Here is a 104,747-nt window from a genome sequence, read left to right as displayed (position 1 = left end):
CATTCACACCTATGGCCAATTTAGAGTCACCAGTTAACCTAACCTGCATGTCTTTGGACTGTGGGGGAAACCGGAGCACCCGGAGGAAACCCACGCGGACACGGGGAGAACATGCAAACTCCGCACAGAAAGGCCCTCGCCGGCCACGGGGCTCGAACCCAGGACCTTCTTGCTGTGAGGCGACAGCGCTAACCACTACGCCACCGTGCCACCGGTTAGGTTAACTGGTGACTCTAAATTGACCGTAGGTGTGAGTGTGAATGGTTGTCTGTGTCTATGTGTCAGCCCTGTGATGACCTGGCGACTTGTCCAGGGTGTACCCCGCCTTTCGCCCGTAGTCAGCTGGGATAGGCTCCAGGTTGCCTGCGACCCTGTAGAACAGGATAAAGCGGCTAGAGATAATGAGATGAGACATGCCGTACTTTTTATCCATTTTCAGTTACTTTTAAAGTTGTGTAACAGCCATTCTCTCAATACCTTTTCTATTTTCTTTCTTGAAGTTAATAAGACAAAAATGCAGCTTGGCACCTTGGTGTGTTACAGAGAAGCCAGAAAGTGCAAAGTCCTATCTCCAGAAGATTCTCCCATGACAGAAAACTTACTGAATGTTACACATCACTGACACTGGAGACTCCTTCCATAAATGTGAACAAAACATCTCTTTACCATATCAAAGATTCAATGTCTTTGTTAAAGAATAACTTTTTTAAACTTGATTTGATTTGGATTATAGTCAGCACTACTGTCAGAGCTGCTGTTCCATCTGACCAATCAGATATGATTGTGGTATAAATCTAAACAATTCACTATTCGTTTTTTTTTTTTTTTGTAAGTTAGTAAGTAAGGCTTCAGACGCTGTGGTTGTCATACTGTGAAGTATAGAATGCCCTGCCTGGTCTGAGGAGCTGATCCCATGCAGCTTGGCGGGGGAGCGCAACAAGCTTCCGTCCAGAGGAAGCAGAAGGAGGAGGAAGGCTAGCGGAGTCATGTAACAATCCTTATCGGTCATCAGTGCTCTAAAAAGGCACCGTATGGGAATGAGAAAGTCCGGGGGAAGTTGGAAGGAAAGAGAGGTGCAATTTGTCTTTTCTATCGATGACCCTCCATCAGTGGGGGCAAACAGGATGCAGGGATGTTGGAGTAATCACACAACGCATACACACACCCCATCTGTCCATAACAACACATGATGAGTTCCATCTGAAAATAATCACTCGTCCAGGGCATGAACAGCAAAATCAATGCATAAAAACTTACAAGAAACAAGAACTGAAAATAACAAGTCACAGTAGAACGCTTTCTATTCAGTCTTAGAGAAGGTTCCGTTGTCTCTGGTGGCAGAAGGAGCAAATTTTCATTCTTTAATAATCTCCAAATGATGTTAAATCATTGTAATGCTAATATGAAGGTTATGGTTCATTATTTTCAGGGTTTGCAAACACTGACTGGGTGAAAAACTGTCTTGTTCAATAATAATAACAACCACATGATGTCTTATTTTTCATCTCAGTAGTTTTCAGGCAAATTGTTATTATGAAGATATGAATTATGGTAAGATATAAAGACCTCGGTTTCCTTTTCATTTTAGTGTTCAATTTTAGACTGTGGTGTGGGAAAAAAAATAGAAAAAACATATCACAATGCCCCCAAACTAAATATCATGACTATGTGTTTTGTATTCAGGCTGTAAAACATCAGTTATAAATTAGTCGCAGACAAAATAACATCTGTTTATTATTTCTTATCTGTTCTGTGAAATGGGGGCATAGCAAGTTGTTCTTCTTGAATACTTGACTAGACACAACAAACAATAAAAGTCATGCACTGGAGATTAAACGGAAGGGTTAGCTGAACTCTCCAAAACTGAGAGAGAGAGAGAGAGATGAGAAAAGATATTAGAATGAGACTGTATTAAGTTCATAATTCATTTTAACAAATATACGACAAAATTGATGATACTGTGATGAATTTTGTGGTCAGTTGTACACAAGGTTTACATAAGTTATCGTTCAGACAATGCTAGATAATCACAGAAAATGATCGGAAGGAATAAAACATGATCCCCATGCTGCCATAAGAAAGTAATCAACACTGGGATGGTGTGACGCACAGCAGAGTTACTGTTACCACCCTGAAGGTTATTATGTAAGGGATAATATACAGCCAGTCATTACTGTGAAATAAACACAGACAGAGTGATGCAGGACCCCCATCGTGAAATGGAGGTGTCTTGGATCACCCTGAAAGGCTTTATTTTGCAATAATGACAGGCTGTCTGTACATTATCCTGCTTATTACAAAAGTATTTACCAAAGACAAAAATAATTTGACACAAAATATTGATGATTGATTTTATTGATTGTTGTTTCTGCTAAGGGGCGGCATGGTGGTGTAGTGGTTAGCACTGTCACCTCACAGCAAGAAGGTCCGGGTTCGAGCCCCGTGGCCGGCGGGGGCCTTTCTGTGCGGAGTTTGCATGTTCTCCCCGTGTCTGCGTGGGTTTCCTCCGGGTGCTCCGGTTTCCCCCACAGTCCAAAGACATGCAGGTTAGGTTAACTGGTGACTCTAAAATTGACCGTAGGTGTGAATGTGAGTGTGAATGGTTGTCTGTGTCTATGTGTCAGCCCTGTGATGACCTGGCGACTTGTCCAGGGTGTACCCCACCTTTCGCCCGTAGTCAGCTGGGATAGGCTCCAGCTTGCCTGTGACCCTGTAGAACAGGATAAAGCGGCTAGAGATAATGAGATGAGATACAGTATCTAACACACCCTGTCTTGTTTTATTCCCTACACAACACACAGCTATTTTACACAGCGCTAAACAGTGAGAAGTTTAACAGGATAAAGCGGCTACAGATAATGAGATGAGATGTTTCTGCTAATGATGTGATCCAGAGCAAAAGTCTGTTATGCAGAAATAACAGACAATAGAATGCTGTAATTGACCAATCAGAATTGAGTATTCAGTAAAGCCATGTAATAATTAACAATTATTCGCCAAAGGCGAGGTGAATATCAATGGATAATAACTGAGATGAAGTCACTGCCCCACTTTAACCTAAATGCATAGGGTCATGGCTGCCCCATGTTAACCAAACCAGAGCACCCAGAGGAAACCCACACAGACACAGGGAGAAAATGCAAACTCCACACAGAAACGCCCAGGTCGGCCGCTGGGCTCAAACCCAGAACCTTCTTGCTGTGAGACAACAGTGCTAACCACTACACCACCATGCTACCTGTTATCATTGATTGTACATTTTCTTTGTTGAATACCAACAATACTTTTACAGAAAAAGCAATAACACATTAATATAAACTTACATCCATCCATTATCTGTAGCCGCTTATCCTGTGCAGGGTCGCGGGCAAGCTGGAGCCTATCCCAGCTGACAATGGGCGAGAGGCGGGGTACACCCTGGACAAGTCGCCAGGTCATCACAGGGCTGACACATAGACACAGACAACCATTCACACTCACATTCACACCTACAGTCAATTTAGAGCCAACAATTAACCTAACCTGCATGTCTTTGGACTGTGGGGGAAACCGGAGCACCCGGAGGAAACCCATGCAGACACGGGGAGAACATGCAAACTCCACACAGAAAGGCCCTCGCCGGCCACGGGGCTCGAACCCAGAACCTTCTTGCTGTGAGGCGACAGTGCGACACCACCGTGCTGCCCATAATATAAACCTATCATTTGAATTACAGCCGAAACAACTATCCAAGCTATGTTGTTATAGAAAATGAATCAACTCTAATATAAATTTAACTCAAAATATTTATATTGATAAAATAAAGTCCTAACTTTGCTTTCAGTTGCTTATTGTTCAGATGATCCTTCGACAGCTGTTTTAAACATGTGTGGATAATAGCAGATTCCAGCTCCCAAATCGTTTACTTTCCTTATAATCAGCTTACTATTATTCTGTGATTAAAGGAGAAGAAATTCAAACATATCTATCTGACAGCTGTGAACATTAGGGACTGAGTATACAGACCCATCAGTTCTGCTCTATTTGAGGAAAAAAAAAATCAAGTTTGCAGATTTATGATTTATGAAGAACAACAAGCCAGTTAAATAATCAGGGGAACAGGGCAGTAAAAAGAAATAAATGGGTAGATTCAGTGGAAGAATTGATGAGCCATGGTGCCAACCAACTGCCACAATAGTTTTCATGTATTTCATGTCTTGTGTGTTTGGGGAATTTGGGACGATGTTGATTTTCAGCCTTTGCCTCTTATCACAATGGTCTGATTATTTGCTATTAGTTGTTTTGCACAGCAGAGCTTAACTGATTTTACATTGGGCTGAATGGAATTAGTGTTATTACTGAGGGGAGTGTCTCAAATCTGTGCCACTCCTGATTATGATTTATGGTTTCCGCTGCAACATTCATCAGTCTTTCTGGAAAACATGATTCTAAATGAGACATATATGGATATTAGAAACAGAATTTCGGTATATGGAATATGAACGCTGATTTTATCACAGTAATTTCAACTTAAACTCATGGGAAGTGGGGGTGCTGAGGGTGCTGCAGCACCCTAAATTTTATTTATAATAATAATAACTGTAATGGGGGAGACACGGTGGTGTAGTGGTTAGTGCTGTCGCGTCACAGCGAGAAGGTCCGGGTTCGAGCCCCGTGGCTGGCGAGGGCCTTTCTCTGTGGAGTTTGCATGTTCTCCCCGTGTCCGCGTGGGTTTCCTCCGGGTGCTCCGGTTTTCCCCACAGTCCAAAGACATGCAGGTTAGGTTAACTGGTGACTCTAAATTGACCGTAGGTGTGAATGTGAGTGTGAATGGTTGTCTGTGTCTGTGTCAGCCCTGTGATGACCTGGCAACTTGTCCAGGGTGTACCCCGCCTTTCGCCCGTAGTCAGCTGGGATAGGCTCCAGCTTGCCTGCGACCCTGTAGAAGGATAAAGCGGCTACAGATAATGAGATGAGATGAATAACTGTAATGCATAAATAGTTCATACCACATGTATGGTGGTTAACATTCCAGCACCCCCATGGAATGGATGACATGATGATGCAGTGGTTAGCACTGTCGCCTCACAGCAAGAAGGGTCCAGGTTCGAACCTCATTGCTGACGAGGGGCCTTTCTGTGTGGAGTTTGCATGTTCTCCCGTGTCTGTGTGGGTTTCCTCCAGGTGCTCTGGTTTCCCCCACAGTCCAAAGATATGCATTTAGACTAACTGGCTACTTTAAATTGTCCACTGATAAAGCTTGGAGAGGGATGGGCTCTGCCAAGTTTAAATGCTCTAGACACACCAATGATAGACTGTTAAAATGTCATCAGTGATGCCCTTGCTGGCTATGGGGAAAAGAAGCAGAAGATCCCTAATGTAAAATGTTTTCCTGCGTTCATGTTTAAATTATTCCCTTTTCTTGTTACTTATTTGGATAATGTCTATTTTAATCTCAGGTTACATAGTGGTATGTGGATTGACTATAATAGATTGCCCCTGTATGTGAATGTGTCTTTACATGGTGCCCCAAAATGGACTGATGTCCCATCTGGGGTGTATTCCCAGGATAGGCTCCAGATTCACCACTACCCTGAGAAGGATAACATGCTTACTGAAGACTTTTTTGCATCTTCAAAAAAAAATACTCGTCCATGTAGTCAAACTGTGGGCAAATGGGTGATAGGGTAGAACCAGTGGTGAGATGAGATAACTGGGTTAGTGTCCAGCAGCCTTTGGGTTAGTATATTATCCATAGTCTTTCTCTTGGTGCTTTTGTTTTGCTGGATCTTGAAAACATTGTAGGGCGGCACGGTGGTGTAGTGGTTAGCGCTGTCGCCTCACAGCAAGAAGGTCCAGGTTCGAGCCCCGTGGCCGGCGAGGGCCTTTCTGTGTGGAGTTTGCATGTTCCCCCCGTGTCTGCGTGGGTTTCCTCCGGGTGCTCCGGTTTTCCCCACAGTCCAAAGACATGCAGGTTAGGTTAACTGGTGACTCTAAATTGACCGTAGGTGTGAATGTGAGTGTGAATGGTTGTCTGTGTCTATGTGTCAGCCTTGTGATGACTTGGCGACTTGTCCAGGGTGTACCCCGCCTTTCACCCGTAGTCAGCTGGGATAGGATCCAGCTCGCCTGCGACCCTGTAGAAGGATAAAGCGGCTAGAGATAATGAGATGAGATGAGATGAGATTGCCCCTGTATGTGAATGTGTCTTTACATGGTGCCCCAAAATGGACTGATGTCCCATCTGGGGTGTATTCCCAGGATAGGCTCCAGATTCACCACTACCCTGAGAAGGATAACATGCTTACTGAAGACTTTTTTGCATCTTCAAAAAAAAATACTCGTCCATGTAGTCAAACTGTGGGCAAATGGGTGATAGGGTAGAACCAGTGGTGAGATGAGATAACTGGGTTAGTGTCCAGCAGCCTTTGAGTTAGTATATTATCCATAGTCTTTCTCTTGGTGCTTTTGTTTTGCTGGATCTTGAAAACATTGTAGGGCGGCACGGTGGTGTAGTGGTTAGCGCTGTCGCCTCACAGCAAGAAGGTCCAGGTTCGAGCCCCGTGGCCGGCGAGGGCCTTTCTGTGTGGAGTTTGCATGTTCCCCCCGTGTCCACGTGGGTTTCCTCCGGGTGCTCCAGTTTTCCCCACAGTCCAAAGACATGCAGGTTAGGTTAACTGGTGACTCTAAATTGACCGTAGGTGTGAATGTGAGTGTGAATGGTTGTCTGTGTCTATGTGTCAGCCTTGTGATGACTTGGCGACTTGTCCAGGGTGTACCTCGCCTTTCACCCATAGTCAGCTGGGATAGGCTCCAACTTGCCTGCGACCCTGTAGAACAGGATAAAGCGGCTAGAGATGATGAGATGAGATGAAAACACTGTGGTTCTTCTCATCTCATCTCATCTCATTATCTCTAGCCACTTTATCCTGTTCTACAGGGTCGCAGGCAAGCTGGAGCCTATCCCAGCTGACTACGGGCGAAAGGCGGGGTACACCCTGGACAAGTCGCCAGGTCATCACAGGGCTGACACAGACACACAGACAACCATTCTCACTCACACCTATGGTCAATTTAGAGTCACCAGTTAACCTAACCTGCATGTCTTTGGACTGTGGGGGAAACCGGAGCACCCGGAGGAAACCCACGCGGAGAACATGCAAACTCCGCACAGAAAGGCCCTTGTCGGCCACGGGGCTCGAACCCGGACCTTCTTGCTGTGAGGCGACAGTGCTAACCACTACACCACTGTGCCACCCCACTGTGGTTCTTTACAAGCAGAATAATACATGAATGATACATTCATTCATCTCCAGTAAGCACTGGTCAGGGTGGATATCGGTACACTGGGCAGGGTGTAGGGATACACCATTGGATGCTAGTTAATCACAGATCACTGTGCAAACACATTCAAACTTGGGCCAATTTAGACTAGCCAATCCACCTACTGGCACATTTTTCATAGGTGGGAGGAAACCAGAGAATCCAGAGAAACACACACAGACTATGTTTGTGATTGAACCATAGAACCTGGAGCTGTGAGGCTAAATCATGGACTGAAATTGTAATTTTGCTTACTATTTCCTTCCGCTAAACATGATGTATAGTATTTTAATACATCTCGTCCCTCATGTCTACAGAGTAAGACATATTACCTGACTACAGTATATAAGTTATAGGTTTTTGTCTTGTTGTACTTTAGATTTCACAATCCATGTCTCTTCACAGCTTGTTCACCTATCATGTTTGTACACAGAGGGATAGTAGTTCAGGAAGCACATTCTGAAGAGGTCTTGAAACAACATTTGTTCTTTCAATGGGAATAACAGTCAGAGGTTCGGGATTGTACGTACAGTAACGGGTCATGACTAGGTCAGGAGTACTTGTCATGCTTTGTCTAATTTTCTAACATCTGTTTTTCCTTGTTTCCTACTCGTACACACACACACACACACACACACACACACACACACACACACACACACACACACAGGAGACAGTGATTCACAGCAGGACTGCATTATATTTCAAAGCATCAAGTGGATCATACCTAATAGGATCACTAGCTTACTATATCACTAAGGTGGTAAGATATTTTATCTATTCTTCTCTTATACATATATGTACATACACACAACCACAAGCTGCCACATAATAGCAGGAAAGAGACTAGCACGAAGAAGAAAAGGAAAAGTTTTGGCAGGAAAAGTACTTTTTTTAAATTTGACTCTTTAAATGAGGAAATGACGTGGCCATCCCCTACAAAGGTCCTGTTGGATGGCCATTCCAAAGTTTGGCACTAAAAGATTGATAGGTTTTGATCTGTCTGCACTGAAGGAGGTTGAATTGACAAAGCATGATCTAGGAATGTAGACCTTTGGTGCCTAGAAGATTCTGCTTCATGGATCGGTCCGTGAGGATCACTGACAGACATAGATGTTCAAAGATGTTTCTCAGTTTATCGTAGGATAAACATGAGTATATATTCACATTCAAGAGAGTGTTAAAGCTATGTGATTGGATGATGATGATGATGTGATTGACGAAGCTAAGTTAACTATGTATAGTTATAGATGAAGCATTACATCACTGGTTTAGACTACACTACTTTATGAAAGAAGAGAGACATTATATACCATTACATCACCCATCAGGATCATAGTCTTATGAAAGAAGAAAGACATTACTGGTCAACTTAACCTTCATTAAGCAGAGAGCAGAATGTGCGAGCGAAGATAAAACTGAAGGATTTAACTTAACCAAAACAAGTCACAATCAGAACAGCCTACCTGTTCCAGTTTCAAGCATCATGTAGCATTTAGAACAGCCTGTACCAGTTTCAAGCATGTCAAACAAATATCTCTATCAGAGATCTGCTCCACTGATGTCAGTCTGGTCTTCGGTACCACCAGTTGGCCAATATGGTGGACCAATGGTGAAGGACATGTAGTACCTTGTAAGTGAGTAGTAGAAGTATATATCTGATTCTCTGTGAGCTAGTTAGTCAGTATAACTGTTGGAATACTGGTGTAATGTGTGCTGAATATTTGGTATGAGTAAGGAATTTAACAGCTGAATTTTGAATATGTTGGAGTCTGTTTAGGATTTTACCAGAAATTTCAAAGAAGACAAAATTACAACAAAACTAAATGAAAGGTTGTGAAAGCATGACCCAGGGTTTCATTAACTTTCAAACTAAGTAAAGGTTGAAACAATGCTGCAATACTAATAAAGCATATGTTGATATGCCTTCTTAAATAATATTGGCTGGCATTGAGTGGTCTATCAGATCTATTCCATTCAGCTAGCATGATACTGAATGAGTCGAAGACCAGTTCAATATCATGCTAGCTGAATGGAATAGATCTGATATACCACGAAAAAAAGCCAGCCAATATTATTACATTATAGGCAGACATTCTTTTCCAGAGTGACATACAACATACCCAGAGCAGCCTGGGGAGCAGTCAGGGGTTAAGGGCCTTGCTCAAGGGCACTTCAGCCATTTTTGCTGGTCTAGGGAATTGAACTGTTGACCTTTTGGTCCCAAAGCTGCTTCTCTAACCAATAGGCCATGGCTTCCCCTTATTATTACACATACACATTCCTTTCAGGTGTTCAATGCGTCTTTCTCTTTCAAAATTCTCTCAAAATCTTCCGTATTTCACAAAGCAAACCTGGCGGCCATGTTTGTTTACAAATTATCACAGTTGCTCACTAGTGCGGAAGTTTTACATCTCCGACGTGTGACGTCATGTTGTCTTGACAACCATGCAATATCATAAACCATATTCAGTGCTCGGGCGGCACGGTGGTGTAGTGATTAGCACTGTCGCGTCACAGCAAGAAGGTCCGGGTTCGAGCCCAGTGGCCGGCGAGGGCCTTTCTGTGTGGAGTTTGCATGTTCTCCCCGTGTCTGCGTGGGTTTCCTCCGGGTGCTCCAGTTTCCCCCACAGTCCAAAGACATGCAGGTTAGGTTAATTGGTGGCTCTAAATTGACTGTAGGTGTGAATGTGAGTGTGAATGGTTGTTTGTCTCTGTGTCAGCCCTGCGATAACCTGGTGACTTGTCCAGGGCCTCTCGCCCATAGTCAGCTGGGATAGGCTCCAGCTTGCCTGCGACCCTGTAGAACAGGATAAGTGGCTATAGATAATGGATGGATGGATGGATGGATGGATATTCAGTGCTCATTCTCCATTGGGTAGAGTGACGTAATAGATCCATCCATCTATTATCTGTAGCCGCTTATCCTGTTCTACAGGGTCGGAGGCAAGCTGGAGCCTATCCCAGCTGACTATGGGCGAGAGGTGGGGTACACCCTAGACAAGTCGCCAGGTCATCACAGGGCTGACACTTATAGAGAAACAACCATTCACACTCACATTCACACCTACGGTCAATTTAGAGCCACCGATTAGCCTAGCCTGCATGTCTTTGGAGGAAACCGGAGCACCCGGAGGAAACCCATGCTGACATATCAAGAACATGCAAACTTCACACAGAAAAGCCCTGGCTCGAACCCAGGACCTTCTTGCTGTGAGGCGACAGTGCTAACCACTACACCATCGTGCCACCGATTGTATTATGTCATAAGTGTATACATAAGCGATATGCTGACAATATTGCATGCTATAAAACCAAATCCTAGAAAGGAATGTTTTTATTCCATCAAAAAAGTGTCCTGTATGTAGAATAATTCATAATGTAGAATGATAAACGGGCGGCACGGTGGTATAGTGGTTAGCGCTGTCGCCTCACAGCAAGAAGGTCCGGGTTCGAGCCCCGTGGCCGGCGAGGGCCTTTCTGTGCAGAGTTTGCATGTTCTCCCCGTGTCCGCCTGGGTTTCCTCCGGGTGCTCCGGTTTCCCCCCCAGTCCAAAGACATGCAGGTTAGGTTAACTGGTGACTCTAAATTGACCGTAGATGTGAATGTGAGTGTGAATGGTTGTCTGTGTCTATGTGTCAGCCCTGTGATGACCTGGCGACTTGTCCAGGGTGTACCCCGCCTTTCGCCCGTAGTCAGCTGGGATAGGCTCCAGCTCGCCCGCGACCCTGTAGAACAGGATAAAGCGGCTAGAGATAATAAGATGAGATGAGATGAGAATGATAAACTGCAAACTCTAGCTGTCAGGTAAGATTGATTGATTTGAGTCATGGTGTGTTCTTTTTCCCTTTTTTTTCCCCACAAGAAACCCATTTAATCAAAAGACACTGATTTACTACGAACCCTGACAATTTCTAAACCAGCCCTGTATGAATACACCCAGCCTGCACAAGCCATGACGACAACCAAATGCAAGTGGATACACACAATGCGCATGCGCGTCTGTGAATCAGTGCACGCGGTCACTGAGACGCGGCTGTGTGAGCGCGCGCGTGTTGTGTTTAAAAGAAAGAGCGTTCGCGTGCGTGTAAATAAAGCCAGAGTGCGGCTTTCAGAGCTGGGCATGCGCTGTGTGAGGGAGTCGGGCTCCTCTGTGGCGTCGGGAAAACCATGAGGAAAACAAGTGGAAGCGAGAACTCATAGTCCCCGCGTTGTTGTCTGTGTTCTCTTTGTTATTTTTATTGAGAAATGATAAGGGAGTTGGTGTGCGGCGCTGTGGCTCTGCTCCTGTATGTCAACACGCTGGACGCGGATTTCTGCTACGATGACAGGTGAGTCTCTCTCTCTCTCTCTCTCTCTCTCTGATGGAGAAATGTTTTGGGGTAACTTGACCTATTTATCATTCTACATTTCAGTGTTTGGTTTTGTTGACATTTGCTTTCAGAAAGCCGCAATAGTTCTAATGTTAACGTTACTTTGGTGGCAAGTGCGCATGCGTGTGCTGTAATTAAGTTCAAGTTCAAAGTGTTTATTGTCATACGCACAGTAAGGACATGTCCACTTGCACAATGACATTCTTAGTTTGCTGTGCACCATGAATACCAATTACAAATAAATAAATAAATAAATAAATAAATAAATGGGCGGAAGAAGTAATACAAAGTAAAGGCAGTATAGTGCAAAAAGAAAAGCAAAAGCAACAAAAACACCCAGTGTAGTACAAAATAAAGGTACATGTAGTGCAAAATAGGTAGTGTAATACAAAAATAAGGCAATGATCAGACGTAGCAGCAAAAAGGGCAGTAATGTGCAAATATGTGCAAACAGTGTAACCAGATGTGAACAGTCAAGGAACGGCAGCAAAAAGGGCAGTAATGTGCAAACAATGTAACCAGATGTGAACAGTCAAGGAACAGCAGCAAAAAGGGCAGTAATGTGCAAACACTGTAACCAGATGTGAACAGTCAAGGAACAGCAACAAAGGGGCAATAATGTGCAAACACTAACCAGATGTGAACAGTCAAGGAACAGCAACAAAAGGGCAGTAATGTGCAAACACTGTAACCAGATGTGAACAGTCAAGGAACAGCAACAAAAGGGCAGTAATGTGCAAACACTGTAACCAGATGTGAACAGTCAAGGAACAGCAACAAAAGGGCAGTAATGTGCAAACACTGTAACCAGATGTGAACAGTCAAGGAACAGCAGCAAAAAGGGCAGTAATGTGCAAACACTGTAACCAGATGTGAACAGTCAAGGAACAGCAGCAAAGGGGCAGTAATGTGCAAATATGTGCAAACAGTGTAATCAGATGTGAACAGTCAAGGAACAGTAACAAAAGGGCAGTAATGTGTAACCAGATGTGAACAGTCAAGGAACAGCAGCAAAAAGGGCAGTAATGTGCAAACACTGTAACCAGATGTGAACAGTCAAGGAACAGCAGCAAAAAGGGCAGTAATGTGCAAACACTGTAACCAGATGTGAACAGTCAAGGAACAGTAACAAAAGGGCAGTAATGTGTAAACAGTGTAACCAGATGTGAACAGTCAAGGAACAGCAGCAAAAAGGGCAGTAATGTGCAAACACTGTAACCAGATGTGAACAGTCAAGGAACAGCAGCAAAAAGGGCAGTAATGTGCAAACACTGTAACCAGATGTGAACAGTCAAGGAACAGTAACAAAAGGGCAGTAATGTGTAAACAGTGTAACCAGATGTGAACAGTCAAGGAACAGCAGCAAAAAGGGCAGTAATGTGCAAACAATGTAACCAGATGTGAACAGTCAAGGAACAGCAGCAAAGGGGCAGTAATGTGCAAATATGTGCAAACAGTGTAATCATATGTGAACAGTCAAGGAACAGTAACAAAAGGGCAGTAATGTGCAAACAATGTAACCAGATGTGAACAGTCAAGGAACAGCAGCAAAAAGGGCAGTAATGTGCAAACACTGTAACCAGATGTGAACAGTCAAGGAACAGCAGCAAAGGGGCAGTAATGTGCAAACACTGTAACCAGATGTGAACAGTCAAGGAACAGCAGCAAAAATGGCAGTAATGTGCAAACAATGTAATCAGATGTGAACAGTCAAGGAACAGCAGCAAAAGGGCAGTAATGTGTAAACAGTGTAACCAGATGTGAACAGTCAAGGAACAGCAGCAAAAATGGCAGTAATGTGCAAACAATGTAACCAGATGTGAACAGTCAAGGAACAGTAACAAAAGGGCAGTAATGTGTAAACAGTGTAACCAGATGTGAACAGTCAAGGAACAGCAGCAAAAAGGGCAGTAATGTGCAAACAGTGTAATCAGATGTGAACAGTCAAGGAACAGCAGCAAAAATGGCAGTAATGTGCAAACACTGTAACCAGATGTGAACAGTCAAGGAACAGCAGCAAAGGGGCAGTAATGTGCAAATATGTGCAAACAGTGTAATCATATGTGAACAGTCAAGGAACAGTAACAAAAGGGCAGTAATGTGCAAACAATGTAACCAGATGTGAACAGTCAAGGAACAGTAACAAAAGGGCAGTAATGTGCAAACAATGTAACCAGATGTGAACAGTCAAGGAACAGCAGCAAAAAGGGCAGTAATGTGCAAACACTGTAACCAGATGTGAACAGTCAAGGAACAGTAACAAAAGGGCAGTAATGTGTAAACAGTGTAACCAGATGTGAACAGTCAAGGAACAGTAACAAAAGGGCAGTAATGTGCAAACAATGTAACCAGATGTGAACAGTCAAGGAACAGCAGCAAAAAGGGCAGTAATGTGCAAACAATGTAACCAGATGTGAACAGTCAAGGAACAGCAGCAAAAAGGGCAGTAATGTGCAAACAATGTAACCAGATGTGAACAGTCAAGGAACAGCAGCAAAAAGGGCAGTAATGTGCAAACAATGTAACCAGATGTGATCAGTCAAGGAACAGCAGCAAAAAGGGCAGTAATGTGTAAACAGTGTAACCAGATGTGAACAGTCAAGGAACAGCAGCAAAAATGGCAGTAATGTGCAAACAATGTAACCAGATGTGAACAGTCAAGGAACAGCAGCAAAAAGGGCAGTAATGTGCAAACACTGTAACCAGATGTGAACAGTCAAGGAACAGCAGCAAAAAGGGCAGTAATGTGCAAACAATGTAACCAGATGTGAACAGTCAAGGAACAGCAACAAAAGGGCAGTAATGTGCAAATGTGTGCAAACAGTGTAATCAGATGTGAGCAGTCAAGGAACAGCAACAAAAGGGCAGTAATGTGTAAACACTGTAACCAGATGTGAACAGTCAAGCAACAGCAGCAAAAAGGGCAGTAATGTGCAAATGTGTGCAAACAGTGTAATCAGATGTGAGCAGTCAAGGAACAGCAACAAAAGGGCAGTAATGTGTAAACACTGTAACCAGATGTGAACAGTCAAGGAACAGCAGCAAAAAGGGCAGTAATGTGCAAACAATGTAACCAGATGTGAACAGTCAAGGAACAGCAACAAAAGGGCAGTAATGTGCAAACACTGTAACCAGATGTGAACAGTCAAGGAACAGCAACAAAAGGGCAGTAATGTGTAAACACTGTAACCAGATGTGAACAGTCAAGGAACAGCAGCAAAAAGGGCAGTAATGTGCAAATGTGTGCAAACAGTGTAATCAGATGTGAGCAGTCAAGGAACAGCAGCAAAAAGGGCAGTAATGTGCAAACACTGTAACCAGATGTGAACAGTCAAGGAACAGCAACAAAAGGGCAGTAATGTGCAAACACTGTAACCAGATGTGAACAGTCAAGGAACAGCAGCAAAAAGGGCAGTAATGTGCAAACACTGTAACCAGATGCGAACAGTCAAGGAACAGCAGCAAAAAGGGCAGTAATGTGCAAACACTGTAACCAGATGTGAACAGTCAAGGAACAGTAACAAAAGGGCAGTAATGTGTAAACAGTGTAACCAGATGTGAACAGTCAAGGAACAGCAGCAAAAAGGGCAGTAATGTGCAAACAATGTAACCAGATGTGAACAGTCAAGGAACAGCAACAAAAGGGCAGTAATGTGCAAACACTGTAACCAGATGTGAACAGTCAAGGAACAGCAACAAAAGGGCAGTAATGTGCAAACACTGTAACCAGATGTGAACAGTCAAGGAACAGCAGCAAAAAGGGCAGTAATGTGCAAACACTGTAACCAGATGTGAACAGTCAAGGAACAGCAGCAAAAAGGGCAGTAATGTGCAAACACTGTAACCAGATGTAAACAGTCAAGGACAGTTTACAGGGAGGTAGTCCATGGTTATAGACTCGTCAGCTGTTCAGGAGTCTGATGGCGGTGGGAAAGAAAGAGTTCTTTAGTCTGACAGTCTTACATTTCAGACTTCTGTACCTCTGGCCTGAGGGTAGGAGTGTGAACAGTCCGTGCTGGGGGTGGGTGGGGTCTTTGAGGATGGAGGCAGCTCTCCTGTGGACTCTGCAGTGGTAGATGCTCTGCAGAGAGGGCAGTGGAGTTTTGGTGATCCTCTCCGCAGTCTTCACCACCCTCTGCAGGCGTGTGCGGCCCATTGCTGTAGTGCTGCTGTACCACACAGTGATACAGTTGGTCAAGATGCTCTCAGTAATGCAGCTGTAGAAGTTGCTGAGGATCTTGGGTGACATGCTAAACTTCCTCAGCCTCCTCAGAAAGTACAGTCGCTGTTGAGCCTTCCTAACCAGCTGTGTGGTGTTAGGTGTCCATGTGAGGTCCTTGATTCGATTTTATGAAATCGAAAGGCCGGCTAGCTTTAAATCAAATTATAAAAGTTTTGCATGGAGCTGGTTTATAATTTAAACAAAATAACAATGCACACAGAACAATTCAAAAGTGTGAACACCCAGGTATTTGAAGCTACTCACCCTCTCCACCTCAAGCTCCCGGATGAACAGTGGCCGATGAGGTCTCCTCTCCTTCCTCATGTCCACTATCATCTCCTTCATCTTGTCCGTGTTGAGGGTGAGGTTGTTGTCCTCACACCATGGCACCAGACTGGCCACCTCCCTCCTGTAGGCCGTTTCGTCACCGCCAGTGATGCATCCTATCACTGTGGTGTTGTCTGCGAACTTCAGGATGATGTCCTTGTGGGAGGCAACACAGTCATGGGTGAACAGAGTGTAGAGGATGGGGCTGAGGACGCATCCCTATGGGGTGCCAATGTTTGTGATGATGCTAGATGAAGACCAATTACCAATCCTGCCAGTCTGGGGCCTGCCAGTCAGGAAGTCGAGGAGCCAGTCACAGAGGGTGGGGTGCAAACCTAATAATTAATAACTGGTAATCTAGATAACTTTGCTAAATCGTTTAACAACACCTATATTGCTACAGTTACAGGATTCCCTCCCCCAAACAGTATGTTTCAGAAAATGTCAATTTGATAGTTTAACTTTTTTAAAGGCGCTGTTAGAGGAAACAATGAGCAGGAGCTCAATATGAGAGGTGGTGGACCAATCCCAAATGGCTGTCTACTGTCTACATAGGTGCCCTAACATAGTTTGAATGAAATAATGGATTTACCTACCTCTTCATCACTGCTGAACCTGATCCGGGCTTGAAGCAAACCATGTTTCGTTAATTGGCTTGACCAGAATTGCAGCAGTAGGGTGTCCGGTTACTTTCTGCACACTCGCACACATTCGCACCTATGGACAATTTAGAGTAGCCAGTTAACCTAACTGTATGTCTTTGAACTATGGGGGGAAACCCACACAGACATGGGGAGAACATACAAACTCTTGCTGGCCACTGGTCTTGAACCCAGAACCTTCTTGCTGTGAGGCGACAGTGTCAACCACTTGCCTCTTACGTGCATTTAAAAAGTATCATCATCATCTGTACACCTTATAACAAGAACTTACTTGCTTTATGGATGGTCTACAATATAAACATAGAGGCAGCCATGGCTCTTAGGAACACTGAGAGCAAGGTGTGAAAATTCACCCCAGATGGGATGCCAGACCATCACTGTGCACACGCACACATTTACGCACTCATTCATGCCAAGGGGCAGTTTAGCATAGCCTACCTATAGGTTTTTGGACAGTAGGAAGAAACTGTAGAACCCAGAGGAAACCTATAAACATGGGGAGAACTTGCGAAACTCCACACAGACAGTAAGTCAAGTCAAGTTTATTTGTATAGCGCTTTTAAGAATAAACATTGTTGCAAAGCAGCTTTACAGAATTTGAACGACTTAAAATATGAGCTAATTTAATCCCCAATCTATCCCCAACGAGCACGCCTGTGGCGACGGTGGCAAGGAAAAACTCCCTCAGATGACACGAGGAAGAAACCTCAAGAGGAACCAGACTCAAAAGGGAACCCATCCCCATCCGGGCAACAACAGACAACATGACCATAACATTAACAGTCCTAACAAAGTCAGTTTTGTTGATGCTATAAACCCCCCGCCAACGGAAACCCGAGTGCAAAACCGTTCATGACAACCGCAGTCCCAAAGTCAGCAAGTCAACTGATGCTCGGGGTCAAACCCATGACCCCGAGTTATGAAATGGAGTTGTGAGGTGGCAGTGCTTCCCACTGGTTTGACAAAATGCCTTTTGGAAAATAATCCCATCGCCACTGGCTTGCTCACTAATCCCACTAAACTCCTGTGGCATGACCCTGACCATTCGCTAAGAGAACATAATACAACCACTTAAAATAGGATTATTTAAATAAAGGCTTGGGTCATATGAGCACTGTACATGCTGTAAATTCAGGAAATGATGGTCTGAATAGATTTCTGCCAAAAAAAAAAATAATTGTGAATACAGTACTGCTGCAGATATATCAACAGTTTTAACATATTTTCTGTCACAGAGTCTGTGCTGTCTTCTATACATTTAGATTATTGTGTATGGGGGCGGCATGGTGGTGTAGTGGTTAGCACTGTCGCCGCACAGCAAGAAGGTTCTGGGTTTGAGCCCAGTGGCCGATGGCGGGCCTTTCTGTGCGGAGTTTGCATGTTCTCCCTCTGTTTGCGTGGGTTTCCTCCGGGTGCTCCGGTTTCCCCCACAGTCCAAAGGCATGCAGGTTAAGCTAATTGGTGGTTCTAAATTGACCGTAGGTGTGAATGTGAGTGACCTGACGACTTGTCCAGGGTGTACCCCACCTCTCGCCCATAGTCAGCTGGGATAGGCTCCAGCTTGCCTGCGACCCTGTAGAACAGGATAAAGCGGCTACAGATAATGGATGGATTGGGCGGAATCCAGCCTTCACATTGACACTGGTATTACTAATACAATGTTAGTGATTTGGCACTGTGCAGTATGTTGGACAGATGTGTACGGTATGTTGAATAGTATTGGAGTCAAGCTTAGTCATGTGCTGCACTTAAATTTGAACCTTTGCCTACAGCAGAATAAAACCTCTCATTTTTGCCTTTATGGTGTGGTTTGGATTGGTTTGACTCGGGAGTTGAGCGTCTCTGTGATTCCATTATCAGTTCATTAAGCTTCTGTCTATTCACTGAACCAGAACATTTCATATTTAATAACTTGTGGCTATGCATACGTTTTTATCCTCTTGGTTCACATTTGGGTGCATGGCTCTAAAATGCATTTGGGATTTTTGGGACACTTGCTCTGGAAGGCACATGGGCAGTGAGGCCAAAATTATGAAATTAAGATTGCCTTAACTTGCAGGCTCCGTGATCTTGCTAAAGTATGGAATCCAAGGCAAAATGTACTGAAAACCTTATTTAAAAATCATCACCTCAATCACAGCAATGTCGCTTCAGAGAAATCTTGGTTTGAATTTTAAGAAATAAAAGGTCAGTTTTTTTCCTGACGTAATTCCGTTACTGGCTTTTCTTTCCTCATAAAAGATGGCCTCATCTCATTCTCGTTATCTCTAGCCGCTTTATCCTTCTACAGGGTTGCAGGCAAGCTGGAGCCTATCCCAGCTGACTACGGGCGAAAGGCGGGGTACACCCTGGACAAGTCGCCAGGTCATCACAGGGCTGACACATAGACACATAGACAACCATTCACACTCACATTCACACCTACGGTCAATTTAGAGTCACCAGTTAACCTAACCTGCATGTCTTTGGACTGTGGGGGAAACCGGAGCACCTGGAGGAAACCCACGCGGACATGGGGAGAACATGCAAACTCCACACAGAAGGGCCCTCGCCGGACCCGGGGCTCGAACCCAGGACCTTCGTGCTGTGAGGCGACAGCGCTAACCACTACACCACCGTGCCGCCCCTAAAAGATGGCCTATTTATTTATTTTGGGTCAAAAGATGCCCCATACAGTGTGAAAGTTTTTATTTAATACCATTATCTTGAGTACTGCAACTAAAGTTACCACATTTTGCTGTGAATGTAATTCTGTTACTGAAGAACTACCCACATACAGTTGCGATTAGAAGATGCACTGACATGAATGTCATCCTGGACATGAATATTGGGCTCTCGGTGATCTCTTTTGATCTGTTTTTTCTGTGGCATAATTATTGTAAAACATGCATCTTTTTAATATAAAAAAAAAACGAATTTGGTGAACACCTTTTGATTTATTTTGGGATTTCTGAAATTAACACCTGGTCAAAAGTATACATACAGGGTCAAAAACTTGCACACACCCACTTAAATGATCAATTCAGTGGTGTTGAAAGTTCCAAAATGTCTTAACTTGCCAAGGCCTCTTAACTTCCTATTTAGAGTTCATGATTGACTACAGCTGGTAGTTTCTCTGTGCCAACATAAGGGTTTGTTTGACTGCACTCGTTGGATTGACCAACATATACAATACAGTGGGAAAGTCCAAGGAGCTCCATGCAGATCTGAGAAAGAGGATCGTAGATTTACACACCCAGGGATATCTCTTGGAGCTATTTCTAAACAACAGCAGATTCCAAGATCATCAGGTCAAACAATTATATAAGTACGTTATTGAAAAGTATAGGCACTTTGTCAAACCACTTTGCTGGAAGAAGACCCAAAAATCCAAACCCACCCTCAGCTGAGAGGAAATTGGTTTGGATGTTCAAGAACAACCCAGGAACCACCAAGGCTCAGGCCTGCCATGAACTGGAAGCTGCTGGAACACCAGTGTCACTGTCTACGGTCAAGTGAGTTTTATATCGCCATGGACCGAGAAACTGCCGTCCAAGAAAGAAGCCCTTGCTCCAAAATCAACACCTTCAGGCTTGACTAAAGTTTGCAGCTGACCACATGAACAAAGAAAAAGCCTTCTTGAGGAGTGTTTTTATGGTCAGACACGTGATATTCATGTCTGTGCGTGTAAACTTCTGACCGCAACTGTATCTGTATTTCCTGAGATGCAAGCTAATGTTGTTGGATACGGTGAATGAGATTTCAGACAGGATGCACAGTCAGTCATGAGATCTACACAAACATATTAAAAAAAAAAAACACTCCTTTTCTTGTGCACAGTAGACACTAGACTTGATTTGGGCAGTGTGAATAAATCTGGTATCAAATGTGTCCACAAAAATCTATCAGGATCACCTTACTGCATCTTACAAATGTCTGTCTATTTGATAGATGATTCAAGACTTTAACTCCATGAAAGATACTCTCATGCATGCCCTGTACAGATTTTTATTTTTAGCAAGATTTATGGCTGTTTTGCATTTCTGGTTGCCTTTGTTCAAATATGATAGATAATTTTTCTTCATTTTCATATCACCAATACTGGACCAAACTGTTTTAACCTCCTTAAGAACTTCTAAGTGAGTTTTTCGGTTGCCAAGTTTCACTAAAATGCTGAGATGTTTTCACATTCCAAATGAATCCCCTTGCTGTCCACAGTCCTGTCATCGCCGCAAGATAGCAGGCTATTTATGAGCTGATATTAGAGCTTATTTCAAGTACGGAGAGGGAGAAGGAGCAGTCAGTTGAGCTCATTCATTAAAAGACGGAGCTGTAACATTTCCAACAGGATGAGGAAGACCTATTTATTATCAAAATATCAGGCATTTTTCTGGAAGAGTGAAGCAGGAAAAATGAGCTTTATTGTTTAGGTGGGTTGGTCTTCATTGATGAAAGCTCAGACCCATGTGCATTAGTTGAGTTAATTTGAGGTGATGTTTGGTTTCAAATGTTTTACAACCTGCACCCTAGGTCCAAGATATAACTGCCTTTTCATATGATCTTTAATTAACTAATGAACTTCCAGGATTTCCAGAAAAATCTCTTTCATTTCTCAGGAATTGTCTTTGTGCAAAAGTAATTGGTCATGCAATCAGTAAAGATATGTCAGTACTATAAATGAACTATGTGGAGTTTGTATTTGGTTTTAATAAATGGCAAGAACCATAAAAATATTTACATGATTTGTACCGTCTGCTTCTCATCTAGTCGAAGCATCACCCCATTTTACTTTTCAATATATTACTAGGCTTCATCTCAAAGCATGGAAGCATATTATTCACAGTAAATCTGCCCTCCTCCATGTAGGGACAAATGCAATGAAAAAGGAGCAAGCCTAGTTTTTATCCTCCGCTGTCCGAAAGGCCTGAAGGGGGATTATGTTGTGGCGATGTCTGTCCGCCTGTCCATCCCGGGAAAGGTGCTCACCTTCTGAAATCAACTTCTCTCACAATTTTTGGAGGAATTTCACAGAATTTGGCAGGCTTCTTTGTTCTATGTCGGTAGTACGCATATTGTAATTTCGTTAAATTCGATCACATGTTAGTATAGGTAATCGTATGGGGCCGAGTAAAATTAAGGATTAATTTCACGAGTGATTTCAAAGTTTTGAAAATTTGCCCAAGTCGCAAAGTGACGAAGGCAATTTTTCAAAACTTTGAAATCATGAGTGAAATTGATCCTTAATTTTACAAGGAACCATATGATTACTTGTTTATAATATATAGGGCCAAGTTCATACTTTGGAAGCCATTCAAGCTCACAACATTTTTCCATTCACGTTTTCTGAACCAATCAGGACGCAAGACTATCTTGCACGTTTGAATCAGGTTTCTAAAGTGTCTTTCATCGTGACACGGCGACACGACACGAGGATTTTTGAAAGTGGTTTACAAAATTTTATTGGAACTTCTTTACAAAAGTCATTTTGTTGACAAAATTTGCTAATTTTTGTAACCGTAACCAAGCAACGAACTAGCCAATAGCATTTCAGAAATACGGCCCCGTGTTAAGGAAAAAAGCCCTCCTTGACTGACCAATCAGAATTAAGTAATTTGGCCCTATGCATTATAACCAGAGTTACAGCCCTTGATTAACAAAATTGTACTTTGACAATTTCATGAGTGTTTTCCTTCTGAAATCAGCTCCTCTCAATTTTTGGACAAATTTCTCAAAGCTTGGCAAAAGGCCTTGTTATATGACGGTAATATACATGTTGCAATTTAATTTCGTTTGTGGAAATTTTACCAGAGTTTTGACCCTTGATTAAATAATTTGTACTTTGACAATTTCATGAGTTGTACATTCTACTGCAATCAACTCCTCTCATAATTTGTGGAGGAATTTCACCAAACTTGGCATAAGGCTTTGTTAATGACAGTTATACGCAAATTGAAAATTTGTTTAACTTGAGCAAATTTTTACCAGTGTTATGCCCTCGATTATTAACAAACTTTGGCAATTTCATCAAGGTGTGCTTGCTTTTTTGAAATCAACTTCCCTCACAATTTTTATTATCCCCCGCTGGCCGAAAGGTCTGAAGAGGAATTATGTCATAGTGATGTCCGTCCATCTGTCCCAAGAAGGATACTCACATTCTGAGGGTGTTTTCACACCTGGTCCCCTTTAAAGGAACCAGACTCAGTCCTCTTTAAGTGGACCAAAAAGTGGACCAACAGAAAAAGAACTCAGTTCTTTTTGTGTTCACACTGTGAATTTATTACAAAGAGGACTGGGTTCTCTTTCTGGTCCAGTTAAGCTTTGATGGGGCCTCAGTCCTCTTTCTGTTCACACCAGGTCCTCTAGAGCCCTCAGACCCCCAGTGCACGGAATTCTGGGTAATTTTCTCTTGAATCAAAATGTCTGCTGCCATGCTTGCCCTGCTGTATTCTTTGATCAAAATAGTGCGGATTAAGGAAAATAAATTTTTTATATATATATATATATATATATATATATATATATATATATATATATATATATAATATTTATATTATTGTGGCCGACTCATCAGTCAGTAAGTTCAGAGAACTGTAAAGTTCCAAAAGGAAGTCGAGTTTCCCTGCTACAGTCACGTGACCAACTACGGTAAACGAAGAAGGTTAAACTACAGTGAAAAAGGCGAAGTGAACCCGGTGCGCTTTTTGTTCACAATGCGCAGATTAGGCGAACCGTACTGTTACTCCTGAGGTGGTCTCAGTTCGGTTCGCTTTAAAGGGGTCTGGGTACGGTTGAAGTGTTCACATATGTGCAAAAAATGCTGAGTCATTGATCTGAGTTCGGTTAGATGGCTGAAAGGGACCAAGTGTGAAAACACCCTGAAATAAACTCATCACAATTTTTGGAGGAATTTCATGAAACTTGACAGGATTCTTTGTTCTATGTCAGTAATATGCATATTGGTAAAATGTGACTGAATTGAATGAAATTACAGAGTTATGGCCGAGTTGCCAGCGGGGGATATTGTGCTCTCAGAGCACTCGTCTCAGAATGCACTCTGCCTTAACAGATGTACTGTATGAGTTGCACTATTATGTCCCTACTTTCTTGCTGGACATTTATCTACACTTCCCACAGTCTGGCTTCTCATTTACCAAATCATCAGCCTGTTTCTGTTATTTGCAGAAAAAAACAATTACGAAGTCATTATCAAAATGGAGGATGTTCTCAAATGTTTCATATGAATCTCAAAAAAACTGCACAAGCTTACAAAATGGTAGATTATCTTTCGAGGAGAAACTCCGTAGAGTAACAATGTTCGGTTGTTCCTCAGTTTTGTTTTACATTATACTGCTAAAAAAAATCAATAAACAAAAAGGCCGAAGGATGGTATTTGATACAGCTGCTCATTTATAAGCCACAGTTAAGGTGATTAATCAGTTATTTGTCAAACAATTTACTTGTGTAACTGATTGGTTAAATTACTATTAAAATATTTAGTTTTTTTTAACAGCCCTAGTTTAAAACACTATACACTAGAAATTAGGGATGTTCCGATCCGATCACGTGATCGGAAATCGGGCCCGATCACATGGTTTCAGACTCGATCGGAATCGGGCATTGCCTCCCGATCAGGGATCGGATATATATCTATATATAATCTCATTTTTAACACATCAATAGCTATGCGTTGGCACACAGTGAGACCAGACCTCGTCTCAACACAGCAACATCAACGCGTGCGGCATGACATCACTTTGTAGCGGAGACGCTATTGGTTATTGGCTGCCTGTTGCCGGCAAAGTTGAACACGGAAGCAGTTCGAAGCGGAAAGCAAAGCATGAGATCATTTTTTTTTCATTGGATGACAAAAGAAACGGGCTCAAACCTGAAAGGGTAGAAATGCTTGTTTTCATCAAGAAAAACGTTCATTTCCTTAATTGAAATTACAGTACACCACTGTGAGATGCGTTCTTAAAAGCAAATTACCGGCACTGTGGCACTTTATTTTTTTTATTTGTTTACATTCCTGCCAGGTATTTTAAGGTTATTTTTTTAATTTGTTATTTATTGTTCAAACTGCCTCACGTAAGTACTCTATTTGCTAACGGAGTTGTTGGATGTTAAAATAAGGTATTAAATAAAAAATGAGGAACATCCTGGATCCGTTTCTTTCCTCGTCTTTATTTTTTATGGATTATAAGAAGTATCGGATCGGGACTCGGTATCGGCAGATACTCAAAATCAAATGATCGGTATCGGATCGGAGGGCAAAAAAACCTGATCGGGACATCCCTACTAGAAATGAGTGTGCTCATGAGTAAGAAATACTAGATAATCCTAACACAGGAAGTGGCAATAATTCTAAAGCAAGAGTCAGACTGTGATGGAATACAGATGACAAACCAGATTTGTCAAAATATCGGTGGAAAATAAATAATGTCGCACAATGACCTGCGTCACCTACCGGTATTTTTCTGAGCCTTTGTTTGCTAGTCCATATTTTAGGTCCATCTGTAACTAGTATATAGCTATCCCAAGCCACCACCATGTATTTTAGCAATGCCGGTCAGGCAGTCAGTGTCAATGCCCTTTTTAGGCTCACTCTGTATTCTATCCAAGAGCCAGTAATGACGCACAACTATATGCCCGCTGTCTTAGCATGTCACCCATGATGTAAAATAATGCACCGATTTCATTATTTTTATGCAGACAAACTAAATTCTCTTAGAGTTCTATCCCAGTTTGATGCAACATCTCACTACCTTTATCTTTGCTTTTGTCTTCATTGTCCCTGCCTTTTCTCTTTCTGGATGGACATCCCGTCCAGATGCACTTATTGGAGCACTTGAATCAATCTCTTGACATTATTTGACTTACATGCACATATCGATTATGGTATCAGTTTTCAGGAAAGGTAGTCCTGAGACAAGCATTTGTATTGAAAGGGAAAATGCGTTTTGTGATTTTTAGTCAGGAGTAAACTTGCTTGACTCTTTCTTTGCCTCCTCCTCCTTCCTTTGTTCACTGATGCCACTGCTTTCCAAGTCCATATTACCTCGCAGAGTGAGGGGGTGATGGTAACGAACATTATAGAGCATTAGGCTTGGTTATGCTGCCAAAAAAAAAAAGAATTTCAATGACCAGAAGGATGTCTAGTCAGCTCCTGAATTGCTTTTCGGATCAGTATTCCAGACAGCTGCTTGCACCTTAATAGATTAAAGTGAAGCTGATGAAGTGCTGCTTCATTGCCGTGTCTCATTTCCTCTATCTGTCATTCAAGCTCAGGATATTTACCAGCTACAGCATAGGGTCAAGGGGAGTACTACAGGACAATGCCTCTAGCAGTCTTATGTGCTCTCCAAAATTATTAGCACCTGTGTGTGTGTGTGTGTGTGTGTGTGTGTGTGTGTGTGTGTGTGTGTGTGTGTGTGTACACACACACACACACACACACAGTTAGGTCCATAAATATTTGGACAGAGACAACATTTTTCTAATTTTGGTTCTGTACATTACCACAATGAATTTTGAACAAAACAATTCAGATGCAGTTGAAGTTCAGACTTTCAGCTTTAATTCAGTGGGTTGAACAAAATGATTGCATAAAAATGTGAGGAACTAAAGCATTTTGTAAACACAATCCCTTCATTTCAGGGGTTCAAAAGTACAACCCCGATTCCAAAAAAGTTGGGACAAAGTACAAATTGTAAATAAAAACGGAATGCAATAATTTACAAATCTCAAACTGATATTGTATTCACAATAGAACATAGACAACATATCAAATGTCGAAAGTGAGACATTTTGAAATTTCATGCCAAATATTGGCTCATTTGAAATTTCATGACAGCAACACATCTCAAAAAAGTTGGGACAGGGGTAATAAGAGGCTGGAAAAGTTAAAGGTACAAAAAAGGAACAGCTGGAGGACCAAATTGCAACTCATTAGGTCAATTGGCAATAGGTCATTAACATGACTGGGTATAAAAAAAGAGCATCTTGGCCTGGCAGCGGCTCTCGAAGTAAAGATGGGAAGAGGATCACCAATCCCCCTAATTCTGCGCCGACAAATAGTGGAGCAATATCAGAAAGGAGTTCGACAGTGTAAAATTGCAAAGAGTTTGAACATACAGTATCATCATCTACAGTGCATAATATCATCAAAAGATTCAGAGAATCTGGAAGAATCTCTGTGCGTAAGGGTCAAGGCCGGAAAACCATACTTGGTGCCCGTGATCTTCAGGCCCTTAGACGGCATTGCATCACAAACAGGCATGCTTCTGTATTGGAAATCACAAAATGGGCTCAGGAATATTTCCAGAGAACATTATCTGTGAACACAATTCACTGTGCCATCCACCATTGCCAGCTAAAACTCTATAGTTCAAAGAAGAAGCCGTATCTAAACATGATCCAGAAGCGCAGACGTCTTCTCTGGGCCAAGGCTCATTTAAAATGGACTGTGGCAAAGTGGAAAACTGTTCTGTGGTCAGACGAATCAAAATTTGAAGTTCTTTATGGAAATCAGGGACGCCGTGTCATTCGGACTAAAGAGGAGAAGGACGACCCAAGTTGTTATCAGTGCTCAGTTCAGAAGCCTGCATCTCTGATGGTATGGGGTTGCATTAGTGCGTGTGGCATGGGCAGCTTACACATCTGGAAAGACACCATCAATACTGAAAGGTATATCCAGGTTCTAGAGCAACATATGCTCCCATCCAGACGACGTCTTTCAGGGAAGACCTTGCATTTTCCAACATGACAATGCCAAACCACATACTGCATCAATTACAGCATCATGGCTGCATAGAAGAAGGGTCCGGGTACTGAACTGGCCAGCCTGCAGTCCAGATCTTTCACCCATAGAAAACATTTGGCGCATCATAAAACGGAAGATACGACAAAAAAGACCTAAGACAGTTGAGCAACTAGAATCCTACATTAGACAAGAATGGGTTAACATTCCTATCCCTAAATTTGAGCAACTTGTCTCCTCAGTCCCCAGACGTTTACAGACTGTTGTAAAGAGAAAAGGGGATGTCTCACAGTGGTAAACATGGCCTTGTCCCAACTTTTTTGAGATGTGTTGTTGTCATGAAATTTTAAAATCACCTAATTTTTCTCTTTAAATGATGCATATTCTCAGTTTAAACATTTGATATGTCATCTATGTTCTATTCTGAATAAAATATGGATTTTTGAAACTTCCGCATTATTGCATTCCATTTTTATTTACAATTTGTACTTTGTCCCAACTTTTTTGGAATCGGGGTTGTAGAACAACGTACACTTCAGGAATAAATGTGAGGAACTGTAAGAGTTGCAAGTGTGAGTGTATTTAAGCATGATGCATCACTGGTGCCTTAAACATAATTAAGCACAAGTTCACTTTTCTTTGCCTTTTTAAATCTATATGGACAAATTAAATAATTGTAAATAAAATGTTCATTTCTAATACTTGGTTGAAAACCCTTTGCTGGCAATGACTGCCTGAAGTCTTGAACTCATGGACATCACCAGACGCTGTTTTTCCTCCTTTTTAATGCTCTGCCAGGCCTTTACTGCAGCGGTTTTCAGTTGCTGTTTGTTTGTGGGCCTTTCTGTCTGAAGTTTAGTCTTTAACAAGTGAAATGCATGCTCAATTGGGTTGAGATCAGGTGACTGACTTGGCCATTCAAGAATATTCCACTTCTTTGCTTTAATAGACTCCTGGGTTGCTTCGGCTTTATGTTTTGGGTCATTGTCCATCTGTATTATGAAACGCCGACCAATCAGTTTGGCTGCATTTGGCTGGATTTGAGCACACAGTATGTCTCTGAATACCTCAGAATTCATCCGGCTGCTTCTGTCCTTCGTCACATCATCAATAAACACTAGTGACCCAGTGCCACTGGCAGCCATGCATGCCCAAGCCATCACACTGCCTCCGCCGTGTTTTACAGATGATGTGGTATGCTTTGGATCATGAGCTGTACCACGCCTTCGCCATACTTTTTTCTTTCCATCGTTCTGGTAGAGGTTGATCTTGGTTTCATCTGTCCAAAGAATGTTCTTCCAGAACTGTGCTGGCTTTTTTTAGATGTTTTTTAGCAAAGTCCAATCTAGCCTTTTTATTCTTGAGGCTTATGAGTGGCTTGCACTGTGCAGTGAACCCTCTGTATTTACTTTCATGCAGTCTTCTCTTTATGGTAGATTTGGATATTGATAGGCCTACCTCCTGGAGAGTGTTGTTCACTTGGTTGGCTGTTGTGAAGGGGTTTCTCTTCACCATGGAAATTATTCTGCGATCATCCACCACTGTTGTCTTCTGTGAGTGTCCAGGTCTTTTTGCATTGATGAGTTCACCAGTGCTTTCTTTCTTTCTCAGGATGTACCAAACTGTAGATTTTGCCACTCCTAATATTGTAGCAATTTCTCGGATTTTTTTTTTTTTTTTTCGCAGCTTAAGGATGGCTTGTTTCACCTGCATGGAGAGCTCCTTTGACCACATGTTTTCTTCACAGCAAAATCTTCCAAATGCAAGCACCACACCTCAAATCAACTCCAGGCCTTTTATCTGCTTAATAACGAAGGAATTTTCCACACCTGCCCATGAAATAGCCTTTGAGTCAATTGTCCAATTACTTTTGGTCCCTTTAAAAACAGGGTGGCACATGTTAAGGAGCTGAAACTCCTAAACCCTTCATCCAATTTTAATGTGGATCCCCTCAAATGAAAGCTGAAAGTCTGGACTTTATGTCCATGTCCATTATATAACTATAACTTGAATATGTTTCAGTAAACTGGTAAAAAAAACAATTTGTGTCAGTGTCCAAATATATATATATATATATATATATATATATATATATATATATATATATATATATATATATGGACCTAACTGTATACAGTGGGTACGGAAAGTATTCAGACCTCTTTAAAATTTTCACTCTTTGTTTCATTGCAGCCATTTGCTAAAATCAAAAAAGTACATTTTATTTATCATTAATGTACACTCAGCACCCCATCTTGACAGAAAAAAAACAGAAATGTAGAAATTTTTGCAAATGTATTAAAAAAGAAAAACTGAAATATCACATGGTCATAAGTATTCAGACCCTTTGCTGTGACACTCATATATTTAACTCGCATGCTGTCCATTTCTTCTGATCCTCCTTGAGATGGTTCTACTCCTTCATTGGAGTCCAGCTGTGTTTAATTAAACTGATTGGACTTGATTAGGAAAGGCGCACACCTGTCTATATAAGACCTTACAGCTCACAGTGCATGTCAGAGCAAATGAGAATCATGAGCTCGAAGGAACTGCCCAAGGAGCTCAGAGACAGAATTGTGGCAAGGCACAGATCTGGCCAAGGTTACAAAAGAATTTCTGCAGCACTCAAGGTTCCTAAGAGCACAGTGGCCTCCATAATCCTTAAATGGAAGAAGTTTGGGCCGACCAGAACTCTTCCTAGACCTGGCCATCCAGCCAAACTGAGCAATCGTGGGAGAAGAGCCTTGGTGAGAGAGGTAAAGAAGAACCCAAAGATCACTGTGGCTGAGCTCCAGAGATGCAGTAGGGAAATGGGAGAAAGTTCCACAAAGTCAACTATCACTGCAGCCCTCCACCAGTCGGGGCTTTATGGCAGAGTGGCCCGACGGAAGTAGGGTATTAGGCAGAAAAAGAACATTACCAGTCAAAAATAATATTTTATATAATCCTGATGAGCGCCGCAGGCGCGAAGACCCTCTAGGGGGGGTCTGGGGGCATGCCCCCCCAGAAAATTTTTGAAATTTAGACTTCATTTCCTGCATTCTAGGACATTTTCAGGGTGAAATGGCGTGTAATTTTTGATCAGAAATATTGCATATTTTTACTTTATTTTTTTTCAGTTTCACTCCTGAATGTATCAGATGTATGTATGGTGTTTGATTTGGTAACAAAAGTGAAAAGAAAATAAACAACAATGAATTGTATATAATCTTTTGATCTAGTTACAGTATTGAATACAACAGTATTCTATTTTACGTGGCACAAATTAAATCGCAGAATGTCTGTCACTGACTGTCATCCATAATATTTTGACCAAACTACTCAAAAATTAACTTTGAAAGAACGGGAACTGAGTTTCTTTGGTTTACACAAAGATTACAGACGTCTAGGGGCCTGCAAGAATCGGTCTGCTGCTGCATCAAAGTCAAATTCCTGACGATCTAACTTTTCGTAGCTTTGTCTGATAAGCTGTTCCAGCCTAACTATACTTAATTTCGTTCTCAACTTGGTTTTGATCCTGTTCTGAACAGAAAAGACTCGCTCAGCCTCTGCATTGCCAACAAGCACACATATTGCCATTGACATGAGGTGAAACATGCTTGGATGGAGCCGCTGATTTGGCATGTTTGGACCTCCAAATATCTTCATCATGAGCTGAGTTGGTCTTGCAAAATGACCCTCTTCCTGCCATTCATTATCACCATCTGTTGAGAACCTGTTCTGGTATACTAGTCGCTTGAAGGCAAGAAATTCTCCTCTTGCCTGTCTGAGGGTCGCTATCCCAATCGATCGGACGGCAACCCCCCCCCCCCCCCCCATGTGGGGGGGGGGGGGGGGCCTCCGCGGCTGGAGGCTCGCAGGCGCCCGCTAGGTGCCTCCGTCCTCCTAAACCCAGATGCGCCTCGCGCCTCTCAAGGCTCTCTCCCCCGACCTCCCGACACGCGCCTCCCGCGTCACGCCATGCGAACGCCTCAGCCCACCCCCCGCGGACGCACGCGGCTGCCGGTGGATCCTTCCACTCTGGCTGCCCACGCGCACCCCGGACCGGGACGAGACGGGGTCGCGGCCACGGACGCGAGAGGCTCAGGCTGAGGCCGGGGGTCGGAACGACGAGAGGCCGCCTGAAGGGGAGGGCCCCCTCTCCCTTTTTCGAAAACCCCATCCGAACGCGACCTCAGATCAGACGAGACGCCCCGCTGAATTTAAGCATATTACTAAGCAGAGGAAAAGAAACTAACCAGGATTCCCTCAGTAGCGGCGAGCGAAGAGGGAAGCGATGAAATATTCAGATTTTTCATTTCAAGTTTTCAGTATTTTTTTGTATTAAACTGTGTTTCTTACGATTTGTAAATGATGGCGGAACATAACTGGATTTATCGGATGACATGGAGTATTCATGTGCGAAAATTTTCGGCATTATCGTCCGTTTCAGTATCCGTCTGTGTGTATACTTGCCCGTTGAAATCGGCAATCACCCGTCAAATTTACGGGTGGACGGGTCTCTGCCCTAATACCTTAGACGGAAGCCTCTCCTCAGTGCAAGACGTATGAAAGCCCGCATAGAGTTTGCCAAAAAACACATGAAGGACTCCCAGACTATGAGAAATAAGCTTCTCTGGTCTGATGAGACAAAGATTGAATTTTTTTGGCGTTAATTCTAAGTGGTATGTGTGGAGAAAACCAGGCATTGCTCATCACCTGCCCAATACAATCCCAACAGTGAAACATGGTGGTGGCAGCATCATGCTATGGGGGTGTTTTTCAGCTGCAGGGACAGGACGACTGGTTGCAATTGAAGGAAAGATGAATGCAGCCAAGTACAGAGATATCCTGGAAGAAAACCTCTTCCAGAGTGCTCAGGACCTCCGACTGGGCCGAAGGTTCACCTTCCAACAAGACAATGACCCTAAGCACACAGCTAAAATAACAAAGGAGTGGCTTCGGAACAACTCTGTGACCATTCTTGACTGGCCCAGCCAGAGCCCTGACCTAAACCCAATTGAGCATCTCTGGAGAGACCTGAAAATGGCTGTCCGCCAACGTTCATCATCCAACCTGACGGAACTGGATGGATCTGCAAGGAAGAATGGCAGAGGATCCCCAAATCCAGGTGTGAAAAACTTGTTGCATCATTCCCAAGAAGACTCATGGCTGTACTAGCTCAAAAGGGTGCTTCTACTCAATACTGAGCAAAGGGTCTGAATACTTATGACCAGGTGATATTTCAGTTTTTCTTTTTTAATAAATTTGCAAAAATTTCTACATTTCTGGGGGGTTTTTTTCTGTCAAGATGGGGTGCTGAGTGTACATTAATGAGAAATAAAATGAACTTTTTTGATTTTAGCAAATGGCTGCAATGAAACAGAGTGAAAAATTTAAAGGGGTCTGAATACTTTCCGTACCGTGTGTGTGTGTGTGTGATATCTCAATGAACACAAACAATTTCCAAAATGTTGACAAGACAAAGTTTAATATAACAACTGTTTAACTTATAACGTGAAAGTAAGGTTAACAATATAACTTAGATTACACATTTTTTCGGTTTTACTCAAATTAAGGTGGTGCAAAAATGAGTACACCCCACAACAACAACTACTACATCTAGTACTTTGTATGGCGTCCATGATTTTTAATGACAGCACCAAGTCTTCTAGGCATGGAATGAACAAGTTGGTGACATTTTGCAACATCAATCTTTTTCCATTCTTCAACAATGACCTCTTTTAGTGACTGGATGCTGGATGGAGAGTGATGCTCAACTCGTCTCTTCAGAATTCCCCATAGGTGTTCGATTGGGTTCAGATCAGGAGACATACTTGGCCACTGAATCACTTTCACCCTGTTCTTCTTCAGAAATCCAACAGTGGCCTTAAATGTGTGTTTAGTCATGTTGGAAAAGTGCACGACGACCAAGGGCATGGAGTGATGGTATAGCATCTTCTCTTTCAGTATAGAGCAATACATCTGTGAATTCATGATGCCGTCAATGAAATGCAGCTCCTCGACACCAGCAGCACTCATGCAGCCCCACATAAGGACACTGCCACCACCATGTTTCACTGTAGGCACCAGGCATTTTTCTTTGTATTCCTCACCTTTGCGACGCCATACAGTTTTGAAGCCATCAGTTCCAAAAACATTTATCTTGGTCTCATCACTCCAGAGTATAGAGTCCCAGTAGTCTTCATCTTTGTCAGCATGGGCCCTGGCAAACTCTAGGCAGGCTTTTTTGTGCCTGGGCTTTAGGAGAGGCTTCTTTCGTGGACGGCATCCATGCATGCCATTCCTCTGCAGTGTACGCCGTATTGTGTCACGGGAAATAGTCACCCCAGTTTGGCTTTCTACTTCTTTAGATAACTGCAGTGAACTTGCATGCTGATTTTCTTCAACCCTTCTCATCAGAAGACGCTCCTGTCGAGGTGTTAACTTCCGTGGATGACCTGGACGTCTCTGTGAGATGGTTGCAGTTCCATCTTTCTTAAATTTTTGTACCACTTTTGGTACAGTATTCTGACTGATAAGTAAAGCTTTGCTGATCTTCTTGTAGCCTTCACCTTTGTGGTGGAAAGAAATAATTTTCTTTGGGGAATTCTGAAGAGACAAGTTGAGCATCACTCTCCATCCAGTCACTAAAAGAGGCCATTGTTGAAGAATGGAAAAAGATTGATGTTGCAAAATGTCGCCAACGTGTTCATTCCATGCCTAGAAGACTTGGTGCTGTCATTAAAAATCATGGACGCCATACAAAGTACTAGATGTAGTAGTTTTTGTTGTGGGGTGTACTCATTTTTGCACCACCCTAATTTGAGTAAAACTGAAAAATGTGTAATCTAAGTAAGTTATATTATTAACCTTAGTTTTTCCCGTTATAAGTTAAACAGATGTTATATTAAACTTGTCAACATTTTGGAAATTGTGTTCATTGAGATATTGTTTAAAATGTTACTTTTCAAAGGGGGTGTACTCATTAATATTATAAGTGGTACTTTGAGCTCAAACTCGCACGCAGCAATCACTGTAATGGGGACACCTATTTGTACAGCTTTCTAATCAGCCAAACTTGCAACAGCACAATGCATAACTGGACAGTTAAAGGTTGGTAAAATGTTCCCTTTTCTTTTTAATCTTTAAATGTCTAGTTTCGGTGAGCCTGTGCCCACTCAGAATCCTGACATTGGCTCACAGAAGTGGAACCTGATGTGGTCTTCTGCGATTGTAACCCATCAGCCTTAAAGTGCATATTCTGGACTTTATTATTTTATTATTTTTTTTTATATGAAAGAATGTCCCTTTACACACTCATCCAGAAGGGTAATTTTGCACAAGGCCATCTGTCTACAGCAGAAAAAAATAAAATAACAAAACGCATCTGGAAAAATCCCAAGGGAGTCTGGAGCCAGATTTGTGACGTTACCTGTGCAAGCGCCAGCAGACTGCGCGAGCTTTGCATGGTTTCAGTGCACAGCCTGTGTAGACCAAGCGCTCCCATTTCTCTCTCATTGTCCGGTCTTTTGGAAAATGATGAGTACTAATCCCATCAAGATTGGTATTGCTACACCCTCCTACGATACATCTGTTAACCATTTTAATAATTACACGATAACGTTGAAGAAATTTTGCAGAAAACCACCAGGTCATTTTCTCATAAACAAACCAGCGCTGACGTAGGATTCAGAGGGAGGCGTCCCGCACGCGACGTCACAAAAATCAATGTTTGCCGGGAAATCCAAATGCCAATTTTTTCAGAGGCGGACCAATTCGCCTCAAATGGCTTGATTTCAACTGAATTTTTCTGGTATTGCGCAAGGTAAAAAAAAATTGCACAAAATGTAAAATGTGACAGATATTTGACCAAAGTTTGATATAAAATAGGAGAATTACACTGATCTTGCTCCTGAATTTACCCGTGATATGCACGTTAAGTTTGCGCATTTTGAGATGCTTTTCTGCTCACCATGATTGTAAAGAGACGTTGTCTGAGCTACCATAGCCTTACTGTCAGTTAGAAACCAGTCTCCTCAACATCAACCGGGTGTCTCGGACCACAGAATTGTTGCTCACTTGATGTTTTTATCCCCCACTGGCCAAAAGGCCCGAAGGGGATGTTGTGGCGATGTCCGTCCATCTAGCTGTCTGTCCATCCCAGGAAGGGTACTCACATTCTGAAATCAACTCCTCTCACAATTCTTGGAGGAATTTCATGAAACTTGACAGGATTCTTTGTTATATGCTGGTAATACGCATACTGCAGTTTCGTTCAGTTCAGTCACATTTTATCAGAGTTATAGCACTTGATTACCAAACTTGTACTTTGACTATTTCATGAGGGTGTATTAAGCACTTCTAGCAAAGATATAGTTGCCAGCGGGGGATATTGTGCTCTCGGAGCACTCTTGTTTTGTTTTTCACACCCTTCTGTGTAAACTCCAGAGACTGTTGGGTGTGAAAACCCCAGGAGATAAACAGTTCCTGAAATACTCAAACCAGCCATCCTGGCACCAAGAACTATGCCAAGAACTAGAGGACTGGCGTACCTATTAAAGTAGCAGGTGAGTATACAAAAGGGGTGTTCACATGGCACATGTTTGCATTGCTGCTGCACCGATGTATTTTGTTGCGATATATCTTACACCGGTGTAAATTTTGTGGAGCGTTCACACGTCACAAACCTGCTTACTAGAGAGAAGCGTGTTAGCACCGGTGCAGCCCCACTGGCGTTCACACGGCAGTTTTTGCGACCGTGCTATACAATAGTAATAATGCGGAAATGAAATATGCGCATGCGTGAAAATGTACTTCCTTTTCCCGGTTGTCATGCGGCGGGAAAACAACGTGGATGAAGACACCAGTGTTGCCAGGTAGTGCTGACGTTTTCCAGCCCAAAATGTGTTCAAATCCGCCAAAATGCACTTAAAACCGCCCAATCTGGCAACATTGGAAGACACGCAGTTCTGTTGTTGTTGATATTCGCCATTTTGGAAGCGCAAAATATCAGGATGCAAATTATGCAATGCCCGTATGTAATCAACTCTCCTCATGCGTAGCGAGTCTACCCCTGTAGCGTTCAGACGTCCCATTTTATATCGGTGCTGCCCCGCAAACTAGCATTTACTCCGGAGTAAATTTCTTAAACCACCTCCCGAGCAGGGTTAGATTTGCACCGGTTTAAGCAGCTTTCAGGGGCTACACCGGTATAACTTTGTACCGTGTGAACGCTCTACCGGGGCAGCCCTGGTGCTACACCAGAGTAAAAGTTGCCGTGTGAACACCCCTAAAGACATTGTATAAAGCATGCTTTTTTTTTTAACAAACAAAGAAAAGCAGAAAAAGTCTAAAAACACAAGTTTCAGAATTGTGATGCCTGTCCTGGAGAGAATAACAACATAGTCTATTCCTGTAATGTCAAAAAAGTTTGGAGAGTCTTGCAGATTGTGAAAACAAGACGTAGAAGAAACCAAGATAAAGGAAAGCTGATTTTACAGAGCAAAACCCACGGCACCTGAAACAGGCAGGTCTGCTCAGTTGCTCAGTACCACATGCAGCAGTCGTCGTTATATTAAGGTAGGGAAGGCTGAGAAATTATTGCATTATTGTGAGGTACATAAAATGGAGAAATGCGAGTTATGGTGATGTGAACAATAAATGGTATATTAATTAAAAAAACCTTTTTGTCATTGAGGAATAAAAAAAGCTTTTCTGTTTTCCTATTGATGTGATCAGTGCACATTATCATTGCTGTATTAAGGTCATTCGAGTGTTTCTTATATTTTCGTGTGATATGCATTATATGATAAAACACTAACACAAATGATATAATCTGAAAGTTTTATAATAGGGTCAGTCCATGAAATGGGGTTACCAAAATGTGACATAGAGAGAGTCACTTAAAACAATTTACAACTGAAAACAACTTTTATTTCCATGAAGCATTGACCATGTAAGAAAATATAACATAACTCCTGCTCTACAATGTATGATAAAATCCATAAATATTTACCTGGTTGCTAATGTAACAAGGGCACGAACAAGCTTTTAAAAATAAAGGAAAAATATTGATAAAATCAATTTTTTGCTTTTATTTGCTTACTTTAAACATTAACACTGAAGAATTCATTAGAAATATTAGTTCAACATCATAAACACTGAAAATATGAAATACCAGTATTTCACAAACTTCATAAAATCTCTTTAAGATTTGAACAATAACAACAGTCATTAACAGGAAACAGTTTCATCCTATATGGGGTAAATGAGATTATTGAATTCATTACTTTACTTAGTCACACTTATATCTGCACTTCTCTCGAGCACGTGTTGTGGTGTGTGAGATCCCGCGAGAAGTTATCTCGCGTCAGTTCAGCTGACCTAGATTGAGTAAATAGGTCTCGCAGGTTGTGAACGAACCAGGAAGTGAGTGGACGCTAAGTTAGGATGTGAGAAAAAACATCGATAATTTATTTTATTGCCGTTTGTTTAAATTTCTTTCTACCTACATCGTTTTATAGTATATTCTTCTTTATATTAAAAACATCAATCATGATTTCAACTTGTTTTATCATTTTTTTATAAGCCTGGTTTCTAACGTAACACGGTAGGACACCGCAATGTTACGTTCACAACCTATTTTTAGTGGATGAATTCGAAGCTAAATAGTTTATAGAACCTTCTTAACTTTATTATGTGAGTGTAAAACTAAATTGCAAGTACCATGAAACTAATTTTATTGAAATTCTCAGAAAGTAATGAAGGTTTATTTAAGCTCAAAGTCAGCAAATATTCCATGTCACAAAAAACGTGTCATCCGTGTCCAGTCACAGGGGAAGAAAATGTTTCACATTTCTTTATTTCAAAAGAAAACTTCATTTTTTAAATTTATTTTATTTCTTCAAACAATATTTATGGATAATCTGCTAAATATTTCTTTAAATCATGGAAATTAAAGATGAAATGATTATGTAAACCCGGACCAATGAAAAGTAACATCATTTCATGGACTGACCCAATATTCAGAAACAAGTGTTTTTTATTATTTTTTTCCCCCCTGAAAAGACAAGGAGAAAAAAGTTTCAGTTTTATTTGATTAGTGCTTTTAAAAAAAGACATCTGGATATAGATCCCTAAAGGCCACAAGCAGGTTCCTGCAGATGTTTTACTGGTATAATGAGGTATTATAATGAAACGATCATAATCTCTTCACCAGATGCTGTGGATTTCCATATTCATCCTTTTTTTTTTTTTTTTGTGCACTTTAAGGCAGTTGTTCTTAGTCGTATTACATACCTGCCAACCTGTACGCATCTTGCGTAGCTGCTATGAATTTTTACCTCATTGTACGACTGTACGTTTTCACATTAAAAAGTACTCATATCATCCGAACTCGCATTTCAGTCAAGTTCTCGCTGAAGTTGATACCGCTGATCTGTGAGAAAACTCAAAGCTAGAATGGAACGCTTTGCCCAATCCCCCCGCCCCTCTTCACCCCCTCCCCTTCCTCCTTCGCGTCTCTGACTTGAGTGCAGCGGTGCAGCCAGGTGGCTAGAGCGAGTCGGGGATTGAAACGTCGGTTAGAGACGTCGTTTTTATATTTGTAACAGAAACGGTTGTGTTTCACGTGTACTCGAGCTTCCTAGCCGTTATTTTGTGCATTTACAACACCAACAGTACAGGCTAGTTCTTCATTTAACTTCGAAGCCGTCACTCGAGGTCGCATATTCGATGCGGTAACCAACGAAACCTGATTACAATTCCTCTCGCGCTCTCATTGAATCACTATGATAAGTACCACTTTATTGATGTGCTCAGCAAAACGTAGCGTGTTGTATATCTTAAGGGCAGTCGGTAACTTCTGTCAATGGTAGCCTAGAATGTTTGCAGATGATGTGAAGTCGAAAATTGGTCATCCCTCTTAGGAAAAAACCTGCGTGGTACTGCAGTATCAAATGCCTTTTTTTATACAGTATTACTGCAGTAAATGCAATATTTCGAATGCAAATGCAATAGTTTGCACATGAAAAAGGCATACTACAAAATACTGCAGTGTACTGTATAATGCAATATTTTTACTGTATAATGCAATATACTTCCAACATGTTAAAAAATGCAAAAGTCTAAACCTATTGCATGGGAAATTTGTGCATACCATGTTTTGTGTTGAAAGTGCCTTTTTTACATACTGTATTAATTTAATGTGTTTGTTTATTTTGAAAGAGTGGCTCTGGTTTAATTTCATTTCATTTGCACATGTATTTAATGTTTGTTGTGCTTTTCAAAACGGAAGGAAGTTCCCAAGAGCCATCAATAGCAGTTTCCCAAAGTCTATCAATGGAGCACTTGCATGTGACGTCACAGCCGATCCAGATTGTGACAGACGCCATCTTGTCGGTCAAACGCCATATTCCGCCTTCTACTTCTGGTTCTACTTCTGCTTTTACTTCTACCTTTTCTTCTGGAAAACCCTACTATATACAATTCTACTACAACGGCTGCGGCTACAAGCTCTCCCTACCTGTGCACGTTTTTTGTTTTTTGTGTGTATTTTTGCGTGTTGTTCGTCTGTACTGGACTTCAATATCCACTACAACCGTATGGACTTACTGGACATTGGTTTCCAGCAGAAAATGACGGTTTGTAGCGATTTCCATCGCATGCACAACATTCCGGACGAGAAAAAAAAAACATTCCGGATGAGATAGCGAGACCAGTGGGGTCTCCGTGGATTGTTATCGGAAGCAAAGCGAAGGAGGTGGCGCCGGGAGCGGAAGCAAAAGCGAGGCTGCAGAGCCGGCCTGTTGACTAAGCTCAGAAAACAACTACTCAAATCTCCACTGCTAAGCCTCTACCTCTCCAATGCCAGATCCATGTAAACAAGACGGACGATTTGGAATAACAGCTGGAATTACCTTATTCTGTTCTATAATCGGCTGGTCAGTGCTATACTCAATACTTAAGTGACTTACCCGTCCAATGAGGATTCTTGTTTACAAGATGCCACATCTGAGTCGCTGACAAATCCTGAATTTCTGTAGAGATAACTGTCCAGAGATTTATAAGCACGCAGTGCTTCACCACTGAACAGCGAGGGGAAAGTTAATGAGGTAATTATACACGTCCGGGTATTCCGCTGGCAGTTCAAAATCCGGTCGTGAAAACTCCGTCCGGTAAGCCATAAGGGTCACAAATCTGTAGATCGTTTAATTTAGACATATATCTAGTTATCTGTTCATTAGAAAAATGAGCCATGTAGTCCGTCGGTTGAAATTGATCCATTCTGCACACGAGTGCAGCAGTATTCAGCGGTGTTTTTGACCGACAAGATGGCGGTTGTGTACTTTCCGGTCACGTGACTGCAAGATCTCTATAGGAATGTTTTACAAAACTGGACTATGTTCCCAAGGTCAATCAATAAAACTAGATTGAAAGTGTGTTTTTGGTCTGCTGGTTGTGGTCTGTGGGGGCACATGCGCGCCGGGTTGGGGTGAGGTTGACGCGGGGGGGTACTCATGAAATGAAATTGTAAAATTGTACTCATAAAATTTTTTCAAGGTTGGCAGGTATGGTGTTACAGGAACACCTCTGCACTGTACGTATTTATGTTTGCTATACTTAAATACATCTAATTCAACTCGCCTCATGACCCTAACTATAGCCGTTAAGGTCATGGCTTACTACAGCTTAGTTGAGTTTATTTCTGGGGGGAAAAAAAAGGCTCCTATATCAGGCTCGAGTCTGGGCCTGTTACCCGTACTTTTCTGATTTCTGAGTAATCCACGTCCATAAACACTTGGAGAGTTTGTAAATATTTTAGCTGTGATGAGAAGCACTCGGATGAATGATGCAGTAACATATGGAGAGCTTCTTAATATCTTGACATTTTGAGCTGCATTTTTTTTTTTTTTTTTTCAGCTTAAGTAGAAAAATGGGAACATTTGTGAAAAGTGGATGAGTCAAGTACGGTCACGGAGACTTTTGTATTCCATTGAGTAATATATGATAAAACGGTGCCATGCTAAATTTGATTACTGCAGTGTGTACATGCCATTTATTTTAGCAGATAGGTTAGCATTGCATTTATTTTGCCCTATATGGGCAAAAGTATGTGAACACTGAGTATTGAACACCCATTCCAAAACCATGAGCATTTGTTCCTTTTTGCTGCTGTAACAGCCTTCGCTCTACTGGAAAGGCTGTTACAGCAACACTAGATATTGGGCCATGGCTGTAGGGATTTGTGCTGATTTAGCAACAAGAGCACAAGAGGTTGAGCACTGATGCTGGGTGAAAATGTCTACCGCGAAGCAGTCATTTTTAAATCATTCCAAAGGTGTTGAAATCAGGACTCTGTGCAGGCCACTCAAGTTCTCCTACAACAACCTTCACAAACCATGTCTTCATGGACCTTGCTTTGTGAACAGGTGCATTGTCGTGCTGGACAGGTTTAGAAATTTTAATGTTACAGCATATGCAACCAACTTTGTGGCAGCAGTTTGGGGAACACTCATAAGGGTGTGATAGTCTGATGTCCACATACATTTCACTATACAGTGTACACTGATGAGCCATAACACTATGACCACTGACAGGTGAAGCGAATAACATTGATTGATCATCTCATTACAATGGCACCTGCCAAAGGATGGGATATGTTCAGCAACAAGAGAATAGTCCGTTCTTGAAGTTGTTAGAAGCAGTAAAACTGGGCAAGCGTAAGGATCGGAGCAACTTTGACTGACTTAGCCAAATTGTGATGGCTGGACAACTGAATCAGAGCATCTCCAAAACAGCAGGTCTTCTTGGGTGTTCCTGGTATGCACTGGTTTAGTACCTACCAAATGTGGTCCAAGGAAGAACAACAGCTGAACCAGCGACAGAGTCCTGGGCACCCAAGGCTCATTGATTTCGTGTGGGGAACGAAAGCTAGCTTGTCTGGTCCGATCCCACAGAAAAACTACTGTTGCACAGCTTGCTGAAGAAGTTAATTCTGCCCATTATAGAAAGATGTCAGAACACACGGTGAAACACAGCTTATTGTGTATGGGGCTGCATAGCCGCAGACCGGTCAGTATCTATGCTGACCCTTGTTCACCACCGAATGTGCCTACAATGGCCATGTGAGCATCAGAACTGGGCCATGGAGCAATAGAAGAAGGTGGCCTGGTCTGATGAATCTCACATTTTCTTTCGCGTCATGTGCGTTGCTTACCTGGGGAAGAGATGGCACCAGAATGCACTACAGGAAGAAGGCAAGCCGGCAGAGGTGGTGTGATGCTCTGAGCAATGTTCTGCTGGGAAACCTTGGGTCCTGGCATTCATGTGGCTGTTACTTTGACACACATGCCACCGACCTAAACTGGCAGCACAGTAGTGCAGTGGTTAGCACTGTCGCCTCACAGCAAGAAGGTTCTGGGTTTCTGCGGCTGACTGGGGCCTTTCTATGTGGAATTTGCATGTTCTCCTCATGTAGGGGTTTCCGCCAAGTGCTCTGGTTCCCTCCCACAGTCCAAAGACACGCATATTTAAAGGTCCCATGGCATGAAATTTTCACTTTCTGAGGTTTTTTAACGTTAAAATGAGTTCCTCTGACCTTCTTAAGTCACCCCAGTGGCTAGAAATTTCATAATGTGTAAACCAAACTATGCCCAACATTTGAGAATGGCGCGTCAAAACGGCGCGTTGATAAGCTCTTCCCTTTACTACGTCAGCAAGGGAGATGATCCCCATGCCCCCCCCTCTGGATTCCCACCCACTGTATGGATTGCCCGCCCAGTTGTAGTGAGGAGACCATAGAGGACACAACAACATGGCATCACCTAAGCGAGCGAAACATGGAAGTTGCGCTGTACATGGATGTGACAACACAGAAAAGAGTCTGTTTTTACTGCCGACGGGAGAGCCCCTGAAGACGCAGTGGCTTAATTTTATTTACTTCAATAATACGCCGTCGAGTCTGCCTAAGACGGTGTATGTTTGTCGGAAGCATTTTCCTGAGGAATGTTTCCACAACTTGGGACAGTACAGGGCAGGTTTTGCACATCAACTGTCACTGAAGCCTGGGTCCGTACCAAGCATCCCTGCCGCATCAGCCACAAACACCGAACAAGTAAGTGTATAACTGTTAAGTCGTTTTGCCGTGTTTTAAAATCGGTGCGTTTGCAATGGCTACATTAGCTGTGCAGCTAATCGCTTCCTGCAGTTAGCCAGGTACTCTGTGCTACCTCTGTTATAATAGCCAATCAAAACAGTTTTTACAAAGACACCCACATTTTTTTTTTTTTTAAGTCACTCGTTCATTTTATTTGTTTGTTTGTTCAGTAAAAACCCAAACATTTGTTGAATTCATTTTATTTCCTCGCGTCGCACCTTAATGACATCAGCGCGCGGTATTTTTCCCTGATTCTAGGCCGGGGTGTCGTGAGTGGCAGAGCAGCTCCATCGCTGCGATCCATTGAAAGTCAGCCCTAGATCCAATCTTTTGTCGGGAGCCGAGGTCGCGCGGGCGGCCCTCCAGCGGCACCGGCCGCCCGTGGAGGCAGCAGTTCTCCCAGGGGCGAGTTGGGGGGAGGAAACGGCAAAGTCCCCACTCCTCCATGGTAAAACTGCTCAGTTTTACCATGGGCCTCATGCTGAAAAAAACCCGACAAAGTCCCAGTTTTACCATGGGCTCGAGTTGTACCATTTTTTTTAGACAGGGCGGACGGACCAGGGCATTCGCCCGCCTGGCCGTGCCTGACGAGGAGCACTCTCGGCCGGCTTGGGAGGCAGACGGCAGCCCCAGTTCAGTGGAGGCCCAGTCCATGGAGGCCCGTAATCGGGAACACATGTACGGTACATGAAAATAGTAATGAAATAAAGCAGAATAAAGTCCAGTGTCAAGCTGTCCTGCTAACAGATGTCACAATCACCTTACACCTCAACCATGTCAAGAGAATGTATTTGATAGCCAGACTCAAAAATATATTTTATTAATGTATAATATCTTACGTGTGATGCGAGGATACAATACATCTCACACTTAAAACTTTTGACCAAATGTTTTGTTTTGGTTTTTTTTTTTTTTTTGCGGACACAAACTGTATCATAAACTCATTTGTTCCCTTAGTGTGTATTAATGCACTTGACGAGAAAGCAGGGTGTACAATATTACATTAATTTAGCTCCCATTTTTGTCTGGTTAGGTCTCTTGGAAGTGGGCAAGCTAATGAATTTATCATTTTAAATTTATCAGTGTAATATCACACAGTTAATTAAAAAAATGATATTTAATAATTACCAGCATGTCATGAACACGTATATAATTTTGACAATGAAACAAAGTCCAGAGAGTGTATAACTAATATAAATTATATACACTACCGTTCAAAAGTTCGGGGTCACTTTGAAATGTCCTTATTTTTGAAAGAAAAGCACTGTTCTTTTCAATGAAGATCACTTTAAACTAATCAGAAATCCACTCTATACATTGCTAATGTGGTAAATGACTATTCTAGCTGCAAATGTCTGGTTTTTGGTGCAATATCTCCATAGGTGTATAGAGGCCCATTTCCAGCAACTCTCACTCCAGTGTTCTAATGGTACAATGTGTTTGCTCATTGCCTCAGAAGGCTAATGGATGATTAGAAAACCCTTGTACAATCATGTTAGCACAGCTGAAAACAGTTGAGCTCTTTAGAGAAGCTATAAAACTGACCTTCCTTTGAGCAGATTGAGTTTCTGGAGCATCACATTTGTGGGGTCGATTAAATGCTCAAAATGGCCAGAAAAATGTCTTGACTATATTTTCTATTCATTTTACAACTTATGGTGGTAAATAAAAGTGTGACTTTTCATGGAAAACACAAAATTGTCTGGGTGACCCCAAACTTTTGAACGGTAGTATGTGTGATATATATATCTCATCTCATTATCTCTAGCCGCTTTATCCTTCTACAGGGTCGCAGGCAAGCTGGGGCCTATCCCAGCTGACTACGGGCGAAAGGCGGGGTACACCCTGGACAAGTCGCCAGGTCATCACAGGGCTGACACATAGACACAGACAACCATTCACACTCACATTCACACCTACGGTCAATTTAGAGTCACCAGTTATCCTAACCTGCATGTCTTTGGACTGTGGGGGAAACCGGAGCACCCGGAGGAAACCCACGCGGACACGGGGAGAACATGCAAACTCCGCACAGAAAGGCCCTCGCCGGCCACGGGGCTCGAACCCGGACCTTCTTGCTGTGAGGAGACCGCGCTAACCACTACACCACCATGCCGCCCATTTTTTTTTATATATATATATATATATATATATATATATATATATATATATACACACACACACACACGTGTGTGTGTGTGTGTGTGTGTGTGTGTGTGTATATATATATACATACATACATACGTACGTGTGTGTGTGTGTGTATATATATATATATATATATATATATATATATATATATATATATATATATATATATATATATATTAGTGTGTGTGTGTGTATATATATGTGTGTATGTGTGTGTGTGTGAACTCTAGTTATTCTGTCTGTGCCTGTCATGTAAAAACCCTGAATCTCACAGCTACCCTGTGACTGAATTCCACTCTGGAAGCAGCCAGCAATCCAGATTTCCTCATCCCCAGCATTCTTTGGCTGGGCACATATCTCACACATTCATTAATATTGTTCCAGGACCAAATAATCTTATCATTCCACACTCTCACATTTTAAGAAAACAAACAAATGAAAGAAATCTGTTCAGAAAGGAAAGAATAACACTGCACACCGGCCTCCTGCTTCGCATAAACTAGAAGGTAGGACTGAGGAAAATGAGACAAATCCGTCAGAGCCGTGTAGTTTTCATGAGCTTTGTGAATGTTAGTAATATTTACGATGGTGGTATTTTAATACAGGAAGCTGTATTTCCACCGCTGTCTCGCAACACCTATTGTTTCCTACTCTGTGTGGATTATGCATGAAGAGTGATGACTGTTTCAGTCTGCTCTTATGAAAGAGGGTTATTGCAAGTGAAATATTTTGCAAAATGGTGCTTGGGATATTTATGTGTTAGGACTGAGTGAGCCTATCCCAATACATTTTCATGATGCACAACATAAATCTATGTATTTTAATATGCAATCATTCAGTGTTCTAGCAGTCCCAATGACATTCACAATACACTCAAAAAAAGCATAATGCGGCATCATTTATCACCATGTAAGTATTGTAGCATCATAATTCATAATAGTAATTTTAAAATTTGGCAGATATGGTGTGGATTGCAAGACGTACAGCACTGCACACAACACAGAAAAAAAAGGTTATGCTTACCCAAGCTAAGTTAGAGGCACTGTATGGTTCAAACTTTCACACAACTCAATGTATTCAAATAGATTGACCATGATCTGCCTCAAATCCTGTCAGTGTAATTATTGTAATGTAACTTTACATGGTATTTGGAGCACAACTTGAACCTCTATCATAAACGCTCTATGCATACAGATAGCTCTTCACTAAAAGTACATAAAATTCTTCCCTTGGTAACTTTATTCTACAACCCCAAGTCAGAAAAAGTTGGGACGGTATGGATTTGTAAATCCACTTTGACTTGTATTTCATCACAGACGGTATGAACCCAGTGTATCTCATGTTTTGTCTGGTCAACTTCATGCAACACATTCCAAAAAAAGTTGGGACAGGGGCAATTTAGGGCTCGTAATGAGGTACAACAATTAAATAATGATGTGCTTTAAAACAGGTGACGTCAACAGGTGATTGTAAATATGGATTGGTGCAACGTCAGTATCCAGGAAAGGATCTCCAGTTGGTCAAAAAAAAAAAAGTGTGAAGGAAAATTATTGAAACGTTTTTAAGAACAGTGTTCCTCAAAGAAAGATACAAAGGGATTATGGTGCACAAGATCATCATATGATTCAGGGAATATGTTACCCCTCCTCGGTGGGGTGGGGTAACAGGAGGACAGAGGATGGGAAGGAGCAGTAGCCTAGCCTGACAAAAAGCAATACTGGACAATGTGCAATATAATGTGCATTACCTCTCCTAGATTTTTTTTCCCCTTTTTTTTTCATATTTTATTTTTTATATTTGCATATGTTAAAGTGCATATCACGGGTAAATTCAGGAGCAAGATCAGTGTAATTCTCCTATTTTATATTAAACTTTGGTCAAATATCTGTAACATTTCTGCATTCTCTGCAGTTTTTTTACCTTGTGCAATACCAGAAAAATTCAGTTGAAATCAAGCCATTTGAGGAGAATTGGTCCGCCTCTGAAAAAACTTGGCATTTGGATTTCCCGGCAAACGTTGATTTTCGTGACGTCGCATGCGGGACGCCTCCCTCTGAATCCTACGTCAGCGCTGGTTTGTTTATGAGAAAATGACCTGGTGGTTTTCTGCAAATTTCTTCAACGTTATCGCGTAATTATTAAAATGGTTAACAGATGTATCGTAGGAGGGTGTAGCAACACCAATCTTGATGGGATTAGTACTCATCGTTTCCCAAAAGACCGGACAATGAGAGAGAAATGGGAGCGCTTGGTCTACACAGGCTGTGCACTGAAACCGTGCAAAGCTCTCGCAGCCTGCTGGTGCTTCCACAGGTAACGTCACGAATCTGGCTCCAGACTCCCTTGGGATTTTTCCAGATGCGTTTTATTTTTATTTTTTTTCTGCTGTAGACAGATGGCCTTGTGCAAAATTACCCTTCTGGATGAGTGTGTAAAGGGACATACTTTTATATTAAAAAAAACACGAAATTGGTCCAGAATATGCCCTTTAATACTTAATTTATCTAGAAGTATTTTCTGTTTATTCGGTAATGATGCTGCTGAAATTTTAATTTCCCTGAGGGAACCCTCCCAAAGGGATCAATAAAGTTTTTAATCTAATCTAATCTGAAATTTCTTTGTGTAAGGGCAAGGGCACAAGCCTAAGCTGAACACCTGTGATCTCTGATCCCTCAGAGGGTGCTGTATCATTCATCTATCACTGATATAGCCACAGGGGCTCGGGATTACTTTGGCAAACCTTTGTCGAGCTCTACAATACAGGGTTGCATCCATAAATGCCAGTTCAAACTTTACTGTACAAAAAGGAAGCCTTGTTAACTGTGTCCAGAAGCGCTGTTGATTTCTGGGATGGACCATCACACATGCCCCTTTTCAACCAACAGGGAACAGGTTCCATTCTTGTTCACACAACAAATTTTGAACCGTTCGGAGCATTTCGACCAAAAATAAATTGGTTCAGAACCTCAAAAGTTGGTTCACAGCTAGAACCAACTGACGACATCAGTGGGCGTGTCATTACTTTGGAGAGGAAGCAGAGCGCAGCAATGAAGAATGCAACAGAAAAGGGTGCATCTTCAGGTAAAAAAAAAAGGACCGAAAACAAATATCTGCAAAAGCAGGAAAAAAAAAAGCTCACAGGTAATCCATGCACTCTGCCATCTTGCTACTACAGTTTACACCCGTTGTACTTTGTGCAACGCCAGCCCATTCATGATGCATCAATGTTTACACTCGAAACTGGTGAAAACGTGGACCAGTTCACTACCTGCCACCAAAGTTCAAAGAATCCTGAACAGAACCGGTTCAAGAACTCGTTCTCTGTTGGTTGAAAAGGGGTATGAGTGGAAATGTGTATTGTGGTCAGACAAAACCATATTCTAGGTCTTTTTTTTTTTTTTTTTTTTGGGGGGGGAGAAATGGACTCCATGTTCTCCAGGCCAGCAACAAGTCCAAAAGCCAGGGTGTGTCATGGTATGGGGTTGTGTCAGTGCCCTTGGCAAAGGTAACTTGCACTTCTGTGATGGCAGCATTAATGAAGAAAAGTACATTGAGATTTTGGAGCAACATATGCTGCCTTCAAAGCGACACAATTTCCAGGGAGATTTCAACAGGAGAATGCAAAACCACATTCTGCACACATTACAAAGGCATGGCTGTGGACGAAGAGGGTGCCTGTCCCCTCTGTCCCCGATAGAGAATGTGCAGTCTCATCTCATCTCATTATCTCTAGCCGCTTTATCCTTCTACAGGGTCGCAGGCAAGCTGGAGCCTATCCTAGCTGACTACAGGCGAAAGGCGGGGTACACCCTGGACAAGTCGCCAGGTCATCACAGGGCTGACACATAAACACAGACAACCATTCACACTCACGGTCAATTTAGAGTCACCAGTTAACCTAACCTGCATGTCTTTGGGGGAAACCAGAGCACCCGGAGGAAACCCACGCAGACAACATGCAAATTTCGCACAGAAAGGCCCTTGCCGGCCCCGGGGCTCGAACCCAGGCCCTTCTTGCTGTGAGGCGACAGCGCTAACCACTACACCACCGTGCCGCCCGAGAATGTGCAATGAATTTTGAAAATAAAAATGTGATTTACACCTTAAGAGCTGTTTGCCTGAAGAATGGGACAAAGCAACAGGTGAAATGCTTCATCACTTGGCGTCTTTAGTTTCTAAACATCTTGGGCGGCACGGTGGTGTAGTGGTTAGCGCTGTCGCCTCACAGCAAGAAGATCCGGGTTCGAGCCCCGTGGCCGGCAAGGGCCTTTCTGTGCGAAATTTGCATGTTGTCTGCGTGGGTTTCCTCCGGGTGCTCTGGTTTCCCCCAAAGACATGCAGGTTAGGTTAACTGGTGACTCTAAATTGACCGTGAGTGTGAATGGTTGTCTGTGTTTATGTGTCAGCCCTGTGATGACCTGGCGACTTGTCCAGGGTGTACCCCGCCTTTCGCCCGTAGTCAGCTGGGATAGGCTCCAGCTTGCCGGCTAGAGATAATGAGATGAAATGTTTTCAGTTTTAATTTCAACATACTGTCTCAACCTTTTCTGATTTGGGATTGTAGGTGTTAAGACTTGTGTACTGATCTCATTTTAAAGTAGCCAGCGGTCTGGCTGTCTAACTCAACATACTCGGCTTTCTGTGTCTGATCAGATCAGTGAACATAAAAATGTACTTCACACTTCTTTTTTTAGCTGTTTTGAAAAATGACAATGATTTACATTAACCTGCCAGAAATATTTTGATAGTGATAAGTAAGGTCTCATTTTATTTTAATGTAAATTCAGCATTACTGCAAAATCACTAAAGGGAAAGCAGGACAATACAAATCTAAGCAGTAAACTACGGAGCAAGAAATAAGAATAAATTTGATCTGAGCAATGTTATGATAAAATATCACCAGTCTTTTTGTAACAATATTTATAACAGTATTTTATAACAATTACAAACTCTCAATGATTAATTTTGTAGATGCTGAATACAAACATCACTGAACCTTCTTTTTTTTTTCTTTTCAAATGTATATTTTTCGCCATATTGCCAATCCCTAATTAGTGCATAAAAAGATAAACATGGAGTGTAAACAAGATGAAGTATGTACAGATTAAACAGCATTGTAAACACAGAGTTGTAAATGGAGCTGTAAGGGTCCAAAAGAAAATAACACAAGGGCCACTCGACGTTATCAATCCGTATTCTGTCAAGTGTTTCCCATTCTGTATGTCACATTAAACTGCAGACTGTTTATTCAGAATGGCATACTCGTAAATATCACAGCATGTGGCATGACATCTTAAGCAGAGACATGCAGTCATGCTCAAGTTTACTATTTTGGAAAGACTCAAGTGCTGGGTGTCAACAGGATGTTCTAATTATTCTAATGGGTCACTTGAAGAGCGCTCACAGTCAGAACTCCTACTTGGAGTTTACAGAGAATAACATGCAGAGACTTAGGCCCTGTCCACACGGCAACGGATTCAGGTGAATCTGATAAAATTGTTTATTGTTTCAGCCTGGCGTCCACACGGCACCGGCGTTTTGGGTGCCCCAAAACGAAATCTTTTGAGAACGGGTTCCAGAGTGAAAAGATCTGGCAACGGCGCCGTTGCGAAGTCGTCTGGATGAGTAGAACGGATTTGTTTACGATGACGTCACAACCACATGTGCTTCACGCTGGGTAGAAGTGTAATGAACTCGATGCGAGTTGTCAACAAATCCTATAACTTGGTTCATGAAACGTGCTTACAAAATATTTTCACTGTGAATATTTATTGTGTAATGGTGCAAAGTGAGAGAGAGAGAGAGAGAGAGAGAATAGCCCTTAGGGCAGAGTCAATCCCGCCAGCAAAAATAGGGAAAAAAAAGGAGCGATCTCACCTCTTCAGATGTTGGTTTAAGTCCGACAATATATTCCTCAAAAAAGGCGTAGAAGAACAAATTAATCCATCAACGTGTAGCATTCAATTTATTCCGGACCATTAAAGACGCCGCCTTCCGCGTAGAATCATACGTCATCCTCGCCGCCATATTGGATGGGTCAAAGCGGAGAATAAAGATGCCTCATTCATGTGCTGCGTTTAACTGTACCAACAGGTTTGCCATCCAAACGAGATCACATGGGATTACCTTTCACAGGTGAGACTGGAAAAATACTTTTCATTGTATTTGGTCGTTATAACGTAATTTTACGAACAGATTTTTCTGACTTTGTGGCTAATATGAAGTCTCGCGCATAAGTTTATGCGCATGCGTCCTTACTTCTTCTATTGTTGTTGTGGTGTCTCCGATGGGACCGTCTTACAGCGCCCCTAGAGGTGTGGCATGTGTATTGCATCGTTTTCAGCAAGCGTTGCGTTGCCATATGGACCTGATATTTTACTGATCCGTTGCCCATGTGGATGCGATATTTTTTATTTTTTAAATCTTGTTGCCGTTGTGTGGATGTAGCCTTAGAAAGCATCGTATGTGTTAGTTGTTGGTTCAGCACAATGTCAAGCTCATGCTCCTGGATTTGAACACTTGAAGACTTTCCAGAAGAAGACTGGAAGCGTATTAACTCTTTACCCTTTAAAGATGACATATGATGGCCCCGTGTATGCACCATAATGATGTACTGTATGACGCCGGCGTGTATGCACCATGACGACGTTTGACGACTTTTTTTTTTCTTGTAAATATGTTCTAAGGGTGAACAGTATATACATTATACAAGGGTGGCTGTAGCAACTGCTTTAAGGGGTAAAGAGTTAACATTTAAAATGTCTGTCCGTTATTGGATGTTGCCGTGGTGCTTCATTAATCACTAAAGCAGGATGTTGTACAAAGACGGCACCACTGCTGTTTTTTTTTTTTTTTTCTCCGCCTAAGGAAACGGATTAGGGCGGCACGGTGGTGTAGTGGTTAGCACTGTCACCTCACAGCAAGAAGGTTCCAGGTTTGAACCCAGCAGCCGGCGAGGGCCTTTCTGTGTGGAGTTTGCATGTTCTCCCCGTGTCTGCATGGGTTTCCTCTGGGTGCTCCAGTTTCCCCCACAGTCCGAAGACATGCAATTAGGTTGATGTGGGGCGGCCTTGGGCTGAGGTGCCCTTGAGCAAAGTACCGAACCCCTGACAGCTCCCTGGGCGCTCTGGTGTGGCTGCCCACTGCTCTGAGTGTGTGCGTGTGTTCACTGCTTCAGATGGGTTAAATGCAGAGGATGAATTTCACTGTGCTTGAAGTGTGCATGTGACGAAGAAAGGTTTCTTCTTTTTCTTCTAATGACGAAATAGAATTATTTCATCAAGATGTATACTCTGTACAATCTGACACGTTTTTTTTTTTTTTTTTTTAAGTTTAAACAATACTTTTTCATAAAGGTTCATGTATTGTGAGAAGACGAATATGTGTGTGTGTGTGTGTGTGTGTGTGTGTGTGTGTGTGTGTGTGTGTGTGTTGAGTTTGAGGAATATCTGCTCTGTGTATTATGGGCCGGTATGCTGGTGTGGGCCCATAGCGTGAGGGCACACGCCAGCCTCTTGCTTTCCCAGCATTGTGTTTCCAGCCATCTAAAAACAAAGCTTGCCATTCTCCGACTGAGTGTCTGCTCTCTTGAGATATGTGATTGAGTGTGTCAGGCAAAACTATTTCACGTCTGTGCCATTCCACTCACTTTGGACTGCGTAATGCATTACAATAAATGGACTGCACTGGATAAAGGTCTGTTCATACACTGGTACTGTGTGATGTTTAGCAGTTTTTAGAATTGTATGCTATGCATAGATTATATTTTTTTGCCAATTTTGAGCCACTGTACTGAATTTAATCTTGGCTCAGTTTCATCTGCAACTAGATTTCTTTGCTGTATTAAACTAAACTTTGTTTCATTCCCTCTTAGTCAGGGCTTCATTCCGCCCATTTCTGATGGGATCTTTTCTGACGGGGCCAACATGTGATTTCCTTATTGCTGTTTTGAACAGATTGGCTGTCCTGAGTCAGTCACAGAAGCTGTCAGAGTGCAGACATTAGAATTTGAGAGAGTCTATTGTATTATGTAGAAAAAAAATATATACACCGATCAGACATAACATTATGGCCACTGATGGGTGAAGTGAAGAACATTGGTACTTGTCAAGGGGTGGGATATATTAGGCAGCAAAACGGTTAGTTATTTGAAGTTGATGTGCTGGAAGTAGGAAAAATGGGCAAGCATAAGGATCTCTTATGCTTTAAGTCAATTCATTAAGTTTATTCATGTCAGTCAGTTTATTATTAGTCATTTATGAATTTCTTTGTTCAATGTATTATGAGTTTCACTGTACTTTTAGGGATATGTATAGCCAATCCTGAAAATTATTAATGATCGAAAATTCAAATAGAAATCTCTTGAAAAACTTTTTTTTAAAAAACCACACACACACACACACACACACACACACACACACACACACACACACACACACACTATAAACATGACAGTTGATTCTAATCCAGATATTAACATGAGCATGGGTTGAAACATGTCCTATAGTAGCACATTCAGATTTTCTGGATTTATTTCTGCTTTGTGGGGGCGGCACAGTGGCGTAGTGGTTAGCACTGTCGCCTCACAGCAAGAAGGTCCTGGGTACGAACTTCTGTGTGAAGTTTGCATGTTCTCCCCGTGTCTGCGTGGGTTTCCTCCAGGCAGCGCTCGAAACTAACGGTGTCCCGACGTCCCGGGGACCATAAAAAATGTCATCGGGACACAAAATTATCATATCTGGGACAATCCCGGGACAATGGAAAAAAATAGATCTAGAAAAAAAGTTCTACATTAATATTATCTACAAAGCCGTAACACATACGTAGACATTCACCTAATTTGTCAATTTTAATTTTAAAACGTTAACAGCGAAAAATACATAGTAGCTACACTTTCGATGCACCTGCATCCGTAGGCTACAGAGCAGCGCATTCTGTTCTAGAATCTTCGGCCGGAGTCCGCATTATATGGACTTGGAATGGAATTGCTACCGCACACGCTGCGCCGACTCTTGCCAGAACAAAAATGCTTAAGTGGTTGAAGCGGACCGACCGCGGGGAAGAAACTGAAAGCCCAGACATAACGTCTCCGGGACCTTCAGGATCCAAAGTGTCATCGCCTGGTCTGCAGGCAACGCTAGCAACTGAATGAACTTAATGAACACTGTTAGACACGTTATAAAATACAACAGGAATGATGTGGATGATATTGACGGAAGATACCGTTCAACAGAATAAGTGAGTTTTCTTGGTGTCTTTCTAGTTCAGAAAGTTTAGTCAGTCAGCAGCACGGCTAGGCTCGGACCTGCCACTATGCTGATGTTGCTAATTTGCACCCACGCTTCGGCAGCGAAAGTTCATAAAAATGGATAACGGAAAGTTCATAAAAATGGATAACGGAAAGTTCATAAAAATGGATAACGGTAATGGTGAAAATTATAAGTTGGCCTTATAAGTGCCAACAGATATTCAAGGTATAAGTAGATGAAATGAACATAAAAGGGGTCTTATTTTCAGCTAAAGTGTACTGCAGATGTAGGGAGTTGAAACATTTTCTGAATGAGCTAGTTGGCCCCTTTAAATAAACGGGTATCTATTCATACAGTGAGATCGCCAAAGTTTAATAAACTGAAAATGCAATAACTGTCATTTTGAAGTAGATGATGTATAGGACATGTGTCGCTTGTGTCTTGTGACTTATTGTAAAAATGATATTAAGGGTTCAAAATCGCATAGTTACAAATATAATAGTAACTTCATATGATAATATTAACCACTGGTTATTTCAGAGAGGAAAAAAATGGGGACACTATTGCTTCCATTCGGGACAATACAACACAGAATTCGGGACCACTGGGGGACACAAAGAAAAAAAGTTAATTTCGAGCCCTGCCTCCAGGTGCTCCGGTTTCCCCCGCAGTCCAAAGACATGCAGGTTAGGCTAATTGGTGGCTCTAAATTGACCGTAGGTGTGAATGTGAGTGTGAATAGTTGTTTCTGTGTCTGCCCTGCAGTGATCTGGCGACTTGTCTAGGGTGTACCCCGCCTCTCGCCCATAGTCAGCTAGGATGGGCTCCAGCTTACCTGTGACTCTGTAGAACAGGATAAGTGGCTACAGATAATGGTTGTCTGTGTCAGCCCTGTGATGACCTGGCGACTTGTCCAGGGTGTACCCCGCCTTTCGCCCGTAGTCAGCTGGGATAGGCTCCAGCTTGCCTGCGACCCTGTAGAACAGGATAAAGCGGCTAGAGATAATGAGATGAGATGATACTTTGTACGTCTTTATCATAGAGGTCCGACTCTGTGTGAGGCTGATGAACTTTTTCCTTCTTGTCTATATTTGTCATTTTACCTTTTCCCCATTTTCTGGTTCATGCACTCTTTGTTCTGCTCTCCACCATATTACCCTTCTGTACCCAATTGTATGACCTTATTTTTGTGCTTACAATACAATCCCCAAAATAGACTTTTGAAAGCTATTTGTGTCTGGGTACAGGGCCTTCTCTGTGCTTTATTATGTTTTGAGGGACATTTTCACTGTTTGTCTTCTGTGTGGGTGGTAAGAAATTCAGATGATGTTGCGTGGCCCACGAAGTATGAACTTTTTTTTTTTTTATAGCAAAATCTGCAACACTAAATATTTGTTTTTTCTTCTCTGTGCCTTTCTTTTCTCTCCTTCCCTGCAATAGTCGTGCTATCAAAACCAATCCAGATCTCTTGCCTGAGACTCCATGGACCAACATACTGTACAGTGACTTCTGGGGCACTCTGCTCACTCACAGCGGCAGCCATAAGTCCTTCCGGCCGCTCTGCACCCTCTCTTTCCGCCTCAACTACGCTCTGGGTGGCTTGGAGCCGCGAGGCTACCACTTGTTCAACGTGGGCCTGCACTGCTGTGTTACAGCTCTGTTCACTGCACTTTGTGGTCTCCTGCTAGCCAGAGGACCCTGGAGTCTGCTGGCTGGACTCCTCTTCGCCTCGCACCCAGTGCATACAGAGGCAGTAGCGGGACTGGTAGGACGTGCAGATATGGGGGCTGCCCTGTGCTTTCTACTCTCTCTGCTCTGCTACAGGTGCCACTGCAGGCTCCGGCCGCATGCTGGAAATTCGTGGTACGTGAAGTGGAGAATGCAGGCATGGCTGGCTGGTAGCCTGGTTGCTGCAGCAGCAGCCATGTTGTGGAAAGAGCAGGGTGTGACTGTCCTGGCTGTGTCAGCTGTCTATGATATCTGTGTGGTCCACCGCATGCAACTGCATCATGTGCTAGCAGTCCTCTTTAAGGTAAGTGTAAATATTATACCGTTCTGTACATCTTTGCCCTGCCAAAGCAGAAAGAAGGACGATGAATGCTGCTTTGCAAGGGAAGGCGAGTAGTGATGCTGTGTGTGTATCAATTTATTCATTTAGATATTAAACAGGCTAATTACAACAAACACTTCCATTCCAGGGGCGGCACGGTGGTGTAGTGGTTAGCGCTGTCGCCTCACAGCAAGAAGGTCCTGGGTTCGAGCCCCGTGGTCGGCGAGGGCCTTTCTGTGCGGAGTTTGCATGTTCTCCCCGTGTCTGCGTGGGTTTCCTCCGGGTGCTCCGGTTTCCCCCACAGTCCAAAGACATGCAGGTTAGGTTAACTGGTGACTCTAAATTGACCGTAGGTGTGAATGTGAGTGTGAATGGTTGTGTGTCTATGTGTCAGCCCTGTGATGACCTGGCGACTTGTCCAGGGTGTACCCCGCCTTTCGCCCGTAGTCAGCTGGGATAGGCTCCAGCTTGCCTGCGACCCTGTAGAACAGGATAAAGCGGCTAGAGATAATGAGATGAGATGAGACTTCCATTCCACAGTCAGGCAACTCTTTCACATAAAATAATTTTGGAGTTTACTGACATTTCCATTTTGGTTTGTGAAGAGTATTTCTAGTGTTGTAAGCCTCCTATGGATTGTATGGTAACTTTGCATCTCACAGCCGTTACAGGATTTTTATTGGAGTTAAAGGAAACTACTAAACTGATTGTTGATCATAAAATCTGCTGGAAACCACATATTAATCTTGTTAAAGCAAAAATAGCAAGGATTACTGCAATTTTGGGGAAATCAAGACAGTCTGGACTATAAATCACTACATACTCTGTACAGAACCTAATCTAGGGGGTGTAATACGTGATAATACGCGTTTTTTTATCTGTCTGTCGCACATCCATTTTTTGGGCACGAGAGTGATATCGCGTATCTATTCATTTTGTCGCGCATTTATAAGTAGAGAGCGTGTAGTCGCGTTTTACTAAATCTTGTGAGTATCAATTTGTCAGCACCCGCTAGCAAGCACTGCGGTAAATATAGCGTTGCTTACACACCAATTGGAAAATATCGGAAAGGACCGAAGTATTCCGAATGGTTTATTTAGCGGGTAAAACAGTTTTGTGAACTATTATATCATTGGTCACTAAAACGGAAGACAGTGTATCTCAACCAGTCGTGTGAAGTGTTTTAAAAATACCCAAAAGCACATGGCATATCGTTCTGTCTCATCCAAACATAACAATGTCAAAACGCGTGGTCACGTTGAAAGACCTTTGGACGAAAAAAGAAAAAAGGAAACAAAACGAAGACACAGAAGTTTGTGTACAAATATGATCTTGGAGTAATTATATGACAGTGTGAAGACATACTAAGTCATTTGATTCTGATCGATAATGGTTTTTGAAGTTTGAATTTGATATTAGTTTCCTAATGCCAATATACAATTAGTTTGATAATGTTTGGTATTATGTAAGTTTTATTTAAAAATATTCTGAAATATATTTAATCTGGGCGGCACGGTGGTGTAGTGGTTAGTGCTGTCGCCTCACAGCAAGAAGGTCCGGGTTCGAGCCCCGTGGCCGGCGAGGGCCTTTCTGTGCGGAGTTTGCATGTTCTCCCCGTGTCCGCGTGGGTTTCCTCCGGGTGCTCCGGTTTCCCCCACAGTCCAAAGACATGCAGGTTAGGTTAACTGGTGACTCTAAATTGACCGTAGGTGTGAATGTGAGTGTGAATGGTTGTCTGTGTCTATGTGTCAGCCCTGTGATGACCTGGCGACTTGTCCAGGGTGTACCCCGCCTTTCGCCCGTAGTCAGCTGGGATAGGCTCCAGCTTGCCTGCGACCCTGTAGAAGGATAAAGTGGCTAGAGATAACGAGATGAGATGAGAGATTTAATCTGTCCTTGTGTAATTGTAGGTACTGTAAGATTGTAAATGATAGAGATTATATACTTTTTAGGAAGTCTGAATTTTGAGATTATCTCCAGTCATTTATGTCAAAATCTAGTTTAAACATAGGTAGATTGTTTAATGTTTTTCACTTTCATGAAAGGTGGTCCGAACAAAACAAATATGATAGCGTTTTTAAATATTTGATAGTGATTTTATTTTATTCAGAAAGTCAGATTTTTCATCTTATTATTAATTAATAGTGGCAAGACTACATGGATTTTAGACTTAACTATATCAAATGATGTAAACCTAGTCATATTTGATATGCAATATTAACCTAGTCCTATTTGAAATGCAACATTATACTACTGGTGGTCAAATTGGTAAAAATAGGCTAGTCACATGATTTATAGTAAAACAGTAACCTAGTCATATAACAGAAAACTAGTCATATTTGTAAGGTTTTGCAGTATATAATTCTTCATATAGTTTTTGATCTAAAATCTTTACATTTTTAAAGTTCAGATCTGATCATAATGTTTGTGCAATACTATAAACTGTGGATAAGTGTTTACTGATATGGTTTTCATATCACTGTATTAAAGGATATGTATAGTGCCATAATTATGGTATTATGTAGATTAACATCTGATATGAATGTTTGTTACATGTATTTAGTTTTATTAATAAAACTGTTCTGTTTATAGATGTACTCTTGAAAATATCTACCAATGTATTACTTATTTTTCTGTCCCCACTAACTGGAACAAATGAGGGATATTTTTACCCATGTTAATATTTTCTGTCCCCTGTTTCTACAACTAGTGAGGGATCTGTCCCCTATTTTCAAATTCCTAGATTAGGCTCTGCTGTATAATGCACTCATACTTCCATATCTGAGCTACTGTGTGGAGATATGGGGTAATACCTACAAATCTAACCTGCAGCCGTTATGCACATTACAAAAAAGAGCAATAAGAATCGTCAATAATACGGGAGATCTTGAGCATACAAACGCATTATTCGTAAAAGCACACACTCTGAAATTCACTGATCTGGTTAAACACAAGACTGCACAAATTATGTATAAAGCAAGACGTAACCTTCTTCCGGGTGAGGTACAAAATATGTTTATGGAAAGGCAGGGTGGGTATAACCCATAGACACATAAACATGGACGCCGCATTGAGCTGGTGGCCCCGTTGCTGGGATACGTCAGAGTGTCCGCCATATTTGATGTGGCAAATCTTCCCCGTAAACCAATGCAAGTAAATGGACTGAACTTCATAAAGCCCCTTTCTACAATAATATTTAACTCGATGCCTTTTATTCACCCATTAAGACACACACGTATATATTTGGGAAACAGGCATCAAAACAACACCATATAACTTTTAATGTGGTGGTTATAAATAGTGTGGGAAATACCCTGTACACTGCAAACTAGCGATACATAGCTCAGGTAAGCTAATCAGTCAGCATACCGTAGCAAGCTACCAAAACCTGAGGCCACAATAACCAACCTACAAGACTGAATATGATAAATGATGGAAATAGTGGAAAAACTGGAAATAGTGAATGAAAATAAAAATTTACTGTTTTATTTATTGAGTCACCACACAGACCTACTCTCGGTGAATAAAGTGAGCTGAATGACCGCCAAACTGAGTTCGGCCAGGTTCTAATGCCATACCAAAACAAAATCCATCACTGATTCCTTCACATTCAGAAAGGTTAAAAACATTCATCATATGTTCAAAAATGTTCATCATAGTGTGGCGCTGTATTATCTAATTCTCGCTGCTTATAACTCTACACCTCCCCGGTGGAGATGAGCTGGGAAACTGAAGACTGAAGGAACAGTATTGAAAAGTATTTTTCCAGTCTCACCTGTGAAAGGTAATCCCATGTGATCTCGTTTGGACGGTAAACCTGTTGGTACAGTTAAACGCAGCACATGAATGAGGCATCTTTATTCTCGGCTACTGTCTAGACGCTATACCAGAGACGGTTGAAGAATCTCCACTTTGCCACATCCAATATGGCGGCAAGGATGACGTATGATTCTACGCAGAATGCGGCGTCTATGGTTATATGTCTATGGGTATAACCTAAGAGAGGAAATGAATTTTTAAGAGAGTAAATGTTAGAACAACTATGAAAAGTATGTGCATAACAGTCTGTGGGGTGCAATTGTGGAATGGTCTGGATAATGAACTCAAACATAGCACCAACATAAAACTGTTTAAAAAATTATATAAAAACCTGTTACTAAAAATATATGAGAATGAGGACAGGCAGACTATATAGGTGATGATGAAATTGAGAGTAAGTCTGTGACTGGTCGTCTTGTATTTTGTGTATAGTTATAGGTATGTGTATATGTATGTACTGTATTGTATGTGTGTATATATGCATAACATAAGTATCTGTATATATGATTTGATTTGGTCGATATTATACCATGTTAGTATGTCTTGGTATGTTGGTATGTTTTTTCTTTTTGTTTGTTGCTTTTGTTTTCTTTTGTATATATAGTTTATTATGGCGGAAAGTGCCGTTTGATTAGCGGTGGTATAGAGGGTTAGGATTGGATAAGTTATTTACTTCTTCCTAATCCTTTCTGAACATTAGGCCAAAAAAAAAAGTGTGTTTCCGGTAACCCGACCGATCGAGAATTTCCGCGTCGAAATTGCCGACCGTAAAGTTTTTATTACAAATTTCCCTCGATATTTTAGTGTAAGCGGCGTTAGTTTGTCATAATTTTTTGTTTCAACGCATTCAAGTTGTGAAAGAAACGATAAAAAGTAAAATGTTTCGCCACTTCTATCAGCCCTCCTGCATAAACATGGGAGCGCACTTGTATACTGAAGGAGGAAGGGAAACTGAGCCGAGCCGCCATTTTGAATCCTCATTCAAGGCTGTAATGCAAATTGCTTCCTCTTCAGTATACAAGTGCACTTCCATGGCAGGGAAAAACACTACGTTTTGCCGCCTATGTAGTCCCCTATTTATACAAATAGGAGTCATTCAGGATTCAGCCATGTTTTTGCTCGACCCAAGTTCTACAGTAGGCTAGGCTAGGCCGTCTGCTTTTAATGGAAGTAGCCTAGCCTAGGACGTTATTTCTTGATAAGGTGTTTTCACGTTATTACATGAAAATATCATGAAATAACGTGATAATTTCGTATCATGAAATTACGTGATGTTATGTTATTACATGATAAATATATTGTAAAAACGTGATAACTTTGTTAACAATATCTTTTCACGTAATTACTTGATTCTAAGCCAATATTTTTTTGAGTGTGGCAGCAATACGCTTCCGTAGATCATAACTCGAACTCTCGCAATATTTTTTTTTTTTTTAATTCGTTTAAAGATTTAAAACACTTATTTTATTATGATGTGTGGTATAAAGGATTCTGTGCCAAAATACTATTTTGTAAGATGTTTACTTGTGTTAATTTTTTCGAACAAAATAAAAAAAAAATTAAGAAAAAAAAAAAACTTTTTCCTACCTACCGACCTTATTTTAGTATTTCATGTTACCGGAAACACACTTTTTTTTTTTTTTTTTTTTTGGCCTTATGTTACTGCCTTGTGGCTATGCTATTCTGTTTGTTTATGACGATGTTTTGATTTAATTTTTTTTTTATTTTTATATCTTCTTTATTGTTCGGAATAAAGTAATCAATCAATCAATCAATCAATCAATCAATCAATCAATCAATCAAAAACTACTAAACTGTAATCAACAGCCAATAAAAGACACGAGACCCAGAATTCTGTAGCTAGTTTTGCATGTACCCCTTGGATTTATCTACGGAGTTTAAATCCTGCTTTTTAGACAGTTGCTCCCCCTTTTTTTTTCCCTTTTTTTAAAAAAAAAAACCACAATGGGCACACACACCACAATTCCATCTGGACATGCCAGCTAGGCGTCGGGTGCCACTGTATCTGGAATTTTTATAATTTCTTCTGTACCAGTCTGTCTGGTTAAATGTGCACTTGAGAGCCACGTCATAGATGATATCCCAGGCTATTGTGAGATTATAGCCAGGAGAGTATGGGAACATAGACACATTGTGAGAGAGAGGTGCTGTGAGGAAATAAGCAGGGAAGGAAAATCTTCTTTTACTTCCTCTCTCCCCTGTTTTATCTCATTCTTTTTCCTGGCTTGCCTGGTTTCTTAGAGATTTTTAGAGTCCTGTTTGAAGTTTTAATCAAAATACAATTCTACCAGGTTTTCAGTAATGGTTCTTTTTGCATTGTCTGGTGCATAGCCTGAGCACAGATACTGTAGAATACATAATTTTTTAGTAATTTCTTCAATCTGATTCAATTAGGTCAACATTGTTTTACTGCTGCAATAAAATCTGTCACCCTCAATTAAACCAGTAAATGTCAGTAGAAGAAGAAGATCAGCGTGAATTAAAGTACTAAAAAGGGCCTGCTCCTCATTTTGATATATAGTAGTTACAGTGTGAGTGAGCGCACAAGTGAAGCATTGACTTGATTGAGTAGAGGCATTTTTGAGAGAGGAGTTTATAATCAGATTTCTACTTCCATATTTTCCAGAGGAAAAATGCAGCCCTGTTGGTTAGCCTGGCTTGGCTGGCTGGATGGGGAACAGTCTTGTTGGCAGCTCGACTGTACTGGATGGGCTGCAAGCCACCACACTTCTCCAACTCGGACAACCCAGCAGCTGATTCACCTCACCTTCTCACCAGAACACTTACCTTCTTCTACCTGCCACCAGTCAATGCCTGGCTCCTCCTTTGTCCGCACACCCTTAGCTTTGATTGGTCTATGGATGCTATACCCCTGCTCACAAGCGTTTCTGATTGGAGGAACTTGTACTCACTGGCATTTTACACAGGCTTCGTGCTGCTTACTTGGTTTGGCTTAAGAAGCAGGAACTCTGCCATTTTCCAAATAACCAATGGAAAATCCCATATCATGAATGGAAAAACTTTGGATAATGGGCATAGTCTGCATTTTCCTGACAGCAACGGTGAACATGACAGCAGCCACTACCACAATGGCTTAACCTCTTTCGAAGTTTTTGACCACACCGAGAATGGGTACGCCAAACCCCTTCATGCTGCTACTCACACATCACTACCATCCAGAGAGAACATGGTGGTCTTCTCACTTGGTCTACTGGCCTTACCTTTTCTCCCTGCCACCAATCTTTTCTTCTACGTGGGCTTTGTGGTGGCTGAGCGGGTTCTCTATATTCCCAGCATGGGCTTCTGTCTACTGGTGACAATTGGGATCAGGGCCATGTTTGTAAAAATGAGGCGGAGAAGCTCCAGGGTACTGCTTTTTGGCTGTGCTGCTGGACTTGTCCTGCTCTACAGCCTTAGAACAGTGTGCAGGAACCAGGACTGGCAGAGCGAAGAGCTGCTCTACAGGTCTGGCATCACTGTTAACCCTGCTAAAGGTAAGACAGTGAAGATTATGTTCAAGGTTATACTTTTAATCTTGGCGAGTCATTGAGAATTCTTCCGTTGGTATCAAGTAAAATAAATGAAATAAAGAAAAGAAATAAAAACTGTTTGAAAGATGCGTTCTATCAATTAATAACTGATATTGTCTCTTAGCTTGGGGTAACCTTGGCAATGTCTTGAAGAACCAGGGTAAGATGGCAGAGGCAGAGCAAGCATACAGAAATGCCCTGTACTACCGTGGCAACATGGCTGACATGCTGTACAATCTGTGAGTAATCGGTCTACCATGTAAACATTTGGCTTTTCTCCTACAAGAAGTCATGAACAAGCGAAATAAAAGGATACATTAATAACTAAACAAACTGTATGTAAATATTTGGTATTTAGGCATGTGGAGGCCCTTATTTTGTAAATAATATTTGTAGGCAAAAGGTGAAGGCTTAATGTTAACTAAAAGATTTGCATACTGACAGCTGACAATATGGTTTTCCATCTGATATGTATTTATGTACCACCTTACATGTTACACGCAGTGTCTCTTTACAATTAAAAATGAATCCTGTAAAAATGAACCATGAAAAAATAAGCAAAAACAATAATTAAAAGACGCAAAAACACAAAATGGTCTGAGGTCTCACTGATCAGTTTTTAATAATCAGTCCTTCTACGGCGCACACAATCAGCACGGCTGAAGCAGAAAAGGCTGTGCTTGTGTAAGACCGTATTTTATTTGGAGACAGCTGGCTGTAATTTTCATAGATATTTCATGGCCAACTGTAATATTTTACCTGTAAAGTGAAAAAATGGACTCCTCAGCACTTTTGAATCTCTTTACCGTAAATGCTGAAGCTGTTGATATGTCTCATCTTTGTTTTAGCTCAGACTCTGCTGACGCTCTCATTTTTGTTGCTGGCTCTATAAACCTTTTTTTTTTTTTTTTAAATCTGGCTACAAACACTTTATTTGGCTGAGTCCACTGGCAACAAGGGAAAAAAAAATCAGAAAATAATATTGGTTGAATCGCCATTGATCACTCAAAGTCAAGTGAAGTCAAGTTTGTTTGTATAGCGCTTTTAACAATAGACATTGTCCCAAAGCAGCTTTACAGAATCTGAATGACCCAAGACATGAGCTAATTTTATCTCTAATCTATCCCCAATGAGCAAGCCTGTTGCGACGGTGGCAAGAAAAAACTCCCTCAGACGACACGAGGAAGAAACCTCGAGAGGAACCAGACTCAAAAGGGAACCCATCCTCATTTGGGCAACAACAGACAACATGACTACAACCAGGGGCGCCGCCAGAAATTTTGGGCCCCATGAAAGATTAGAATTTTGGGCCCCCCAACTTTGCCCACCCTCGTCACAATTGCACTATTGTCGTTATTTGACTTTTGATAGCCCATGGACCTTGAGTTTGTGACTTTATTACATTTTATGTATTAACCTACCAGGGACTAGATGAAAACTGGTCAGTGACCAATTCTGGTGCATTTACAATCACAAATGAAAATTCAAGATTTTGCCACATGCCTTCTTGTGCTAGGACAATTGGTAGTGAAATGTGTGATGTGACTGCTAATAAATCATAGAAAAAGTTTTCTACCCCGCATTTATGGGTTGTATTGCTGCTTACCTCCTTCTCCAAAGGGGGGTTCAGTGGTTTGGTAGGGCGGAGGTCCCCCTGAGGCTGAATCTGTGCATATTTAGGGCACCCCATTAGTTATGAAACTGGTTATTAGCACTAGTTATTAGCACCAGCATAACCTAATATTTCATCTTGTTTATCACACAAGTCAGTTCAGTTATTAAAATGGAAAAAATGTCACTGTACAAACTGTAAAAGTGTTCTCTTGATAGGCTAATTCAACCACGTTCATACTGTTCATTTACCATTCGCTAATATTTTGAACACACATGTGAGCGATAGCTACCTTTCTTTGGGAAAAACTGAGTGACCAGTTTCCTGCCTCTTCGGTCCCTCTCAGCTTTCAGCTGCCTTTCTTTACGTTTTTGACAGCCACTCTTCATATTTAGCGATCATAGACTGTACGCACTCCACTGCTGGCTGGCTGGCTGCTGCACCGCGACACAGCAGCAAGTAGCGTTGCACTGATCAGCACACAGATTTAACGCATCGCGCTTCTACCAGAACTGGACCGTACCATTTCGCAAAAGGGGGAGGGTTAAATGACTATGTTGAAGAACTCAAGAAATGGACAACCTTGTTCAATTAGCTCATTTTACCAGATGGAATATTGCATTGTTGTTATTTCAAAAGTCTTATTAAAATCATTAAAAGCATATTATCAGCCCCTTAAAGGGCCCCATGGCAGTGCTGGGCCCCTAGAATTGTTCTAACCTTTTCCCCCCTGGCGGCGCCCATGACTACAACATTAACAGTTTTTGTTTTTTTGTTTTTTTAAAGATATTTTTTGGGCTTTTTTTTTTTTCACCTTTATTGGGTAGGACAGTGTAGAGACAGGACAGGAAATGAGTGGGAGAGAGACAGGGAGGGATCGGGAAATGACCTCGGGTCGGAATCGAACCCGGATCCCCGGATTTATGGTATGGCGCCTTATCCACCTGAGCCACGAAGCCCCCCAACATTAACAGTTTTAACATGAAGTCAGTTTCGTTGATGTTATAACTAATGCTGTCAAGCGATTAAAATATTTAATCGCGATTAATGTCGCGACTGTCATAGTTAACTCGCGATTAATCGCAATTTAATCGCACATTTTTGTCACATGAAAAACCATTGTAATTCTCTTATCAGCCTAAAAAAGTGAATGGGCTTGCTTACTGTTCGAACTACGGGGGTACTCGGGATCCGAGATCCCCTGAAACAGACATGAGATCCCTTGAAAACATGATTTGGGAAATGTTGGGGGGTCTCTAAAATATTGGCAAAATGATGTTTATTGACATAGCAATCGTGTGTAACGATTGCGCTCTGAGACAAGCGCAAGCACACACACCCCCTCCCCCCCCCCAGGGATAAAAAGGGACCCCCCGAAAATATCGGCATAGTTCGAACACTGGTTGTACCAATGTTTTTTTTTTTTTTTTATTTTTTTTTTTTTTTTATTTTTTTTTTTTTTTATTGCAGAGCATAACACGTCTTGTCACAGCCACTGCAAAGTCGGGCTGGAGCCGCCGATGGGAAAACGAAACCTAAGCCGAGCACCGTGGCTCTTTGGGGGAGGGCAGAGGACTCTAGCTGTGCGGGGTGTGGCATTACAGTCTAGCTGCTATCGTTTTTCTAAGCAAAGTCTCTGTTCCAAGTTCCTGGCAGTTTCAAAAGCTTATGAAAAACCTACATCATGTCACAGAGCGTTAATCTCGCGATAAAAAAATTATCGCCGTTAAAATTGAGTCAAGTTAACGCGTTAATAACGCGACATTTTTGACAGCACTAGTTATAACTCTTCATTAATGGAAACTTGAGTGCAAAACTGTTTATGACAACCGCAGTCCTAAAGTTAGCAAGTCAACTGTAGTCCTCAGCCACAAAAGCGTTACTGTAAGTGTCCAGAGCGTCCTCCAAGTGTGACTTTCAACTGTCCATATGGGACCGTCCTCCACAGGAGCGATGCGATGAGACTCCAACCAGACACAGGGCATCAGGATGGATCAGGCAGGTCTGAGGAGCAGAAGAGGTCAGCATCTTGATCTCAGGATTGACATGTAACTCAGAGGGACAGATTGGGGGGGGGACAGGTAAAAACACAGGGACAGATAAATCCTTAACCAATGAGAACTGAAAAATCTTTTACCTTCTAACTCCTTAACCACGAAGTGATTTGTTATAAAGTCAGACACACTGTATACATAATGACATGAGAGTCTGAACAAATTGCAGCAAATATGAGTTCACAGCTCTGACTTTGAATTAAAAATCTGACCTTCACTTTTGAAAGAAGTCTTCTTTAAACTAGCTTTCTCTACTGATGCACTAATACTTCAAGATGGAAATAAACAAAGTGGACTGGGAGAACAAGTGAGAAAAGAAGGGAAATGGTAGACTGTATTCCACCCAAGTGTTATATATCTAAGAAATGTCATCAGGGATGGGAATTTTCCGCGGATCCGCGGAATTCCGCGGATTTTATCAACCCAGGGGTCATTTTTGTGAATCGTCTAAATCCGAGGAGAAAATATTTAGGGGGGGTTAGGTATGTGTTGACCATCGGGAACAAGGCTCTGTTTACATCGGCAGTTCAGAACGTACACTGTATTTGATTGGCCGTTGAGAGAGAAATATCGCGATTTGACCAATGGTAAATGAGCATAGATAGGAAAGGCCAAAATGTCACATGTAAGCTTCGTTCTGATTGGTTCTTCGCATTTCGCTTTCTTACTCATTCAACATGGCGCTCCACGAGGCCGGAGATTGAGGATGTAACAGCAAATAAGAGCTTCAAAATGGTGAAAATTATCACAAAAGAAAACGAATCGCTTATTCAGATTAGCTGCTAAAAGGAAAAAAACATCTCTGCAATGAAGCATTCCTAGAAAAAGAACAAGTACTTTGTAAATATGTTGAAAACTTAGAGTAGTGTTGCTAGTTATGTGATTGTGACTTTGGGAGCTGAGAGAACTGTTCAACAGGGAAATTGTGTTTCTGTTGAGACAAGTTCACTGCAAAAGAGGTAACTGCATTCTTTAATAAAGTAACTGAAACATTTACAGGATTATGTCAAATATTCTGTCTTTATGTGTTTAATTTATATTCATCATTCCTTTCATTCTAGCATGAAGTTAAAAATTATTTTTAGCTGAGCATTATTGAGACTATTTTTGTTTATTAGTGTCTAAAACTCAAGCTTCTTTGGACTGAAAATATTATTCAACTGAGCAATCTGAGACCATTTCTAGTGGTCTAAAATGTATAAAACTCATTAGCTTCCGGGGGCCTTCGGCCCCCTGGACCCCCGACCAGGCTCCGCCCTGGACCTGGCTGGGGGCCGATGGCCCCCAGACCCCCAATTCAATTTTCAGCTGAAAATACAATTTCTCATTCTCATCCCTGTGTCATTAATGTTGTTTACCAACTCTTTGTGAAGAAATCTCTCGTTTCCGTTCACCTAAAAGAGGTACAAGACACACTGTTCAGCTGTTATACAGAGTTCCTCTGTTTATGCCCCTCTAAGTAGGAAAATCAAAGAAAAATATGCAGTAAACATTTTTTTTTTCAGTTTAGTATTTTCAACAAGCATCTCCTTCTCTGTTTCTCATTAACATCGGTAAATGGTTAACTCTAGCTGGTGATAACAAACAACACATTTCACGATGCAGAACCCATGTGGGACATGGTGTTTTTATGTCCTATGGCCGCTGCTGTCCTGTTATTTCATCTTTATTGGAATGTAATAGATTTTCTGTGTGCTGAAGTCTAAATATTGTCCTCATTAGTTGTCTTCTCTCACTCAGTGGTTTGTTGCTGCAAGAGAGTGAACGTTTCTCTGAGGCTCTGCATTACTATAAACTGGCTGTCCGAAGCAGACCAACTCTGGCATGTAAGCTCAGTCTTTCTCATTAGTCTTACCAAAAGAGACCATTACTTAAAGGATATGGGACATGGATTTTTTTCTGGGCATAATTATGTATAAAGGACATAAGAAATGCCATCTAAATCACTGCAGGGCGTCAAAAATGTGAAAATCATCACATTATTCAAGTTTTTTTATACATCAGCATAAAACAAGGATTCGTTAATGAGCTAGGTGGTCACGTGACCCGTGACGTAACAAAAACTTTCCAAGGAGCCAGCACTTGGGAATCTAATGTAAACAGGTTACCGAAATGGACACCATCGACAGTGACATTCCCGATGTTTCACAGAGATGTGAAGTTAGACCCTATCAATTCGAACCGATAGCTGGAAATTCACATGAACATGGATCTTGTATTTACTCTGACGGGTCAGATGATTCTGAGAGTGAGGGTTCATTCAGTCCCCATGAAACTGAAAGCGGTCGGCTCGATAACACTTCCTGGTAAGTTAAAAACAATTCTGCTCAAAGGCTAATGATCTGTTGAAAGAAGTATTATTTTTGTATCATACATTGAAAGTTCATCATAGATCTAGCTAAAGTCCGTTGCAAGCTATTTTTTTTTTTTTTTTTTGCTGATATTTTTCGAGATTGAGATACAATGCTTCCAGAGTCCGAGATGAAACCCTAACTGATACACCCAAAATTATAATACTAATCCTTACCTCGGCTTTCAGACGCTTAGCGAATGCACCTTGTGGTGGCCGTAGCACTTCTGGTTTCACTCCGCCGTCTTGTTCCTGAATTGGGACGTTGGGAACGGCTCCATCTTTAAGTAGCCTCTTAAATTTGGCTTGGCAATTAATTTCGTTCAGTACCTGAGTAAGTTGAAAGAATCCTCTGTGAAATGGTCCGAACACAGTTTGTGGGAAACAGTAGGTGCAAAGTTTTTTCTACGGCAGTAGTGAGCCCACACTTTCCTCAGCTTCGGGTCCTTGGGGAATGCAAAAAAACTTACTCCAGGGCATTTCCCATTGGAATTATTGCAACCATAAGCAGCACAATACACCATGATGTCCAATGTATGATGTCCAATGTACTTTAAAGACTATAAAAACAATTTTCTTGTCATCCACTTCTCCATTCATCTACCCGCTTGTGCTGTGCCTGAAAGTTTTTGTGACGTATGATCATGTGACAGCGGCTCTTCCGGTTGTAGAAAATGCATATCGGAAGTCGAGCAGAAATGCCATATAATCATCACGAATATAACGATTTTGCTGAATTTAATAGATGATTTTGAATTTGTTGATGCAATTAATTCATATTTTTAATGGAAAGAAACTGATATAGCGTGCATTTATGTTTCATGTCCCATATCCTTTAAGTAAAATGCCAGAATTATTGGATTAAAGTATTAATAATTTGCTATCCACATCTAACTGAGAACATGAAACAAAACCAAATGATCAGTAAGACTATGGAAGAACTTCTCATGTCAAACTGAACTGCGTTCAGTTCTTGTTGTCTGTCTAATTGTCCATTTGCTGTTTCCTTTATGTGGTGTGTGTCCTCAACAGCTGCATATTTAAACACTGGTATTATACTAGAGACTGAGGGAAACGTGGAGGAGGCCAAGCGCACGTTTCAGACGTGTGCCAACATCCCAGATGAGAACCTGAAGGACCCATATGCTCACAGAAACGCAGTCACTAGCTGCCTGTACAATCTTGGCAAGCTGCTCCATGAACAGGGTCAGCAAGAGGTAGCCACTACACGCTACTTGCTTGCTTAGGATGCATCAACACAAGTTTTACAGTAAATCAGAAAGCGGAGCTGTTAGGGGGACTAAAGTTATAGCTGTGGGTTGGAAGTGATTAGGATGAAGGACTCGGTCTTAAAAGTCTATCAGACAATTAGGACATTAAACTGTTGACCTCAAACATTGCATTAGTTCACATTTTGCACTGTCTCAACATTTTTGTCTGCTTTCCTGTTTGCCCATGTTCTGGATTCCACAGGAAGCCCTGTCCATTTATAAAGAGGCTGTGAAGAAGATGCCTCATCAGTTTGCACCACAGAGCCTTTACAACATGATGGGTGAGTGGAGAGTAGAATTGTTTTGCCACTACATTATCTCACCACCACATTTCAGGGATGCAGGAAAACCGTATTCTGTTTTTGGAAATTGCACTAAGATTGATTTTCAGTGATTGTCCCATCATCAGTAGCTGGAAGTGCATGAAAACACATTGGGCTGTGCTCGAACAGGCTTAATCCTGCCTGGAACTGAGCATGTATTTGTTGGGATGAAATTATCCTGGAATTTCAAAGAGAAAATTGGCCAGAAATTAATAAAGGAATGATTGTTCAGTCAAAGGGTAAATAATTGAATTTTAAATGACATTGAAAGAACATAACTAACAGAATTATTTTTCCAACATCCATCCATCCATCCATCCATTATCTGTAGCTGCTTATCCTGGAGCTGGAGCCTATCCCAGCTGACTATGGGCAAGAGGCGGGGTACATCCTGGACAAGTCACCAGGTTATCGCAGGGCTAACACAGACAAACAACCATTCACATTCACACCTACGGTCAATTTAGAGCCACCAGTTAACCTAACCTGCATGTCTTTGGACTGTGGGGGAAAACGGAGCACCCGGAGGAAACCCATGCGGACACGGGGAGAACATGCAAACTCTGCACAGAAAGGCCCTCGTCAGCCGCTGGGCTCAAACCCAGAACCTTCTTGCTGTGAGGTGACAGTGCTAATCACTACACCACTGTGCCGCCCTTTCCAACATCTCATCTCATTATCTGTAGCCGCTTTATCCTGTTCTACAGGGTCGCAGGCAAGCTGGAGCCTATCCCAGCTGACTATGGGCGAAAGGCGGGGTACACCCTGGACAAGTCGCCAGGTCATCACAGGGCTGACACATAGACACAGACAACCATTCACACTCACATTCACACCTACGGTCAGTTTAGAGTCCCTTTCCAACATTAAGTTGTTAATTCTTTAATGCTGATCTCTGTAGTCCTAGATCTATTATTGTTCTCTGTAATTTAAACATGTACCAGAGAGCCTCACATTTTGTTTGTTTGTGCTATATTTTGTGCAAGAATGGACTCCAAGAATGTAAAATGTACCATGTCGGAACACAAAGAGTTTTTGCTTGTGTTGGCTTGTAGGCTTGGCTGAAACGCCACTTAGTGTTGGTGGACAAAAATGAGTTCACCATGGTAGTGTTTAATATTTTCTTGTTTGACCCCCCCCAAATTTCCCAGTCCTTTTTATCCCTTCTTGGCCGAAAGGCCCCAAGGGGGATTGTCGTGGCATTGAGCTTTTAGCTGTCAGCATCAGACCATATTACTTGCCTAGAGAGTTCAGCCATACGATCGCTGTCTGTGTATACATCTCGCCGCGTGCACTTCCGGATAAGGCATGTGACGTCATCCACTCCACTGTTGCTAAGCTCCAGACTCAACATCCTAATGCCTTCATTTTTATCTCTGGGGACTTTAATCGTGTTACATTGGAGTCAACTCTGCCTGCATTCCATCAGTTTGTTAACTGCTCCACAAAGAAAAATCATACAATTGACCTCATGTATGCCGATGTGAGGGAAGCTTACAAGGACATTCCACTGCCTCCGCTGGGTAAATCAGACCACAACTTGGTTTTTCTGCAGCCACAGTACATTCCATGTGTGCGCAGACAGCCAATCACCACACGTTCATTCAGGGTATGGTCCCCTGAGGTAGAGGATGCTCTGAAGGACTGTTTTGAGTTTACTGACTGGAGGGTGCTGCAGGAATCACATGGGGAGGATATTGAGGGGGCTACTCACTGCATAACTGATTATCTGAACTTCTGTATGGACATTGTTGTTCCCATCAGAACTGTATGCTGCTTTCCCAACAATAAGCCTTGGATAACCAGTGATGTTAAGGACCTCCTTAAGAAGAAGAGGGTGTTCAAGGATGGTGACCAGATAGAGCTGAGGCGCATACAAAGGGAGCTCAAGGTCAGGCTGAGAGAGGCAAAGGAGAAGTATAGCAGAAAGGTGGAGGAAAAGTTGCAGAATAACAGCATGAGGGAGGTTTGGAATGGGTTGAGAACCATCACAGGCTGCAAAAAGACCAGCAGTGTAGTGGAGGGTAATGTGGAGAGGGCAAATCAGCTCAATAATTTTTATAATCATTTTGATGCAGCTGTCTGCCCCAGCACCACCCCCAACCTCCTCCATCGACTGGGGCTACCCGTACATCACCCCTCACCTACCATTGATGTGTCCCCCCCCCCCCCCTTCCTGGCAGCTACCTCACTCAGTGTTCCATGCACACCAATCAACAACCTCCAGCCTGTTCACCGGAAGCTTCCTCCCCCTGCTGTCTCCATAACATCAGAGATGGTGACGCGTGAGCTCAGGAGACTGCAGCCTAGGAAGGCCGCTGGACCGGACAGAGTGTGCCCCAGACTCCTGAAAGTATTTGCGGCTAAATTAGGTGAGCCTTTACAACATGTCTTTAACCTCAGCCTACATCTTGGGAGGGTGTCAACATTGTGGAAGACATCATGCCTCATCCCAATTCCTAAGAAGCCACATCCCAGTGAACTGAATGGTTTTAGCCCTGTTGCCTTAACCTCCCACATAATGAAGACAATGGAGCGGCTACTGCTGCACCTCCTCAGACCCCAAGTCAGTCATGCACTCAATCAGCTACAGTTCGCATACCAGGATAAAGTAGGAGTGGATGATGCCATCATCTGCCTGCTGCACAGAGCTTACTCTCACCTAGACAGAGGAAATGGTGCTGTGAGAATCATGTTCTTCGACTTCTCCAGTGCCTTTAACACCATTCAGCCCCCCTGTTGAGCGATAAGCTACTGCAGATGAGGATAGACCCACACCTAGTCTTCTGGATAATAGACTACCTTACCATGAGACCACAGTTTGTGAGGCTGAAGGACTGTGTCTCTGGGACTGTGATCAGTAGTACGGGTGCCCCACAAGGAACTGTCCTCTCTCCTGTTTTGTTCACCCTCTACACGTCAGGTTTTAGTTACAACTCTGAGCTATGCCATATGCAGAAGTTCTCTGACGACACAGCTATTGTGGCATGTATCAGGGATGGCCAAGAAAGGGAGTACAGGAACCTGGTGAAGGACTTTGTGGAATGGTGCAGGACAAACCATCTGATGCTGAATACCTCCAAGACCAAGGAGATGGTGGTGGATTATAGGAGGTCCAGCTCCCTTCCACGCCCAGCCTCCATTGAGGGGGTCACTGTGGAAGTAGTTAAGTCCTACAAGTACCTGAGGCTGCACCTGGATAATAAACTGGACTGGACAGCTAACACAGATGCACTTTATAAGAAAAGAAGGGGCAGAGTCGACTTTATTTCCTGAGAAGGCTGGGGTCTTTTAACATCTGCAGTAAACTCCTGCTGATGTTTTACCAGTCTGTCATTGCCAGCATTCTCTTCTATGCTGTGGTATGCTGGGGCGGCAGTGCCAAAAGGAGGGACACTGGACGTATAGACAGACTGGTGAGAAAAGCTGGCTCTGTGGTTGGCGCTGAGCTAGGGCCCATAGCATCGATAGTTGAGAAAAGGACCCTCAGCAAACTCCTGCTAATTATGGACAATGAGCACCATCCCCTATACAGCACATTGAACAGGCAGAAAAGCCTGTTCAGTGGCAGACTGCTCTCTCTGTCATGCTCAACAGACAGGCTGAGAAAATCTTTTGTTCCCCGGGCCATTCAACTTTTTAACTCTTTCCTGAAGGGGTAGGGAAAAATGGACTACTGGGTTTGAGTTCCGTTTTCTGGGAATTCACCTGTTTTTCTGCCTGAATTTAAGCAAATATCCCTTATGTCCAGCCAGTGCAGTAATCAGTACTTTCCTGTTCTGACCGACCTTTTTTTTTTAAATTTATTTATTTTTTTGCACTATAAATACAGACTGTGATTTTTATGCCTCATCCCTATAGACTTATGGACACTTTGACCCACCCTTTTCACTATCCCCCTATTGGTGCACTCACAGTGACTGAATGTGGAATATGCATTCACCATGAATGTCCATTCCATTGGTGTTGTGTTTTTTCTTTGTCCTTGTGTGTGTTGAATGTACAGTACAGTGGGGCAAAAAAGTATTTAGTCATTCACCAATTGTGCAAGTTCTCCCACTTAAAAAGATGAGAGAGGCCTGTAAATTTCATCATAGGTACACTTCAACTATGAGAGACAAAATGAGAAAAAAAAATCCAGAAAATCACACTGTCTGATTTTTAAAGAATTTATTTGCAAATTATGGTGGAAAATAAGTATTTGGTCAATAACAAAAGTTCATCTCAATACTTTGTGATATACCCTTTTTTGGCAATGACAGAGGTCAAACGTTTTCTGTAAGTCTTCACAAGGTTTTCACACACTGTTGCTGGTATTTTGGCCCATTCCTCCATGCAGATCTCCTCTAGAGCAGTGATGTTTTGGGGCTGTCGCTGGGCAAGACGGACTTTCAACTCCCTCCAAAGATTTTCTATGGGGTTGAGATCTGGAGACTGGCTAGGCCACTCCAGGACCTTGAAATGCTTCTTACGAAGCCACTCCTTCATTGCCCGGGCGGTGTGTTTGGGATCATTGTCATGCTGAAAGACCCAGCCACATTTCATCTTCAATGCCCTTGCTGATGGAAGGAGGTTTTCACTCAAAATCTCACGATACATGGCCCCATTCATTCTTTCCTTTACATGGATCAGTCGTCCTGGTCCCTTTGCAGAAAAACAGCCCCAAAGCATGATGTTTCCACCCCCATGCTTCACAGTAGGTATGGTGTTCTTTGGATGCAACTCAGCATTCTTTCTCCTCCAAACACTACAAGTTGAGTTTTTACCAAAAAGTTCTATTTTGGTTTCATCTCACCATGTGACATTCTCCCAGTCCTCTTCTGGATCATCCAAATGCTCTCTATCAAACTTCAGACGGGCCTGGACATGTACTGGCTTAAGCAGGGGGCACTGCAGGATTTGAGTCCCTGGCGGCGTAGTACGTTACTGATGGTAGCCTTTGTTACTTTGGTCCCAGCTCTCTGCAGGTCATTCACTAGGTCCCCCCGTGTTGTTCTGGGATTTTTGCTCACCGTTCTTGTGATCGTTTTGACCCCACAGGGTGAGATCTTGCATGAGCCCCAGATCGAGGGAGATTATCAGTGGTCTTGTATGTCTTCCATTTTCTAATAATTGCTCCCACAGTTGATTTCTTCACACCAAGCTGCTTACCTATTGCAGATTCAGTCTTCCCAGCCTGGTGCAGGTCTACAATTTTGTTTCTGGTGTCCTTTGACAGCTCTTTGGTCTTGGTCATAGTGGAGTTTGGAGTGTGACTGTTTGAGGTTGTGGACAGGTGTCTTTTATACTGATAACGAGTTCAAACAGGTGCCATTAATACAGGTAACGAGTGGAGGACAGAGGAACCTCTTAAAGAAGTTGTTACAGGTCTGTGAGAGCCAGAAATCTTGCTTGTTTGTAGGTGACCAAATACTTATTTTACTGAGGAATTTACCAATTAATTCATTAAAAATCCTACAATGTGATTTCCTGGATTCTTTCCCCCCATTCTGTCTCTCATAGTTGAGGTATACCTATGATGAAAATTACAGGCCTCTCTCATCTTTTTAAGTGGGAGAACTTGCACAATTGGTGGCTGACTAAATACTTTTTTGCCCCACTGTATAAGTATGTGTCTTAAGAGCTACGGGATGTCTAAATTTCCTTTGGGATCGTCCGTCCGTCCCTCCCTCCCTCAGGAAAGGGTACTCGCCTTCTGAAATCCACTCCTCTCACAATTTTTGGAGGAATTTCACGAAACTTGACAGGATTCTTTGTCATATGTCGATAATACACATATTGCAATTTCGTTCAATTCAGTTGTATTTTACCAGAGTTATGGCCCTTGATTACCAAATTTGTACTTTGGACAATTTCATGAGGATGTATTAAGCACTTCTAGCATATTGTTGCCAGTGTGGGATATTGTGCTCTCAGAGCACTCTTGTTTTAAATGTCACTGTCATCTTTAACCCAAAATTATCTGCCACAGCAAATTTAAGATCAAAATACTGTGAGTTTTTAGTGTTTGGTTAATTCTAATTCATGAAAGATTGATTTCGCATGTTACTATTAAAGATTATAGGTTACTTTTTGAAAACTGAATAAAATCTAAAGATGATAAAATGTGTTTTGTGGTCAGGACAACAAGCAAAGTCAGAAGTTTACAGCCCATATAGATTTAAAAAGGCAAAGAAAAGTGAACTTGTGCTTAATTATGTTTAAGGCACCAGTGATGCATCATGCTTAAATACACTCACACTTACAACTCTTACAGTTCCTCACATTTATTCCTGCAGTGTACTTTGTTCTACAGTGTACTGTTTTAACTGTTTTTGGGCCGCATTTAACAAGACATTGCTTATCGATTCTTTCTGTATATGTGGTTTGTCTTTACAATTTGGTTGTGAACCCCTCAGGTGAGGCCTATATGAAACTGAATAAGTTTGAGGATGCAGAGCACTGGTACAGAGAGTCACTTAAGGCCAAACCGGACCATGTCCCTGCCCACCTGACATATGGCAAATTGTTATCTATAATGGTGAGTCACCCTGTCAGTCTTTCTGTGTTCTTTATCAAGACGTACTACGTTTAAACAAGTAATATCTGCTACCAGTAAGGAGTCAGTTTTGGTTTGATGGTTGTTGCTTCTCAACTTCAACCAACCACAAATATTTGCTCGGGAATATTTACTTCAGGGAACTGATGTAGATAAATGTACTGTAGCAGTTTGAGGTGTAGAAACAGGCCTTGCAGGGGTATGGAAGCCGCGAGAGGCCCTTCATATAATATATTTTTTTTTATTCACCTTGTTATCCTGAGATAACGACATAATTAATTCAGGATCTCGAGAAAACAACACAACTAATTCGAGATCTCGAGAAAACAAAACCATTATTCCGAGATAACGACATAATTAATTCAGGATCTCAAGAAAACAACACAACTAATTCGAGATCTCGAGAAAACAAATATTTCATGATCTCAGCTGGCTCACTGTATCTCCGTCGGTAGAGACGAAGCCGGGCCAGTCTTCTGCGGAGGTGCCGCGGACTAATTTTGAAATTATCCCTTATTAAAAGACTTAATGCAATCTCTCCCTGTGTCAACCCCTGATCAAAATATTGCCTTATTAGGTGATCGATTATTCCAGACATTCTAATGACCAAAGTTGCGTCTATACAGAATGAGAAATAGCCCCAAAGTCAGCATATCACAAGTCTCTTGGCGCACCTGAATGAACCATTTCTCAGCTGTTTACTCGAGATCACGGAATAACAGTTTTGTTTTCTCGAGATCTCGAATTAGTTGTGTTGTTTTCTCAAGATCCTGAATTAATTATGTCGTTATCTCGGGATAACAAGGTGAATAAAAAAAGGATTATATGAAGGGCCTCTCTCGGCTTCTGTACAGGGGGATTCAGATACCTTCTGTTTATAACGGGATTTTAATTTCACAGTGACGTACAAATGAGAGATTTACACACAAAATACTGACTGTACTGTACCATTTTCTTCCAAGCTGAGGTGTGTGTGTGTGTGTGTGTGTGTGTGTGTGTGTGTGTGTGTGTGTGTGTGTGTGTGTGTGGCTTTTGAATAATAGACTGACTATTGTTTTGTTATGCTACAGTTGCTTAATTCTGCAACACTGATTATTTTTAAATACATAGCACCAGAAAAAGATCTTGCACTAGTATAAAAATCATCTGGATTTGGACTTGGTCTTTTTTTTTTTTTTAAACATGTGTAAACATTTTGATGTGATTTCGTTATCAGGGTCAGAAAACTGAGGCGGAGCATTACTTCCTGAAGGCAATAGAGCTGGAGCCCACCAAGGGGACATGTTATATGCACTATGGTAGGAGTGTACATAGAGAACACTGCTTTAACTCTTTTTTACATCTCTACATCTGTCTACAGTGCTCAGCGTAAGTGAGTACACCCCCTTTGAAAAATAACATTTTAAACAATATCTCAATGAACACAAACAATTTCCAAAATGTTGACAAGACAAAGTTTAATATAGCATCTGTTTAACTTATAACGGGAAAGTAAGGTTAATAATATAACTTAGATTACACATTTTTTTGGTTTTACTCAAATTAAGGTGGTGCAAAAACGAGTACACCCCACAACAACAACTACTACATCTAGTACTTTGTATGGCCTCCATGATTTTTAATAACAGCACCAAGTCTTCTAGGCATGGAATGAACAAGTTGGTGACATTTTGCAACATCAATCTTTTTTCCATTCTTCAACAATGACCTCTTTCAGTGGCTGGATGGAGAGTGATGCTCAACTTGTCTCTTCGGAATTCCCCATAGGTGTTCGATTGGGTTCAGATCAGGAGACCTACTTGGCCACTGAATCACTTTCACCCTGTTCTTCAGAAATCCAACAGTGGCCTTAGATGTGTGTTTAGTCATGTTGGAAAAGTGCATGACGACCAAGGACACGGAGTGATGGTAGCATCTTCTCTTTCAGTATAGAGCAATACGTCTGTGAATTCACGATGCCGTCAATGAAATGCAGCTCCCCGACACCAGCAGCACTCATGCAGCCCCACATAAGGACACTGCCACCACCATGTTTCACTGTAGGCACCAGGCATTTTTCTTTGTATTCCTCACCTTTGCGACGCCATACAGTTTTGAAGCCATCGGTTCCAAAAACATTTATCTTGGTCTCATCACTCCAGAGTATAGAGTCCCAGTAGTCTTCATCTTTGTCAGCATGGGCCCTGGCAAACTCTAGGCGGGCTTTTTTGTGCCTGGGCTTTAGGAGAGGCTTCTTTCGTGGACGGCATCCATGCATGCCATTCCTCTGCAGTGTACGCTGTATTGTGTCACGGGAAATAGTCACCCCAGTTTGGCTTTCTACTTCTTTAGATAACTGCAGTGAACTTGCATGCCGATTTTCTTCAACGCTTCTCATCAGAAGACGCTCCTGTCGAGGTGTTAACTTCCGTGGATGACCTGGACGTCTCTGTGAGATGGGTGCAGTTCCATCTTTCTTAAATTTTTGTACCACTTTTGCTACAGTATTCTGACTGATAAGTAAAGCTTTGCTGATCTTCTTGTAGCCTTCACCTTTGTGGTGGAAAGAAATAATTTTCTTTGGGGAATTCTGAAGAGACAAGTTGAGCATCACTCTCCATCCAGCATCCAGTCACTAAAAGAGGCCATTGTTGAAGAATGGAAAAAGATTGATGTTGCAAAATGTCGCCAACGTGTTCATTCCATGCCGAGAAGACTTGGTGCTGCCATTAAAAATCATGGAAGCCATACAAACAGGGTTTCCGCGGAGTCTTAAAAAGTCTTAAGTCTAAAATTTGATAATCCTAATTTAAGGCCTTAAAAAGTCTAAAGTACAAGCATTTTTTGCATTGTAGGTCTTAAATGTAATTTTGTAAAGTCTTAAATCTTTACGTCCATTTACCCCATTCGCTTTTTTTTGTTAAATGCGTTGGTGATATTCATAATTAGTCATATAGGCTAGGCCTACTTAGTATCAGTAGGCTACGCTGCAAACTACAAATGAGACACCGTGGAATCCGGCGTCTAGCCCGGTTGGCATGGTGATGCACAGGGCATGGCACCCGCGCATTTGGACAGTAGAGCCTAAAAGAAGCGAGGGAGATTGTCACGGTTTGTAGCAAAATGGGCAAATGCAAGTTTAACGACTGCTGGCTTGAACGCAATGATTTCGTAGACTGGTTAAAACGTGTACCAAACAATCCGTTTGAGGCGTACTGCACATTGTGCAAAAGAACACTCAAACTCAGCACCCTGGGTGTAAAGGCACCGGAATCGCATGTGAAAGCGGAGAAGCACTAGGCTGCCCATAAAAGTCTGCAACAATCGCATGCCGTCACTCAATTTTGTTCACCGTTGTCAGGTCCAAGCACATCTCGAGACGGTGTATCAGCTAACTCCGTGCGAACTGTAACGTTACAACACACAAACCGTACAGAATCGAATGCCTCATCCTCAAGTGATTTGCGGGATGTCTTTGGCTCCACTGCAACTTAGTTCCTCATTAATGCAAGAGCGCACCCTAGGGATGTAATGACTTCATTGGTGAATGATAAATTTTGTTATTTTGAAAGTAATTCAGGCTCTCCCAATTTTCTTTATTTTTTTGTGCGGCATACCGTAAGTCTTAAATTTAACCTGTTATGGTCTTAAAAAGGTCTTAAAAAGTCTTAAATTGAACTTGTTCAAGCCTGCAGAAACCCTGTACAAAGTACTAGATGTAGTAGTTGTTGTTGTGGGGTGTACTCATTTTTGCACCACCTTAATTTGAGTAAAACTGAAAAAATGTGTAATCTAAGTTATATTATTAACCTTAGTTTTTCCCGTTATAAGTTAAACAGATGTTGTATTAAACTTGTCAACATTTTGGAAATTGTTTGTGTTCATCGAGATATTGTTTAAAATGTTATTTTTCAGAGGGGGTGTACTCATTTACGCCGAGCACTGTGTATGATTTCCATGTTTTCATTCCAAGAACCATCCTTTTTCTGAACCACTGACATGTTTCTTCATCACAGGCATTGTATCATGGCAGTTCTTTTCAAAGCACAGCCCTAGTTTGGACATAATTAGAATCATATATCATGAATCTATACAAAATAGTCCATAACATTTCAATTCCACATTGTAAGACTGCTTATGTGGAACAGTTCCAGGGAGGTGAATACTATGAAATGTACTGTATGTGGTACGCATGTTATTTTTAGAGTTGTGTCTTCTGACTGTCAGTTATTCATTCTTGTCATATCAGTACTGGAACCAATAAAACTTTTCTCAGGAGCAGTCTGTCTGTCTGTCTGTATCTACCTGTATCTCTCACAGGTCAGTTTTTGGTGGAACAGTCTCGATTAGAAGAAGCTGCTGTGATGGCTGAGAAAGCTGCTGAACTGGACAGCACAGAATTCGATGTAGTTTTCAGTGCTGCTCATATACTCAGGTGTGTGCATATGAGAGGTGATGCTCAGCTGTTTGATATTGGAGGCTGGGAGTTGTAATCAAAGTCCTTCCCACGCCATGTGGCGCATAGGGCAGCGCCGATCTCCGTTTCCGTAGTCCTCGGCCTCTCGCCTATTACATAGCTGGGATTACAGTGGGGGGCTAGTCCTCTGCTAACTGCAAGAGTTTGACTCTCCACTCGCATCTGTATTGCAGCGTGCCTTGCCAGACGTCAGTAGGTACCATTTTTATGATGGTCTTTGGTGGGAGTTGTAATAGTTTGGAGCTATTGCAACACGTGGTCAAAATCCCGTCAGGATACAATCCAAATACAAGACGCATTAACTCATTCCTTACGGAATACTTCAATTGTTTTCGTTCACGTTTTGACGGAATACTTTTTGTGAAAATCACCAATTTAATAGGTACATTCAGTTAAATGTTTCTATCTCATCTCATTCTCGTCTCATTATCTCTAGCCGCTTTATCCTGTTCTACAGGGTCGCAGGCAAGCTGGAGCCTATCCCAGCTGACTACTGGTGAAAGGCGGGGTACACCCTGGACAAGTCGCCAGGTCATCACAGGGCTGACACATAGACACAGACAACCATTCACACCCACATTCACACCTACGGTCAATTTAGAGTCACCAGTTAACCTAACCTGCATGTCTTTGGACTGTGGGGGAAACCGGAGCACCCGGAGGAAACCCACGGGGAGAACATGCAAACTCCACACAGAAAGGCCCTCGCCAGCCACGGGGCTCGAACCCGGACCTTCTTGCTGTGAGGCGACAGCGCTAACCACTACACCACCGTGCCGCCTGTTTCTATCTCCATAACAAATTTATTTTAGAGGTCGAAAAGTATACATTTACCGAGTCCTTGAAACCTATCCTTTCTAAATATGGAATTATTTTTGTATAATTCTGAAGTAGGTAGGTTTCACAAGAATCAGTCATAATATTATATTATAATATTATAATAATGTTATAGCAGTCTATCCCTGCTATAATAAACCTTCCCTACGCATGACTTCTGGGGTTTCCCGCTAATTATAATATCCAAATGTGGTCTATGTGCAGTCCTCTACGGCTCTGATTGGTCAAATTCACGTGTACTGCTTTATTATGGGAGTTTCCGAGGGAATTCCGTATAACGTCACCAAAGCCGATAGTACCGGCTTTCCGTCGGGAATGGGAAAATTCGCCGAGCCGCTGTCAGCGGCTTGCCGTAGGGAACGAGTTAAACAATCAGACTTTTGTGGGCTGTTTTGGATTTGTCAGCTCTCCTGATGTACTATAGACGAATATTGCTGTGCCTTTTCTATATCTTTCTGTAGCCACTTGAACAACTTTTATACCTCAGCTTCTCTACTGTACATATGAGTGAGCAATAAACACTATTATTATATATACAGGACACTTTTTCAATGGAATAAGAACGTGTTCTATTCCCTTCTAGCAGGTTTCATTCATTTGGTTTGATAACGTGCAATATTGTTAGCGTATCGCTTATCTGGCATGTATTACGTCACTCTACCCAATGGAGAATGAGCGTTGAATATGGTGTACGATATTGCATGGTTGTCAAGACAACATGACGTCACACGTCGGAGACGTAAAACTTTCACACTCGCAAGCGACTGTGACAATTTGGAAACAAACATGGCTGCCAGGTTTGCTTTGTTAAATACGGAAGATTATGAAATAATTTTGAAAGAGAAAGACGTGCTGAACACACGAAAGGAATGTGTATGTATAATAATATTGCCTGGCTTTTTTTCATGGTATATCCGATATATTCCATTCAGCTACTCGTCTTCGGCTCGTTCAGTATCATGCTAGCTGGATGGAATATATCCGATAGACCTCTCAACGCCAGCCAATATTATTTAATTAGTGTATATCAGCTGATACACAACCACTAATTGATGACAAGTTTACCTGTCCTTGTTTTTACTCTCCAGACAGGCAAGTCTGAACGAGGCAGCTGAAAGATATTATGGGAAGGCAGCAGGCATTAGACCCGATGTAAGTACCCTTGAGCTGTTCAACACGCATTGGAGTTTCCTGTATTATCCCAATGATTTCAGTGTCTAGATGCTGTGTCCAGGGCATTTAGGTTTGTAACCCACAAGCTGTGAAATTCTCTCCCTCAGTGTTTTCAGGATTGTACATCTCTTCCTAAATTCAGAACTCATCTCAAGTCTCATCTCTTCTCTTTCTGTTGTTCCTCCTCTCCTGATCACTGACTGTTCTGTCTTTTTCAGTGCTTTGAGCTTATCTGTTATTTTATGCTCATGTAAATTGTCGTTTTGTTTTTCCTTCTCTGTGTCTCGTATCTGTTAAGGTTTCTTTTGTAATAAGTAATAAAGTAGAGCCCTGCACTCCCGCGGGAGTCCTGCGGGACCCTCCGCAAAGCAGTGCGGCGCGGGACAAATTTTGAAAGCTCATTGCGAGCGCGGGCGGGACCGGAAGTGCACATATGCAGGCGCGGGTGGGAGCGGTGATAAGCTGCAGTCCCGCGAACTAAAAACGTATTTTAAACAGGTTACACAGTGACGGTAGGCTTGACTCAATGCTATCCCAGAAATCCTTCCTGTAATATGCAAATTTGGCTGTCCAATCAGAGGTGGCCAAATTTGCATATTACAGGAAGGATTTCTGGGATAGCATTGAGTCAAGCCTACCGTCACTGTGTAACCTGTCTCTCTGATTAGAGTTGTAGACTAACTCAAGCAGTAAATCACTTCACTCATGGTACAAAGCAAGCCCATTCACTTTTTTATGCTGATCAGAGAATTACAATGGTTTCTCATGTGACAAAAATGTGCGATTCGCGATTAAATATTTTAATCGCTTGACAGCACTAATAATTATTATTATTATTATTAGAGACACTACATGCTGAATTCAGAAACAAGGTAAATAATAACAAATGTGAACGTGAGCTGTAGATATTTATGCTCAAATCCACTCAAAGTAGGGGGCGGGGCACCATCACACTGTGTCAAGACAAGAACTTTCCTGAGAAATAACGCGAACGTCTGCATCATGCGGGATTTGTGGGCGGGAGTGGGACAAAATGGCAGGCGGGAGCGGGACTGAAAATCATAATTCTTTGTGGGAGCGGGACTGAAAAATCATAATTCTTTGCGGGCGGGAGTGGGACTGCACAATGCGGGCGGGAGCGGGACTGAAAAATCCGACCCGCGCAGACCTCTATAATAAAGTAATATGTCTTTATTCACTAGATAAAAAAAAAATCATATCAAGTGTAACAATATAAATGACAGAAATGCCTAAATGTAAAACCTAATCTAGAAACCTACATCAACTTGTACTTAAAAATTAATCTATTAAAAAAAAATCTATTCCTGCGGTCGTCGTGGCTCAGGTGGATAAGGCGCCATACCATAAATCCGGGGACCTGGGTTCGATTTCGGTCCGAGGTCATTTCCCAATCCCTCCCCGTCTTTCTCTCCTGCTCATTTCCTGTCTCCTACACTGTCCTATCCAATAATAAAGGTGAAAAAAGCCCAAAAAAATATCTTTAAAAAAAAAAATCTATTCCTAAAATGCTCTGCGCTCCTTCTAGGCATAATGCGGGATCTGTTCCTTAGGTGCGCAGAAGATTCCTTTACCTTAGGCAACAAGCTGAATAGTGGATGATCTGTGACATTTAAACTTGTTAAACAGTCGGTGGTCACATTTTTCAAGAAGACTAAAAATATCAAAATGAGTTGAAGTATAACGTCGTTTAAAACATCTAGTTAAAATTTGTTGTATAATAGTAAGATCAGACTGACTAGCAGCAATCACCAGTAAACTCTAAAGTAATTTAGAAAGAACAATGGAATTAAAAGGGTGATCTATTTCCAATTGCGAGTATCCTTCCTTACGAAGGCTTCTAATCATAAATAGACACTTGTTGGCTTCATAGAGCTTAGTCTTAAAGGGCATATCCTGGACCAATTTCGTTTTTTTTATATGAAAGTATATCCCTTTACACACTCATCCAGAAGGGTAATTTTGCACAAGGCCATCTGCCTACAGCAGAAATAATAATAAAATAACAAAACGCGTCTGGAAAAATCCCAAGGGAGTCTGGAGCCAGATTCGTGATGTTACCTGTGGAAGCGCCAGCAGGCTGTGCAAGCTTGCACAGTTTCAGTGCACAGCCTGTGTAGACCAAGCGCTCCCATTTCTCTCTCATTGTCCGGTCTTTTGGGAAATGATGAGTACTAATCCCATCAAGATTGGTGTTGCTACACCCTCCTACGATACATCTGTTAACCATTTTAATAATTACGCGATAACGTTGAAGAAATTTGCAGAAAACCACCAGGTCATTTTCTCATAAACCAGCGCTGACGTAGGATTCAGAGGGAGGCGTCCCGCACGCGACGTCACGAAAATCAATGTTTGCCGGGAAATCCAAACGCCAAGTTTTTTCAGAGGCGGACCAATTCGCATCAAATGGCTTGATTTCAACTGGATTTTTCTGGTATTGCGCACGGTAAAAAAAATTGTGCAAAATGTGACAGATATTTGACCAAAGCTTAATATAAAATAGAATTACATTGATCTTGCTCCTGAATTTACCCGTGATATGCACTTTTAATGTGCAAACTAAATTTGCAGTTAGCCTGCAAAGTTACCCCTAATAAAGTTATACTATCGTATTTCTTTGTTATATACCGTATCGCAGGATACACGTTGTCACCCCTCTTGCGCATAATCAGCTCTTTGGGTGATGTTTCTCTCTTTCTGTCATGCCATTTACTCTATAAAGCGTCCTTAGGTTGGGGAAAGGTGCTAAATTAAACTTGGGTGGTGTTGTGTAGCTCAAATTATTCGAACTGAAATAACTCTGTTCTATTTATTACCCTTCAGATATGTTGTACTTTTAAAATTCAATTTAGTAACTGTAATGTTGAGTGCAAAATATGTTCGACACAGAATAAGATGCTAAAATTTAAAAAATCTCTCTCTCTCAGTATGCTGCTGCGCTGATGAACCTCGGGGCCATCCTCCATCTCAATGGAAAGCTTGTGGAAGCCGAGACCAAATACTTGCGTGCGCTGCAGCTCAAACCTGATGATCTGATCACGCAGTCCAATTTGCGCAAACTCTGGAATGTCATGCGCAAACGAGGCCTGAAGAGCGTGGGGTCATGACCATCCTTTCTATCACAAGCTCTGTAAAGCTGATCCATTTAACAGTGAGAATTTGAGGCTTGTGAATCTCTAGTGTTGACAGATTAATAATCTGATTCAGCAGCACAGCACTGGTTTAGAGTAAAAGGAGCTTGCATGAGCCCTGTGGGAACACTGGTGAGGCACTGGAAAACTCGAATCCTTGCCTTTATGAACAGGCAGAACCAGTACTAGTGTGAGTCAAAGGGCACCTACAGTGTGACGTAGGCACTGGGAAAGCAAATGTGTTCGCTGTGCATTTTTATTTTGGAAATAAATTTGCATTACTGAAGACCACGATCTTAAATAAAAGGTCCTGAAACAATGACTCTCATGAAGAAAATTTAACAAAATGAAAGAGAAATTATTTGGAAGTGTCTTATTATTATATAGTGTTTTATAAAGTAAATGGTTAATTTATTACATCATTCTGTGTATTTTTTTTCCCACAATATCTACCTATGAGTGATTTATTTTATTTTTTTTTGGGGGGGGGGAATCTCTTTGGAAATTCTCTTAGTTATTTATCATGCTGCTTTATCTTATACATTTCATAATTGTAATTTTATCATTGTTATAGTTTATATGCTACATGGCCATAAGTGTGGACTGTATGAAGCATCACTCATTTTGTAACATGATTTGTGAGACTTTGCCTAGTACTGTTGAGTATTTAACCGTAAGAGCTTTAGTGAAGTTGATACAGATGTTTGGAACTAAGGCTCGGCCCACAGACGGTGTTCCACTTTATTCTGCAGGTTTTGAAGTGGTTAAAGTTTCCAGATTTTCCTAGGTGGTCTCAGACTTTCAAATCTCATTGTATGTCAAAATCTTACACGTTTAAAATTGGAAAGCTATTTTTATGGAGATCACTGATGTCAAGTTGGGACAGTTAAAGGGCTTCTCTAAACTGTTGCCAGAAAGACAGAAGGACACAATTCTCTAAAATGTCGTCATATGTGGCAGCATACGGTACGACGTTCCGTTTACTAGAATTAAGGGTCCTGCCCAAACAGTCCAACTGGTCAGAAAAACTGACCAGGGACATTGATTTGGTTGATTTGATGCGGTTATCAGTGGGTGTGGCTGACACATCTGAACACACTAATTATGAATATACTTTATATTTGGCTCTTCAGACTTTTGGGCATGTAGTATATAAGTAGTTCTTGTATCACACATTTGAAACAAAAGGCAATAAAAGTACACACTGAATTCCCAGAAGTTTATTGGGCTTTTTTTTTTTTTTGATAGATTATTCTTAGTTTACACCTTTTTTGATTCAAAAAATGCTCATATAATTCTTTTTTTACACTTGTCGCTTGGATAAAACTAGTAAACCTTTTAGAGCACAGTGCAGGTTTTAAACATCTTATTGGGCTGAGGGGTGTTGATTGATTTTCTGTATCAGCAGCTCTGAAGGTAATGTTGCCTGTACTGTAGGGCAGTGTTTTTCAACTACTGGGCCATCTAGTGGACCGCAAAGTTGTTGTTTTTTTTTTAAACATCTTATTGGGCTGCAGGGGCACCGCCAGAAATTTTGGGCCCCATGAAAGATTAGAATTTTGGGCCCCCTAACTTTGCCCACCCTCGTCACAATTGCACTATTGTCATTATTTGACTTTTGATAGCCCATGGACCTTGAGTTTGTGACTTTATTACATTTTATGTATTAACCTACCAGGGACTAGATGAAAACTGGTCAGTGACCAATTCTGGTGCATTTACAATCACAAATGAAAATTCAAGATTTTGCCACATGCCTTCTTGTGCTAGGACAATTGGTAGTGAAATGTGTGATGTGACTGCTAAGCAACACTTTAATCTAGCAAACTGTATATGGCGCTCGCTCATTAAAAACTTAAATCCTAAAGCATTTATGGGTTGTTTTGCTGCTTACCTCCTTCTCCAAAGGGGGGTTCAGTGGTTTGGTAGGGCAGAGGTCCCCCTGAGGCTGAATCTGTGCATATTTAGGGCACCCCATTAGTTATGAAACTGGTTATTAGCACTAGTTATTAGCACCAGCATAACATAATATTTCATCTTGTTTATCACACAAGTCAGTTCAGTTATTAAAATGGAAAAAATGTCACTGTACAAACTGTAAAAGTGTTCTCTTGATAGGCTAATCCAACCACGTTCATACTGTTCATTTACCATTTGCTAATATTTTGAACACACATGTGAGCGATAGCTACCTTTCTTTGGGAAAAACTGAGTGACCAGTTGCCTGCCTCTCCGGTCCCTCTCAGCTTTCAGCTGCCTTTCTTTACGTTTTTGACAGCCACTCTTCATATTTAGCGATCATAGACTGTACGCACTCCACTGCTGGCTGGCTGGCTGCTGCACCGCGACACAGCAGCAAGTAGCGTTGCACTGATCAGCACACAGATTTAACGCATCGCGCTTCTACCAGAACTGGACCGTACCATTTCGCAAAAGGGGGAGGGTTAAATGACAATATGTTGAAGAACTCAAGAAATGGACAACCTTGTTCAATTAGCTCATTTTACCAGATGGAATATTGCATTGTTATTTCAAAAGTCTTATTAAAATCATTAAAAGCATATTATCAGCCCCTTAAAGGGCCCCATGGCAGTGCTGGGCCCCTAGAATTGTTCTAACCTTTCCCCCCTGGCGGCGCCCATGTTGGGCTGAGGGTGTTGATTGATCTTCTGTATCAGCAGCTCTGAAGGTAATGCTGCCTGTAGGGTAGTGTTTCTCAACTAGTGGGCCGCAAAGGTTTTTTTTTGTTTGTTTGTTTTCCAAGTTGAAGTTAATTTTTTACTCATAGTAGAGTACAATTGCTGGGATGCATTTTCTGTCACATCCGCCACATTAAGCTACAGTCACACTACAGCTCGTGATGCTTTGCAATGGATTATCGATGAAAATGAGGCATTTTTGTGGCGATATACACGTGAGATAAAAGTTGTGGTCACACAGCAGGTGAACACTTGACTGTAACGCCTTTGCGCACTTGAGTCTGGCGCAGCTCGAGCGGCTGCACTCGCTCACGGAGCGCGTTGTACATGTGCTTGGGACCCAGTCATTATGGGAAACACCTGATACTGTTTTGAGCGCAATCAGCATGCACAGATACAGACGCTGTTTTCACAGAGGCTTTGCGAAGCATTATCATTATCACTGTCATGTTTGTTTCTAGCCATGTTTCTAACGCTGGTTAAATATTTTACTTTCTGTTTTGCTTTTGTAAGTATCACGCCTGCAAAAAACACTCTTCCTGCATTTAGATCCGTCTACCGCCGTCTATTTTGTAGTGTTCTGATCCCCAGATCTTTAACCCAGCCACATATAAAAAGTTGTAGCCTCTGTTCTTCCACGTTTTCATCTGTTTGTCCATGTAGAACAATGTCTGCAGCACCAGGTAGTTTGAGATGTCGGGGAACTCAACGGATGGATCATTTTCCAACTCGTAGGAAAAATCCTTCTTTGTTAGCGTATCAGGATTTATCACATTGAGTGGTTTCTATATCCACTTCTTTTGAGTGTACTTCTTCTTGATTTTAATAACTTGCTTGTTTTCTGTAAACAAACATGGCAATAAGTTCTCATGTTAATCGCCCAGACTCCACTTTTTTTTGAGTATGCCCTGCATGCATGGTCAGGGGTGCAGATAGGATTTTTGAACTGGGGGGGACTGAGCTGTCAGCAAATGATTCCATTGTGTGTGTGTGTGTGATATATATATATATATATATATATATATATATATATATATATATATATATATATATATATATATATATACACACACACCACCGTTCAAAAGTTTGGGGTCACTTTGAAATGTCCTTATTTTTGAAAGAAAAGCACTGTTCTTTTCAATGAAGATCACTTTAAACTAATCAGAAATCCACTCTATACATTGCTAATGTGGTAAATGACTATTCTAGCTGCAAATGTCTGGTTTTTGGTGCAATATCTCCATAGGTGCATAGAGGCCCATTTCCAGCAACTATCACTCCAGTGTTCTAATGGTACAATGTGTTTGCTCATTGCCTCAGAAGGCTAATGGATGATTAGAAAACCCTTGTACAATCATGTTAGCACAGCTGAAAACAGTTGAGCTCTTTAGAGAAGCTATAAAACTGACCTTCCTTTGAGCAGATTGAGTTTCTGGAGTATCACATTTGTGGGGTTGATTAAATGCTCAAAATGGCCAGAAAAATGTCTTGACTATATTTTCTATTCATTTTACAACTTATGGTGGTAAATAAAAGTGTGACTTTTCATGGAAAACACAAAATTGTCTGGGTGACCCCAAACTTTTGAACGGTAGTGTGTATACATGTTATTTCACCTCCCTCACTGCCATCACCAGGAACTACCTGCAGGCCAGGACAATGATAACATTTTAACATAGCCTATGGAAATCCAAAGTTTACACATTATCATCACGCACAGAAATTGCAAAACTGCAAAACTAGTTTTAAAACCGCTAAGTTCGAACTGTTAAACATAGCGAGAGGCTGGGCTACGTGTGTGTGTGTGTGTGTGTAAAGTGTAAACCAGTACATCCTGACTTTCTAACTATGCCTGTGTGTTGCGTGAGCAGCAGTCAGTCAACAACTCTTCGCAAAGTTTCCTTATGAAATAATATGCTCGCTGAAATTATGGCAGGGAACGCCAGATTAAACATTAAAACTGCCTTCTGAGCACTGTATCTACAGGCTACCACCGAAAGAAGGAGGCTACCAGAAAGGCAGCTCTACTCCGTACGATTTTACTTTCACTACAACATTACTTTGAACAGACTATCAAAAAATTGCAAGGTGATATGATAAAGTAAGGCACAGTTTACTTACAGTCGTTTTGTTTTTGTTTTTTTTTAAATGATGCAATCGTTTTCTGCCTTTTGGCACCCTTCATCATGCCGTGTTAGGGTCCTGAACTAGGAGGAGCTGTCCCCGATATGCCTGTCAAACTTGTTGTGGGTAACCATAGCAACCAAGCTTGAGCTCGCAACCTGTGCAGTCTGCGCAGTTGCAACTATGTATGTACTGCTGTGCACCTCAATAAACCGAATGGTAATTAGTCTTTTGATTTTTCCGTGAGGTTTGCCTTATGCAAAGAAAGACAGCATAGACGTTTTTTTCCTCCCTATAAGTGGGGGGGAACGAACGAGGTGAATTTATATCTGGGTGGGACGAATCCCCCCCATCCCCCCCTCTATCTGCGCCCGTGTGCATGGTTTTATGTTGGCTTCTGGCACATCCATCCATCCATCCATCCATTATCTCTAGCCGCTTTATCCTGTCCTACACAGTTGCAGGCAAGCTGAAGCCTATCCCAGCTGACTACGGGCGAAAGGCGGGGTACACCCTAAACAAGTCGCCAGGTCATCACAGGGCTGACACATAGACACAGACAACCATTCACACTCACATTCACACCTACGGTCAATTTAGAGTCACCAATTAGCCTAACCTGCATGTCTTTGGACTGTGGGGGAAACCGGAGCACCCGGAGGAAACCCACGCGGACACGGGGAGAACATGCAAACTCCACACAGAAAGGCCCTCGCCGGCCGCTGGGCTCAAACCCAGAACCTTCTTGCTGTGAGGCAATAGTGCTAACCACTACACCACCGTGCCACCCCTCTGGCACATCCATACAGTTTTAAATACAATACATACAATTAAACAGTTGTTTTTTATTGCATTTATTTAATTCCTGGGCTCCCATCTGTAACAGGGAGTGAGGTTGCATCCCATTAATACACTTTACAGTAGGTTATTAGATCCTAATATAATAGATGAGCCAGAATAATTGGGGGTCTTTTTTAATTGGCCCTGACTCGTTGCAAGTATGAATAGGTGGGCCTCAAAACCGAGAAGGTTGAGAACCCCTGCTGTAAGACAAATCACAGGTTTATAAAATTAACTTGTTCATATAATGCATTATTGTTTATATTGTAAAAGCTTGTTCTTAATGTTTAGGGTGTAAAGAAAACAAATTAAAGAATGATGGACATATAAATTTGTTAGCAAATGGAGGTCCCAGTATGATGCCCAGTCCCTTTTTTTTCGCCCTTCCCACAGAAAATTAAAAAAGGATGGATGGATGGATGGAAGGAAGGAAGGAAGGAAGGCTGGATGGATGGATGGATGGATGGAACAATCTGGCAGTTTAGATTGATGCATCAGTTTAAACGGCAATGATAGAAATGAGTCAAGGGAACATTCATCTATTTTTATCAATTAGAATTGATTATACATAGCTTATTACAGATTATAATTGATCATAAATTGATTATTCTTGAAAAAGTATCAACAGCTGGTCTGTCAAAGCTCATATTTTTAAACTTATGTGTAATTAGGGTTAGCAAGAAGATTTACCCATAACATCAGTCGTGTATTGCTCCAAGGCGACAGCATTTTATTGGATAGCATCATAGAAGATTCAGTGATATTGTCAAATTTCAAATCATTGCCTCACGATATAAATTTGTATTGTATCTTGAGAAAGCCTGCGGTTTATATACCCCAATACTGACTCCCATGCCTCACTCCCCTAGTAAATAGACTAGCATAATGTAAGCACATACTGTATGTGTGATGTGCATTAACTAAAGAGCCCAAACATTTTCCAGTGTGACAATGCCCCTGTGCACAAAGCAAGGTCCATAAAGACATGGTTTTTCAAGGTTGGTGTCAAAGAACTTGAGTGGCTTGCAGACAGCCCTGACCTCAGCCCTGCTGAACACCTTTTGGATGAATTTGAATGCCAATTGCACCCCAGGCCTCCTCATGGAAGATCAGTGCCTGTCCTCAGTCATGCTCTTGTGGCTGAATGAGCACAAATCCCCAAAGCCACACTCCAAAATCTAGTGGAAACCCTTCACTGGAGATGGAAGTTATTAGCAAATGGAGGAATAGGATTTTCAACATGTGATGGTTATGTGTCTGTACCTTTACCTTACCTAACCCAAACCCTTTTTAATGACTGGGTTTGGTTACCTCAAAGTGAAAAAGCCTTTATTTGTCATATGTGCACTCAAGCACAGACTTAAGCACACCACCTCTGCATTTAACCCACCTGAAGCAGTGAACATGCACGTGCACACACACACATACGTACCCAGAACAGTGGGCAGCTATGCTACAGCACCCGGGGAGCAGTTGGGGGTTAGGTACCTTGCTCAGGGGCATTTCAGCCCAACCTCAGGCCATGTTGACCTAACCGCATGTCTTTAGACTGTGGGGGCAAACCAGAGCACCTGGAGGAAAAACACACAGGCATGGGGAGAACATGCAAACTCCACAAAGAAAGGGTCCCTGTCAGCCGCTGGGCTCAAACGCAGAACCTTCTTGCTGTGAGGCGACAGTGCTAACCACTACACCACCGTGCCCACCACCTTAGTCACACACATTGCTAAAAGATGCATCAAACTTATAGCCATCTCTATCCTTGCCTTTCATATGATGTCACATTGTATAATCAGGACCACTTTGAGATCCAAATAGAGGGCTGACTGCATCAATGTCTGAATTTCATTAAGAAGATTAATTTTCAGGCGGCATGGTGGTGTAGTGGTTAATGCTGTCGCCTCACAGCAAGAAGGTCTGGGTTCGAGCCCCGTGGCCGGTCAGGGCCTTTCTATGCGGAGTTTGTATGTTGTCCACGTGGGTTTCCTCCGGGTGCTCCGGTTTCCCCCACAGTCCAAAGACATGCAGGTTAGGTTAACTGGTGACTCTAAATTGAGCGTAGGTGTGAATGTGAGTGTGAATGGTTGTCTGTGTCTATGTGTCAGCCCTGTGATGACCTGGCGACTTGTCCAGGGTGTACCCCGCCTTTCGCCCGTAGTCAGCTGGGATAGGCTCCAGCTTGCCTGCGACTCTGTAGAACAGGATAAAGCGGCTACAGATAATGAGATGAGATTAATTTTCATTTATACTGATAATCGACATTCTTAACACACAACTACATACAACACATCCTCAACAAGGACCATTGAAAAGGACTTTCCATGTCATGCTGCCTTGTAACTATGTTAGGTAATTAGTTTTATCAGTTTTGTCAAAGTGTTGTTTATTCTCTTCTGAGGTAACGTGAATAATTTCAGCCATCTTTCACCTCTAGTTACATTGTAGATGTGCAGTATAACTTGCAATATATAACTGTCAGAGGCTGCTATCTTTTCAATAAGTCAATTCAGCAAATTTCTGCCCTATTAAAGCTGCCACAGTCAACAATTATGCTGTCACTGGGAAGTGATGAATTTATGCATAGCACATAAAAAAATTTCTGTCATTCGATGTGACAGTCACTGCCAAGTTCCAAACCATCTCTGTTATAGCAACAAATGGAGAACCAATTTGAAATTAATGCCCATGGTTTTGGAATGAGATGTTCGATAAGCACATCCATCCATCCATCCATCCATTATCTGTAGCCGCTTATCCTGTTCTACAGGGTCGGAGGCAAACTGGAGCCTATCCCAGCTGACTAGGGGCGAGAGGCGGGGTACACCCTGGACAAGTCACCACGTAATTGCAGGGCTGAAACATAGAGACACAGACAACCATTCACACTCACATTCACACCTACGGTCAATTTAGAGCCACTAATTAGCCTAAGCATGTCTTTGGACTGTGGGGGAAACCGGAGCACCCAGAGGAAACCCATGCAGACATGGGGAGAACGTGCAAACTCCACACAGAAAGGCCCTCACCGGCCGCTAGGTCAAACCCGGACCTTCTTGCTGTGAGGTAACAGTGCTAACCACTACACCACCGTGCCGCCCCCATGTCCATATACTTCTTGTGTATTTTATCTTTCTATATAATAAGCGGCAAAGTTTGTTTGTTTGTCTTGAGCTAACGGTGCCATTTCTTGACAGATTTTCACCAAATTTGGCAAGTAGGTCCGGGGATGACACGGAATTTTGCAGATGTAAGCAAAATTTATGTATGCGCCCCAGGGAGGTCCCTGGGGGGCACAACATCCACCCACCCCCTCTCTCAATGCCTTTCACGTTACATTTATCGACACAAACTCTCAACGGATCTTCACTAAACTTGGCATGTAGGTACAAGAGAGAGCCGCAATTTGGCAGAACTCAGAAATTCCATATTTTGGCCCCAGGGGGTCCCTGGTGGGCCCCTGGGTGGTGGATGTTTGGATGAAGTAAGAAATATACAGGGCGGCACGGTGGTGTAGTGGTTAGCGCTGTCGCCTCACAGCAAGAAGGTCCTGGGTTCGAGCCCCGGGGCCGGCGAGGGCCTTTCTGTGTGGAGTTTGCATGTTCTCCCCGTGTCCGCGTGGGTTTCCTCCGGGTGCTCCGGTTTCCCCCACAGTCCAAAGACATGCAGGTTAGGTTAACTGGTGACTCTAAATTGACCGTAGGTGTGAATGTGAGTGTGAATGGTTGTCTGTGTCTATGTGTCAGCCCTGTGATGACCTGGCGACTTGTCCAGGGTGTACCCTGCCTTTCGCCCGTAGTCAGCTGGGATAGGCTCCAGCTTGCCTGCGACCCTGTAGAAGGATAAAGCGGCTAGAGATAATGAGATGAAATGAAGAAATATACAGCAACAAAGTATATTTCATTTCTTGGTGGATATGTTCTCTCCACCCTTCCCACCGATTATTGTATTACTCTTAAAATCCTTCTTCTAATATATATAAACACAGCATATTTTATCAGAACCTGAAATGTCAAAATCTACAAAGTGAAAATATTTTCCCAGGAGAAATGGATATAGCTTACAATATACATTGTAAGCTATATACATTCCTCTAACAGGGATTAGTTGCAGTTTGACCCTTCCAGGAGTCTGGTAGGTAGAGAATTGAACTTGAACTTTGCATGTTACATCATGCTTCATTCCATCCATTCATCCATCCATCATCTACCAATAACACTCCTGTTTTTCCCCACGTTATTTATTCAATTACAAATATGTCTTCCCTTGCTTTGTGTGTGTGTGTGTGTGTGTGTGTGTGTGTGTGTGTGTGTGTGTCTGTCTCTGGGTCACCCAACCATCTGCAATCACTTCATGTCTTTTAAAGCCAACACTTGGCTCCAAGGAGAAAAAAAAGAATATGACCTGTTCTGACCTGTTCAAGGGAAAACTTTGTAATGAATGTGTAATTATGTTTCTTTCTAAATTTGGACAGATATAACGGAGGACTATGATAATGCTGTTCCCAATGGAATAATCCCAAATACTATGGCAGGTAACAGTTTCTTAACAGTATGATATAGAATTTCAACTAAACAGTACAACAACAACATCAGTTTTGTTGCCAACTGATATCATAATTTATCATCCAATATCACTGTCGTAGACACACGAGAGGATAATGATGACATCATCCCTGCTGGACAAGATGGAGAAGATGCAGAAGGTTAGTGGCTTATTGTGTACAGTCCTACACTGCAAATGTACAACAGTGAGGACGTTCATAGGTACCACACTGAAAGAAAGGACTGGGAATCCAAATCTTGTGTAATAAATATTTTTAATTATAAGTGTATTCAAACAACTTGCAAAAAATTGTAAAAGGATCCCTACGCAGCCTCCGGTAATGAGAGAAGAATTATTTTCAATTTTTTTTCTCCTAATTTCCAACATTATGCCACTGTATCTTTTGAAAAAATATATTTTATGATAAATATTGTTCGTATTAGCAATTCACATAATTCTTTGTAGCTATATTAAAATATTTTATGTTTTTATGCTTTTGAAATTGCAAAATTGTTTATTTTTCCAGATTATGATGACATGGAGGGGCTTCAGAAAGGCTGAGAAATGCCACCAACTGCCTTTGCTTGGGAAATGACTTTTAAAAATCAACTAACTGAACAAATGATTTCAATACAGTGTACAGTGGTGCTTGAAAGTTTGTGAACCCTTTAGAATTTTCTATATTTCTGCATAAATATGACCTAAAGCATCATCAGATTTTCACACAAGTCCTAAAAGTAGATAAAGAGAACCCAGTTAAACAAATGAGACAAAAATATTATACTTGCTCATTTATTTATTGAGGAAAATGATCTAATATTACATATCTGTGAGTGGCTAAAGTATGTGAACCTTTGCTTTCAGTATCTGGTGTGACCCCCTTGTGCAGCAATAACTGCAACTAAACGTTTCCGGTAACTGTTGATCAGTCCTGCACTGTTAGGGTTTTGTTGGGAATCGAACCTGGGTCGCTGGTGTAATGATCCAGCAAACCCCCACTAGGCCACCAGGGGAATGACTCAAGTGCAGAGGCGTGAGGCGAAAGTAGAAAGTAGCAAAAACAGTTTATTTATACTATATACACTATATACAATCCAGGGCAAAAGAAACAAAAAGTATAATCCAAAGCTGAGAAGACAAAGGGAAAAATAAAATATCCAAAAGTACAAAACAAAAGCCATAAAAACCAGAAAAGAAAAGGCAAAAATACCAATGCTCAGAAGATCCAAAACACAGTAAATACTAGGTCCAAAAAGAAAAGCAAGTGCAAAACCAAAAAGACAAGGAACACGGTACAGAGGAAACTGGAGCTAAACATAACAGCACAAAGACTCTGTGACAAGAGGACTGAACTCAGGGGTATAAATACACAAACTAATTAAGGACAGGGCGGGGCAGGAAACAGGCAATAAGACAAAAACAAAACACAGAACACAGTGGTGACCTCTAGAGGCCAAAACAAACATGACCAGAAAAGGAAAAAACAGCGGCCTCTAGAGGCCAAAACAGTCCCAGTCTTAACAGAACCCCCCCCCCCCCCCCCCCCCCCCCCAGGAGCGTCTCCTGACGTTCCCAGGACGATCAGGATGGGCCGAATGGAAGTCCCGACAAAGTTCTTTGTCAAGTATGTCCTGAGCTGGGAGCCAGCAGCGCTCCTCAGGGCCATAGCCCTCCCAGTCCACAAGATATTGGAGACCCCCGCAAACCCGGCGGGAGTCCAGCAGGCGGCGCATGGTGAAAACAGTCTGACCCTGGAAGATGCGGGGGGGCGGGGGGTTCCTAGGGGCAGGGGCATACGTGGACGTCAGTATGGGCCGCAACAGGGAAACATGGAATGTGGGGTTAATCCTTAGCGTACGTGGTAACTGGAGCCAGTAGGAGACAGGGTTAACTCTGCGTACAACCTTGAAGGGGCCAATGTAGCGAGGAGCAAGCTTGTGGTTCTCCACCCGCAGCAGAAGGTCCTTGGTGGACAGCCAAACCCGCTGCCCAGGGCGGAAAGTGTGGGCAGGTCTCCTATGGCGGTTGGCTGGAGTCTGGTTGGTACTGGAGGTCTGGATGAGTGTCCTCCTGACCTTGCTCCAGGTCTTGCGACACCGTCTCACATACTGGTTGACCGAGGGCACCCCAGCATCCTCCTCCTGGTCCGGGAACAGAGGTGGCTGGAACCCGAATTGGCACTGGAACGGCGACAGCTTGGTGGCCGATGACTGCAGGGTGTTGTGGGTGTACTCAGCCCATGTGCTCCACGATGTCGGGTTATCCATAGCCAGGCCTCGCAGGGTGGTTTCCAGGTCTTGGTTGAGCCTCTCCGTCTGGCCATTGGACTGGGGGTGGAACCCAGAGGAGAGGCTGGCAGTGGCCCCGATGAGCTTGCAGAAGCCATGCCACACTCGGGAGGAGAACTGGGGCCCCTGGTCAGAGACGATGTCCTGTGGAAGACCAAAGACTCGGAAGACGTAATTAAATAGCAATTTAGCAGTGTCAAGGGCAGAAGGGAGTTTGCACAGTGGTATAAAACGGCAGGCCTTGGAGAATCTGTCCACAATGACCAAAATGACAGTGTTACCTTGAGACTCAGGGAGACCCATGATGAAGTCGACCGCCACGTGGGACCAGGGACGCCGGGGAATAGGCAGAGGATGCAGGAGACCCTGGGGATGCTGTCGTAGGTTCTTGGTTCTGGTGCAGACCTCACAGGACAGGACGAATGACCTTACTTCCTTCTCCATGTTAGGCCACCAGAAGCGTCTTTTCAGGAAGTCCAGGGTCCTCCGAGCTCCCGGGTGGGCGGTGAGAGGGGAAGAGTGACCCCACTGGAGAACCTTGGCCCGGGCTTGACGAGGGACGTACAGGAGGCCCAGTGGCCCTGTCCCAGGATCAGGGTCCCGGCGTTGAGCTTGTCGAACGGTCTCCTCAATACCCCAGCAGACAGGAGCCACAATCCGGGATACAGGGATGATAGGCCCAACTTCACTCTCCCTGTTGTTGGGTGAGAACAGCCTGGAGAGCACGTCCGGTTTGGTGTTCTTAGAGCCCGGGCGGTATGATAGAGTGAAATTAAAACAGCTGAAAAACAAATCCCACCTAGCCTGTCGTGGGTTCAGCCTCTTGGCTTGCTGGAGATACTCCAGGTTCTTATGGTCCATCCACACCAGGAATGGATGTTGCGCTCCCTCCAGCCAGTGCCTCCACTCCTCATGGGCTCGTTTAACCGCTAGCAGTTCCCGATCCCCCACATCATAGCGGGACTCCGCAGGGCTCAGGTGGTGGGAGAAGTAAGCGCAGGGGTGCAGCTTCCCTTCCGAGCGTTGAGAGAGCACCGCACCGACACCACTGTCCGAGGCGTCCACCTCCACGATGAATGTTTGGGAGGTTTCCGGGAGAACCAGAATAGGTGCCGTGCAAAAGCGGTGTTTGAGGTCATTAAACGCTTTTTCTGCCTGAGGGGACCAGACATAGGAACCACCAGTCCTTTTGGTGAGGTCCGACATAGGTGCTGCTACGGAGCTGAAGTTCCTGATGAACTTGCGGTAGAAGTTAGCGAATCCTAAGAACCGCTGAACCTCCTTAACGGACTTGGGAGTAGGCCAGTCCCGGACGGCCAGGGTCTTGGCTGGGTCCATTTGGAGTTGCCCCGTTCGTACGATAAATCCCAGGAAGGAGACCTCAGGGACATGAAACACGCATTTCTGGGCTTTAGCAAACAGATTATTCTGTAAAAGTCTCTGGAGGACTTGGCGGACATGGTGGCAGTGCTCCTGTAAGGTCTTGGAGAATATCAGGATGTCATCAAGGTAGACAAAAACGTATTGATTAATCATATCCCTCAAGACGTCGTTGATAAGGGCTTGAAAAACTGCTGGTGCATTGGTGAGTCCGAAGGGCATGACCTGGTACTCGTAGTGCCCTGACGGGGTGTTAAAGGCGGTCTTCCACTCGTCTCCCTGTCGGATACGGACGAGATGGTATGCGTTCTGTAAGTCCAACTTGGTGAAGATGGTGGCGCCTTGGAGCAGGTCGAATGCTGTGGACATCAGCGGAAGGGGATAGCGGTTGCGCATGGTGATCTTGTTCAGGCCCCTATAATCAATACATGGCCGGAGCCCCCCATCCTTCTTGCTGACAAAGAAGAAGCCGGCACCAGCGGGTGAGGTGGAGGGTCGAATGAACCCAGAGGCCAAGGCCTCCTTGATGTACTCCTCCATGGCCTTGTGTTCTGGCTGAGGGAGGGAAAACAGTCTGCCACGAGGAGGGGTAGTCCCAGGGAGCAAGTCGATGGCATAGTCGTAGGCACGGTGCGGAGGGAGAACGGCGGCCCTGCTCTTACTGAAAACTTTCTTGAGATCCCCGTACTCTGTGGGAACTTGAGATAACTCGGTGAGATCGGGAGGCTCGGCAGGAGACACAGGAGAGCTAGAGAGCAGACAAGAGGCATAGCAAGCAGGACCCCACTCCACAACCTGGCTAGTGACCCAGTCTATATGAGGGTTGTGGCGGGTAAGACAAGGAAGACCTAGAATAACTGGGAACTCAGGTGAAGGAATCAGGTGCAGGGATATTTCTTCCTTGTGACCGGAGGAAGACTGGAGAAGTAACTTGGGTGACTCTTCCATCACCTAACGCTTGGCCATCGAGGGCAGACACAGACAGTGGGACTTCAAGAGGCACAGTCGGGACATTGATGCTTTGGGCGAAGTGGATATCCATAAAGTTTCCAGCCGCCCCTGAGTCTAACAAGGCTTGACAAGAGTGGACGGACTCACCCCAGGAGATGGAGACCAGGATGTAGATTCCTTGGCCAGGGAGTCCAGGAGAGAGGGTAGGCCCCATCACAACCCTCCCTGTTAGGACTGGGACTGTTTTGGCCTCTAGAGGCCACTGTTTTTTCCTTTTCTGGTCATGTTTGTTTTGGCCTCTAGAGATCACCACTGTGTTCTGTGTTTTGTTTTATTGCCTGTTTCCTGCCCCGCCCTGTCCTTAATTAGTTTGTGTATTTATACCCCCTGAGTTCAGTCCTCTTGTTACAGAGTCTTTCTGTTAGGGTTTTGCTGGCAATCAAACCCGGGTCGCTGGTGTAATGATCCAGCAAACCCCCACTAGGCCACCAGGGGAATGACTCAAGTGCAGAGGTGTGAGGCGAAAGTAGAAAGTAGCAAAAACAGTTTATTTATACTATATACACTATATACAATCCAGGGCAAAAGAAACAAAAAGTATAATCCAAAGCTGAGAAGACAAAGGGAAAAATAAAATATCCAAAAGTACAAAACAAAAGCCAAAAAAAAAACAGAAAAGAAAAGGCAAAAATACCAACGCTCAGAAGATCCAAAACACAGTAAATACTAGGTCCAAAAAGAAAAGCAAGTGCAAAACCAAAAAGACAAGGAACACGGTACAGAGGAAACTGGAGCTAAACATAACAGCACAAAGACACCGTGACAAGAGGACTGAACTCAGGGGTATAAATACACAAACTAATTAAGGACAGGGCGGGGCAGGAAACAGGCAATAAGACAAAAACAAAACACAGAACACAGTGGTGACCTCTAGAGGCCAAAACAAACATGACCAGAAAAGGAAAAAACAGCAGCCTCTAGAGGCCAAAACAGTCCCAGTCCTAACACGCACACCGGCTTGGAGGAATTTTAGCCCATTCCTCCGTACAGAACAGCTTCAACTCTGGGATGTTGGTGGGTTTCCTCACATGAACTGCTCGCTTCAGGTCCTTCCACAACATTTCGATTGGATTAAGGTCGGGACTTTGACTTGGCCATTCCAAAACATTAACTTTATTCTTCTTTAACCATTCTTTGGTAGAACAACTTGTGTGCTTAGGGTTGTTGTCTTGCTGCATGACCCATCTTCTCTTGAGATTCAGTTCATGGACAGATGTCCTGACATTTTCCTTTAGAATTCACTGGTATAATTCAGAATTCATTGTTCCATCAATGATAGCAAGCCGTCCTGGCCCAGATGCAGCAAAACAGGCCCAAACCATGATACTACCACCACCATGTTTCACAGATGGGATAAGGTTCTTATGCTGGAATGCGGTGTTTTCCTTTCTCCAAACATAACGCTTCTCATTTAAACCACAAAGTTCTATTTTGGTCTCATCTGTCCACAAAACATTTTTCCAATAGCCTTCTGGCTTGTCCCCATGATCTTTAGCAAACTGCAGACGAGCAGCAA

At 42.3% G+C, this 104,747-nt stretch overlaps 1 protein-coding gene across 1 annotated transcript; it reads left to right on the top strand.

Annotated features, from left to right (window-relative positions):
- The first annotated feature begins 11,419 nt into the window (after positions 1-11,419).
- Positions 11,420-88,655, top strand: tmtc2a (transmembrane O-mannosyltransferase targeting cadherins 2a). Its single transcript, XM_060903675.1, has 12 exons — positions 11,420-11,633; positions 56,599-57,190; positions 63,675-64,542; positions 64,703-64,817; positions 69,985-70,070; positions 71,627-71,811; positions 72,068-72,146; positions 78,587-78,708; positions 79,943-80,024; positions 83,026-83,140; positions 85,108-85,171; positions 88,141-88,655. Exons 1-12 carry the CDS (start codon positions 11,551-11,553, stop codon positions 88,318-88,320), a joined length of 2,571 nt encoding a protein of 856 aa, XP_060759658.1. The 5' UTR covers positions 11,420-11,550; the 3' UTR covers positions 88,321-88,655.
- Positions 88,656-104,747: the final 16,092 nt, after the last annotated feature.

Source organism: Neoarius graeffei, chromosome 21 (genome assembly GCF_027579695.1).
Source record: "Neoarius graeffei isolate fNeoGra1 chromosome 21, fNeoGra1.pri, whole genome shotgun sequence".
NCBI classification, from domain to species: Eukaryota; Metazoa; Chordata; class Actinopteri; order Siluriformes; family Ariidae; genus Neoarius; species Neoarius graeffei.
This window is presented reverse-complemented; position numbering and strand designations above follow the sequence as displayed.

What these genes read in the sequence shown, in the direction of transcription:
- tmtc2a (XM_060903675.1), top strand. Translation starts at nt 11,551, where the DNA reads ATGATAAGGGAGTTGGTGTGCGGCGCTGTGGCTCTGCTCCTGTATGTC. An exon ending in GATTTCTGCTACGATGACAG is followed by an intron (nt 11,634 to 56,598) that starts GTGAGTCTCTCT and finishes TCCCTGCAATAG; the next exon opens with TCGTGCTATCAAAACCAATC. An exon ending in ATGAACAGGGTCAGCAAGAG is followed by an intron (nt 71,812 to 72,067) that starts GTAGCCACTACA and finishes TGGATTCCACAG; the next exon opens with GAAGCCCTGTCCATTTATAA.